Source organism: Gadus macrocephalus, chromosome 23, assembly GCF_031168955.1.
Source record: "Gadus macrocephalus chromosome 23, ASM3116895v1".
In the NCBI taxonomy this organism is placed as follows: Eukaryota; Metazoa; Chordata; class Actinopteri; order Gadiformes; family Gadidae; genus Gadus; species Gadus macrocephalus.
This window is the reverse complement of record NC_082404.1, coordinates 4,042,304-4,149,803: the sequence shown is the minus strand read 5'-3', so window position 1 is coordinate 4,149,803 and position 107,500 is coordinate 4,042,304. Positions and strand designations below refer to the sequence as shown.

Below are 107,500 nucleotides of genomic sequence, written 5' to 3'. Positions count from 1 at the left end.
GTCTCTTCCCCGCCCTCCTTCATTGATCTGTTCTTCTCCTCCTCCCCCTCTCTTCCTTCTTTCCCCTGCTTGACTATCACTTCTTCTCCCTTCTCTGCTGTCCTTCATCTGTCGCCTCCTCGTTCAAGCTGCTCCGACCCCCCCCCCCCCCCCCCCCCCCCTCCGCCTCTCCTCATCCACCTCAGCCTTTGTTCCCCAACCCTACCTCTACCTCTCCACCTACTCCTTCCTGTCATTCCACCTTCATTTCCTCCCCTTGGCACTTTGCCTCCCCTCTCTCACTCTTTTCTTCATCGCCTCCTGCACTCTCCTCCTCCTCCTCCTCCTCTGCTCTCCCTCCTGCCGTACCGTGTCTACGGTCCCACGGAGAACGTGTCGTCGCCTTGTTCCATGCAAAGGCAGAAACGCCAGAGGAAGAACAGAGAAAGAGAAAGGGCGGGAGAGCATAGTCACACACACTTGAGGATCCCGTCCACACACATGCGTGACTAAATGCACATCAGATCAAGGTCTGCCTACCGTTAGCGCCAGCCATATTTCCCCATGCACACAAAAAAGCAGGACATACATCTTTGTTTGAGATAGAAAACCCCTTCAACTGGATTCTCCACACTACACCGCCCACATCCCACCCATCCTCCTTTCTCCCTCATTTATTTTCTTTTCCAACTAAATGGGAGGGGAGGCTGGAGAGAGAGAGAATGGACAGAGGGAAAGAATGATGCTGCAAAGAGAGAGCGGGATGAGAGTGTTGAGACAAAGTGAGAGAACGAGAGTGTGAGAGAAAGCGAGAGAGAAAAGAGAGAGGGGGGGGGTTCTCCCTCCCCTTCGCTGTGCTCTTTTAAATCACACTCAACTTGTAGACAAGTAGAGGAAGCCGTTTATCACTGGATAGAGAAAGGGAGGGCGAGACCAGGGTTTGGAAAAAGAACAAAAGTAAGACGTTAAAAAGGTTAGAACGGGCTTGATATTATTATTAAAAAGAGGAGGCATAGAGGTTGGGAAGAACTTAAAAGAACGAGAGAGAGTTGTTTACCAGTTTGAGCATGTCAAGAATGCTGGGCCTGCTATAAATCTTCTGCTGGTCAGAAGGGACTCTTTCTCTATCTCTTTCTCTCTCCCTGCCTCTCTTGCTCGTTTTATGACTTTCTCGCTGGCCATCTCGGCGGTCCACCGCGTGGTGAGGTGTTAGCGTCTGATGTAATGCGTGGCTGTGGTGCGGGAGACGTGGTTTGTGTTTAGCGTTCGGTTCACACTGAGGGGAGCGTGCGGGGAGATGTTAGCAGACCAGTGGCGTGTCTCCACCTCTGCGGAAACTTCTGGATTTAACCTCTCGCTGCTCCAAAGACGAAGTTACGCAGGTTTCTCTGAGGAAAGACTTTTTCAGCAAACCAGGTGCTGAAAAACATGCTTTTACCCAGAATGCATCTCTGGTGAGGGCCTCCAGGGGCATGTAGCTGTAAGGATACCATCAGTTCATTGGAAAGTTATTTTGCCCTACCTGGTGCTGAAGAACACATTGTTTTCTCTATATGCAATGCTGTTAGGATGGTACTGGTATTTATTTAACATTTTAAACTTTAAGGTTGACCCAGAATGCCAATCTCAGTATTTGTTATAGTGGTGTCAAAGTTGGCAAGTTCATTTTTCTCCAATATTCTTTCCTCAGTTTTATAACAATTTCTGCAAGCAGGGGGTAACCTCTTCTTGCTCTACAGATTGTTGTGGAAATGGGGATCGATCCTGGTACCCAAGTGAGAGTCAAACAGTTTATCAACTAGACTATCCTGCCCCTTCTGTTAGTTATAGCTGTAGTACTTTAAGCAATGGTAGCATTGATAGTAGCATGATGTTGATATAATTATGATCATATAATAATTGGAGAAGGAGAAGAAGTCCCTCCCTAAAGGAGTGTTTCACAGCGGGGCTTTCTCCGATCCATGTGGGGAAGTTGAGGGAAAGTTGGGAGAAAATGAATGATGAAAGAGTGGAAGTGAAAACACTGGGAGTGGGAGCGAGCCGACCTCGTGACCTCCAGCGTACTGTTTCCTTCTTGACAGTCATCCATCACTGGCTAATGGAGCACTGGGCTAATGGAGAGGAAAATATCGGCACAGAGCTCTCTGTGGACCCACCGTCTAACTCTCCAAAGCCTCCAGAATTATTTTGGACGCTCTTCCCTCTCCCTCTCTTTCAATTTCTGCCACATTAGATTTCTTTGTTGTTTTTCATCTTCTCTTTTTTTTTTTTTTTTTTTTTCTTTTACATCATTCTTATCATCAATCTCAATCAATCCTCCATACTTTCATCTTCTCTTCATCCATATTTATCTGGTTGCCATCTTCTCTCTATACAATGTCCATCTTCATCCCCTTTCTGCAGCCCCCTTGGTTTCATTCCGTCCTGTGATTTCTCACTGGTAGTTTCTCCTTCCTTTTGTACAATACCAGCTGGTTCCCTTCCTCTGTCCTCTTTAACTCTACCCCCCCCCCCCAATCTGCGTCTGTTCTGTCTCTTCTTAAACTCCAAAAGCCACCCCCCCCATCCCAAAAAAAAAAAAAACATTAAAAAGAAAGAACCAAAACCATAGAAGGAGCTGGTAAAACCAAAAGATCCCAGAGGTGTTTCTGCCTTCAACTTTTAGGTCAAAACCTTGAGGATATATCAGGTGTTTGGCAGCAGGGAAAGAAAAGAAAATCCCCCAACGTTTCATTGACAAAAAACAACACACTCTGCGTCTAAATACATTCAACAAATCACCCAGTGTTAGTTTAGCCACAGTGGAGACCCCTAGATTAAGTAGTAATGTCAAGCCTCAATTTAACAGTTCAAGGAAAAGTAAACTATCCAACATAATGTGGAGCTGCCAGCGGGTTACTATCAAGCCAGAGTGTATTGATGGTGCTGGTGGAGATGCAGCACCTGAGATTCATTATTCATTATGACACAGACCGCAAGATCGCATCCAGTAACTATTGTGATCCCTGTCCCCCAACCTCCTCTAACCAGGAAGTGTATCAAACCCAATGGGGACACAGGTGTGTAGCCGGAATACTTCACTTGGCAAACACCTGTCTCACTCTCTCTCTCTCTCTCTCTCTCTCTCTCTCTCTCTCTCTCTCTCTCTCTCTCTCTCTCTCTCTCTCTCTCTCTCTCTCTCTCTCTCTGTCTCTCTTTCTCTCTTTCCTCTCTCACCAGGTGAGACCCCCTGTGCTGGGGATGTAACTCTAGAGCGACCAGTCGGACGGCAGGAAGAGGCTTCTGGAACTCATGGAGAGCCAATCAAATGAGCCGGTTGATGGTGGTTCCCCGAAGGGAACAGTCATCCATCAGTCGGCTTGACATCAGCCCATCGACCTACCATCCATCAGGAAGAGAGAGAGAGAGAGAGAGAGAGAGAGAGAGAGAGAGAGAGAGAGAGAGAGAGAGAGAGAGAGAGGTTGGGACATCTGAAAGACAATACTGGTCTGGCTGATCAAACCGTCGTAGCAGTCTCTCCTTGCTTCACTTAAAAATCTGTTCCCAATATGCAAGAGCATTCAGCCTGTGCGCACCTACCATCAGGTAAACAACAGTTGGCAACATACAACCCAGTCCCACACCAGAACGGTGTATAGCTACGTTGGTTCACATCAGAAAACGGAGTAGATTTACCATAACTGCTCTAAAATTGTGAGATGCCAAGATTGAATAGCCTATTGTTTTCTATAGGCCTGTGTCTACTTCATGCGAATATTCTTTCAGGTCTCACCAGACAATTGTTCGAATACAACGTATTCGCTCGTTGTTATGGTGGTAAATACGGACACTGCTGAGGCTGAAAACCAAACGTGGCTGATATTCATTTTATATCTCAGTGGAAAATGCAATATCACCATTTATTTTGCCTCACAATACGTTTGGACAACATTTCTAGCGAGAAATGTGCCTTTTATTTTTCTACATTCTAGATTCCTGTGACACGAGCGGGACGCTGTGATGAGGAGCGTTAAAGTACACAATGTATGCTCCGTTCACGTTACTCACGTCGCTTACATGTGAGAGGTTCTTATTCATGCTCAGAGTGTATTGTCTATTTCTGTTGTTGTGTGCAATGATCATCGCAAACAGCATATTTATAGGAATAGAGAACCATATTAATAGTTTAATTTCTAAGGGTATTTAACTCTACTAATGTGATATGTGAAAGAGGACCTAATGCATATATATATATATTCTCTTGAATATGAATCTGGGCATTAAGCTCTGCTATACAATTTGGGGGCTCTAGAATCAATATTCTCAGGAGTTGTTCAGAACATTGTGTTGGTATGTCTTGTTCATGGATTAAATACAGGATGTATGGGTGTATGTTAAAGAAATTGAAATAATGGCCATAAACAAGCACACATGGATACATAAGATAACTGTGGGGGGGGGGGGGGGGATTCAAAACAAATATGTATGTCATTGCTCCACATGTTTGAAACATGTGTTGTTTAATAGCATATGTCATTTCATTTTGGTCATTTTGTATGTATCAAAACCCATTTTAATGCTGAAACAATCTTATATTGCATTTTCCATTATGAATAAAATGAATGCCATGTTTTGTTTTCAGCGATAGCAGCATCCATATAAATCACCATAGCAACTTTTTTTGTGTGTATATTTGTAATTATATTTGTGTAGCGCCCCCATGCCATGGCTATGGGCATGACCATCTAATTAACTATCAGTTTACTGGTTCAATTAAATTAACTGACCACACACTATAGATGGTTATCTACACGATTTATGTTATTTGTATTGTAGTGTCTCGTAGAGTATTTTATAACTATACCCTTTTCAAACTAGCCCCTAATGAATGGGAATAACTGCATGGTAATTATAATAAAAACACACACACATCCTTTTTAGTTATGAAAGATATGTTTCTATGTATTACCCGTTAAACATAAATTAAATCATTATTTTGCATCAACCCACAAGTAAACCAATTCAGACATTGAATCACATAATGAATCACATCATAATGTACAAAACAAAATAAGTCCTATGCAGGCACAAACTGGATTTATCCCCACGTTGCAGGTCTGTGTCGTCGCTTGGGTGCGTGGAGGCAAAAAACAGAACGGTACCACACTCCGAGAGTTGTGTGTGTGTGTGTGTGTGTGTGTGCGTGTGGAAGCGAGTGAAAATTCACGGTTGTGTCCTTGTGTCGCCTGGTCCACGCTGGCGTCTTCTCTTCACCTCCGTCACCATCTTATCCAAACAACCGGGAAGATCCTCATTTCGATGATAGTTATCTATCCGACAACCGGAAACAGTATAACTCTCCTATATCCAAGACAGAGTATACTCATGTATATATGGTCAAATGGATAGCGAGCTCGGACTAGCCGTCCACATTCTTCCTTCAAACCCCTTCTTCCTGATGCCAACTCCCCACTGACAATAAAATAAATGTCAGCCATCCTGTTTGTTTTCACGCGTGACGTGACTTGAAAGGAGGCCTATATAAAGTAATAGGCCCAAAAACATAAGCATCTCACCATTTTAGAGCTGTTATGTGAGTTTTCCGCTGTGGACTAATGTAACTGTACTACATTTTGGGACTGGGTTGCAACATAGCACTTGAGTCTTTGTGATGCGTCATTTTCCGAAGTACGTGTTTCACTGTAACTTTGTTCACAAACTCCATAACGGCCGAAACATTGACTCCAAACGACGAAAGGGCTATATTGCCATTGTAAATATTTGTGGCAGGCATGCAAACGTATCATAATGCAAAATCTGTATATTGAGGTATTTCTGCCAAATTATACAAGTAACAGAAGTTTTTGTGAAGCCAGGAGAGACATCTACGATTGTCTAATCACACAGACCGGTATCGTCCACTAAGAGAAGGCTTGAAGACGAAGGGACAGAATGAGCGCATTGAAAGAAAATGGGAAGCAGCCAACTAGGAGAGGACTAGGATAAGAGACAAGGAGTGATAGAGGGACTGATTGGAAAGTGAAATGCCTGCCACACTTATATTGAAACTGCCAACGTTCCTGTCAACAGGTTGCACAATATTGATAAAAGAACAAAGTGCTATTGAGCAATGTTTACCATTTTCTGTTTCTCGGAACTCCAACATCCACACTGACATAACACAAACACACTTAATATAGGAATTTTATATTTAGCTCTCAGTTAGCCTTCTCAAGGATTCGCATCCCCGCAAGTGAATGATCACTGGCAGATTTGCAGAGGTCAAAGTTCACCAAACGTGAACTCCGAGAGACACATGGCGAATGATAGAGAGAGAGAAAGGGAGAGTTACGGGAAGGAGAGCAGAGAAGAAGTAAAATGGAGAGGGTCTACGAAGAAGGAGGATGGGCTGGAGGGGACAGGGTCTGGAACGATGGGAAGAAGAGAACATGAATGAAGGACGGAGGTGAAGGAGTGGTGGAGGGGAGGGACTTGGGGGGTGTGCCTGATCCCCCTGTGTCTACATACAGGCCACACACACACAAACAATGACAAACACTTCTCTGGCACACTTCTCTGTTTTTTCAACAAATATTTTAAGTAAGTGGAGGCGTGCCTGATCTCATTTTGACAGAGTAATTATTCCCGAATCGACAAATCCCATAAAAAAGTTCCTATATTGAAATGATTGCTTTGTAACAATATAGTGTAGACATTCCTGAAAGACACAATCTGGAGATTGTCAGCACATCTGTGTATTCCCTTTAGTTCTCAAAGGGCTTATTTTAATAAACCACAGGATTCCTGTACCTAGTCTAAAACTAGTGCAATGCAAAGACAGATTTCCACCTTAGGCGCAGGGTAAAATAAACAATATTAGGTATGTATTCAAACTAATGGTTTGATAGAAAAGGACAGTGAAAATTACATTTAACTTTCAGCAGCTGTTAGAAAAAAAACAAAAAATTTAGATGGTGTCAATTCACTCACCTAGAACAATGTTCATAAGATAGGTGCTTAATCTACCATCTAAGAAATCCACAATTGTTGTTTGTTTGGCCATTGGAACTATTAAAACAATATATGTCTGATTTTAAATAAATACTTACATGTTAATGATAATTTAGCTTTATAATAAACGGATGGGACTGATGCTATAAGTAGTACGTTGTTTGTAGTTGCGTGTTTGTGTGTGTGCGTGTATGTGTGTGTGTGTGTGTGTGTGTGTGTGTGTGTGTGTGTGTGTGTGTGTGTGTGCGTGTATGTGTGTGCGTGTGTGTGTGTGTGTGTGTGTGTGTGTGTGTGTGTGTGTGTGTGTGTGTGTGTGTGTGTGTGTGTGTGTGTGTGTGTGTGTCTGTTAAGGTATACTGCTGGTACTGCCTTCAACCCTGCATTCATTGTGCCCTTGAGCACAGCATTGGTTGTATGCATGGACGCTCTAAGGGACGGGGTATATAATCTGTGTTCCAAAAAAAATTGCACCTCTCTTCCTCGCGAAGAATACAGCAAGGGTCATTCTAGAAGCATTCCTTGTTATATTTGTTGAAAATGTTTTGACATACCAACATCAATGAATCAATCAAATGGCCTGAACATGCTGGTATATGTTGCTGTAGCAGGCCTGTATCACCACATCCAATAATTTCATTATGCCCGAATAAAATGATAGGACGGACTGTCTATCCGTCTACCTACCCTGCTACCTTTTATCTTTTGTTCTACGTTTTAGATTTAAGTCCTCCCAAAGGCTAGGCTGACATAGTGCTAAAGCTTGCGAGCTAGAATTTACTTTAGCGTCTATTCTTGTTTCTTTAGTACTTTTTTATTGTATTGTATCCACTGTGTTTTGCACTGCTGCTGGGCTGTTGTAATCCATCCATCCATCCATCCATCCATCCATCCATCCATCCATCCATCCATCCATCCATCCATCCATCTATCTATCTAGTCACAGGTTTTGGGAGAGTGGTTTTAGAGGGAGGGGTGGTATTTATTTTTGTTGAATACTTTGAAAACCTAGCTTACTCTGGCTGGTTTCGGCCTACCCTAGCTGTAATGTAATGACAGCAGTGGACAAAAGAGGTGTAGATTCCAGATCCTTCAAAGAAAAACATCTGATGACAAACCCTTGTGCAACAGGACAGACGAGCCAAAACACAAATAGCTTCCATATACTCCATATACCAATATCAGATGCATGTCTATATCAAAAAGCTAGTCATTAATAAAAAGATGCAAGCAAAAATAATCAGCCACACCCTGTCAGCTTTAAAACAAAAACCTTTGAGTTCTTCTTGGTTTAGTTCTCTGTGTTGAGCTCACCAACGCTGACCAAGGCTAAAACCCAAAGGGTCACACTTCATAAACACATGCCCCCACCTCAGTATATGAAAGAGAGCCCGCCTTATTTCTTGTGTACAAGCCAAAAGAAAAAAGAAAACTCCCTCCCTCCATCCTGGATCGCAGATGCTGATTTATAGGTGTGGATTACCGCCGGGTTTAGAGGAGTGGCTCTCGGGAGGCAGCTCTCCGGTCCAGACCATCCAAACATGTTTCAGAGAGCCCAGACAAAGTGCCTTGTACTGCACTCTGGCATAAATTCATCTCCAGGGGGCCCCCTCCGAGGAGTGGGGATGGAGGGGCCCATCTTTGAGCCTTCACCCCCCCCCCCCCCCACCACCACCGCTTCTCCTGGAGGTCACCACGACATTCTTAACATACAACAATAGCTTTTTATTTATCGTGTTTATTTTTTAGGGAGTGATTGGGAAGTGCAGTTGTGAGGGGGCGACAAATCCTTCTCTTCCTGCTCTGATGAATTTATGGTCCTGTGTCAAAATCACAAAACAAAGACGACATAGACGTCGGCGTTGACAACCGGTCCCAGCACCGTAAACAAACCGAGAGGGGGGAAGAGATTAGTCTTCCCAGAGTCCAGACACATTTCGATTTTTAGTCCGCACTTGAGAGCTTTTGGGAGTTTTTTTTATTGGTATGACTGAGATATAGCACCGATGTTAACCGTTGACTAGGAGGGTCTCAGCTGGGTATTTAAAAGAGGTATCTAATGCTTTCTAACGCTGCGTTAAACTGCCTTGCTAGGCGGTCACAATTGATAGCTACTTCCCGCCCATGCAGTTGTCCCGCTATGATACACGATAAGCCCAAAATGTAACATATCTCGGTCATATCGGTAGTGATCGGTCGGGCTTACACCACAGGGGGAAAGGGCGAAAGGTCACAGGTTTGATGCCTGAGCGGATCCCCTCCCCTGTGGAGAGCCGTCTTTATTAAACCAAGACAACGTCCGCCTGCTCCAAAGAGCTGTCAATGACCCCTGACCCCTCTGTTGAAATATGGACAGTTGGATGTCTGAGAGAGATTCAGCAGGTGTGCGGTTCTCATCTTGCCGTATTTTTTCAAACACTCCCATCTGGAACTGTGTGTGTGAGAATCTGTTTCCCCGCAGTAATCCGGTCAATATACAATGGTTTTATGTCTTCAGACAGGGGAGATGATCTTGCATGGGATGGGAGTAATGTAAATACATGTGTACGCGGTGGCGCCCTCATAATAAACAGACTGAACCGCTAAGTGCGGTGCGATTTAAGATTAGGTTCAGGACAGCGGTGGCTGTGATGTCAGGCTAGTGGTGGGCAACATTATTCACTGTAGTCTGCACTCAACCCCCCCTGCTGGGGTCTTCCGTTCATAAACACAACTGTCATCCTAAGGCTTCCCTGGAGTCTGGCAGAATGTACGCTAGAAAATCACTTTGCGTCACCTTTCCATGAGGGAATCATTTCTGCTCTGTGGTCTGCCTCATGGTGACTATGACAAGGGAAATGAATAGTAATTTCCTCCTAGAACATGTCTGTCACGGCAGCACTTAGTCCGTTAGGCTGAGGCATAGCGTATGAGAGAACAAGCAGAAATTTTGGATCAAATTAGGAAAGCAATGAGCCATGTATGGATGTGTATTTTATGTCCTGAGTTCACTTTTTTCGATCCGCCTTGCCTCAGAGTGTTGTGTGTGTATTTCTTCAGTTTTGTCTTGTTAGAGGAACTATTTACTTGTTAGAGGAATTACTTTTTAAATACATGTGATCAAGGAGCATGTAGGGGTTGGCATTATGTTCAGGGATACCTAGAGGTACTGGGGTTGGAAATCCCAACCATCGGTCTGCGAGTTGCCCCTATAACACCTACCTGCTCCTTCATGAAATGTGTTCGGAAATCTATGGATAAGTTGCTGTGAATACAAGTTGCCTGCCGAGTGTCGGAGCACGGCACTCTCTGGTTCAGCCAAGCAGGCTTGTGAAAGAAATAACTCATGGAAGTAAATCCAGTTGGGATGTCTGAGCCTGAATTCCAGGACTTACTTTTAAATGAGCATAGATTTAAAGTTGGCTTCAACAGCAATATTTTGTTACATTGGATGCCTATGAATTAGTAAGCTTTGAAATGTACATGTTGTAGGTACATTTAATATCATGTGGACTTGACATTTATTAATATAATAAAGAAAAAATTGTATGCATGAGATTATTTCATTATGACGCAGTAACATCGTTTCTGCCATGCCTGCATTTCTAATTAAACTGATTTATATAGCTAATCTAAGTTTCGGTTTACCCTTTGGCTGGATTTCTTGGCGAAACCATTAACCCTGAGACTGAGATAAGAATACTGGATTCCATCAGTAGTCATAAAACATAACCCTTTTTGTTATAAATATAGAGTGCCCCCATGTGGAGTAATTGTGAAACCGACTTAAGGTAATACGTCTCGAATGCCACCCTTACTTAAAATAATAAACTAATAAAAAAGCCACTTTCCCATTTGACTCAATTTCACTAATGTGCAACATGGATGCATTCAATTTAGTTTTTTTAACCTGAGGCTTTGAAAAAGTTCCCATCGCTACTTTCCCATCGCAAAAAGTTGAAACACCAGTTGGCTTTCTAACTTTAGTGGATTCACATCGCCATCTGGTGGTTCCAACATGGAACTACACAAGGACAATCGATTCAACAAATGTTATCAGTCAGCTCGATTTAATATTTCCAAATGCCTTAAATTTAAAGTTACAACAGCAGTCCTCCGTTATGGCATTTTTGATTTTTTACAAACCAATCCATTTCAGTGGTAATCAACAAAAATACACCCTAACGCTAACCTCTAAAGTAAAAAGCAGTCATCAACATTATCGCATAGTAATGTTAACAGCATTAGTTCAATTAATTTGAAGAAGCCAGTGAAACTACGAATGTTGGCAACGAGGAGCCCCTTTCATTTCTTGATTTATAAGGCAGTCTACTTATGACATAATCACATGTATGACATAATCCACCATAGCTATCCAACAGGGCAATACAAATATGGAGGGTTTTATGGAAAATGTATTTACTATACATTTGACTCACAATTTTGTCCAATACGACAAGGCAGCAAAGTGTTAATGTTTTATAGGAAGGCAAGGAGAGAAGGCAACCTCCTGTTCCTTCGGTCCCCATAAGCAACCCTCACCGTCTGACAGTTATACGTTCTTACAAAAATAACAATTGTTACCGTGTTTCTCTTTGCAAAGTTGAAGATATTCTCTCAAAATCTCAAGTCCTTTCTTTTTGTGCGCGCGCGCAAAAATAGCTGTTCCATGTTCTGATTCCGGAACAATTAAAACGGAACAATTATATATATTATAAATATATCAAACAACCTAAATAATTTTTTATCCATCTGTCTTCTAACCCAATCTCTACCCCTCGTGCATTCTAGACGTTGCCTCATGGTTGCTCATGGCACTTTCTCTACCTTGGTCTGAAAAGGCGACCATTATAAAGTGGAGTCCCCCTCTCTCCCTCATACCGCCACCAACCCCCCCTCCTCCCCGTCTCTACAACTTGGCCTTGCCCTGGAAGAAGCCCATGATGGCGGCCATGCACTCGTCGGACTGCCAGCGCTCCACCAGCCGCGCCACCTCCGCGTCGTTGGCCGCGTGCAGCCGCTCTAGCTCCGCCGAGCGGACCAGCTGCTTGGACAGCGCCAGGGACTGAGGGAGAGGGAGAGAGAGACGGTGTGTGTTAATGGTGGGATAGAGGTGGGCTGTGCACCACTATGTCTAACGGCGGAGGGTTCAGTGGCACCTAGCGGTGAGGTTGCAGATCCACCCGCCCTCCTCCAATGACTACAATGACAGGGATGACGATGACATCTGGTACTTCCAGATGTCATCGTCTACAACAGCATATAGTAGCCTAGGGTCAAGTGATGAGGTTGCCTGATAGATTAATACATTGTATTAAGATATTTAGTCCTAGTAACTATAGGTCTCGGCTGACAAGTAAGACGGCGGTTATGAATAATAATTGAAAAGGCGGCGTCTCTAGAGTCGTTGGCTGTTCCTTCATCGTATTGATACCGCCTCATATTAGATCACCGGTTGAGATCGATTGGTCTATCTCGCACCGGGCAGAAATATTCCTGCAGGAGAGGGGAAACGGACCTTATCCGCAGAGCAAATACACACGAGCCTGGAGATACATCTGCTTCAAGGCCATGTCTGTCTAGATGCTCCTCATTTCTACACACTTCACCATGCCTTCAAGAATGAATTTACTCAAAAAGGGCCCTTGAATGTGTGTCTGTACACGCAAGCGTGTCACTGTCTGTGAAGATACTGGGAATATCAGTATTCACAGTATCTGTGAATACTGATAACTAATATACCAAGTGAGGTGGACTGTGATGCCTTGAGCTGACTTTGATCGTATAATGTCAGTGTCTGCAGTGTGTTTCCATACGTTGGGAGGCAGCTGGGCGTAGGCCTTGAGTCTGTTCCACACCTCCGTCTGGAAGGAGGCGTCAGGGAACACCTCAGTGACCAGACCCTGGTCGCAGGCCTGGGCCGCCGTTAGCTTCTTGTTGAACAGCAGCATCTCACTGGCCTGGGGAGGCAGAGACAGTGAAACACACAGAGGGAGGGACGTGGAAGAAGACAGAAGATGTGCACAAATTTGGTGAATTTAGATTGTAAATCATTGCGTTACATTGGTAATCATGTGTTGGCCATTTCAAATATTGTTAGTTTAACATAATCCCAAATTGATAGAGTTTATTTGTGTTAGCATAGTCACATCATAGTTAAAGGTTTTACCAGCGATTCTAGGCCGAAACATAAATGGTCAAAACCAAAATAAATAGTATTCCAACAAATCCCAGACAAGGGGTGGCTGTTGGGGGGTTTTGCGCTGCGTTCATGATAGCTTTTACTGGAGGCAAGAAACACAGAAGGGAGGGGGTTTGTTTGGGATCTCGCTTCAAAACAGAAAACACCAACAGAGGTGACGTCACCCAACATCGCTGACACAACCTTTAAGATACATTTTGTTTACAGAATGCAATAATCAAGAATTATTAAAAACTTTACATTTAATAAAGACTTAAAGCTTCATCTTTGAGTGTTTCATTAATACATTTTCAGTATTTTTTTCTAATCCTCAATTAAATTGCCATTGTCTGACAATAAAAACAAACTGTAAAGGGAGGTGGTTCTTCAGGTTGCGTGTGTGTAACCCTGTGCGTACCTTGGAGGGCCCCATAATCAGGGGGAAGGTGTATGAGGAGCAGCCCTCTGGACTCTGACCCAGCTTGCTGAAGGGAGTGTGGAAGGTTGCCTACACCCCCCACGCGCGCGCGCACACACACACACACACACACACACACACACACACACACACACACACACACACACACACACACACACACACACACACACACACACACACACACACACACACACACACACACACACACAGTGAAAATAGGCCGACAACACAGTATGGAAATTAATTTACTGTTTTGGTGGTGTGTTATATGATGATGCAGAACAACGTACCCTATCTGTGGAGTACACCAGATCAAACAGCGCCAGCACTGTGACCGACACGCCGACAGCTGGCCCGTTCACCACGGCAACCAGAGGTTTCGGAAAGTCTATGTAAGCATTGATGTAGTTCCTGTATACAAAGGAAGTGGAGAAAATTGACATTTAGTGCACTGTGCAGAAGAAAGTCAATTAATAGGTTGTTAATACAACAAGTAATCATCCACCCTGCTATAAACCACTCGGTGTTCACCTCAGCAGATCCCCACTTTTTTTCGCCAACGCATCAATTCCACCTTCTGGGATCTTGGTGAAGTTAGACAGGTCATTCCCACTGCAGTAAAAGTCCCCAGCACCTAGAAACACACACACACACACAAATGTGTAAGTGTGATCCTACGATAGCTCCTCAATAATTTGTCTAATCACTATGCATTTACTTGTAAAAATGAAAAAGATTGACAGCTTTGAGCTTTGTGGACTGTGAGACCATCCCGATATTCCTGTTGCACTTCCCAATAAAACTCAATCACCAGAGTGAAACAGAACGTCAATGTGTGAGATCAGGATGGTCGCACGACTCTGTTTGGACACGTAAACAGTGTAACAACCAACCGGTAATGACTGTGAGCACAGAGCTGTCCTTTGCTGCTTGGTCCAGGGCAGAGATGATATCAGTGTACAACTGAGAGGGGAACAGAGGGAAGGGATGACAGTTGACCATCTTCGTTGCTACAACAATCCTTTAATAATTTTACCAACGAGCCGTTTCAGCTCCTTCAAAAGAAGACCTATAATGCTAATTTAAGGGGACTAGGTGTAGGAGTTTGGATTAAAATCGCTTTGCCTAGGCGATACATGGTAGCATTTTAACATAGAAGAATGTAACCTTCACCTACGCTCTTAATTGCATAGAACTGGTTATGAAAGGAGAAAGGAGGGAAACGACATCGAAGCGGATAATAGATAATTCATAACTTTCAAACGTTTATTCATGTGATTATTATCTACTGGACCAACGGAGCTCAGACTCCAGTGCTCTGAATGCAAGAGCCGGAGAAGACTGCAGTTCACACACCGGCCAGAGGGGCCAGTAATGAGAAGGAACTTCTGATTCCTGAGTACCGTTTAACATATAGCCAAAGTATTTTCAATAGGAAGTTTCATTGTTCACCTCTGTGGTGATGGCGTTCTTCTTGGCGGGCCTGTTGAGCATAATGGTGGTGATCTTATCTTCAGTTGTCACCACCAGATCTTTATATGTGGGGCCGCTACCAGCAGCCTGTGCCACCACCTGAGCAGACCCTCCTTCCTCCGTCACCAGGGAGCCAATCAGGTCACAGTACTGCTGCCTGGCTTCTTCCTGATTGGAGGCAGAAAAAAAACAAGGCAAATGTGAGAAACATCCATTTGTTTTCTTGTTATCTTTGCTTGTAATTGCTGCAAACTAAAACACATTGCTATCAGGATCAGAGTTATGCACTTGGTCAGAGATGTTCTCGCAACCCTGTAAGGGACCAAAGACCAGACCCGGAAACTGGAAACTCTGTAGTAACATCACTGTGGGGAATAAAGGAAATATTATACTTTTGCTTGGAATAGCCACCGTAGAACACTGTATATGTGTTTATTTAGATAGACAGATGTATAGATAATTGATCCCAAGGGGAAATTCAAAGACACAGTATCTTGCATAGACATAGCATACACATAGAACATAAACAAGATGATAAAATAAAATAATATAAAATATCCACATGGATAATATGTACGATAAAAGATATGCTACGGTACTCTTGGAGAATTTGTGTCCTGATGGCAGTGCAAATGAGTACGTGCACCAGTGCAGGGATCAAATCTAGAAGCCAGCATTAAATATGGACGATAAAAAGGTCAGTACACTGTTTACGGGAGGTAGTGAAAAGTATGCTATATTTTTGCATATAGAGCGGTTAGTGAGATCCGACCGCCGTGTAGGAACAATGCCCCCTTGTTAGCGGTAATACCGCAAGCACACTCCCTTGTGTTACATTTTTCACCTGCACTGATGAGGTAGTTATTTGTGCCGTTGTTTGTCTGTCTGTACGCAGGATTACAAAAAAAGCGATCAGCCCAATGTTCGATAAACCTTGGGAAGGTTGAAGTGTCGCCAAGGAAGGGCCGACTAAAGAGATACAGGTCTGAAACTTAAGTTCCACTTTTGATAACATCTCCACCTTCAATTTGCTCTCCTTGTGCCCTTCTAGTTCGTTCATTTTAATTGTTCCCAAATATGTTCAAATTGTGGAGCTGAAGAGTAAAAGGAGTTATAAATAAACTAAAGAATACGTTATAGATCAAATAAAAAGATGTTGTGCACTCATGAGGATTTGTTGCGATCACTCCTAAAATCCTGTGTTTTCCTGTGCACTATGTTAACGTTCCACTCTGCTGTGACGCTGGTGGCATATTTTTCGTGATATCTGAGTGTCTTTACAAGGAAGAAAGTTTGATAACTATAACTTGCCTAAGAAAAAACGCCTAGTTGAACAGGGCAATCACACAGCAGGTTTCTAGAAGATATTCCAAGGGTCTGTTGAAACATGGTGCTGAGAGAGTTGTTGAGAGGATATTACCTGAGATATGGAGCCAAGTGACTTCCATGCGTCCCATTTAGCTTTTTTGACAAAATCTAGCATCCCGGGTTTCGACGTGGTGCACTGTCCTTCAGTGGACTGGACGGTCGGTCGGCGGTTGTTGTCGTGGTTGTGTGTTGATTTGGATAAGATAGGATGGAGGAGGATAGCATTATAAGAAAAAACAATTCACTTAAATGACAAATCACGTCATGCACAATTGAAGGGAGCCCTGTCGCATGGTGGATGTTACCTGTTTGAAGAGAGCATAGATTTGTAGTTTGGCCATATTGCCTGGGTCATTCTTAAGGGTGGCCAGCTTGCTCTTGGCCAGGTTAAACTGCTCCACGGTAGCACCTGCAAACACATGGATCACTGCCTACCGATGGGACTTTTAAACCGATGGAATTAGGGCTGTAACGATACACAAACTCACGATTCGGTTTGTAACACGATTTTTGACCCACGGTTCGATACATCCCACGATTTTTTTACATTTAAAAAGCATTTTATTTAAACAACACTTATATACCAATTAACTTAATGTAACATTTAATAACAAATAATTTGGAACACTGAACAGATTTGAACAGAAAGAATACTATTAAAGTATAGCTAAATTAATAAGTAACTAACCAAAGATTGCAGTTGGAGGATGCTTTTTGCTGGTAGGCAAAAACCCTCAACTGTTTGGTTGGTTTAGTCAAATATCCTTATTAGCGCTTTTTATTAGGCTATGTAGCTTAAATAATGACATAATCAGGCCGTATAGAATGCAACATGTTTAATAGCCTAACTTTCAATAGATGGGGAAAAACATGAACGTCAAACATGAACGTCGCAACAACGAGGCATAGTGTGAGTAGCATATGTGTGTGCGCGAGAATGGCAGTGTGCGTATGCGTGCGTGAGTGACGTCAGCGAGTGAGTGGACGAGCGAGGAGAGCGAGCGGTAGCGCGTGTGTCTTGTGAGGAAGCGAACGAGTCCGGTAGAATAAAGTACCCATCCTGTCAATAATTGGTGGCCGCTTCATTCCGACCTATAAGCAGACAAACTGCCAGTCAAATCACACAAAACAATAGAGACAGGATCACACAGGCAATTTTTTTCGCGCTTGGCCCACTCTGGATAAATGTCGTTCATATCGCATATGAGGACCTCGACGGCTGTGGAGAAATGCAATCCTCCGTAGCCACGGAGAACTGTCATCGCAGAGAGTGCATCTCGTCGCATACTTACGGCATCGATAGGAAGGGGCGCTGTCAGCAGACTATTATTTAGACAAATTATTAGCAAATTTCAATCAGACAATTTGACCGGAGAGTTAGAAAGGGCGTATCGCGCTTCTGCCTTCTCACACCACGAGAGAGGTTCGTGGCTTTGAGTGTCGCGATTTCGGTTTCGATACGCGTATCGTTACAGCCCTAGATGGAATGTAATACAACTGAACAATGGATACAAAATGTCTGGGGTATAGTGTAGTAAAATGAAGATAACAAACACAGAGCTTTGCTGATGCTTTGACATGTTTACATTGAGCATAGAGCAGATAACTGCCAAAGCAACATGTGAAGTAATATTAACACGAATACCTTTAAAAAAACAGCAAAACAGTGGTGCAATATGACGATTACATGTGACACTTGTAAGACATTTGCGTGGGCACATCGTGATGTTGTTGCTGAAACGATATGTTGCTGGCCCTTACCAATACCCAGAACAATACATGGAGCTACTTATTTACATGTACTCACCCATCAATGGAGAAGCATTGGTGTGGAACTTGAGCACGGGAACAGCAGTCGCTCGGCCAACCCTAGAAGAAGGAAAGTGAGACATGAACATTTGTTGCTGCAAAAATAATGTGCCGCTCGCTCTTACCCGGGTCTCACCTGTAATGAGCTGTATTAAACCAAACTAGTTGACGCATTACACAATGAACCAACAAGTGGCCCGGGGTCACATAATGTAGAGCAGAGGTCGTCGGGACTTTGGCTTTACCAGCCCTGATCTCAAATGGCATAACATGACATTAATAACCTTGCAGTCAGAATAAAGCAACGGTCAAAGACTACTACAATTTAGCAGGAATAAAAGAAATCATTAGAGGACCTTGTATTGAGCGTGGTTCGTACTAGCTGCTATGCTGCAGGACATCATTGAAGACCTTGTATTCACCCTACTAGCTGCTATGCTAACTCCCCTTTCATTGAGCTTGCAGACAGAGGATGGCTATTGACATGTCATTCAGCACTCAGTGACATTAAAAAGACTAGTGTTGTTATTATATATGTGAGACAGTTACTCCCTAAAAAACATCAGAGGAACGTGCTACCTAAAGCTAAATCAGCTACCTTGCGCTGTTCGAGAGTAATGCTAAACGGTTTACCCTTGTAACACGCGTTTTAACTGGATTCAGACGGAGTGCCCTGGCTGCCAAACAACCAGCAAACTCTAATGTTGTTCCGTGTTCTCTTACCTCGATAGACTGACGAACCGCAAAGGGGCAAACAAGCTACGAGCAGCCATCTAGCAGTTAGCCTCACACAGTGCAGTGCAAAGTACAGTTCGTGCCCTGATGGGTTTGCTCTGGGTTACGGCCAACCGGCTAGTGTCAATTGAGATGGGCTGAATGAAGGCTCGCTCTGTTCGCCAACACAACAGACCAAGACAGGCTTGAAATAATAAATAAATATTAAACACCAAAAAACTAAAGTATACGAAAGTAGACAGCGTTTTTTTGGGATAAGAAGCACTTCTCTACTGTTTTCAATTAGTTTGTTTTCAAACAATTAGCCCTATATAGAATATCATGTCTGTAACAGTTTTAAATTGTAAATGTGCAAAAACAATAAATAGATAGAGGTAGTCTGTACAGTAAATAGAATAAAAAATATTAAATTTGAGGTCGTCTTTATATATATGTATATATAAATATATAGTTTATATATAGTTGGTAATCCAGTTGGACAACATGTGTGACTTGGTTTGGGGCCCTGTTGAGATCAGTGTTTACAGGCCTACACACAAGTCCAGTTACGCCAGGGCAAGACTTGTGTGCGTCCAGTTACGCCCAGTTACGCCCCTGTGTGTCTACATCCCTGTGTGCCTAGTTCACACCTAGTTCAATCAGTTTATCAGCAAGTCTGGTGTGGATTATTGTATTGCAAGCTGAACTGTAATCAATAAACAACAGTGTCACATAACCTCCCTTCTGGCTTCATTCAATCCTGCAAGAATATGTTTCTTATTTTAAATATAAGTCATTCCATAACATCTGACTAAAGCAAACACGTTTTTGTGATCTCCTCATCTCAGCGAGAGGCCAGAACATTTCAACCAAGCAGCATCCCATTATCGTTGAACCATGTCAGAATATCTATAAACATTTATCATTTGTTTGGTCCTGCAATAATCTCCTTTATTTCCCCCCGAAGCCAATGCTTTTGTGAAGCTGATACCCTTTATCCACCAGATGGTTCTTCGTTCTGTTCAAACACAACCATTTGCTCAGTAATGACTTTTGTTAACAGCCCTTTAACTTTCGACAGTGCTAAACCAAAACGCTAGGGGAAGCTAGGGGGTTTTACTATCACAGATAGTAGCATCCATCTGATGAAGCTGGGCTCTGTCTGCGTTACACCCGCCCACTTCCCAGAGTTGTCAGCATCCATTGGCTGGAGCGTCAAGGTGTCAAAGTCTGTGATGAATGTGATAGGACCATCAGTCCATGTCCAGCAACCCCATGGTCTTTAGTCCAATTGAAATAAACGTCTATTATGGGAGTGACTTTAATATATTTGCGTCACCAAGGGATGTTGAGTAGGCTACTCATTAATAATGAATTGGGTTTGAAGGGAGAGATCTGCTGGCCGGCCCGGTGTTTAGACGCTTGGAAGAAGATCATGCCGCAGCCAAAATCACGGAAAATCGCCGTATTGGGTTACAGATCCGTGGGTAAGTGACTCCTATTGCTTCTTAAACGAAATATAGGTCGACTTCAAGAGAAAAATACGAAGCGAATGATAGGCTACGACGTATTTCTCACAACGCGCATCTGTACGCATTGTTTAAAATAGTAATATAGCCTATATATTACTCAAATAGGCCAGATGGACTTGACATGGGTGTGTCTGTGTTAGGGAGGAATTTCATCCTAGTAACATTTTTTCAATTGTATATTCAACGTAAACTTAACTAACTATCGATGGGCTACAAACACATCTGTCCAAAATGAAAGTTATATTCATTATCCAAGTTTTATAGATTGGTCCACACGACAGGTCTAGCAGGATGTAATGAAGGATGTGCAGTAGACCAGTGGTGATGCTGCGATCATTACGTCAAAACACATGATGGCAGCCCTCAGAGAACAACGTGGTCACTAGTACACTAAAACCCCCCATATCCTTCAGTTGATTTTAAACATGTTGCACTAATAATGTTGCATGCGTTCTAATCATTTTTGAGTTGGTAATCCATAGTGCATCTCCATTAATAACGAATTGATTATCATCGATACGACTCATTATATGATGTTCATAATCCTAACTGAATTCTAAACATAAGCCATGTTAAAACGTTGTGAGTGTTTCTGTTTCTTCAGGAAAATCTTCCCTTACCATCCAGTTTGTTGAAGGACAGTTTGTGGACTCGTATGATCCCACCATAGAAAACAGTATGTTGATACGATATATTTAATAACTGAACCTTTCCTGTACCGGCCTGTAGACTTACAAAAGAAGGAAGAGGAACACAACAATATGACATATTATTGTTACTGCAGTCATGATTGAGCTATCTGCTGTTGGTTTTTGAAATCCCTCTGTGTGATATGACATTGCATACCACACACAACAATCAATGTTAATCTCTCTCTCTCTCTCTCTCTCTCTCTCTCTCTCTCTCTCTCTCTCTCTCTCTCTCTCTCTCTCTCTCTCTCTCTCTCTCTCTCTCTCTCTCTCTCTCTCTCTCTCTCTCTCTCTCTCTCTCTCTCTCTCTCTCTCTCAATATCAGCATTTACTAAGACTATAACAGTAAGTGGTCAGGAGTACCACCTGCAGCTAGTGGACACAGCCGGTCAGGTGAGCACTGGCATCCAATCACAAGCCCCTTCTTATAAACTTCTTGTATGGGCTTATGCATCTTCCCTTCTCTCTTTTATTTCCCTCATTCTATCTTTCTCTCTTTCAGGATGAATACTCCATCTTTCCTCAGAGTTACACGATTGATGTGGACGGATACATCCTCCTGTTCTCTGTCACCTCCTACAAAAGGTTCTCTACCTGTTAATTTCTTCATTCGGTTCTGTCGTTTTCCATCTCCCATTTGTCCCTTTCACTCCCTGCCGCGGCCCCTTGTTCATCCCCCCCATTCTTACCTCTTGTCTATTGATTATGGTGTTGTTGACATCGTTAGAGATCACATTAGGCCCCGCCCTGACAAGCTCTCAGAGAGAGTAAGTGACCTCCTGTTAGTAGAGTGTCGTTACATCAGAGGCTGATGCAAACACAGATATGAGTGGTAGTATCCCAGATTCTAGATATCCCCCACCTTTGAATTTACACATTATCTGTTATCAGAACAATGTACAGCTCTGAATGATCAGAATACCTAATACAAATAATGATGTTTAGTCTCTTATGATGAATAGCCTCACTCATTGGTAGTTCATGTTATTGCATGTATTAAATTAAGCTTGAAGCGTGTCTTCGACTCAAAGACCAGAAAAGACTAACATTCGTGATGTTATTGAAGTAAAATTGAAATGACAGCGATAAGCAAGATGTTGGAGTTCAATTAGTTATGAGAGAACTGTGGGAATGTGTAGTTGGAAGTGCTATAAACCCTTGAGTCAATGTCGCCTACCTCATGAATGCCCAGTAGAGTGAGTGAAACGTAAACACGATGATATGTGTATGTTTTTTCAGTTTTGAAGTGGTCCGAGTGATCCACGAAAAGCTTCTGGACATGGTGGGAAACTTGCAGTAAGTAAACCAAATCGCTTTGACCTTTTCTCTTCCAGAGGAAAAGTTATTTCCCAAAAGATTCACAGATACATACATTTTACTATAATACACAGGTCAATAGCTGTCTATCATAACTCTCTCTCTCTCTCTCTCTCTCTCTCTCTCTCTCTCTCTCTCTCTCTCTCTCTCTCTCTCTCTCTCTCTCTCTCTCTCTCTCTCTCTCTCTCTCTCTCTCTCTCTCTCTCTCTCTCTCTCTCTCTCTCTCTCTCTCTCTCTCTCTTCTCACCCCCCGTGCCCTTTCAGAGTACCAATAATTTTAGTAGGCAACAAAAAGGACTTGCACATGGAAAGGTGAGCAACTGTATCTTAACAAACTCACACACAACTCTGACCTCATCAAATCTGAACCAGGAAACATTAAAGAATTTGCTCTTGCCTTTGATTGGCTTTGTATGTGTGTGTTTGAGTGCAGCCAATCAGTTTGTGTGTGTATCATTGAGAAACCAAAGGATGTCAAATGTCCATCTGAATTAATGTTTAACAAAGCATATTTCTAATAAAATAATTTTTATTGCATTTTATTTAAATGTATGCAGCAACTTTTTTTGCTGCGGAAAACACATTTGAATTGAAAGATTAAAAGGGGGGAGCAAAGGAAATGGAGGAGAGGAAGACAGAGAGGAAGAGGGAGCAGCGGGTAGGGGAGGTGAGAGGAGGAGTGGTGAAGGAGGAGAAGTAGGGAGGTCTGCGTGCAGGGAGGGAGGAGAGGACTTTATATGCAAGGCCAGAGCTGCAACGAGATCAATACGTGTGTAAGATCCAATCACCAGGGGAGGAAAAACAACTCGCACGCAGATCCCAGCAACATGAGTCATGTAGTCACAAGCTCTCTGGAGAGGGACAGTATATGAGGAGGAGCACAAACAACACAGGATGTGTGTGTGTGTGTGTGTGTACATGCGTGTGTGTGTGTACATGCGCGTGTGTGCGTGTTTTTGTGTGAGTAATCAGTGGAAGGAGAGGAAAGGCATCCAAATGGTTTTATAGTTTTCAATACACTGAATCGCTGACGCAAAGATCTTTCTCTCTGTTCTACCATTTCCGGTTCTCCCTGGATCTTTGGCCGGGGCTGGTTCTACTGTGTCCTCTGGGGTCTCTCCATGGCAGAGTGATCAGCTTCGAGGAGGGCCGGGCGCTGGCGGAGTCCTGGAGCGCTCCCTTCCTGGAGTCCTCGGCCAAGGAGAACCAGGTCGGGAACGCTGAACCCTGAGCTCATCTGTTCACCCCCAAACCCCAACACACAGACCCACAAACCCACAACTCACAAACAATGCTGGGAATATAACAAACAAGTAGATTCAACTTACACTTTCTATTTCCTTTTTTGCTATTAAGTGGAATGTGTAAACATCACTCAGTTCTGTGATGCTGGCAGACTAAAGCAGAGTAGTTGTTTTTACCAATGAACAAACAAAAAAGTGTAACGAAACAATTATTGCTCACCAACTAAAAAACAATTTCCTATTATCACTGAGGAAATTAGTTAGGTAAGGCAATTTGCACCCCTGGTAAAATGATCTTTATATGCCATTTGTACCCTGGTGCAATTAAGGATGATGAATGAATATGAAAGAATAAGATACGTCTCCTAGTCATAGTTAAACAATAGCCCATGTTAGTAAATTATTTTCTTTCCAAATATAATTTGATTGCATTGGATCAAACATTACTAACTTTTTTTATCCTCCTGACTCCATAATGGACACAAGAAAGGGTACATTTAGAGTACTGAAATGTACTTGAGACAATTGCATCTGAACAGTGTATCTTTTCAGATCGGTCTTCATGCATTGGATGGTAGCCCTCTGCACTCCATGCTTTCATTGCTAGGTGGAACTCTTCATCAACTGTCAAACGTCTGCCCTGATCATATTTTACTCGGCCGGTGGTCCTTTTAAAGAAGAAAAAACATTGTAGTCAGGTAGAATTATGATAAAATTAGCAAAAGTGTGACATAAGACACACTTTTGCTAATAAATTGGCAGTTAAGGGGGAGTACATGAAATATAGGGTGTTTTTTAAGCCCAACAGTAGGTGCGTTTCCATCCCCCTAATTTAATGCGAACTTTGAAGTATCGAATCAGTAAACGGTGATGGAAACACCAAAATTCGCATCAAAATCCTCTAATTCGCAAAAAAGTTTATCCGCTCGCTTGAGGTGGTTTTTGAGAAATGCGAAACAGAGTAAATTCGCAAAATGGGAGATGGAAACACATTTTTCGAATCAGCTGTGACGTAGCGAACTTTGAACACACAGGACTGACAGTCTTTTCGATTTCCGCATAACGACCGGCCATAGCAACCCTGCCGACATCAACGTGTAACGTCATCACCCTATTCCGCTCCAACCACTTGATGGAAACGCACCTAATTCGAATTACTTTTTTGCAAACTTTCTAAAGATTCGCATCACCTTTAAGATGGAAACGCACCTAGTGTGACCAAGGCTAAAAGTACCAGGGGTACGAATAGACACTCCGAATTAGTTTTCACAGTTGGTACATAAAAGTAAATACACACTTGTATCATAACACATATCAGCAGACCTGACTGACTCACCCTGAATCGCTGTCTACTTCCTGTTTCCTGCACCTGTCCTTCCTGTGTGTGCAGACGGCTGTGGAGGTGTTCAGGAGGATGATCCTGGAGGTGGAGAAGATGGAGGCGGGGCAGCCTCCAGGTCGCACCTCCTGTCTCATCATGTAGTATATCTGGACCTACAACCCTTTCTTCCTCCAACCTCTGCCCGCTTATTTCACTACCTCCTTTTTCTCCTCCCCCTCCATTCTCTCCATCCTGTCCTTTGTCTCCTTGTCTGTCTGTCACTCTTTCTCTCTCTCTTAAGGTAGAGTTATGGTTGGACGTTGACGCAACGCAACGACCACACAGTCGCTTAGACTTAGTCGGAACCTGTTTTGGTTCTGAGTCGGGTTTACGTCGGGTTGACGTTAGCCGACCAATCACAGTCCTTGCTGCTGCTGTGTTGCCTTGACGCAAGGTTCCAATTTTTAGGAGGCGCACGTCACACTCCTGTGGTGGATGGAAGGAGGGTCCGCAAGGACGTCATGGGTCCGCATTCCCCCTTGCGTCGATGTCCAACCATAACTACTTTTACTCTTTCTCTCTCTCTGTCTACCAGTCTCCATCTTTATCTCTCTCCCTCTCTCGCTCTCTTGACCAAACACTGCAACCTTGGAAAAGACCAGCAATATTTTGAGATGTCCAATGAGGAACATTGAAAAGATTGCAACGGTGTGGGCACTAATTTGAGCCAATCAGAAAACAGCATGTGCAATAACCCTTGTTTTCAACCAAAGATTTTTCACTTTGGTTTTAGTATTTTTAAGTGTGTGATCACTTTGTTTTTGTCTAAATATGTTTCTGTTATTTATTATTATTATTATTATTACTACCATTATTATTATTATTATTATTATTATTATTATTATTATTATTATTATTATTATTATTATTATCAGTCATTGGTGGAAACCAAAATCCCAAACTTAATAATTGATGATTTCATCCCAGACTTCCAGATTATTACCCAATGCATATCATTTTTTATTATTTTATGGAATCGGACTAGGCTAGACTAGACGATGACTTTTCTATTTTGAGCTTGTCATGCTGGGGCATCAGAGTTACTGTTATAAGTTGATGCAGAAAGTGGCCTTGATTTACACCTGCCAGTTCCTGTCTAGCAGTGTTTTGTCATTAACTAAAATTGCCCATAGGAAGGGAGGGACATTGTTATGATGTTATTGGTTGAAAGTTTAACCAATAATGCAATGCAAAGGAAGTTTGGTTTATGAGATTTGTTATTAATTTATAATTTTCCCAACCTTGTTGAATGTGAATAAAATGACTATGGAAATTAGCCAACAAGGTGAAAAGGAACTTTTAACTTACATTGCAAATAATTAGCACACTGGACTATATTTCTACATGCTGTTGAAACCCACCTGACAGGTCACAGCAGTTCCGGTAAAGACACACACACACACACACACACACACACACACACACATGAAATTGTTTTATATGGAAATAAGAACAAATAAATCCAGTTTAATATTGCTTTCATTAAATCTGTGTGCTATTGCCTGTTTAAGCATCTGATTGTAATGAAGATGCCTGCCGATGATATATACTGGAAGTGTGTATAATCTTTATGTTATGGATTATCAGTTGACGTGTTGGATTATTTCAACAGGGGGTGCTGTTGATTCAGTAATTTATTACAACTTTCTGTTCTGGCAAAGTAAAGGAATAATCATCCCTCAAATTCAGTTCATGCCATGGGTACCTTCTGAGCTCAATACAACCATAACACAGTTATATATAATCTATATATTATAAGTATATGGGAACTATCAGGATCCAAGTGGAACAAATTGCTACTACTGTTTACTACTCTGTGTTCCTCTCCTCTGACACTATTGTGATACTCATACTGATTTAGGTTATCTGTCATTTGAAATTAATAATAATACTAAAATAATTCATAAATATGGCTATGAAATAAATAAATGAGGCCATAAATATATTTGATGATATAAATTATTCAACATTTAAATTAATAAATCGACTGTAGGACTATTATTGTTTAGGCCTATTTCAATGTTTATTTCTCTTATTTCATAATGCCACATTTATTCATTTAATGCCACATTTATTTCATAATGCCACATTCTCCCATGAAGACTCATTAACCAATAAACGCGAATAAAGAATTATTTTTAATGATAACATAAGAGAGAATATTTTGCATGATAAGTCTTTGGCGTGAGCCCCGTCACGGATCCAGGACGACGTGTGGACTCTGCATATGCTGCCAGGACTAGCAGGGGCGGAGCTTCCCCTGGACCGGTAGACTGGGGCAGACCTGGTGGTGGTGGGGTGGAAGGGGGAGCATCGAACGAAATACCTATGCAGCAAAGAACATAGGTTAGACTACTCTTTATGAAGCAGGTGATTGGTGATTGGCAAACTGGCGCGTGTGAGTTGAGTCCTCCTGGTAGAACAGATAGGGAGCTTACATTTCCTATCTGGTATATTCAAATGAGGGGGGCGTGGTTATCCCAGGCCAAAGCAACAGCACTGAATCATTGAATAAACAGCACTGAATATTAGAGATGCTGGGAAATGTCTAGCAGATGGAAGGAATCGAAGGATATTACCTAAGGATAGAGTCCGGGGAAAATTTGGGGGGGAGAAGGCTGCAGATGATCTATCCTTAACATTCGTCATGAGGTAGGGAACATGTTGGTATTTTTTAGCTTATAGGCTGAAGTACATTCCCATTACCTGAGATATTTTGCATGGATGTTTATTGGAGAATCAGAAAAGTATGTTCCATGTATGTGAGACTCCACTGTCTAACTTATTATGCCTTCCTTTACATGAGCCGATTTAGATTTTAGCTCTCTGCTAATTTTTGGATGATTACGGAACTCTTTTGTGATTGGTTCGGGGAATCCTGTCAATCACAGGTGTGTGAAATGCAACACACAGCGTTGCCAGATTTGGTGGGAAATCTAGCCCAATCTGGTAACACATCTAAATGGTGAAAAAACGTTGCGAGGGAGGAGGCAGAGATGGAGGGGATGTTTGTTTGGTAGTTTAGTTCCTAAATCTTGCACTCTTTTTTATCTGTGCTCCCTCTTTACAACTTTCAAATCGTACCTACCTATGTCGTCATTCCCAAGGGCTCAATCTTGGGTCCACTATTATTTACTGTACGTCCACACCAGGAGCGACCAAAGCGTCAAAGACGCTTTGGTCGCTCACAAAGTTTCGCTGCAAATTTTTCTGTTCGCTTTGGTCTCTCAAGTCGCTCATGACGTACAATTCAATTATGCAGACGCATTTAAAGGAGCCGTATGCGTTTAGTAGGCCCTACAGACAGCCATATCAAATAGTGAACTCTCCCATACACCTTGGCCATATTGCCGAGACGGTTTTGCTTGTTCGATAAAGTGCTTCGACAACAAGTAGGACAGTGATTCCCCCCAATATAAAAAAAATCCTAAAATGTAGGGTAATTACAACCGAGAACAAAAAACCCTGCGTGCTGTAGTAGTTAAAATATGTTTCACTGATCTGCAAATCATGATCTGCACTCATTCGTCGCACTCAAAACAAATAGACATTGGCGCACATGGCTAATTTGCATACGTGCACAGGACTGGTTGGCTCCGCAAGGCAAATAATGGAACATATCTATCTATCTCGGCCTATCTGTCTATCTATCTATCAACGTGTGTCTAGTTTTAATGTGATGTATTGTGTGTATGTCCAGTCAGACTTGTTCTGTGTGGTCTTGTAGGCTACTGTCCTGTGTGGGCCGAACCACCTAAATGGATTCCCGACGATTTGTGTCGTTTGGTATTAATAAAGACTTGACTAGGCTATCTATCTATCTAGACTATTTAATTAACAATTATTCACCTCAGGCTCCGTGAATAGTGGGGAATAGAGGGATAAAAGACAAGAGATATATCCCTTGTCATTTATCCCTCGTCTTGTCGATTAGTTTGTTTATGTGACGATTTCAAAAACTTTTTTGTTTTTGTTTAAAGCATGCTACACGCGATTGGTTGGTTAGATTGGTGGCATGGAGGGCAAATTAAAATGATTCCCGCTTAAATACGAACGTTCTAGATGTCATCATCATCATCGGGTGCCCATCAACCTACAGCCGTGATTAATACTTCAGCCGACATTTTGTTCAGTGAGTGAACAAAGGTAGGTAGGAACCAAAGTGCCTGCCGATTTTCCCTGGGATCCACGCAAGCGAAGAGCGTCTACATTCCGATTGGCTGTCAGTGTTTGGACGCTGAAGCGAATCATAGTCATTTGCATAAAGTTAAAAAGTTTTCAACTTCTTTTTGACGCTCTGGTCGCTCAACTTTGGCCGCTGGTAGCGTTGGTCGCTTTGGTCGCTCTTGCCCATAGAAAGCGAATGACTTCCGGCGATTTGGTCGCTCAATTCGCTAACCTTTACATGCTGCCGCCGCTTGGTTAACTTATAAAGAACTCAATCGCCTGCCACAGTTACGCTGACAACACTCAAATGTATCTACATTAACATTTCTGAATTTATGTTATGGCGACCATTAAAATACATTGAAGGACATTTGCGGCATGTTAATGAAATACTTTGGGGGGAATTCACTTGAACTAACTCATTTCTTTTAACATAATGTAGGATATCATACCCGCCTCCGTTCAGTAGGACGCCCTCTTCACTTCTCCAGAAAGAAACGTATCCCGCGCAAAGAGTATACTGCGATCTTTATAGCTCCATGGCTGGCACGCGGTGGGTCCCAGTGTAATTTGAGAAATTCATCCCTGCCGGCGATTTTCATTGGATTAGGAAATTATGGGCGGAACTATTTTGTCCCGCCCACGGACGCTCTGGCATCTACGGATACGAATACTTTTGATACACATTTACCACCTAGACGTGTTGCAAAAAAACCCACAGCTGAGACTTGCAGGACCAGATTCGAGCAGTTGTAAAATGGATTTGTGCTCGCTCATTAAAATGCTGAATTAACATAGCGTTCTTTATCATTTTATTTGTGAGGAATTTTTCACAGATGTGTAACTTCTGATGCATTAGTTCAAATTTTGGTTTACGAATGCACACCTTTTGGGCATGTTCTCAGATTATCAAACACGGGTGTGCGAATGTGTTTTGCACCAACTGCGCTGCAATAATTGTAGCAAAAGGATTTGTGGACCTGTAACACAGATTTGCGTACTCGTAGACCCTATTTTGTGTTTACAATGGTATAAAAAATATTTACGACTACAAATGTACTGTTACACATTTGTGACTTTAGAGTACACATGCAAAATAAATATATACAACCTCAAATTTACTGTGACTAAAGTGTACGCATTCAAATTCTGCAGTTACAGGTGCTAAAGACTTTTGCTACAATAATAGGCCTACCTTCATAACGAAAAGACATGTAAGAGTTTCCGAACCTCCGAGCCGTTTTGAAGGCGGCATAAATACAGACCAGTTCACACACAACTGCAAACAAGTTCATAAATGAAAAGCGTCTTGTTAATTAAAGTTTAACAGTTTGTATGTAAATGTAACAAAATCCAAACATTTTTTTTAATTTATATATTTATGGATTTATATTAGCCTACATTTATTTAAAACAAGACACATTTGTGTGTGGATCAGAAATGTGTTTGTGAAGCTTATTTTTGTTTATGGATTTATTTTACATTTATACATACCGATATCCATTTGTGTGTGTGCATTGAAATGTATTTGTGAGAAGAGAGTAATTTATATATAAATCACAAAATACATTTGTGAATCCTTCTCTGTGCATTCATTATTAATGAGACTGTTCTGACCCCATAGAAGCACAGTGAATTGCCACGTGTATGAAATGCGCTATACAAATAAATATGCCTTGCCTTGCCCTTGCCTATGTTGATCGCCATTGCCACTCTTTTTTTTTTTGTTACATTTTCTGTGCTTCATGTTGGAGGAGATACAGATGTTCACCTTCATGTCTTCAAAGTATACGGTGCAAAGTCTACTTATGGCTGGTTTACTGAACACCCTCCATGAACCTGTTGCTATTATTAGTTTCTATAGGACTACTTTAGCATGATGGGCCTATTCACAGATGGCTGCTTAGTGAATAAGGCCCATAGGTTCCAGCCTGGGTAAAAAATGCTATAGTACACTTCCAAAAAAAATAAATATATATAGGGGTTACCTCTGCTTCACCAATACTGCCACTTTGGGGATTCTTACTTTTTATGAATGACCAACCGGTTCAAGTTCAACTTTTCATTATTCTGATGACCGACGTGGTTTGCAAAGTAACATCGTTGAATATATTGCAAATTAATTGTAAACAACAGCATATCCAAACTAAATGGTTCATCATTGTATGAAGGGAGGGTAGGGATTATTTTGGTTGCATCATTTAAAAAATCTAGCCTACTCTGGCTAGTTTCTTCATAGATTCCTACCCCAGCTGTAAGGGAGAGTAATGAAAAGTTGAACATGAAATGGTTGGTACTTCATAAAGAGTAGGAATCCCAAAAGCAGCAATACTGGTGAGGCAGAGGTAACACCAAGCAGTGCAGCAACCCACAATATGTTCTCCTAATTACTGCTTATTGAGTAAATAAGTTGGATGGGCCTTATAAGGTAGCACAAGCATAGTCTCTGTCCCTTAATAACGCTTAATAATGGTATATTCTAATGTAACAAACCACTAAACTGCAAGTGTTAATATTGTCCAAATAACTCCAAATTGAGTATTTATCCCTCAGAATAGCTTCCACATTCTATGAGGTCTTGCTCATATTGCTTGCTCTTATTCACCAGTAGTTTAACACTTGTCAACCCACACAGATTCCTTGTTCTAAAGCAGCCTCCTCTTCACACCTAATTCATTATAGCTCACAACTAGAGCCTATTCTTAAGTGATGGGTTACACCCTGAAAATAATTATTCTATGGAGATGTACAGGTTCTATTCTTGTTCAGTGGTAAATGAACAAAGTCAGCAAAGGTAGAATTATCTCTTTATTTATGTCCCAGTTCAGAGATAGGTTTTATATTTGTGCAGTTATATTTTTGTGAGCAAAATGCTAATAGAGAGGTTCACTAAAGTAGACCTACCTAAACCTAAACCTTTCTAACTTTTCTACTCCATTTTCACCACAGCGGGAAATGATAGCTATTACTATTTGGTCAGAAATTAGGCGGGGGAGGTACAAATAACATCTCACAGAGACAGGCGTGCAGTGAATCTAACCGATATTCTCCAGGGCGTTTCACTCACTAATACCTGGTCGATGGCTACAGAATTTCTACCAGATGGCACTCACATTATAGCTCTGCGTTGTTGAGCTATGATCATCCTACGGTAGGATCAAACAAAGTACTGTATGTTTGATCATGTAGGATATAAGGGCATTGTCCACTATAGACTGTAGCTCATTTCCCACCTCCCATGGACACTATGATTACCAGACCCACTCTGGCCGAGGAGGTTTATCAGCACCAAGTTCTCTCTAGCTATTCTTCCCCCTACTCACTAGGCCTGAGCTGCTGCTTTTTGAACAATGATAATACTCTTTTCATGGCCCCACTTTCTGTCCTGCCCAACTTTTCAGTTCCCTCCCTATCCTTTAGCAGCATAACACATTAAATCACAGGTTTGAGGCCTGAACGTTCAGTTATAAACAAGAGTATGTTGGTGTTTTAGAGAGATGTCATTCCATTGGGTGTTTCTTATTTTGGCATCCCTGTTAGAACGCACGACAGCTGTGAAATGACCCAAGATCATTTATTAGCCTTTATTTATACCGATGCAAAGGATTTTTTCTTTTTTGGTGTACACATCAAAACAGTTGCTGATATTCACAGAGGATATGGTTACACGTTTCAACTAATATTCATTACAATTAGGCCACCATTAGATATGTATATACATATGATATGTAGGCCAATACCTAATGTAACTGTAAACTAACTGTTTATTAAAAAATATATATATCTTGATGGGTAAGCGTATGTGATAATTTAAGTCCCCTACGAGGTCCTCATAAGAGAAAGCTGCTCGCTGCAGTATCATTGACCCAGCAAAAGGCAGGCCAAGCACATTCTATTGTTTAGTACACTTACACACTCTCCATTGATCGATCTCACTCACGCACTAACACACTCACGCACACACACGCACGCGCGCACACACACACACACACACACACACACACACACACACACACACACACACTCCTGTGAAATAATCACAAATAGCCCAACTTACATGTATTTATTCAGTTCACACACACACACACACATACACACACACACACACACACACACACACACACACACACACACACACACACACACACACACACACACACACACACACACACACACATGAGCGAACACAAATGCCTGCATCAGCAGAGCTGCTGGATGAAGAGAAAAGGCTGCGGCAGGCAGAACTTTTGAAGACCTGTCCTTTGTCCCCTGTCTGTCGGACCGGCCCTGCCATAGCCCCCTGCGCGTCACCGGTTCGGCCCTGTGCCGTATAAATTGGGGTGTCCAATTTTTTGCTAGTTACATTGAGAGTTTGTTCGTAGGGCAGGTTGGAAAATAACCAGTGGTGAAAATGTCTCAGTACTCTGGAAAGGTGAGTGACGAAGCCGACACAGGCTTCAATAGGTCTCTATCACTCTCTCTCTTCCTCTCTCTCTCTCTGACTCTCCCACAGTCTAGCTTGAATTATTCCCGTTGGCTTTAAGGGAAATCTGCGGTCCCTCTTGACTGTGGATTTAAATGAGGAGGTGGTTTGTTTAATGGAGCCTCTGCAAAGTGTGGCAAACCTGGGTGAAAGTTTGTTCATTGATCTTCAATCACAGTGCACTTTGTAGTTAGTTCACAGACTTTGTAGGCCTAATTTACAAGCATACTTACTATTTATATATATATGTGTGTGTGTGTGTGTGTGTGTGTGTGAAACAAGAATGTAAGAATTGATACAAAAGCTAGAAAAGCATTTTTCCATTTATTTATAGTTGTATCCTTGCTATTATCATACATCACTGGAACCATGTGTAGGTTTTCTAAAAAATCTTCTCTACCCATGAATGGATTTTGACTGATTCTGTGAACTGGACCTGTTTAATGTAGCCTCGATGTAGCTTGTTTTTAGTAAAAATGTAAATATAATATATTTAATATAGCTTTTTTCAAGGCTTTATACAGCCACCTGCTAGTGGTATTAGTTAAAACTCTCACTAGTAAAACTAGTGAGAATATTAAGATTCCTGCCTCACAGACAGCGATGGAGGACAGGTTCCACTATTCACTCTCTCACTGCCCACCCCCATCCCTCTTCATCCCTCTTCGTCTTCTTCCCCTTCAGATCACCTTCTACGAGGGTAAATGCTTCACCGGCAGGAAGCTGGAGGTCAGGGGAGACTGTGATAACTTCCAGGACCGTGGCTTCATGAACAGGTGAGATCAGCCTCAGAGAACACCCCCTCAACCTGCTATAAATCTGAAAGTAATTAAGCCAAGAAATGCTTTCCCACAACGAAAGGCCCAAACAGAGGAACATCTGATTGGAAAAAAAAAGATCTATACATAAATTGGGATACCATGCATAATAATATATGGAATGTACAGGATAGGTTCCCTGATTAATCCTAAACAAACTCGATTTGACTAACTCCACCTACCCCTCTCCTCTCGCCTGTGTGTGTGCGTGTGCGTGTGCGTGTGTGTGTGTGTGTGTGTGTGTGTGTCCAGGGTGAACTCCATCCGTGTGGAGAGCGGAGCCTTCATCTGCTACGACCACCCCGACTTCAAGGGCCAGCAGTTCATCCTGGAGCGCGGAGAGTACCCCGAGTTCCAGAGGTGGAACTCCCACAACGACCACATGGGCTCCTGCAAGCCCGTCCGCATGGTGAGAGAGAGAGAGAGAGAGACATAGAGACATGGATGGAGACAGAAAGAGAGAGACTCGAGGCTAGACCTAGATCTGAACGTTTCAGAGGCAGGGCCTGACTGCCAAACCTGGGTGTAGATGATGTGTTTGGTTGAAGGCAGTGGCTATTGGACGTCTCCCACATACATTATTGTGATCTTCAATAACACACCAATACATGATTGGCCATAATGTTGTCCAGTTTCAGCATATATAACTTTATGGAGGGCCTGCAGCAAAAGCCATTCGGTTGGCAATTTTAATCCAAAGTGGTTTCAAATGTTGTGAGTGCATACATTCTTGTTATGGCTGGACCCTGGCGTGTGCGGTGTGGTGCAGTGTTTCTCTAACTTCAACATGTATTCCCGTAGCACGGTGAGCACTACCGCATTGAGCTGTTCGAGGCCTGCAACTTCTCCGGCCAGTGCGTGGAGCTGTGCGACGACTGCCCCTTCCTGCAAAGCCGCGGCTTCTCCAAGAACTGCATCAACTCCCTGAAGGTCTACGGAGACGGAGCGTAAGTGTCGACGGGCTCCTCTGCACACACAGATGTCAAATGGGATGTGAAAACGGGTTCCCTTTAATGACGACACAGAGAGAAAGCGTCATGGGATCCTAGAGTAACATAACTTTTGTTTTATTCTTCACACACACAGCATAATATATTAAATAATCATGTTCAAATCAGGACAGTCACACACAGACGTCATATTCGATCATTCGATCCTGGCTGCAAACACCCCAAGGAAGCCAATAAGTAAACTCAGCCTGTTGACAATACTACAATGATTGATTCTTCGTTCTAGTCTTACTCCTAGTAAGTTCCATGTTCTTAAACTTAATCTCCATTTCCTGTCTGTATGTGTGTGTGTGTGTGTGTGTGTGCAGCTGGGCCATGTATGAGGAGCCCAACTACAGAGGCCGTATGTACATCGTGGAGAGGGGAGACTACTGCAGCCACAACGAGTGGCAGGCCCAGAACCCCAACATCCAGTCCCTGCGCAGGGTGGTCAACTACTTCTAAAGGCCTCCCCTCACCGCCTACCTTCCAACCCCTTCCTGAACTTGAACCGAGGAACTACTTGACGTCGATGGAAAGCCACTCTTCATGTTGTAAAATTCATGAAAGTAAATAAAGAAAAAATACACATCAACCAGCGAGATTTCTTTCTGATTGAACTTTCTCTGCTTGCCTCTATTGCTTGGCAGGTGTTCCACCTAAAGGAAGTAGATTCAAAGCTTTAGGTTCTGATATTTGAGGTTCTAAATCTGGCACTATGGAAAATAGAAGTGTAATCTCAAGGTGTATTATGAGTGGAATAAGGTATATAATTGTAATGAAAAGCCGTAGACTAAACCAGGCTAAATGAGAACATTTGTCTAAAAGTGAGTTATTCAAGTGAAACATTCAGAAACAGTCAGACAAACCACATCGACCACTGAAGATATTCAAATCTGTATTTACTGAATTATATATAAGAACAACAAATGGCTTCAATGAAACAAAAAGTGCTGTTGCATCGGAAACTTCAATACGATAGAATTCCAAATCAATGCAATGCATCCAGAAAATATGTGCACGTTGAAAAAGCAAACAAATGTCTCCCCTAAACAAATGAATAGTAAAATTTGACATGAAATTAACACTCGCTCGGCATGATATTGCCGGTAATACGGCAAATGTTAACATGCTATTGCAGTTTTAAAAACCACATGAAATAATAATTCATAACAACTCATAACAATAATAATATTCTTTACCAAGGACTTCAAACACAAAAAACAAACAAAAAACCTTTCCCCTTGGACAAACAATATTTTTTTCTTCTTCAATTAAGGAAAATAAATCATGCAAATTGCAATGAGTTTTGTTATAAAAAAACTATATGTCGAGGGCAACATATTCACTAACTTAAAATTAACTTTAAATAAATTGCACTGAAGACGTTTTACAAAGCATTATCAGAAACGTAAGTCCTTTAGAAAAAGTCATTATGAAGGTTTAACTGGGATCCATTTCAACTGAAACAACAGCGACCCAGTAACCCCTCTGTCCTTGGTTGGTGGTGGATAACCGATCGAGCTTCCCCCACGATTTAAATGGGCAGAACCTTCAGCTCAATATCAAACCACTGTGTAAAAAAACACCAACACGATCTAGGATCGGACTTGCTTTATCATTAAACATTATGAATTTCTAAAGTAAATTCATAATTTCAAAGTAAAAGTCATAGTTTCAAAGTAAAATTCATAATTTCAAAGTAAAAATCAGGCTGAGGACAGTTGGAGTTTAAATAATGAAGTTCCCAAAAATAAAAAAACAAATACAAATAAATCTAAAGAAGAGATTTAAATTGTACAGCCAAGCAAATTTTATAAATATGAAAACTAATAACAGATCGTCCTAGATCACTTTCGTTAAATGTAAAGAATTTATCTGAGATCTTCTCAAATAACTTGAAAACAAAGAATGAATCAAATGAACAGCCAAAAATTCTGTTGATTACAGAACAACATATTATCATCAGATTATGTATAGGGGAATGAGACAAGGGAAACAAATAAATCCAAGGTCGGCTGTCTCACCTTTGAAGTTATTGCTTTTGATGACATACCCTGTCTGTGTGCAGAAACGCGTTTGGGCAACTGCGAGGCACAATTGAATATTATGAAGCATGTACAGAAGTTCATGTCAACTTTGTATGACATTATTGTGTGTGAGACTGTTGAGAGAGTGTGTGTGTCCGTGTCTACATTAGAGAAAGAGAGATTGTGTCTGTCTGTCTGGCTGTACGATGTATGCATGTGTGTGCTTATGTAATCTAAATGTTTTTGTGTGTGTTAGACGGCGTGTGCGTTGCCCCGGCTGAGGTAACTCTTCATGGTAGCGATCAGTTCGCTCTCCTCCTCCAGGGTGAGGTCCAGGTAGTCTTCCTCGTGACGAGAGATGTCCTCCAGCACCTCGTTCACTAGCTCCCGGTCCTCTGCGCGCGCACACACACACACACACACACACACACACACACACACACACACACACACACACACACACACACACACACACACACACACACACACACACACACACACACACACACACACACACACACACACAGTTTCTCAGTGGATGGCTGTATCTGTATGGACTAGAATACACAGGTCGTTTCCACATCTATATTCTATGCGTGTGATGTGTGTTGATGGGGGTCTGACCTTTGGCCTTTGAGGAGGTCCTGGGCCGGTGCCGGGAGGTGCTGGGGTCATCCGAGGAGCTGCTGTGCTCCTCGGAGGGGGACGAGGGTGGGGAGGCTGACAGCAGGTCGGGGGACAGGACGCCCTGGTTGTCTAGCAACAGCTGAGTGGCTAATTGGAGGTCCCCGTCCGTCAACCTCAGAGCCGTCTCAGACACCTGCCTCTCAAAGCCCAGATACAACAGCTAGAGGGCCGAGGAGAGGAAGAAGTCACTATCCATCGCCCAATGAGGTGACTCAATGGTTAAGAGTTTATTGACCGCTGATGAGGACGGATTAGGATTAGGACAATTGGGATCTATGGGCAATGAGCGCCAAAGAGAACAAAACTGAAATCTTTAAGTTAGTAATAATATATAAATATTTGAAATAATTATTTTGATCGCAATGTTTCTATGCAAGGGTTAATAGTCAGTCTCACAAATCGGAATTTAAATTAATATCTAAATTAAAGTCTTATATTAATCTAAGATTAATATGTAAAGTCTCATGGCATACAAACTCTAATCTACGTGAACAGGGCGTTTCACTCTCTTTGGCTCGTATTTGTTCAGACCGATCATGTTTTGTAGGTGGGGATCTGTGAGCGCATGGTTGGTTAACAGAGAACACAATTTTGGACAACAACATTCAAGTGTCTGTTAAGGTTTCAAATCAAAGCAGTGTAGACTAGCCACTGTCGGAATACAACTTCAAAAAGCCTCATACACTGATGAGTTTTTCTTCTGTTGAATATCTGAATCAGGAAAAAAGGCTTGACTCCGCCCAGTTCTTGGGGTTGACTCCCCTTTCCTCCACAGTATTTAAAGGTCCAATATCCTGCTTTTTTAGGGTTAATAATTGCATTTGGGGGTACTACAAGAATTAGGTTACATGCCTGTATGCTAGAAATACCCCTTATTAATTACACACTGTTAATTTCTGCAAAACCAATTTCAGCGTCTTTAAAAAATGGTCAGTTTTGTATCATGTCGCTTTAAGGCCCCCCTCCCGAGTAGCTCAGTCTGTTGTGATTGGTCAGCACGCCCACTTTGCTGTGATTGGTTGAACGCTTTGCGCGTGCTTCGGCAGATAAACGCCCCCGAGAAGTTGTAAACAATGCGGCTAGACGGGAGGCGGGACTTCTGCCCTTCAGCACCGCCCACTGCAGTCTGACATCACACTGTTACAGAAGTAAAGTTTGAGCGCAAACAAGCGTTCTCGGTCGATGCTTATACTCCCCCTGGCTTGGACTCAGATTTTTGTAGAACAGAGATAAACCGTTTATACATACGTCTTATAACAGTCTAAAGCAAAGGGAAAAGTCAAAAAAGCATGATATCACCCCTTTAACACCGACCACTCAGTGTGACCTCCACCTACCTGTTGGACCAGCTCTTCACTGACGGCGCTCTCGGAGTTGTTATTGGTCACCAAGACAGTTTGTGCATCGACAAGGATCTACCAAGTAACGCAAAGCAAGAGGAAAGATGGGTTAGTCAAGAGATGTTTGGAGATTCAGCAGTTGTATGGTAATACCGGTAACTCAAAACACATGCGGACAAAGGAACTATAGGCAAACTATCCTTACAAACGATGGACCAGGATTCTGAATTTTTAAGGTGATTGTTCTATAAAGACAGTATTAAACAAACTGGAAGGTATATTTTAACTGAAGGAAGAACAGGCGACTGCACTTAAAGCTAGTTGAGAAGAAACAGGTCATGTTTTCGTGGCTAAGAGCTGAGTCACCCATTTCATAGCTCTGATTGGTTGAGGGCCTGTCCAATGGCGTCCAGAGGCATTTTGGTCTGCGCCCGTTGGTGTGACGGCATTTGGAAATAAAAATGACACTGGGTAGAGCGCGTACCATAAAGGCTCAGTCCTCATCGCAGCGAGCCAGGTTAGATTAATGCCCGTGGTCCTTCGCTGCATGCCCTCTCTCTCCCATACATTCCTGTCCATCTCACTCCATCATAATGCAGGTACTCACAGCGTAGGCCCGGTTCACGTCCCCCTGGGCCTGATGTAGGGCCCTGGAGGCGTCGGCCCTGGAGTAGCCCATCTCTGTGAGCACGGCCACGGCCTCCAGCCTGCTGCTCCTCTTGGCCTCCTCGCGCTCCTTCAGCGCCTCCCGCTCCTGATGGGGTTCAACACGGTCAAGCTCACCGCTGACTGATGGGGTTCAACACGGTCAAGCTCACCGCTGACTGATGGGGTTCACCACGGTCAGCCTCACCGCTTACTGATGGGGTTCACCACGGTCAGCCTCACCGCTTACTGATGGGGTTCACCACGGTCAGCCTCACCGCTTACTGATGGTCAATTAATTGAACCTTCATTGAGTCAATGCAGTTAACCTCTTAAACTCCCCAGATTTGGACAACACTGCCCTTATTATGTAGAAATAGTCATATCAAATTAAACATGAGAAACTCCGCTACAAGCACATGCAAGTCATTTTCACACACACCAAACACAACTCAAACACCAAGCAAATTAATTAGACAAATTAGACAATTAAAAATAGGCTGGAGCTTAAGAGGTTAATGCACGGTTTCACCATACATTGGGGTAGAAAACACACTATAACATGACACCGCCGTCAATTTAAATAACCATGAACACCGTATACGCTGGTTCATGCTTCGGATAATCGTTCTTTAGAAGGTATATTCAAGTAGTTCATAAAATTATCTTGGGCAATGTTGCATTGTCTTTCCAATTTTCTTCAAAACACTTAAGGTAAGCCTAAAGAAGCAATGAGCTTGACCCCATAAATGACATGGCTCTGGAGTTAGTTTGATCTTTTACTTGTATAAAGGGAACAATACAAACAAAGGCATGAAATCAGGATGTCACTTCTTTTGACATCATGACTCTACGGAAGCCTTATGGGTCCATGCTAATACGCAATCTTAATAATAATCATATAAAATAAAAAGTAATAACTCAAAATAGGCAAACTAGATATTTGATAAATATGGCTCTTACAGGCATCTTGCACACAACAATGGGGAGCCTGCCTGCGTGTTTACCTGTCTGCCTGCTTGTTTACCCGCCTGCCTGCCTTCTTACCCGCCTGCCTGCCTGCGTGTTCACCTGTCCGCGTGCGTGTTCACCTGTCCGAGTGCGGGTTTACCTGTCTGCGGTTGGTGATGTGGATGGCGGCCTCCTCGACGTCTCCCTGACAGGCGCGGAGGCCGAGTCGCGCCTCTCTCTCACTGAACCCCAGGCTCATCAGCTGGGTCATCTTATCAAGGTCTGGACACAGACGGCTGTACAACGACTCCACCTAGTGGACACACAGCACATCTCCAACCTCAAACCGATAACAATGGTTACGGGGATGCCATTTTAGCACTAAAAGTCTTCTTCTGTACCTTCTGCAGCTGTTGTGCGGCCTGGCTGTCGTTTCCTTCTACGTAGGAGAGCAGACTCTGCAGCAGGTACAGTCTGAGGAACAACACCTCCTCCCTGCCTTGGCTCCCCTAAGTACCACAAACACACACACACACACACACACACACACACACACAAAGTGGGTGACAGCACTGTGTGTAGGAGAAGGTATGTATCTATGTATCAAAGTGTCTTCAGGCAAATGTTGTTGGTTTACTGTAATAAGTCCGACAAGGACATCATGCCTTTGCTAAATAGGTTTGGCTGCCTGGTTGACTGTAGTCACACTATAAATAACCTTACAAAGACAGGAATAAAAATAGGCTCTGTATGTATGGACTTTAGCAGGGAGGGCTGAAACCTGTAAAACAATTCGATTTTAGATGACAGACGATGGTTAGGAGTTGAGTTATTTTTTATTTTAGTTAACCTTTATTTAACCAGGAGAAGTCTCATTGAGATTAAAAATCTCTTTTTCTTTTGAAGCCAAAAAAAGACTTGTAGCTGCAACCTTTTTGTCTCTGTCCAAGGAGAGGCGTTCCAGGTCTTCCCGAGATAACGAGGTAATAAGCTACTACTTCACTTTAAAAAAAGTCTTGACAGTCACAGTAGTTAAACAAACAGACAAACAGACACAGTTAGAGACAGAAGGAGACGTGTGCTGCCATCTTGGGTGCCTGAATGATGGGAAATCACTCAGTGTTGAGTGAGTGAGTGAGTTAGTGAAGGAGTGAGTTTGTATCAGAGTACCTTGATCATGAGTGGGTGAGTGAGTGAGTTTGTATCAGAGTTCCTTAATCATAAGTGAGTGAGTGAATGAGTGTGTATCAGAGTACCTTGATCATGAGTGGGTGAGTGAATGAATGAGTGTGTACCAGAGTACCTTAATCATGAGTGAGTGAGTGAGTGAGTGAGTGAGTGAGTGAGTGAGTGAGTGAGTGAGTGAGTGAGTGAGTGTGTATCAGAGTATCTTAATCGTGAGTGAGTGAGTTTGTGCGTGCGTGGGTGTGTGTGTTTGTTCCGAGTACCTTGATCATGAGCAGTCTCTGCTGCTGCTCTCCGTAGCAGTGCAGGAAGCAGTCCTCCGCTTTCTGCAGCCTCATCTTGCCGTCGTCCAGACAGGAGAGCGCCTCCAGTGCCTGGTAGCACCACACGATGTCCAGCTGGAGCACCGCGTAGTTATCCACACTGGTCAGCAGGGCGGAGCCACAGCGCCTGGAGGAGGACACACCCACAAGGGAACACACCCAAGCCACTGTCAACGGACACACTGGTAGATACAACAGACTAGGGTCCAATACCCGCCTCACTCCCGGGCACCAGAGGGTCCAGTCCAGTCCCCCCACACACACACACACACACACACACACACACACACACACACACACACACACACACACACACACACACACACACACACACACACACACACACACACACACACACACACACACACACACACACACACGGACCAAAAGTCATAACGATATTTTCAAGCAGATTGTCGATATATTATAAGATATATATATCGATATTTGTTGACGGAATAACATAGTTGCCGCGCTCCAACTCGTCATTCAACATTGGGGAACCACTGTGCTTTCATTTCCAGCCTGCCTGCGTCGTTGTGCTCTTTTTGGAGCACATGCGCTGTAATTTCAACTCAAATTAACTATATTGATGTTGACGATAGCATCTCGTTCCATATATTCAAATATCGATATACCGCCCAGCCCTAACACACACACACACACACACAACTGTTTCACCCACCACACCACAATTTTTGCAGTCAACAGATCACATTAGTCTGAAAACAGACAGAAAACTGACACCTACTTCACTTTTAAATAAATGATCCTTTATCAATTCAAGGTCTGTTATCAATCAAGCTTGTAGGTCTTAGGTGGGCCCTAGAGGCTAAGGGTCAAGCACTACTTAGCCCTGTCTTCCAACAGTGTCAGGAAGGCGGGACCAGAGAGTGTCTTCCTACCCAAACTGTTGGTCGGCCTGCAGCAGGTGACACAGTGCGTTGTCGTGCTGCTTCCTCTTCAACAGAGATCGACCTTTCTCATGGAAACCCATGGCCAGGATCAGAGCCTGGTGAGGAGACCAAACATTTATAATCACACACACACACACACACACACACACACACACACACACACACACACACACACACACACACACACACACACACACACACACACACACACACACACACACACACACACACACACACACACACACACACACAGGTGAGACAGCCAACCATGGCTGTCTGAAATACACACACCAACCTTCTTTTCCTCGTGAGGAATTTGAAGTGGGTTTCCCTTCTGGTCGGCTATCTCCAGGAAGGGTGTGGTCTCTGGGTCTTCACTGCCGTCTGGCGCCAAACCAAAAGAAGAACATCAAATTCAATACAATAAAACAAGAGCCATTAGACCTTGATAATATAGGAACACACACACACACACACACACCTCGCTCTGAGAGGATCTGGAAGCCTTTCTGCGTTCTGTCGATGCTCTCCTTCTGGTTCTTCTTCTGCTCCTCCTCTGTGATCTGTCTCCTGCGGTCCTCCTCGTTCACCCTCAGCACCATGATCTTGCTGTTGTTCCTCACGCCCTGCTCGTCCAGCCGCTGGTCTGGGGGGTGCACACAGCATACATCACGTACAGCCATGTTGCCATTCTGCTAAATGTTTTGCAATTCAAAATGTTCAGTCAATTCTAAATGACAGTATTTTCCTTTCATTAATTTATACTGACCTGTAAAGACGTTAGGCTTTACAGGTCATATATGTTAATACTGTTGTTCCATTTGATATGTGTGATATGTACTCATGTCCAGCCCCAAATATATTAAAAACAAACTGAGGCAGAAGCAACGTGCGAAAACACATACGACAGATAACCAGAGCTAAATGTTGATTTGTATGCAGCCCCCCCCGCTCAGAGAGCAAGAATAATCCCTCTTAGCCAGTAGCCTGTTCTCTATGCTACACCTCCTAGCCCACTAACAGCTAACACTCACCAGCAGAAAGAGTTTTGCCGTTGAGAATCAACTTAATGTACTTGAAGCCGTACTTCTCTCCAATTCTGTAGCGGGAAAAATCATCAGTTGACCAAGAACACATCACACATGACATGAAACACGACCCTCTCTGCCACTTCCTCCAAGAAAATGTCGGTACTTCAGCAACACTCTAGTTTAGACAATATCATTCTCAATCTTCCTAGAATGAAAAATACTAATTAATCCTGAATAATAATGATTTATTTATTTGGTGAACAAGATCGGATGCATTAGATTATCAATCTCTGAATAATGATCAAACATGTTAATTGTTGGACCATTTGATGTCCTACTGTTTAGAGTGGTTAAAATGCATTGTGGGTAGAGTGAGATGAGGCAAGTGACCTGTTCATGATCTCCTGGACTGGAAAATCAAGCTTGGTCTCCAGGTAGTTCTTTTTCTTGGTTTCCTTTAAACAAATAACAGTTTGTTACTCACTTGATATCTCACACACACACACACACACACACACACACACACACACACACACACACACACACACACACACACACACACACACACACACACACACACACACACACACACACACACACACCTTTTTCCCATCCCTGGGCAGCATCAGTTCCAATGTGGCCACACAAGTCTCTTTGAAGGCCTTGTTGCCCTGGCCTCTCTTCACCGTCTGGGCTCTGATGGCCTCCAACACAGAGCCCACCTCTGACACAGAGAAGCCTACCATAGGGGCATAGCCTTCTGCCAGGTCCTACAAACCACAGGACAGATCGAAAGAGTAGTAAACAAGCACACACACGTTGCTGAAATTAAACAGCCATGGTCATAGTTACTGTAATGCACTCAAGATTTGCCCTGTCGCGCTAGTGTATATAAAGGCCTACTTCTGGGGGACGACTAGATAATTTCATTGTCCTGTATGTTTCACTGACCTGCATCTGTGTTTTTCCGGGCTCGTTGTTGTCATTGGTGTACGGTGGGTTCCACAGCTGGATCTTATCTTGTTTGAGGTGATGTTTTAACTTGGCCTCAAGGTTTTCTTCCGCCATGGCTTCTATCAAACAATACTGAAGGGAGCAAACCGAAAGTATCAAGCTCTCCTCCAGCGAGCACGTTTAGAAACGGGAAATTATGACATGTTGCTCCACGTCATCACATATCATTATGATTAAAACATTAATCATGTTTAAACGCAGAACAGTCCGTGGACGGAAAACATTGTAGCCAATGGGCTAGCTGTTCACTGTTGGCACATCGCAGCTCATCTGCATCGCTAGGTCCTGGGACATGCCACGGCTAGTTCCTGGTAAATTAAAACACACAGTTGTCATGAAATACCTTTAGTCAATATATTAGCGGAGACACGTGTATTAAAAACTATGCTATATATCTTTCAGTTCAGGGAGCAACATTGGGTTGTCGTTTCGCCAGGTCGATGTTGTGTTTGTATTTGTTTTCGTCTTTTTTTGACATGTGATGAAGGCACGTCACACAAGCCCGCCCCGACAGCCGACACAAGCCCCGCCCCCGACGGATGCGCTCATATTATCTGTACACATTATTTAATCTATATCATACACACACATATATATATCTATATATATTTATATGAACGCACATATAATAAACGCTTATATTGTTTGCATTGAATGCATAATATTATATCTCGTGTAGGGCTAAAATAATGCAAATAATTAAATGACAAATTACTGAACTATTTAATTTATTTGCCCACATTATAAAAAATTTTACATACGATTTATTCTACACACATTAAGCCTACTAATATGTAAAGGAATAAAACGATCGGACGATCAAATAACATTTTTATATGATCAATAATGCACAATGCTATAGTGCAATGTACCATAACATTGTATAATGCTATAGCCTCAGTTGTTTATACAACAGTGCCCACAATAGCAAAATAAAATGTTATTGAGCCTCTTATTACAATTTCTTAAGCTACAGAAATGCAACAGGATACAATCTGTGTCTTTTTAATTCACATTCAATTGTGTCAATATTTCATTGACACCAATATAAAAAAAAATTACATTGATTCTGATTTAGTCATTCATAGAATTTCATTTTCATGAGTACTTTAAAGCAGTGTCGATGACCCTCAAAAGAGATTAGTTAAAAGTTACAGCAGCCCAATCCACCCAACATCTCTGTTGCCCAACCCTGTCAACCTTTCAGTAAAGCATTTCAGGGATGCTACATTACATAGAGATTCAGAGCGTACAAATTAAAGCGTAATTCAAAGAGCATAGGTACATTCAACACATCCATTCCTCCACATTAACAGTCAAAGATAAAGAAATAGGAGAGTAGTTCTCTGATGCGCAGGGCGTTTTATTGTGAGAGGGTCTTATCGTCATGCTATTGTTCCACAATCCAATGTTCAGTGTTAAAAGCTGGAATACATGCCCAGTTTCTTGGCTGCCTCAGACTTTTTTATGGACCTCCTGTTGGGGAAAGGATAGTAGGTGGAGTAATGGTGTTGATCAGGAACGAGGGTAGGTCGTAGTGGTTGCACCCCAAAACTCTGGCTTCGGTTGGGGGTTGGCACAGGCGCAGCAAGCCCCCCGAACGCAGGACACGCTAGGCCGTAGCCACCATGGCTACCCTCCAGTGGCTGTTCATAATCCTCGGTTTCATATGGATCAGCGACTGAACTGCAGGCTGAGGGCGTGAGGGAGCAACCAGGAGGGGTGTAACTCTCTTCCAAACTTGTGAAAGAGCCTTCAAAGGAGAAGCCCTCCGAGGTGCCAGTGAGGGACTCACCTCCGCCCTCTTCTCTGGGAGCAATCTTGAGGAAACCGTCCAGCTGACGGGCTCCTGCCATGTGGACGCAGCCAGGGAGCGGATCCTTTGAGGAGATGTTGGGGCAGCTGCCCTTTAAACCCGCTGCAGAGTCAACATATCTTTCAACTTTGTTCTTTGGCTTAAAGCTCCCCGCCTCGGAGTGCCTCCTGGAGAGAAAGAAACAACAGCCTAGTAAGAAAACCAGTCGGTCAGCCTTTTTGTTTATTTGGTTCATCAGTTACTTGTTGATTTTTACGCAAGTATAGTTTCAGAATATAACCCAATAATGCCTGTCTTTGCTGCAATAATGACGAGAAACATCAACAACAACAACAACGAGCCTGTGTGGTGGAGGCCAATGGGAACCAGCGGCGGTGCTGGTTTGTGCCGGGGGTGATAGTGTGACCACAGGAGGGGTGCTGGGGCACCGGTGGAGGGCCAAGTGATCGTGCCAGGGGTCAGGGGTCGCTGGAGTTGGGTCAACAGACAGGGTCAAGTCCGGAGGCCTGTTGCTGTTGGTTAACCACAGCGAAGAGGACAAACCCTGCGCGACGGGGATAATGCGCATGGCCTCAGTGAGGTCCTCTGAAACTGTAAAAAGATGAAGATGGATATAAAGATATATAGACAGAGAGAAGGAAAATATCAAAATGGAGAAGAGAAATGGACAGCAAACATCCAGAGCAGGTCAGGTATGAGAGTGAAGTGTAGGTGGAAGATTACTGGAAATTAAAATATATCAGTTTAGGCCAAAACAATCATAAGAACAAAATATTTACAAAGAACAATCCCATTTGTGGAGGAGGGTAACTGTTTAGTAGGCTCATCAGATCATTCAGATGACCAAGTGACAAACGTATCAACGCAAAAGCGAAGTGAAGCACCGGTACGTGTCCGGGTCTCTTTCAAAACTTTTTATTGGCGTTTAAATAATTTTCGAAAGGAAATTCTCCTGCAAATAGAAAATGCGTCAGCCATTTCGCATATCCCTTTATCGTTTCCTCCTTGAATGGTCGTTCAGTAGAAAAAACAAGGAAGAAATGTATATAACCCCAAACTTAATCGCAGAGCAAAAAGAAATACTGAAGTAGGCTACTTATAAACGACTGGCAGCTGCACGCAGGTGCACACCTTAGTAGATAAGCGTGCCAGCGTGGACAGCTCACCTCTTCTGAACACGACCACCCGGTTCTGCCTCATCTTGTTCTCTTTGGTCAATCTGTACTGCTCTCTGAGTAACGCTACGTCCATTTCAGTCCGGCTTGTTGCGTATTCCAGATAATCGACCACTTCTTCGGCAGTGGACGGGACGAGAAGCTTCCCTTCGCCTGCTCTATGCGCTGTTGCTCCGAAGGGGTTTGGTGGTGTTCTCACGGGGCAAGGAGAGTTCAGACAGCAGCATGAGGACATCCTGACGAGCCACCCTTATTTCTTGCAAAATTCAAAAGGTTTAATCTGGCAACACGTAAAATCAATTTGCAATGTTCATCATCGTTCATGATTTTTTCATAGGCCCTACAAATCTTACAAAAACTAAAACTAAATAAGTTTAAATAAAAAAATAAAAAAGGGGGCAATCCTAAAGGGGCCGATATTGATATTGTTCTTTCTTGGCTGCTGAACAGAGCAATATGAACTACGAGAGGTCAGTTCAGGTCTACATCGGCTTCCCCACACACGCTGGTCGCTCCTTGATCCATGCACACAAGGGGTGTACTGTACTTTACTGTTTGAGATTTGATAACTGTGTCAACAGTGGAGCACAATGATTCCGGAGGCCCTTGCTGGCTTTTTGTTTGACATGGCTCAAAACCAAGCACCGACCACAAGGAAATGCAATTTAATTATCAATAGAATATTTACACAACACAACATTATATTATATAAAAAAACAAGAACATTTATTCACCTCGTCTACAGGTCAAAATGGCTTATGTGTTTAAGGAAGCCTATCTTAAAAATGCTTCAGAATGACATCTGTAGTTTGTCCATTTAAAAGATGCTGAATATGCTGAAAAAATGTATGAGGCCCATACTTCCTGTAATTGTTCAGACTTTCCTGTTAAACGCTAAGGTCTAAAACTCAAAGGGGGAGCAAAGAGTTTTCAGAAGAATTTCTTTCTCGTTACTATACACCTCATAACTTATTATTAGTTATACCACGGACTTCGTTTATTTTATTCTAACTTACTTTTTTGATTTTATTATTGTGATCTATGCTTCTAATTATTTCATTTTTTTATTTTTACTTGTCTTTATTTACCTTATATTGTATTTTTGCTGCAATGTGGCTGTTGAGGAACCAAGCCAATGAATGTTTACTACTTATAATTCTGATTATATTTCCCAGATTGTCTGTTAATGGATATTTATGTAATTCAATTCGTGTGCGGGTTTGCATCATCATTTGTGCTATTTCATATATTCTTTAGAAATATTAATTTTTTTCGTCTCACTCCATGTGGCCTTTTGCTGTAGTGGTGCTCACAGAGTACGGCAGGCAGGAAGGAAGACGCTGTCTCTTTAAATATTTAACCCTTTTCTAGACAGTTCAGGACCCTGCTAGTGTGTCCAGCGTGTCTCTCATAAACACACAGTCTGCCATGGCTGCCCCAGAGGACTCGCTCTACCTGGGCTTTGACTTCAGCACGCAGCAGGTACACTTTTCGATCTTTAATTTTCGTGCACGTCTACTGACGTGACGTATCGTACGTAAGCGAATGTTGCACATGCGCAGAAACGAAAGAAAGCTGTCCCTGTTGTTGACATTAGCTTTTGTTTAATAAAAGTATACTTGATTTGTTTTGTTTGTTTTTAATGAAGCGTTTTTCTTAATCGGCGGACTAGTAATTGTTCTAATTGTTCTAATATCTTGGCTGTTCGCTTTTATTTCTTTTTTTTTTCTAGCCTCTTCCCACAATGTTGAACCTTGTTCCCTTCGCTGTGTGCTTAACCTGTGCTTGATGGACGCATGCACATTATGCATATGACTTTGATTGTATCGTCTGTAGGGAATTATAGCATGTTTCATCATTCACGTTATAACATGTTGAATACACACGAGTTTTCTGACATCTGGACAATTCTAGCATTAAGCTAGGCCTTACTTCAGTATATTACATAGTCGTAAAGATGTTCAAGCAGCAATATTCAAACTGTGTGTTTGTGCGTGTGTCTGTGCATCTGTGCTTGCGCGCGTGTGTGTGTGTTATATGTGCGTGTGTGTGTGTGTGTGTGTGTGTGTGTGTGTGTGTGTGTGTGTGTGTGTGTGTGTGTGTGTGTGTGTGTGTGTGTGTGTCCTGTAAAGCTGAAGGTGATGGCTATAGATGGCACTCTGACGGTGGTTCACCAGAGCAACGTGCAGTTTGACTCCGAACTGCCCGAGTTCAAGTAAGACATCAAAACTAAAAACGTCTTCTAGTGGTTGTCACACAGATTTATATCTATGCTGCCATCCAAGATGATGCCATCCAAATGGCCTAACAATACAATGAGCAAGTATGCATTCGTAGCATTCATGGTGTTCATGCTACATATTGGTGGTGGTTAGTGAGGTCCCCCCTTCACTTTAGGCGTCTTTGAGTGTTATTAATTATTATTATTATTCATGTTTAACCTCTGTTTTCCTTTTATTCCTAGTCTGTTTTACATAGTTTTGAATGATGACTATATGCTCTGTAAGGTGACCTTGGGTGTCTTGAAAGGCGCCTCTAAATTAAATGTATTATTATTATTATTATTATGGCTGGCCCAGTGAGAATCAAACCCCTTATCCTTGCATTGTTAATACCATGTTCTACCATTTGCATTGCACAATTACATTATATAAATTGAAGATACAATGCCAGAATCAGAATTAGAGTTACTATTATTTCATCTTATCACAAGAGTACACAAGAGCCCAATTCTTAGACTTGGTTATTCAACAGTCACATAGCAGTAACAATACAATAGAAAATAAAAAAGTAGCAGCATCAATGGATCATCATAATAATAATAAAATAAAATAAGTACTGATAAGTAGAGGATTTCAACATTATCTAAAAGCAATATTGTACTCGTCACAGGTAAAATATATTTAATCACCTCTCTCGCTCTGTTTTTGTAACTGATCAGAACTCAGGGAGGGGTTCATATCCATGCTGACAGGTTAACTGTCACATCCCCTGTGCTGATGTGGATACAGGTACACACACACACACACACACACACACACACACACACACACACACACACACACACACACACACACACACACACACACATACAGACCCACCCACACACACACACACACACACACACACACACACACACACACACACACACACACACACACACACACACACACACACACACACACACACACACACACACACAAAAGACAGAGGTTAGATGATTAACTAATTTGAACACTGGTCTTTATTCCCAGAGCAGGAGAAAGGGCCATCATATAGACGTGCTCCACAAGTTTGTTTTGCTTGCAGTGATATGGTTGGGTTGGTATTACAGTTATTTTTAGATTATATTCAACTCTATTGTCATTGCACAGAGTACAAGTACTGATACAACGACATGCAGTTTCTCATAACCATAAGGGCAAATCATACGTGCTTGTTCAGTGTTTTTTGTTCCTGTCCCAAAGGCTTTGGACCTGTTATTGGACAAGATGAAGAAGGCCGGGTTTGACTTCTCCCTGGTCAAAGCCCTGTCTGGCAGTGGACAGGTGTGTGTGTGTGTGTGTGTGTGTGTGTGTGTGTGTGTGTGTGTGTGTGTGTGTGTGTGTGTGTGTGTGTGTGTGTGTGTGTGTGTGTGTGTGTGTGTGTGTGTGTGTGTGTGTGTGTGTGTGTGTGTGTGTGTGTGTGTGTGTCTCTCTCTCTCTGTGATTCACAATCTAAGTTAAATTATTGTATTGTAAACACACTGGTAGAACCACACTTAGAGGTAAGAATGGCATAACTACAATCACATAATCAGAAGTTGTACAATCACATAACCTGATAACCTAAACTGGTGTGTATGTACATGTTCATGCATTGCTTTGGGCAATGTCTTCACTCTCCAATCACCTTAAACTCTCCAGCAACATGGCAGTGTTTACTGGAGCACAGGGGCCGATCACACCCTCAAACATTTGGACCCAGAGAAGAGCCTAAGCCAACTGATGCAGGTGTGTTTGTGTGTGTTATTGTGTGTTTGTGTATGTGCGCGTGCGTTGGTGCATATTTGGGTGCAAGTAATTATCCAGACCATCATTGTTCAAAATACAAGCCAGCAGACCATTGGCAAAACAATTATAAATTGCATTCTTCCATGATGCTATGTGGAGCGAATTGCAGCTTGGATAGGTGTTTGAGGTTATACTGTTGAGTGTGTGCATGTGTATGCACGCTCAAAGCGAGTGCATGTGTGTGGACCAGGAAAGCTTCGCCGTGGCAGACAGCCCGGTGTGGATGGACTCCAGCACGTCGCCACAGTGCCAGTACCTCGAGTCAACACTTGGGGGCGCCACTACACTAGCGGACATCACCGGTTCCAGGGCGTATGAGGTCATTATCCCCAAAAAACCCACAGTCACACACTCTGATTTTTCTCTATTCTATTCATCCTTTGTTATATTCTATTTTTTCTTCTTCCCTCCTGCTATCCTTTCTCTCTTCTTAAGACGTTAATATTCTCTCTCTCTCTCTCTCTCTCTCTCTCTCTCTCTCTCTCTCTCTCTCTGATGTATTTCTCTCTACTGCAGAGGTTTACTGGGAGCCAGATCGCCAAAATCCAGCAGACCAGACCGGACCAGTACCAGAACACAGAGGTAAGTGTACAGAGTACGTTGACCTTTTAGTTTGACCCTTGACCTAAAGACATTCAGCCCTATCCTTGTGTACAGTTACTGTCCATAGTCACCAGAAATATTAGCAGTCAAATCTTCCTTATAGATGGTATAATGGTAACATGTAGTCGATATTTTATACCTGTTTCTGATGTTACGATTGCGAATGTCCCACCACAACAGCATTATGATTCTTCCACCGTTCTGTCTGCGGGTAAATCGTATCATCTTTAAGCAGGCACTGAGCATGAAACGGTCATTATTCGATACTTGGCATCGCCAATTGGCACTGCAATGCTTTCCTCCAAATTCCTCCTGCTGTGAACTCGACGTATGCAAGTAACTGATTTCCGTCGACACGCTGAAGTGGGGAGATGCCTCTAAAGGCACGTACCCCTGAGAGGCCAGCCAAGACTTTTACGATACTTTTAATACAATCGTGATATTATTAGATAATGGCTCTGGCTGAAGTACACCCCCCCCCCCCCTCCCACAACTGTTCTGCAGTCTTCATAATCCCAGCATCAAAAATCCTCCTCAGGGCTCTTGTGGAAGCGGTACCTAGCATGTACAGCGTCTGCCCTTGCGAGAGGTGCCGGGCCCTGGGCAGCTCCCAGCTGTAACTGTGGGCGGGCGCCGGGCGGGGAGTCTGGGAGTCTTGTGTTCTTCTGTCACCACTAAAAATAAGGAATGGATAAGTAAGACGGTGTTGTCGGAGTGGTGAAGAGAGTGAGAGATTACGCCGGAGGTGTCAAACTGCTGGAGCAGTGGTTCCATTGCAATAAAAATCCATTAATCTGTGTGTGTGTATGTGTGTGCGTGTGTGTCTGTGTGTGTGTTTGTGTGTGTGTGTGTGTGTGTGGCTGCGCATGCTATTGTTTCAGAGGATCTCATTGGTCAGTAGTTTTGCTGCCTCTCTATTCCTGGGTGCCTACGCTGCAATCGACTATAGTGATGGTGAGTTTTTCTCACCCTTCAATCCATGCTCGCCTTGATCTGTGCGTCCCTTAATGCCCCACCCTCTACCTATCTATATCCATCATCTATTATGAAAGTATGTTATTAGATCAACGGTCGTTGATGAGTTCCAAAAACGTTTACTCGTATCCATTCAATTTTTTGTTTTATTTTCTAAGGGAGTTTCAAAATGGTCAATCCAACTATCTCCTCTTAGTTACCGGTCCACCAAACATCTGTCTGTTAATAATCAATCTAGTGAAGTAACTGAAATATCAACAATGCATTCAATTAAAATTAACAATTTATTTATTAATCCAGTACTTAAAAACCCATCCACCCATACATTCATTCTCTCTACGTTAATTTGGTTCCATTGGTAGGAGAATCTTGAGAGAAAGGAACACAAATGACCAATTAACGGTACAACGTGGGAAACCTAATTGTATATACAACTAGGACTGCGGTCACATCACACAAGGTATTCACAGCCGACGCACCTCCTCTCCCAGCGGCCAGAGCCCGACCGATATAGGATTTTTAAGGCCGATACCGATACGAATATTTTGTGATTAAAAAATCCGATATGCCGATATATATAAAAAAATAATAATCCAACAAAACAAACAGATTTCCCTAACATTGGTTATTTGTAGTTATCCTTTAAATCCTTTTCACTCTCAACTAACACGTAACAACAGCAAAACTGGACATGGTAGTCATGAATTAAGTCATGCTTATCGACTTTAGAGAATTGATGGGGATGTTCTTTTAATTGTTATTCAAGCAATGTATGACAGTTGCCAACTTACCATGAACACACTTGCACACATGAGCTGTGTTGGAAATCATTCCCTATCCACTCCCTCACTATTCCCTATATAGTGTTTATGATATAGTGCACTATATAGGGAACGAACAAACGAGAATTCGGACACGACGCTGAACACTACTGTCCGTCCACACCAGAAGCGAATTGAGCGACCAAATCGCCGGAAGTCATTCACTTTCTATGGGCAAGAGCGACCAGAGCGACCAAAGCGACCAACTGTCCGTCCACACCAGAAGCGAATTGAGCGACCAAATCGCCGGAAGTCATTCACTTTCTATGGGCAAGAGCGACCAAAGCGACCAAAGCGACCAACGCTACCAGCGGCCAAAGTTGAGCGACCAGAGCGTCAAAAAGAAGTTGAAAACTTTTTAACTTTATGCAAATGACTATTATTCGCTTCAGCGACCAAACACTGACAGCCAATCGGAATGTAGACGCTCTTCGCTTGCGTGGATCCCAGGGAACATCGGCAGGCACTTTGGTTCCTACCTACCTTTATTCACTCACTGAACAAAATGTCGGCTGAAGTATTAATCGCGGCTGTAACTGGGCACCCGGTGTTGTACGAACCCACCCTTTTTCAGTTCAGAGATCGAAACGCCATAGTGGTTTGGATATCAAGTGATGATAAGCGGGAGAATTTATAGGCTACATCTAGAACGTTCGTATTTAAGCGGGAATCATTTTAATTTGCTCTACATGCCACCAATCTAACCAACCAATCGCGTGTAGCATGCTTTAAACAAAACCAAAAAAGTATTTGAAATCGTCACATAAACAAACTAATCGACAAGACGAGGGATAAATGACAAGGGATATATCTCTTGTCTTTTATCCCTCTATTCCCCACTATTCACGGAGCCTGAGGTGAATATTTTTTAATTAAATAGTCTAGATAGATAGATAGTCAAGTCTTTATTAATACCAAACGACACAAATCGTCGGGAATCCATTTAGGTGGTTCGTCCCACACAGGACAGTAGCCTACAATACCACACAGAACAAGTCTGACTGGATAATACACACAATACATCACATGAAAACTAGACACGCGTTGATAGATAGATAGACAGAAAGGCCTAGATAGATAGATAGATATGTTTCATTATTTGCCTTGCGGAGCCAACCAGACCTGTGCACGTATGCAAATTAGCCATGTGTCCCAGTGTCTATTTGTTTTGAATGCGACGAATGAGTGCAGATCATGATTTGCAGATCCAGATCAGTGAAACATATTTTAACTACTACTTTGTTCTCGGTTGTAATTAGCCTACATTTTAGGATTTTTTTTATATTGGGGGGAATCACTGTCCTACTTGTTGTCGAAGCACTTTATCGAACAAGCAAAACCGTCTCGGCAATATGGCCAAGGTGTATGGGAGAGTTCACTATTTGATATGGCTGTCTGTAGGGCCTACTAAACGCATGGCTCCTTTAAATGCGTCTGCATAATTGAATTGTACGTCATGAGCGACTTGAGCGACCAAAGCGAACAGAAAAATTCGCAGCGAAACTTTGTGAGCGACCAGAGCGTCTTTGACGCTTTGGTCGCTCCTGGTGTGGACGAGCGTCATTTGCGTCAGTAAATGCGCCGGGTATTTGTGTGACGCAGACAGATGCTCCCACATCATGTAAACAAACCGGGCAAACCCGAGGAAAGCTGGAGCTTGTATTGATGTTGAATGCAACTTGATCAAGTTTTTTTTTATTAATTTTGAATATTACATTTTCTATGTTAACTCCCAATTAAATTGTTGACATCTCTAAACGAAAGCCGGAGACTCCATCATTAAATGTATTAGTTTTCGCGGTTATTCAGCTTCTTCTCCTCCGGAAGAACACTACCGCATTGCATTGTGGTATCCGGAGTAACAAGTAGGGAACATCGTATGTACACTCAAATTTTAGCGCATGAAATTAACCACTGAGAATTCGAACACCACTGCAAAATGGCGAGCACCCTATATAGTGCACTATATCCGTGATAGGGAATGATTTCGAACACAGCTATGAACAACACCGATGATCTCCGTCGATCTCCGTCATTCACTCTGCCTGAATCAGCGGGTTTGGGGCGTTAGAGCGCCCTCCGGTGGACAAACTTTTTTTTTAATTTTTTTTTTAATATTCATTTATCGGCCATTATAATGCCGATACCGAATAGTTTGAAAAATGCCTAATATCGGCCGATAATATCGGCCTGCCGATATATCGGTCGGGCTCTAGCGGCCACCTTTTTCAAGCGAATCACAGTCATTACTCCTAGACGCAACTTTCCCCCCCGCAGGGTCCTTGTTATTCACTCACTAACACACACACACACACACATTCACCGGCACCCGCACACACACATGCACACACTAACTATGTGCACATGTTAAGGGAAGGGTCCTCTTTGTTCCTGGCAAGTTTTAAGTTCCTTACTCATTCCGACGCAGCCTAGCGTTGGAAATGGTCTATTTGCGCTTAGCTTAGCATTTAGTTCGGATTTTCAAATTGCCGCTTCCTTCTGAAGTTGACTTGTGGTTGGTATAATAATGTAAGCAAATTAGCAGATATTTAATTTGCTATACCTCAACCATTTTTACACAATCAGTGTCAATACCAAATCCCAGAATTTTAATCAGACAACAAGTCCACAGATCATGTTTATGAAAACTTTAATTTCAAGCTATGATTCTGAAGAAGACATTTTTTTAAGTCTTTCCAAAATGTTCACTGTACATTAGGATCAATACTGACGGACAGTATGGGTCCCAAAATGTTGAGCATGAAAATAAGGCATGTTTCACCAAGTTTCCGATTTTTTTTATAAATCGGGGCGGGCATGGCGAGTGTTTAACTAAGACCGGAAGTTATAGCCCCCCCTATGGGAATTTTGGCACCAAACCTTTTCTAGACCTGCCTGCCGGGGATATGTGTATGTGCTCCCCGTGTTCAGGTGTGTTTCCTCCCACACCTCAAAAAACACGCAAGTTTACCCTCTTCAGTTACTCTCCCCAGGAAATAAAAACAAAAACTAAATAAATCCTATTTTCTGGTTGGGAGGTGACACATTAAATACTGCGATAAGCATGATTGAGTAAAAACTAATAAGTACGATAAGTACGAGTATGGTTATTTCGACAGTTATATTGCCAGTGCTTGTCCTGTGGGAATTGCACTACACACGTGTAATACTGTTATTCACAGCTCTCCTTGTCTGGGGACAATTAGAGTGTGACTCTGGAGCTGTGTCTGGTTCAGGCTGATAACAAATGTACACATTCTCTCGCTCTCTCTCTATTTCTGTCTCACTCATACCCACGCACACATATTTAACAGTATGCAATACATTTTTGACAAATGTATTGCATAACGGTCAAGGTGTACATACATACCAAATGCTGATATGCATATGCAAATACACATGAAAACCCCATAGGCACATAGAAAATGTGTGATGCACACAAACACACACACACTTCTCCCTGTTAAATGGAATTAACACTTATGGACTTTATGTTGATGTCACAATTTATGAATGGATTTATTGGATTTACAGATTGATCGATTTTTCTTCAGGTTCAGGAATGAATCTTCTGGACATCAAGACCCGATGCTGGTCTGAGGTCTGCCTGGAGGCCACCGCCCCTGGTCTGGGGAAGCTCTTGGGAGCACCTCAACCCTCTACTACAGTGCTGGTAAGAGGACCGCAGGCAGGCTGAACCAGGCAGGATTCGGCTCACATTGTGGGGTTGTTTCACATCTGTACTCCGTTTAATTTCCCCATCGACTTGGTATCACATGTACCTTGTAATCAGCTACTCTTAACTGAAATATAATATGTTGCCAATGTGTTAATGAGCCCCGATTCCCATCAACAAGATCACACACTGGAGAAGAAGGCCATCGCTGCTAATTGGTTACTAATTGAAGATCATTTTATTGGCTGAGGCACTAATAAAACGTAGTTTCAGTATTAAGATGAGAGGATTGAACTAAATGATGAATAGGTATTCTCTCTCTCTCTCTCTCTCTCTCTCTCTCTCTCTCTCTCTCTCTCTCTCTCTCTCTCTCTCTCTCTCGCTCTCTCTTTCTCCCCCCGCCCCCCCCGTCCAGGGCTGCGTCTCTCCTCACTTTGTTGCCAGGCATGGGTTCTCAGAGGACTGCAGAGTAGTGGCCTTCACTGGAGATAACCCTGGTAACCTCAACAATATAAAACAATGAAACTGATTGTTTGTTTGGAGAATTGCTATTTTTAGTTGAACAATCATGAACACGTCTCTCTCTTCTTTCTTCCCTCTTCTTCTTCTCCCTCTGTTCTCTTCTCTCGTGGTATCTATCGGTCTCTCAGCCTCTTTTGCAGGGATGGGGCTTCGGGAAGGAGACGTGGCTGTGAGTGCCTCTTTGTACAGGACCCAGTCTCACTCAGTCATGCTGGTTATAGTGGATGTGTAGGAGAGAACACGTCTTACTATGATAAGACATGAAACAGTGGCACGATAGATATGGATGATGGACACATCAATTACAATTATTTTGGGTTCAGGCGTTTTTTCAACAAGCAATACATTTCCTATCTCCCTAGTCCAGTTTGATTGTATCTGCATCAATATATGTGTGTGTGTGTGTGTGTGTGTGTGTGTGTGTGTGTGTGTGTGTGTGTGTGTGTGTGTGTGTGTGTGTGTGTGTGTGTGTGTGTGTGTGTGTGTGTGTGTGTGTGTGTGTGTGTGTGTGTAGCTGAGCCTGGGCACCAGTGATACAGTGTTTTCATGGATCAGAGACCCCCGTCCTGCACTAGAAGGTCATGTATTCTGCAACCCGGTAGACTGGCAGTCATACATGGCTCTACTATGGTGTGTAAACACACACACACACACACACACACACACACACACACACACACACACACACACACACACACACACACACACACACACACACACACACACACACACACACACACACACACACATACACACACACACATACAGATTTTCACAAAAGCATGAAAGCGAATCACCTGAATTATTTTCTATTTTGTTTGAATAAAATGGATGCAAATTGTATCACACTGTGAGGAGAGAGAGGAATGGAGAATAGTCAGCTGCTGGCAAAGAAAAAAGGCTATGTCAGACAGTGTAAGAGAGACAGACAGAGAGAGAGTGAAAGCGGGAGAGGGCATTGGACAGAGCAGAAATAAGTTGTAATAAATTGACAACCTAGCCTTGGGTTTGTCCAAAAGCTGTAGGTTGATATCTGCCACAAGGGCAGGATATCCCCACATTACAAACACAAAAAAGTCCCTGGCAGTTTCAAATTTTTTTTCTCAAATATTATGGAAATCATTCCCAGCGGGCCACATATTTATGAGGATCATATACGCGCGAGCGATAAACACTGTATATGCTACACCACGTCAGTTTATCCACCACCACAAAGCACATCCATATTCTGTTTATTAATGCTGATACCACCAGCTCTGCTCCTCCCCACGGACCGCCTTCCTAATCTGCACAAACAACGACAATGGAAAGGACAATTTCAATGGGAATGAAACGTCCACACGTCGTTTTAATGAGCTTTATTTTGAAAGACCAGTTCACTCAGCCTCCCCCTTAAGGTTTAGACAGTTCAATTTGGACTGACAGCCAGTCAGTTGAGCAGTTAATATTTGAGGAAAGGGCAGGTTAGTACAGTGAGTCGTGCTTTGGACTCCCAGCCATAAGGAACTGGCTTAAATCTCCATTGTCTGCTTCCTACCTGTAAGCATTCTAGAGCTCTCTCTGGGAAAGCTGGGGTAGAATAAAAAGGCTTTGATCCCCATCTTCTTGATGGTGTGTTTGTGTGTGTGTGTGTGTGTGGTATCTAGCTTCAAGAATGGCTCCCTTACCCGAGAGAGAGTTAGAAACGAGTGCGCTGAAGGATCATGGGAGGTTTTCTCCACCGCACTTCGGGATACACCTATCGGAAACCATGGCAACATAGGTAAAGGTTTACCCTGGCAGCTCTCCCTAAAGCTTTGTCCTGCTCTATGGTTGTTGCTCAACTGCCTACTCTCTGACTGCATTATTCACATGGAAGGTAGATTGTGAAGTTCTTATTATTCCACTGTTTCCGTTGTGATTCGTTAATGGCTTTGTTTGTGTCAGGGTTCTATTTTGATGTCATGGAGATCACACCGTCTGCTGTGGGAGTACACCGATTTGACTGCCACGACAACAGGGTCCGTCCGTCCTTCCGTCTGTCTTATTGACTGACTGGCTGCTCTGGTTAGCCAGCTGTCTGTCTGAGTGTCTGCTTGTCTGACAGCCCGTCTGTCTGTCTGTCCGTCCGTCTGACTGCCTGCCTGCCTCTTCCTCTCCTGCACCCCCCTCCCTCTGCCCCTGCATATTTGTCTATCTCTGTCTCGAGATTCAACATGAAACGGCTCTGTTGGCATTGAAAACATACATTTAAATTGGCAAAGCAGAAAGGTAAAATAATGTGAAACATAATGATACTCAATACCACAGCATTTGTTAAATAAATCTGAAATTAATCATGCACAATATAATTGAAATAAACGTCAATCCATTACTGTAAATAAACAAGACCGTTAAGCTCTCTCTCGCTCTCTCTCCCTCTCTCTCTAGGTGTCGGGTTTCAGTGCCCAGGTGCAGGTGAGAGCCTTGCTAGAAGGACAGTTTCTGTCAAAGAGGCTTCACGCGGAGCGACTCGGGTACAGAATCAGTAAGAAAGCTTTGCCAACCTCCCTCTAATCAGGCGACTCAGGCGTTATTCTGAGAGCTACTTGACAGCGAAGCTCGGTTGACCTTTTAATATTTACCACATTAATCCTGTGATTGTGCCCCAGGTACAATAAGCGGACTAATATCAACGTGCTTAACTTAACATAAACTGTGTTACAACAGGGCCCATTTCACTGCTGTCCCTGACCAACTGTCAATCACCACGGTCACCTTTTCAGCTTGCTTCTTTACTTCTTTAATTTGATTGATTCTGTAATAATTATGAGGTTTCCAACTGCACAAATGGTACTTGAATAAGCATATATATGCGCTTACACACACACACATGCAGGCAAACACACACAAGCATATGATGTACCTATAGTCTGACGGGGGAATTACAGAGGTGTTGCCATGGGAAACGCTTCCCTTCACGTAATGCCGGATCCGTCTGTACATCTGTCTGTCTGTCTGTTTTACTAGTGTATAAGTGTTGAACCAACCCCCCCTCAACACACGCACACACACACACACACGCACACAGGCACACACACACACACACACACACACACAGGCACACTCACTCCACAACCTTTAGAGGAAGATGAAAAATGCCTTTGGCCTTTATCTCGGGCATATTCTGTGTCTTAATCTGCGAGTGTATGTGTGTTTCCGTGAGCCCAGGGGGAATTGAAGAGGGTATATTTCACAGGTAACCATGCATACAGAACAGGGTTTCCCAGGCCCACTCTCAGGGCTACACTTAAGGTTATCTCCTGAGGAGAAACTCCCATCCCCTCCTACACGTTCACGTTTTCCCCACACATTACATTTCACGTCATTTAGCGACGGCTTATTTTTCTCCAAATTGACTTGTAAATGAGGCTGAGTACATTCAAAGCATACGACACGAATTTGAGTAATTTAAAAAAAAAATGCTGCGCGACCCAATTACAAATATAATCCAAACTGAACAGACTATCCAAAGTGTTTATTACTTTGTTTAATTTATCTTTTAAAAAACATTATCATAGTTTGTTCATTTCATAAGATCAATCAATTCAGCTGGTTCTTTTAGCTATCAAACTTCTCATCCAACCTGAATTGTTCTTAAAATCCCTTATCCATGTGATTATTCATGCTTAATCCTCATCTTTCCAGTAATCCAGCCATCTCGGCAGGGTCTGATTCATCCCCCCTCTCTATCACTCCATCAATCCAACTAACAGACAACCGTTTTCCATCAATATAATTGCCTTTTCTTCTCAATGCTTGGCTGGTCATGACTGGTTTCACCTGATAGCCATAGAGGTGAGTGGAACAGGGCTACCAATCAGGTGCCGATTGGGAGTTGACAGGATCTTTTTTAGAGCCCCACCAACCCCTCTCGATTTACATAACTGCCAAAGGTATAACTCACAACTGTCCACGCGCGTGGAGGGATGTGTTGAGTGCATGCATGTAGGTGTGTGTGTGGTGAAAGAGAGGGGAATGGGTGGGGGTTAAAGCACATACTCATTAGAGCGATGAAAGGATTTGAAAGGTTGAGGAGAGGAATGGAGGCGAAGAAGAGGACAATTAAGGTTAATAGGAGAGGCGAGATGAGAGGAGGCAGATAAAGGTGTGAAGAAAGGAGAAGAAAGGGTAAAGGTATATGGGGGAGAGAGGGCAATAGAGAAAGAGGTGTGAAAGAGGTTAGCCAAGGATGATGAGAATGGAAAGAAAATGTTTGTGCAAAAGACAGAAGGACAGAACCAAATTGAATAGATGGAAATCCTAAGATCTTTTTTTTTTTGAAAGCACAGAACATTTATGAAGTGTATTCACTGTATGATCGACTGAACAGAGACCTTGTTGAAACAAAGTGATAAAAAAAGAAATGTCTCGCAGCGTTTCTCCTGAAAAGATGAACTATACATATTTCCCATTTCAAATTATTCAAATATATTTTATTATGAATTATTTAATATTGTCTATGCATAAAATATGTGTTCTCTTAATGTTCCAAGGTTACCAAATGCACGTGTGTGTGCGTGTGTGTGTGTGTGTGTGTGATTTAGTTCCTGGAAGCAGAGTGTTGGCCACAGGAGGAGCCTCTTCTAACAAGGACATTTTACAGGTGTGTGTGTGTGTGGGTGTATGTATGTAAGTTTGTGTGTATACCGTGGTGTATTGTTTTCAAATCAAGTTTTAGTAGGTACGTACCCATAAACAATACAAAATATATATAAATCACCAATATATACTGTATATATATATAATGTAAATATATGTGTGTGTGTTTGTGTGTGTGTGGGGGGGGGGGGGGGGGGGGGTGCGTCTGTGTGCCGGTTTTACATGCCCTTATAGCTGTACCTGTTCCCTGCCTATCCATATCCATGCATAACCATAAAGAACATCTGACTATAAATACCTGTTCCCGCACACCTCCTCGTGCACCTCAGATCCTCCTGTAGCAGCCCCCTCCCCAGATGGCTGCTCACATTCTTTGCCACATGATGTGTCATCGGGCAAACTACCCAACACATGCATGTGTAGCTACATCGCACTGATGACATATTAATAGCGTATAATAGGAAACCAGAGGCCTGGGCTACAGAATGATGGTTGTCTCTGTAGCCGGGGCCCCCTAGCTGTCAGCCGTACGCTCCCCTGTAGTAAGGGCCCACAGGGGAGAACACTGTGTGGTTAAATAACTCTAAATGGTTGGCGGGGCGGTAAAGCGTGTGGGGGTTGGCTTAAACCTGGGTTTCGTTAGTCTTGTGTGTCCTTAACAACATGGTAACTGACCATTCCCCTGTTTGGCCCCCCTGGATTTATCCATTATCTTTGGGCTCAGGTGTCGTCTCCCTGCCCAAAGGTTCTTGTTTCAAACCCCCATGTCCGCAGCCCAGCCTGTAGGCTCGCTTTAGCAAGACGCCCTTACCCCCTTCCTGCTCCTTTATTGACCTTGACCTTAACCTTTAAAATGTGTGCTAGTAAATAGTCAATATGTATGGTCCATCTCCAAGGTTTTGGTTGACGACATATAGTTCCAATCCAAACCTTTTACTTGTGCTCTCCACATTATTTTATACTTTATACTTCCAAGGCATCTCTCTCTCTCTCTCTCTCTCTCTCTCTCTCTCTCTCTCTCTCTCTCTCTCTCTCTCTCTCTCTCTCTCTCTCTCTCTCTCTCTCTCTCTCTCTCTCTCTCTCTCTCTCTCTCTCTCCCTTTCACCCTCCCTCCCTCTCTCTCCTTCTCACCGTGTTGTTTGAAGGTTGCCCACGATTCACTTGGTGGTCCAGAGTCACGCTCAACAATACATTCATGTTATGTAATCATTTTCTCCTTTTGGAGTATTCTTATCCTGCCATCACTGACACTAAATATACTCTCCCCTCTCTGTCGTTGAGTAGCAATGCGCTTTAATCCTTCTCCCGGTCTAATAATATGAAATAAGTATTACTTTCATGTATCTCAAACATTTTGTGACGTCAGGTTTGAGGTATTTATAATTATCCCCGGTAAGCAGCTCTTGAAAGAATTTGTTGCCAGAATTCCCATAGGGGGCGCTATAACTTCCGTTCATAGAAAAAAAAAAACGATCAGCACGGCCGCCCCAGATGGATAGCAATTCTTAAACATAGTGTACAATTTATTTCACATGCCGAACATTTCTGCCTCTTGGATCCCCTGATTAAAATGGCAATGAATGGGTTGAATATGTGTGTTAAGGCAAATTCAATAAATGCTTATTAGCGAATGTTATCCTATCGTGTGTGTGTGTGTGTGTGTGTGTGTGTGTGTGTGTGTGTGTGTGTGTGTGTGTGTGTGTGTGTGTGTGTGTGATTTAGTTCCTGGAAGCATGTCTTGGCCACAGGTGGAGCCTCTTCTAACAAGGGCATTTTAAAGGTGTGTGTGTGTGTGTGTGTGTGTGTGTGTGTGTGTGTGTGTGTGTGTGTGTGTGTGTGTGTGTGTGTGTGTGTGTGTGTGTGTGTGTGTGTGTGTGTGTGTGTGTGTGTGTGTGTGTGTGTTCGCTTGAAAATGGCGGTGCGTGGGCTGTGAATATCTTCTTTTTCTGTTGAAATAATTTCATATTTAGTCATTTTAAGAGACTCTTTAAAGCAAATCAAGTTGATCTGAATTGAGAAACGTTCAGAAGCAGATGTGGCAATGACATTTTCGTCAAGGACGCATACAGGCTAGACTCCAGGTGTTTGTGGGTCGAACAAACAACCCTGGTGCGTGTTCGATGTGGGCCTTTATTTGTTTGTCCCTTTTAGTTTTACCTGTTCCCTACATACATATACATTCATGCATCTTATTATATAAAGAGTGTAGCGAGCCAGCTGTGAAGACAAAGACTTTTTCTTCATTCATGGTAACATAGTTGTTTACATGTATTCAAAACATGGCCAGTGAATATGATTAATGCTCCTAGCTATTATTTTAATTATCGGTAGTGTTATACCTCTTTTTTTTATTCAGGCCCTCATTTGAATATTAATATCGATTTGGTGGTTTAGTTGTCCTTCCGTTGGCTAATGACTTAGTCGTCACTGAAGGACGGTGATTATAGTGAATCATTTAGTTGAAAACATAGCTGCTAAATATGCAGTGGAAGTGGAAATAATAATTGGATCAATCAGATTCATCTGCCAGTATTGACTTTCTCTGTTGAATTGAGATCCCTCTCTTTCCAATCCCTTCGTCCTTATGCCTTGTTTTCTTTCTATCACTTTTGCTGCTCTATTTACAGTATATATATTTTTCGTCACAACGAATAAACCCTCTCTCTTTTTTATTGACTTATTCATTAACTGTGATCTGCATTTTTGATTTTTTTTTCTATACACTGTATAGAAAAGTGATATTGCCGCAGCTCCAATATAGAATTTATGCTTTGCTTTTCAGTTTGGGCATGGAGATTCACTAAATGACTCAATGTCAAGTAAAGTGAACAGATCAATAGGACACTCTTAAGGTATAATTTATGTAGAAGTTTCAGCATGACACTCATAGAGTACATGCATAGAGTAGATGTTTAGGGAGAGTCTGGGAAGAGTTAAAACAGTAGCAGTCCTCAAGTCTTGGAAGTACACAGAAGCAGAAAACACAAGGGTTTTATTGATACAGAGAGAGGGGAGGGATGGAGAGAGGAGCATGGAGCACTGAGTATAGTTCACCTTTATATGAAGTTTTTAGACCGTACGCAGTGTTTCCCCTCGATTGCTTTGTAGCGGTGGTGCTGTGAGTTGGTCCAAATATGGCAAAACAACCAACAGAGTCAAGGTTTCTGCTGAGAACAGGTCATTGTGCAAATGTGCCTTGAACTTGGCACAAACTTTTTTATTTGTATTTTTTTTGCAGTGGCGCTGACAATTCAGCAGCAGCGCACCGCCGCTGCTGAATACATATAGGGGAAACACTGCAGTACGGGAAGAGAGATATTCAACCATCCATCGCGGGCGGCATGTGGGTCATGAGGTAGAGCGGGCTGGCTGGTAACCGGAAGGTTGCTAGTTCGATCCCCGGCTCCTCCTAGCTGAGTGTTGAGGTGTTCCTGAGCGAGACGCCTCCCACTTACTGCTCCTGACGCCTAGCATGGCTGACTCTGCCATGAGGTTATGAATGTGTGCATGAATGGGTGAATGTTTGACAATATTGTGAAGCCCTTTGAGTGGCTACATGCAGTCAATTGACCATTTATCAGTCTTGGTATGTCTAGTATATTTCAACGTGGAGCCATATGCTTCACATTCAAGAACATCTCTGACCTGGTACAAAAGTTCACACAGACCATGAGCCTGGGGAGGAATGAAAACCTTCAGTCATGTATTTTTTAAGCTATGTTAGGAATGCACATTGTGCACTGGTGATTTGTGCTCTCGTGTAGCGCAGAAAGGATGCATTCTTTAACTATATGCGAACTCCAATTTTCCCCTCAGCAACATTGGAGAGATATTGGAAGGCTATTTGAAGCTAGCTAAAGGAGTTTAATTTAATAAGACTTTTGCAGGCATAGGCTTAAGTGTTAAAACCCTGGTGGACAGAGTCACTAAATAATATATGTGAAAACAAGTTATTTAATAACTATGAATATGTCGGCAGAGGCATATTGTTGGATAATTACCAGGCATCACTTTTAACTGCACCCTTCCCCTCTTAGCTTAGCACAAGCAGGATGCCGATGTCACCTTTGACACCACAAGCTACTAGCAAGGAACCCATTCAATATTATCAAGGTCTGAGAACGTCCACTTGCCCACGCATATAGCGCTAATTACACCTTAGATCCACATGGGTGGGAATGGTCAACAGGGCAAATAACAAGTAAGTGGTAACAAGAGCTCATTAAAATCGTGTAATATTGTTTCATAGCGATCACTTGTTGTGTCTCTCTCTCTCTCTCTCTCTCTCTCTCTCTCTCTCTCTCTCTCTCTCTCTCTCTCAGGTGCTCTCAGATGTGTTTGACGCCCCGGTTTACACTAAAGACGTGGCCAACTCTGCGTGTCTGGGATCAGCCTACAGGGCTCTCCATGGTAAGACTACTACTATATAGATAATAATTTTAGTACATATGTTATGAATACTAATACTTGTACTATAGTATTAGAATATTGCCACCACACTCAACCTCTGCTTCAATAACAGGACAGCACGGGGTGGTTTATACTGTGTAAACCAAGTTTAACAACATGATTATATGAGTCACTTTCTATTTCTATGGTTTGCATATAGTTGCAGACCATTTTCTTGCACAATGTTATATATAATGAAATTAAACCATTCCTGTGGGGTGCACGGAGCATATTGCTTTTGAGTTGTCAAGGAAGCATCTGTTCAATAGTTGCACCGCCTTGTACTATTTTGTACTTTTTAACTCATTGATTCATTGTTGAAAATTATGCACAACCTTGGATGTAATTGACCAGAATACCAATGCAAAATCACAATACCTTAGGTTTTCATTTAGAAGGCGATTTCATTGATTGTCACTTACAGTGAATTCATATGGATATCTTAAGTTAAGGTTAAGTCAGGTTTCTCGCTAAAGGACATCTACGGGTAGGTTGAGGAGATTGGAGATTGAACAGAGAACCTTTGATTATTCTGCCCTGCTTAGAGCTCTGTCTTTTTCTATCAGTTAGACATTTGACAACCAATCAATCTGGTGAACTGTCGGCTATTGTCAGACGATTTAGCTCTACGGGACAACGGGCCAAATAACAGATAATGATATCAAGGGCCAGACTTCCTCTCCGGTGCCGGTCATTGTTTTTCCGTTATTTCTTTAAAGGTGTTTATGGTTCGGCCGACATTTAAGCTATTCTCCATAAACAGATATCAAAACTAACTAGACACGTTGCCGCATGTGTGTTTTCTGAAGAAAATGTGTGTAGTTGCGCCTGCTCGTTGTGTTCTCAATGTTCTACAAGCATGCTAATGCCATGAGGCTAATGAGCAGCACACAGAGGTTCAAGTCTCTGTGACGCTCTGAAGCAGACTTGAGATTGAACGCACGGTTTCTATACGTGTACCGACTTTGACAACTCTCAGTTTTTCACCTTCGGAATGGTTGAAGTCAGCGATTGAAGCCCCATCGACTTCCATTGAAAAAAAAAATGCTTGTTGAGCAGCTGCAACAGTGTTAATTTGTAATTGACCCTGTGACGTTCTTTTGTAAGCTGTCAAACTAAACTTTCGACATTACCTAACTTAAGGTCGGGCAGTAGGAGGAGTATTTGGACCAAATGACGGGTCAATTTTCAAGGTTTTCCAAAGCTTTCAAGGTACAGAAAAATCTATCCTGGCAGACCTTATGGGTCCTTGAGGAAAAAGATTCAGCATGTCAAATAAGTTTCATTATAAAATAGGGTACGGTTAGCAGCCGTATATGTTTGACCACAAATTATAGCGCCCTGTTTTTGTCATAGCACAACATTTTGTTTAGGTTTGGTCTGATGGATTTTCGCGTTTTGCCCCATTAACTTTCCATGTTAAATATGAATATTACAAATATAAATTTAAAAAGAAGTCTGTTATGGTTGGTCTCTAAAAATAGTAGCACAGTGCACTGATATATGCTCGACACTATTGAGGTGGTTTGGTGTAAAACCCTCACCTGTAAGAGTAGATATTTACCCAAAATCGGCTGAAGGAAAATAATAAGAAACATGGCTAGTGAGCTGAACCGTCAGGCAGTAAACGATGGGTTCAGAGATGGTTGATCTCCACACAGACTGTTTACCTGAATGCAGCTAATGCCCGCTCAAACGTGATTTGATAATACTACTCAAACAAACTACAAACAAAAACCAGAGTGGGTAACACTTTTTACTAAGGTGCAATAATAAATAGCAAACTAGTCATTACCTAACCCTTTGTTAATGTTTGTTAATTGTTACTAAAATATTAGTTACCAATCGTTTTTTCATCATTAATTAAATATTAGTTGTTTGCATAACCCTAACCCAACCCTAACACAAGACCCTAACCCTAACCCTAACACACGACCCTAACCCTAACACACGGCCCTAACCCTAACCCTAACACACGACCCTAACCCTAACACACGGCCCTAACCCTAACCCTAACACACGGCCCTAACCCTAACACACAACCCTAACCCTAACCATAACACACGGCCCTAACCCTAGCACACAACCCTAACCCTAACCATAACACACGGCCCTAACCCTAGCACACAACCCTAACCCTAACCATAACACACGGCCCTAATCCTAACACACAACCCTAACCATAACACACGGCCCTAACCCTAGCACACAACCCTAACCATAACACACGGCCCTAACCCTAACCCTAACACACGGCCCTAACCCTAGCACACAACCCTAACCCTAACCATAACACACGGCCCTAACCCTAACACACGACCCTAACCCTAACACACGGCCCTAACCCTAACACACGGCCCTAACCCTAACCCTAACACACGGCCCTAACCCTAACACACGACCCTAACCCTAACACACGGCCCTAACCCTAACCCTAACACACGGCCCTAACCCTAACCCTAACACACGGCCCTAACCCTAGCACACAACCCTAACCATAACACACGGCCCTAACCCTAGCACACAACCCTAACCATAACACACGGCCCTAACCCTAACACACAACCCTAACCCTAACCATAACACACGGCCCTAACCCTAACACACAACCCTAACCCTAACACACGGCCCTAACCCTAGCACACAACCCTAACCCTAACCATAACACACGGCCCTAACCCTAGCACACAACCCTAACCATAACACACGGCCCTAACCCTAGCACACAACCCTAACCATAACACACGGCCCTAACCCTAGCACACAACCCTAACCATAACACACGGCCCTAACCCTAGCACACAACCCTAACCATAACACACGGCCCTAACCCTAGCACACAACCCTAACCCTAACCATAACACACGGCCCTAACCCTAGCACACAACCCTAACCCTAACCATAACACACGGCCCTAACCCTAGCACACAACCCTAACCCTAACACACGGCCCTAACCCTAGCACACAACCCTAACCCTAACACACGGCCCTAACCCTAACACACGGCCCTAACCCTAACCATAACACACGGCCCTAACCCTAACACACGACCCTAACCCTAACACACGGCCCTAACCCTAACCATAACACACGGCCCTAACCCTAACACACGGCCCTAACCCTAACCCTAACACACGACCCTAACACACGGCCCTAACCCTAGCACACGGCCCTAACCCTAACCATAACACACGGCCCTAACCCTAACCCTAACACACGGCCCTAACCCTAACACACGGCCCTAACCCTAACCCTAACAGACGGCCCTAACCCTAACACACAACCCTAACCATAACACACGGCCCTAACCCTAACCCTAACACACGGCCCTAACCCTAACACACGGCCCTAACCCTAACCCTAACAGACGGCCCTAACCCTAACACACGGCCCTAACCATAACACACGGCCCTAACCCTAACCCTAACACACGGCCCTAACCCTAACACACGGCCCTAACCCTAACCCTAACAGACGGCCCTAACCCTAACACACGGCCCTAACCCTAACCCTAACACACGGCCCTAACCCTAGCACACGGCCCTAACCCTAACCATAACACACGGCCCTAACCCTAACCCTAACACACGGCCCTAACCCTAACACACGGCCCTAACCCTAACCCTAACAGACGGCCCTAACCCTAGCACACAACCCTAACCCTAACCAGCGACACTCTGTGGTCAGTGAAAAAAAACGATTAACTTGTGCCAAATAGATATTTTTGTAACAATTAACAAATATTAACAAAGGTTTAGGTAATGACTACTTTGCTATTTATCATGGCACCTTATTATAAAGTGTTACCCAAGAGTGGTTCCAATACCAAAGTCTTGTCCCGTTGCCTACAGATTTAGCACTCAAATGAAGATACTGCATCAGTTCATAGACACAAATGTGATTGAAAAAGACGACCTGCGGTCCACACAGATCAACCCTATGCTAAGATGTATTAATTGTTATGTTAAGTCAGACATATATTTCAAAATGGACAATAAAAAATATATTGTCATTCTCATGAGATACTTGTTGGAATGACTGCTCACCTGTGGGATAGTTACGGGATTAAGATCCGCTAAGGTGGAGGCATACCATATGTTTTTTTATACAGGTTATAAGGTCTTACTCAGTAATATCCTTTGTGGGATCATTTTGTCCTCTGTAGACACAGTACAAATACGTTTAAAGGAGGGCTCATCTTACACAATGTCTACCATGTGTGCTGTTACGATTAAGTATTTATCCCCTCTTCCCCCCCCGACTTGTTTCAGAGTAAGTCCCTCCAGCTCCATCCATCTCCCCGCGCTCCCAAGAGGATCATTAACGGTTAGCATCAGCTGCGTTGCGCTCCTGTTTGAAGTCGGCGCAGTTTGCGTAAGATACTAATATGACCCTGTGTTTTTTTTCACCTTTTCATTTCTCCACCAAAATACTGCCAGAGATGGCGAGAATTATCTTTTATACTCCTTGCTCTTTCCAAATTATGTAAAATGGGCCTGCCATCCTAGGCATAAATATTTCATACATATATGTTCCATATCTCGCTGCGGCTTGCATGGCTGCGTTTGAAGCGGATGTAACACGGTGGGTGTTATTGAGCCGCCTCTCTCTCCCGCACTGATGAAACGGTGCTGTGGCGCTCCACCCAGATCGTTTTCATCTCCTGGTGTATGGACAGAAGTCTCCGTGTTGCCCGGGCCGGGCGATCTCACCAGCCCTCTGCGGAGTCGCTGCGTCGACGCGTACGAGCCGCACCGTGAAACAACTCAAAGAAAGCGAGAGCATGTAAAATGCTCTGTTTATCTTTTATGTACGCTGAGCGGAGAAGGCGGCGGTATGTCTGGTGCGCCTGATGCGATAAACAGGCCCTGATGCTGCAATAGGGAATATATGAACTGGGCCATAAAGGATGTTGAATATTGCGGCCGTAATATCACACGCAATATCAATATTGTGTGAAAGCAAAATAGATGGATGGAGGGATAGATAAATGAATGATGAAGGTATAAAGGATGGATGATTGATGAATGGATGGATGGATGGATGGAGGATAGATGGATGATTCATGTTTGGATGGAGGGATTGAAGAGGGAGCATGGTGATGACTTCTACAGGCGATGACTTAAATAAATCATAGGTGAATTGGATGTTCCATGTATTTTCCCAGTAATTTCAACTTTGATGAAACACATCAATGAAACTAGTGAGACCTTAGGCCTTTGATAGTGGATCCTGTTGAGGGTCTGAGCAGCACAACGAGAGAGGTATTAATAACTTTTACATAGACTGACAAATCAATATGAGATAGATACTGGTGTGTGTGTGTGTGTGTGTGTGTGTGTGTGTGTGTGTGTGTGTGTGTGTGTGTGTGTGTGTGTGTGTGTGTGTGTGTGTGTGTGTGTGTGTGTGTGTGTGTGTGTGTGTGTGTGTTTTAAGTGTCTATCTGTGCATATACACCAGGGTGTGTAACAATCTCTTCCAGAACTGTCTGTGATTCTCTGATCCCAGCTCTCATTTATGCTTTGCTTCAGTTTAGCTAAGATAAAGACTCCAGAGGGGGGGGGGGGGAAGAGAGAGAGAGAGAGAGAGAGAGAGAGAGAGAGAGAGAGAGAGAGAGAGAGAGAGAGAGAGAGAGAGAGAGAGAGAGAGAGAGAGAGAGAGAGAGAGAGAGAGAGAGAGAGAGAGAGAGAGAGAGAGAGAGAGAGAGAGAGAGAGAGCGCGAGCGCGCGTTTGGGGGCAATGGGGTTGCATTCAATAGTGGGAGAATGATTTAGTAGTGGAGGTTCAGTTAGATTGATCTTTCAGACACAGGTGTTGCCACGGCGTGTTTGTGTGTGTGTATGTGTGTGTGTGTATATGTTTCTTTAATTTGTTTATTAGCTTAGCAAAGAGCCATTTTACCGTTTTTCTCAGTCACTTTGGTACATTTCTCAGATCAGAATTGAAATTTGCAAAACAGCAAGTGCATTTCTCAAAACAATTCGTACAAATAGCAAAACACCATGGATTTCTTGCAAACCCCAGTCTCTTGCTCAAAATCCTTAGTTTGTTTCTCAAAAGTAAATATCTGTGTCAATGAACATGTCAGTGCCATCACAATGACAAGTCCTTGTGTCATTGTGTATGGATAAGAGAGTCAAATTGCTTAGTCATGTTGTCAATAACAGTGTACTCTGGAGGGATGTTCTGATGTAAACTATGGCTAAAGTTTTGAAGACAATTATTGGAAAATATAAGTTACACCTTAGTGTATGTGGGAGATTGATTGCAAGAGACTGGACAAGATTCACATTTACGCTTTGACTGTTTGTACTGTTATTTGTTGACAGACCATGTCATTGCTAGAAATGCGAACATAGGAAAATCTCCTTAGGGTAAACTGTACATGCATTGCTGTAGGAATTACATTGCAGTCTTCCTACGCCTCCTGACGTTCCTGTCTGTTGGGCCACAAATTCTCAGGCAGCCTCACTCTTCCTCTTCTTCTTTTCTCTGGCTGTTGACCCTGTCCAATTCCTTGTCCTTCCATTGTCAGACAATGTAACATTGTTTTGTGCTCCAGCTATATATACTGTATACTTGCCAGTTCATGGTTCAGGAGATCCACCTTTGAGCTATTTCAGTAAACTGGTTGATCGTTGGTTGATCTAACACTTCACACATTTCCCTTCTTTAGAGAAAGTTAAGATTCACCTGGTAGCAATTTAGCAATTCAGGACAGATTTACAAGAAAAGTCTAATGGAAATGTATAGAAATATGCTTGACATATTATGACAACTTGTTCAACCATTTTGCATGGAAAGACATATGCAATGACCTAATGCCTAAATGTTGTGGGGGTGAGACTATTCAATAGAGACCCATTACAATACATTTGGATCAACATGACATAAGCAATTGATAATGTAGGAAAGAGCAGAGAATTGTACATAATCATTTGCATGAATCAGGGGCATTTGCAACTTGTTCAAAGAAATTAGAAACTTTTTTGATGTGCACAAGTGACACAATGATGTGAAGATTGAACAGGTAGTTTTGAGAATTTCAATTCTGATCTGAGAAATGTACCAAAGCGACTGAGAAAAACTGTAAGTCATAAGTCGATAAGCCATAATAATAACTAAGCTTAATTCAGAGCCATAGAAAGACAGAGTTGTCTAAATGGAGGGGCAAATAGCTTGGTGGTTGACTGGATTCATGTAGCTCCAGATAGTTCCAGCGGCATATGAATGAGGGGAATTTGCACATGACTTTGCTGACCTACCATGAAGCAGCGATGTTTGGTAACTAGTTAACATAATATAAATTGATTTGGAGTATTGCAAACCAAAGTTAGGAATTGAATATCAGTCCATCTAAACCAGGGGTCAGCAACCTGCGGCTCGGGAGCCGAATGTGTCTCTTCCACCCCTCTGCAGTCTACTGCTGACTTGTTTATAAATAATAAAAAGTATTCATATTTTTTATTTCAAATGGAACACCTCTTATTTTGGAGATCACGGTGATACTGATTAAAATAGCTAAATCAAATGTTTCAATATTTTGTCAACAACCAACTGCCAATAAATGTCACATCATACACCCACGCCTTTCATAAATGCAATAAACTATAGGCTATTGGTTGTTTTATGTGTGGCATAACTATAAATAAACAACCCCTGATATATACGGAGCATTAGCCTCTCCAAGGGATCTGTATCCACCAACAACACTAATGTACAGCAAGCATGACGATCAAGGTGTTGCCTTTGAATGCTTGAATGCATTCATGACCTCCTGTGTAGAATCATACCACTGACTACATCAACAAACTTATAATCATCTCATGTTTCAAAATATGAGGCACTAATTGAGGCGCATGCAGAGAACATGAATAGATACAAAGATGGACCCCATTTACGCAGTTAAGAGTGTACCGTCAATGTGCTCTGAACAGATCAGCATAGCAATCTTGAGATCCAACTCAAAACATGTGTTTAGAGACATTTGCCCGTACGGATGCACACGAAAACAAAACAAGGAACCATATTGATGATCTTGATTTTCTCCCTGTAACATAGCTTAATTAGAGTCTACCAACTGCTAACAAATTAGCAAGACATTGTAAAACATGTTGCTAACTAAATTAAATCTGATAACTCCTTTGCAGCGCTGCTGCCATAAGTTCCTGCTGCCATTGGGCATCTCCATGTTCCGCCATTGCTCTGAAATAATTTGCCTTTTAGAGATGTTGCAACTCTCTCTCTCTCGGCGGGTCTGGCTAAATCTGTGCAGAATGGTGCCGGACGGCTAGTCAAACAAAGTTAAAATTGTATACCCACTATGTCTGTCGTGGAAGATCGAGAGCGGAATGCTAGACAGGTAGCGTAGCTTCTAATGCTTATCCATGCTAATCCATTTAAAGTTCCCAAACTTGCTACAGTCTCAGTTAAAGAGTGACTGCAATGTTCGAAAATATGGATTTGTTCACAGTGCTTTTCTGCATGTGTTTGGTGCTTTTGTGGTTCTAGTCAATAAAACTTGTCTCATTGGCATTTGTGTGTGTGTGTGTGTGTGTGTGTGTGTGTGTGTGTGTGTGTGTGTGTGTGTGTGTGTGTGTGTGTGTGTGTGTGTGTGTGTGTGTGTGTGTGTGTGTGTGTGTGTGTGTGTGTGTGTGTGAGGGAGAGCCTCTGTGCACATTCCACAGACTAACACATTTGAAGTCCTTTCTGGAAGCAACCCAGTATAACCATAGACTTCTACTGCGATCATACTGGGTCACCTTTTCAGACCGAGAGAGTGAGAGCGAGAGAATAAGTCAACCATTAGTCAAACAGAGCACCAGAGCACAAACATTTAAATCAGGCCTTGGAGGGGGCGGGCAGGATAGTAATTACTAAGCATTCCTAATCGAACATGTCAGCGATTGACCAAAAGAAGACGTCCTCTCTTCTGAAGGTGTTGGTGTGTTTTTTGTTGCAGGGCTTGAATCTGTAGAGTCCGGGGTCCCCTTCTCTGACGTGGTGAAGAACGCAATGGAGCCCAAGCTGGCTGTGACTCCCAACCCGCGGGCAAAAGAGGTAAACACACACAGACACGAACATGCTAAACAAACACACACACACGCGTCCTCTGCCGCAGGTGTTCTCCACCCGATTAGGGTGACGCACTGGACGCTCTCTGGCGCCGACTGGTGGTTATCGGCGGTATATGCCATCCACCACCTCTCCCCTGGACCGCCTGGCCCGAGGTGTTGGGACTGGGTTGCCAAACTCCTCCACCGCTGGTTGAAGCCTCGGGTTGTCTCTGACTGACCAGAGACAGGCATCTCGGCGGGACAGAGCGTCGGCGTTGGCTTGTTCCCTGCCCGGCCAGTGGTCCACCTGGAACCTCAAATCCTGGAGGGCCAGGAACCACCTCGTCACCCGTGCATTCGAGTCCTTCGCTCTGGCCATCCACTTGAGTGGCGCATGATCGGTGACGAGCGTGAACTCCCGGCCCAGGAGATAGTACCTCAGCTTGTCCAGGGCCCACTTGATGGCCAGGGCCTCTTTCTCCACAGTAGAATAGTTCATCTCATTGGGGAGGAACTTTCTGCTGATGTAGGTCACTGGGTGTTCCTCTCCCACCCGGACCTGGGAGAGTACCGCTCCCAGACCCATTTCAGATGCGTCGTGTGGAATATCAGGGGCAGAGAAAAATCAGGGGTTATCAGGACGGGCTCCGAGCAGAGGGCTTGTCTGAGGTCACCGAATGCTCTCTCGGCCGCCTCCGACCACGTTACCCGGTCTGGCAGGGCCTTCCGGGTTAGGTCATTTAGGGGACTGGCCAGAGTGGCGGAGCCGGGGATAAACCTGGTAGTACCCTACCAGACCAAGAAACGATTTCACCTGTTTTTTGGAGGTGGGGCAGGGCCAGTCCCTGTTGGCTGCGACCTTGCTCTCCTGGGGTCGGATGTTCCCCCGTCCGACTTGGTACCCCTGGTAGGACGTCTCCTCCAGTTCCATGCGGCACTTGGCGGGGTTGGCTGTGAGTCTGGCCCTCCTCAAGTCCCCCAGGACCGCCCGCAACTGTCGGAGGTGGACATCCCAGCTGGCGCTGTGGATGATAATGTCATCTATATATGCTGCTGCGTATGCCTGGTGAGGCCGAAGGAGCTGGTCCATCATCCTCTGGAACGTGACGGGTGCGCCATGAACGCCGAACGGGAGGACCGTATACTGGAATAGACCCCCCGGGGTCGCAAACGCCGTCTTCTCCCGAGCGAACCATCTACCCGAGCAGTCCTCCTCCCCCCCGTCGGGAAAAAAAATCCGAGAACTCGGTGAGAAGGGAGCTCTCAGCTTCTCCTGGTGGGCCAGTCTGCTCTGTGGCCGTCAGGGTATCCGGAGTGTCCAGGGGGGGTCCCGAGGGGGTTCCTCCCATCGAGTGGCCTGGGGTGCCCGCTGGGCTGGGGCCATCTCCCTCGGGTCCGTCGTCCTCTGTAGACGATTCTGCTGGGGTTGAGTGGACCACCCAAGCCCCATAAGTGGGTCTGCCGGTTCGTTCGTGCCGTCGTGGCGGACCCCGCAGTGGTCGGTAACCCTGTTCGGGGTTCAATCCCGGCCCGGCCCGTGCCGTATACATCCCTCGGGAGGTCCGCACTACCACATGGCAGGTCTCGTATGTGCGGGTGTCCCCGTGCACACAGGCGACCTCTATGGGCTCCCCTCGCCGTCCCCCAGCTAGGTCGGGCGTAGGAGGGTCACGACACTGCCGGTATCCAAGAGGGCCCGAGTGTCCTTATTCCCCTACCCGCAATGGGAGGGTTGGGGCCAAGAGCTTCTGATGCGCCCAACAGGTGGTCAGGAGACACATCCCTGACCGTCCCTCATCGGCGAAGGCCGACGACATGGATACGTCCCGGTTTCTGGGACACTGTCGGGCTAGGTGTCCGGTCAGTCCGTAGCTGAAGCACCGTCTATCCTCTTGGGGCTTCTGGGAGAGGGTCGGCGGTCTCAGTGTGGGTGCTCGTGGCAAAGGATTCGGTCCTCGGCGGTCCCGGTGCGTCTCGGTGGGCCGCGAGGGGTTCGGGACGCTAAAACTCAGCTGTTGAGCCACCTGCCAGTTCTCCAGTTGCCGGACCAGCTCATCTATCGTGTCGGGGTGGTTGGTGGCGAGGGTTCTTCGGGCGTCTGGCGGGAGCTGACGGACGGAATTGTCTATTAAAGTCCTGTCGGCTGCCAGGGCTTGGTCCCGCTGCTGACGCTGGGTGGTGGCTGCGGCGGCGGCTCCATCCGGGTTTTGCATTGGCGGGTGGGTTGGTAAACCTGAGTGGTCCGTAGCGTGGTCAGGCTGCCCGCATCCTCCACCATATGTGACGACACGGCCCCAGGAATGTCTCTCTCACTCAGGAAATCACCATACGCCAAGGTCCGTTCAAAGCCCAATAAGGCGTTTATTCATTGAACAACGGAAAACCGCGTGGGTCTGTGCCCAACGCGGGGAAACCAAAAATCATACTGACTCCGTGAGCCACGGTAGAGTCCAGGTGATTGTCTCTATTGTCTCGTCCCTGGAGAGGGAGGTCACACCCGTCGGTAGCGCTCTTCCAGCAGTGCGTTCCGTGTTGGCGTACGTCGACCGGGCGTGCGGGTTCCCTCGGGACCGCTGGGGGAAGGTCCCGCTAGATCGACCCGTCTACCTGTCCGTATCGGGTCCTGGAGGTTCCCTGCTCCGCTCGGACTCCCAGTTCTCCCCCTAAGACAAAATGTCGCCGCCGTTTGAAGGGGTACCTGGTCTTCCGCGTCCTCCGCCACAGGTGTTCTCCATTGCGCCAATTAGGGTGACGCACTGGACGCTCTCTGGCGGTTATCGGCGGTATATGCCATCCACCACCTCTCCCCTGGGCCGCCTGGCCCGAGGTGTTGGGACCGGGTTGCCACAACGCACACACACAGGATAACAATGGCAGTGGTGAACATCATTCATTCGTGATTCTGATTCCCCACCAGTGATCCTACTGTGCAACATGTCATTCATTGTCCTATCATTACCGGACGAATAATTTCTTATATATATATATATATATATATATATATATATATATAATAAATGCCTGTGGGCTCTGTTTCTTGTTATGCTACCTGTGTGATGCATACAGTACAGTACTGTATGTATTCTCCTCCTGCAAAACAACTTTCCCCTTGGGGACATAAGAGATTGTTGAACTTAGATGAATATGTATATATATATATATTTAAGAAAAAAAGCTTTGTTTGGGGTATCCATGATCTACCCATTGGGCAAGATGACATGATAGAACAATATGGAAGTAGAGTCGCTAGCAGCCTGAGCGCGGTGGTCGCTGCTTCAGCCCCGCGGGGAATGGAAGACTTAAACACAATGCTGTGAAAATCAGGTCAGCTGCGCGCCTCGCTGCTCGTCTCGAGGATGTGGGTTGAATGTTAAGATGAGGGGGGGGGTTTAAAGAACACATGACAGGAAGACTCAAGGGAAGAATTGTGTGCTACAATTACATATATATATATATATAGCAGGATGCATGAAGACGCAATGAATGTATGCACACACACATTCAAACGCACAGATGAATAACTACATCCATCACTTATACATACATCCACATATTAACAGACATAGGCAAATATGGACACACACGTGCACATGCTTTGGCACACACGCACACACACTGACACAGAGTAAGATACACATGCACACTTTGACGCAGACAAACATACAAACTACGATGAACAGACTAACACACACACATATTGTATGCCTGTGATTTTTGTAACAAACATGCATCCACAGAAACATATAATGGTGGACACACACATAGCCACAGACACATGTACTCAGAGACTCAGAGAGATTGTCCTACTTTCAGAAATGATTCTCATTAAACCACTTGTAAGGAGAGAGAGAGAGAGAGAGAGAGAGAGAGAGAGAGAGAGAGAGAGAGAGGGAGAGGGAGAGGGAGGGAGAGAGAGGGAGAGAGAGAGAGAGAGAGAGAGAGAGAGAGAGAGAGAGAGAGAGAGAGAGAGAGAGAGAGAGAGAGAGAGAGAGAGAGAGAGAGAGAGAGAGAGAGAGAGAGAGAGAGAGAGAGAGAGAGAGAGCAGTTGATATGCCTATAATAATGTTTTTGTGTGGGTTTCTTCCAGGTCTACAATCAGATGCTGAAGCGCTACGCTGAGCTGGAGGACAGAATCCTACAGGAAAACGAATATTAGCTCCGTCAATCACATACGTCTTCCTATAACACCTGATTGGCGTCTAGGATTTGTAAAGCATCGCGTAATTTTTGAGACTCAAGTTCTGGTGATGATTGTAGGAGTTGATTTTAGGTCAGAGCTGAACTGAAATCCCTACTGGGACCCACCCATGCTCAGAATGTATAATGAATGCACTCACGGTATTGTAAGACGCTTCTGTAAAAGCATCCATCAAATGGTATGTATAGTCTTCTGAGTGAGTCAAAATTACAGAGGTACATGACCTTGAAACATTGAAATATACCAGAGAGGTGATTGGCCATGGAGTAAGAGAATCTGAAGATGTATTCAGTTTGTGATTGGTTGAGTTGCTACAGGAACAGACACTAGTGACTGAATTACAATTGCTTTTTTCTTTAGATGAACTTTTGTGTTTCTTTCCTATTAATTAGTGGTAGCTTTTGATATTCTTCTATTTTTCTTATTTTCACTGATTAAATTAAGCATTAATTACCCACCAGTCTGTATCAGCTTTGTCACACAAGTCAAGAAACCTCAAATCATTTCTGTGTTCGGTTGTTGTTGCTGCCAGCTGCGATTGTGCCCGTAATTAGATTAGTAATCTCAGTTGGTTCTTCAATTAATGGGAACCTTCAGGAAGATCATGTCTGAAATAGTTTTGCTTATTATTAATTACTTTCCATGTTTGAGACACCAAGATAAAGACAACATTTTGATTTAAGTTTTGGTCGACTGTCACTGCCTCCTGTCTCTCTTCTTGAAGGTGCTATGCATTTAATATTAAAGAACTATACTTAGAGTTTAATTTTAACCACTGAAATGCAGGTCGGGAGGGAGCAGATTGGGAGTTTGTATGTTTTGGTGTTGTTTAGTTTCAGAATGTTGCTTTCTTCAGTTCTCTTCTGTTTTTGCTCATTTAAACCCTAAATGCATACCTGCAGCATCTTACATTTCTATCTTTAGTTTTTTATTCAAACTATCATAAAAACCCAATCACAAAACAAGACAAAATCGTTGTTTTTTTTAGTTTTAGGGTACCAACAACGGTCATAATTAAACCTAACTGAAGAGTTGTTCAGATTCTGATTCAGGAAGCTTACAAGTCTCTAAAGGAGGTGACAGAAAAACGAGACTTACATCAAAACATAAACTCATACACTATCAACAGCACATCCACAGCAGACAGTAAAGCAGAGCAAAACTTTGTAAAAAGTTAAGAACAACTTTTGTATATTTTTTGTTTTAGATGCTGTACAAATACAGGTTTATTATCAGGATTATTTTATTGTAAATGCCAACCGCAGTTTTAACATAGGAGTTCTTATAAGTGTGCTGGGACTTTAACCGTCAGCGAGCCCTTAAAGTTGAAGCTCAAAAGACACAGTAGTCAATAGTTGGCATTCAATTGTGGTAATTCTACTTCATTCGTGTTTGCAGATAATACAGTACGCTTATAAAGAATCGTATAGTTCCCTGAGTTCTATACTGACATTGAAGTTTGACTGTCTCAAGTGTACAGACAGCAGAGCCCTCAGCGCCACCCAGCACCCATATGAGACTGAGGCCTGTCGCCTGTTTCCACCCACTCTTCTGTCTGTCTTTGAAACAGGAGATCTAGTCATTCAGCACACGCTTTCATCGCAAGTTAGGCTGCCCACAATCCAACCATACCATCACAATTGGAGTAGCTAAATCTTTGCTGTTCCGTACATTCAGGCCCTTTAGACCATTGGAATGAGTTATGTATGTTGGTGCATGAAGGGAGAAATCTTCTATGAGGGTGAAATGATTTAAACAAATTAAATAAGTCAATATATTAAAAAGTAAGACATTACAGTCTTCATTGCAGTGATCTTTCATGCAGTCAACTCATTTTCATTGGTCACTATTTGATATTGAAAATGCCGACATCCATAAGCAATTCATTTTATTTCAATGAATGCAAAATTAAAAGAGCAAAAGTTTTTGGTCAGTGTGAATTTTCTCTTGCAAGGCTAACTTGCCATAACCTCAGTGAAGGACTCATTATAATTAGTCTTTTTTTTATTGATTTGTTTTATTTTTTCAATCAGGATGTTAAGCAGTCAAATTGGACCTTTGCAGAAACATGTTGTTGGCATCCGGTCAGTTGAACCAACCAATCAACTGACAGTAGTCTGTGTAATTATAACCTGCAAGTTGATTGGTTGGTTTATTTTCAAGTGCAGAGAAAAATGTCAACTCTAAAAATTTAAAGGGTTATTGTGTGTTCATTGAGGGATGATTCTGAATTAAATTTTAACTGTATAGTCTCCATCTATATAATTTGTGTCAAATAAATCTTGATAGGATCGGTAAAACAAACAAATATTGTGTATTTCTTATGAATACAATAATTGTTCTCATATTTTTTCCTGCACATATGAAAAATAAAGAGAATAAAGGTTTATTATGGTTAAAAAAGAAAAATTTAAGCGTAATGTATTAATACAAATAATATTAATAATTGGTCAGTTTACAAGGAATTACTTTGGCATCCAAGCAGCTAGCTAGCCATCTGATCGGGTTATTATATATTCCCACATATAGTCTGTATATGTTGTAACGATTCCCGTCCATATGTTTTTAGCTGGTGCATACACGATTTAAGGCTTAACTGTCAGTCTTCCTCTTCTGGTACAATGTGTCGTTTTGTACACAAGGACGCATAACGTGTTTTTATATTGCACAAACACAACAGTTCAGGGCCTCCTAAATCTCTCTGGATCTTCTGTGTCTAATACTTAACATGGCAAACCAAACTTTATTAAATTTTGTTTGTGTGTGTGTGTGTCTAACTGACAGATCCATTTCGTGCTCATCACCCTTTTTCCAGAGCCATCTGTAACGAGGTCCATTGCCACACTCCTCCTAGGGGGATTTAATGCGCTCCTCCACACAAAAGAAGCAGGTTGGCGATGTTGAAAGCCAGTTTATTATAGAAGTTTGTCGACGATGAACCTGCTGCTCCATGTTACCATGCAGGAGATCTCTCCCGGAGTGTGTGGAGATGGCTGGTTCAACCCATTCACACTGATTACGCAATGTGCAACAGGTGTGCAGCCTCACCCAGCCTCAGAGTACTAGGCAGGTCAGGTGAGGCCGCTTAAACCAGCCATCATCCACACACACTCCACGGTATCACACGTGTGTCGCACGCACACAGCATATCGGCATGAGGTGAATGTCAGAACAGCTCTCGTCTTCAGGGCCGGATTTGTCTGTACCTTTACCTATCTATCGTCACACTCTAAAAATACCTTTTATGCTGGCTCTCTAATGCACTCTTCCCGCTCTTTCTCCTCGAATGCATGTATTCATTTATCTGCCTCTGCCGTCACTCTCGTGTCTCTTATTGACAGTTATCTGCTCAGTCCCTCTCCCCATTCTCCTCTCTCTCTCCCTCCCGCTGTTCCTCGCTCTCTGATCCTCCCTCTGTCCATCTCTCTCGCTCTCGCTTTCTCTTTCTTCCACCTTCCCCTCTTCGGTCATTATTCTCGGCTCTATATGATCCATAGGTTACATACTTGCATGCAAACAACATTACCTTAATGAGTGTGTGTGTGTGTGTGTGTGTGTGTGTGTGTGTGTGTGTGTGTGTGTGTGTGTGTGTGTGTGTGTCTGTTTTCAGGTGGGTTTGTTAGTTGTTCTCCAAAGTGCCTTATGCATGGGAGACCATAGATTGTTTAATTGACAGTACAGTGAAAGTGTGGACTGTGAGTGTGTGTCTGAGTGTGCTTGCGCGTACGTGCATGTGTGTAAGTATGTTAGCTGCGGCAGAGAGAAAGGGGGGAGGTTTGGGGGATGTAGTGTGTGAGTTCAAATGAGGAGACTGCCACTGCAGAGACTAGTCACGTGTGTCTGTGTGTGCGTATGTGTGCAGTGTCCTGAAATGACTCTGGAACACAGTCCCAGGCGCACAACAAAGCTAGGAGGATGGGATTCTAGGGCTGTGCATTGTGGGCGGCCAACAACATGCAATTTAGATACATTTGTATGCACTATTTTATTTCAGGGGTGGCGTATTAAAAGACAAATGAGAGTGTGTGTGTGTGTGTGTGTGTGTGTGTGTGTGTGTGTGTGTGTGTGTGTGTGTGTGTGTGTGTGTGTGAGTGTGTGTTGTGTGTATCTGTGTGTGCACATGGGATACAGAGAAAACCCTTTGTCTTTCAACAGTCCCACAAAATCTTGGCATGTAATCAAATTGATCAGACATGTCACTATGAAGATATAAAGTAATCAATAAACATAAGTAAAAGTAGACGCAATATGTGAGGATCCCTGTCTTATTTTATTTACTGTTAAACCCATTGGGGACCTTTTGGAGAGTGAGTATGGATTTGCTGTAAGCACAATTGATAGATCATAGATACTGTAATAGGCTAGCTCTCAAGTTTTGAGAATAATAAATTCAGCTTCTACATCAAGATAACGATTCATCCCTCGATCTTCAAAATACAACAAACTTTCTGGGGACCCATGATGCCTTGGGGACTGCGCCAACACGGACATGTTGTGTTGAGATCGGGTGGTTGGCAAAGAGCAGGTAATCATAGGTAAGATATTAGACGGTCTATGGTGGCTAAAGAGCACTGGCATTGTTCCATTACAGTAAACAAGGCAACAATACAACAAATTAATTAGCTTGTGTTTCTGAATGTGTGGGAGAGGCCAAGCTGACGACGAGCTGAGAACCGTGATACCAACGCAAATTAACTATTTATTTCATGATCTTGCATCGTTGCTCATGATTTTGTACGATTTTGTGATAAAAACGACTTTGCAAGATAGCAAACCTTTACTATGAAGTCAACACCCAGCTGATTATTTTGTGTGCATTAAAGTTTAAAAATTCAACTCTGTGTAAGGTATTTTGTTACACTTTAAATCTAAAGAATAATCAAAATCTCAAACGTGCCCAGCGCTTTGGACAACAGCCATCAGAATCAGCCATCTAGAATCTAAGAGCAGGGGTATAAAGTTAGCATGTAGTTGTATTTTCCGTCATTCCCTTTCAGTAGGCTATTTGCTTTACTGGAAGGCAGTACATATTACAGCCATATTGGGGTGTGAACACATTCTGAATAATCCATTTAAAAAAGTTATGGTTCCATCGCAATATTATGTCAGAACTCACAATGACAAAGATATATTATTGAAATTCAATACTTACCTGTGAATTATCAATGAAAAAGTGGACACATGCACAATTTTCACTCTGTATATGGCTCATGGAAACATGGGCTGTTCATGACAGTACAATGAGCATTATCACATTTTGTCACCCAAATAGCGTTTTAACTAATGATACTATATATATACTATATTTTATATATACTATATTTTAAGTAAGTCCTAAGAGATCTGACGAGATGTAATCTTACCAAAGAATGTGATGATGAAAATCTTCTAACAGAATTTGTTTTACTTTGTTCCATTTGAGAAATATTGGCCAATAAAGGTGGAGCAGTTAGCCCATTTTTCTTATATGACCATTTTGTTATTGTGTAAAAAAACATACGACTATTAATAGGTGGATACCAATACCCCCCACTACTAATAAACCCAAATTGTAGTACTGCACCCAAAGGTGGTGCTATTTAAAAAGATTATGAACTAGCCTTATTTCTCCTTACGAGATTGACCTGGACTCAAATTTCTTTCATCATATTAATCTCTAAAATCAGATGCATCTTTTTCACCCTGGTCTTTGTTATTGTATAACTACGGCTATCATTAGGTGGATACCATTAACAGTGCAAATTTTCCGATCTGTACTCTTTTAAGAAAGCCCTAAATTCTCGTGAAATGTGTGCTTGGAGTTTTTTTCAGGCAATCAAAATTCCGGCTCATTAGTTTCCAAGAATCGGACTGCCAAGACACAGAATGGCATTATGGGGAACTTCTTTGTTAACCATTTTGTTATATTTATATTTCTTCCGCTAGTGTTCTTGACAAAAACTTTTATTTCCCCAGAATCTCAAAGATCTTTCAGGTATTTGCTTTTAAGAAGTTGCCATGTTGCCATGGCGGCGCGCACGGTCGCAGCGGCTTATAACGGCTCTTCCCTTTCGGTGCTTTATTTGTTTTTTATGCTTTTATTTAAGTTTTTGTTTGTGTCTACTACGCAAGGAAACAATTGCTACAGTAGAAGTACAGGCTTTACTGGACGTTGGTTTCCACAGAAAATCACCGGTCACAGCCGACTTTCACTGCCACAACAACATCCCGGATGAGATAGCGAGACCCCCAGGCTCTCCGTGGATCGTAATCAGCTGCGGCAGGCGGCGCCGACGGAGAAGGGAGAGGAAGCAGAAGCGGGGACGTCGCTCCGGCCTCCTGGCAAGACTGAGGAAAGACCCACATAAGCCTCCTCTACCGAGTATGTTCCTCTCCAACGCAAGATCTCTGACCCACAAAATGGACGAGCTGGAACTACTCGCCAACGGTAACCACTATGTACGAGACTGTTGCGTGTCTGTAACATCTGAGACATGGCTTCACCCGTCGATCCCGGACGCAGCCGTACAGCTGGGGGGGGCGCACCGTCCACCGCAGGGATCGCAACAAAGACTCCGGTAAGAGCAGAGGAGGTGGTCTGTGCATCTTTATACACAACAGCTGGTCTATAAACACAACAACTATAGACACACATTGCTCCCCGGACTTAGAGTACATCACAGTTAAATGTCGCCCATTTTTTCTGCCCAGAGAGTTAACAGTAGTGCTAATCACGGCTGTTTACATTCCTCCCGATGCCAACGTTGGCATAGCTCTCTCTCTACTGCTAAAAGCCATAAACACTCAGCAGCGTGCTCACCCCGACGGTGTTCACATCATAGCCGGTGATTTTAATGTCCTGCCGAAGTTTTATCAGCACGTGAAGTGTCCGACCAGAGGGAAAAACACATTGGACCATGTTTACACTAACATTAAACATGCTTACAGAGCCATAGGCCTACCACTACCTCACTTAGGCCAGTCAGACCACCTCTCTCTGCTCCTTACCCCTGCATACACCCCCCTCAGGAGAAGTGCACCACTACAGACCAAAACCATCACCACGTGGCCTCAGGATGCACTTTCCCAACTACAAGACTGTTTCCTACACACGAGTGGGATGTTTTTAAACACCAGGACCTGGCTGTCCACACAGAATCTGTACTTTCCTACATCAAGTACTGCGTGGGAAACGTCACAGTGGACAAACACATTCGTGTGTTCCCCAACCAGAAGCCCTGGATGACCAGCCAGGTCCGGACGCTCCTCAAGGTCCGCAACGCCGCCTTCAGGTCTGGAGACAGAGAGCAGTACAGCGCTGCTAGAGCCGACCTGAGGAGGGGAATTAAGAAGGCAAAGGCGGACTACAGGAGGAAAATAGAGGACCACCTCTCTGAAAACAACCCACGGCAGGTGTGGCAAGGCATTCAACAGTTGACAAACTACAGGAGACGCAACACCACAACTGTGAACTCAAGTATCTCGCTGGCAGAAGAACTGAACTTCTTCTTTGCCCGCTTCGAGACATCAAGGACATCACAGACCTCAGCTTCATCACCACCCCAGCCCCCACCAGCTCACAGCACCCACTCACTGACTGTACAGGTGCAGGATGTGAGACGTGTGCTTAGTGGAGTCAACCCCAGGAAAGCTGCCGGACCAGACGGACTTCCTGGGAAGGTCCTCAAGGGCTGTGCTGACCAGCTCTCACAGGTCTTCACAACAATTTTCAACCTCTCCCTGACACAGGCCATCATCCCAGCCTGTCTGAAGTCCTCCACCATCATCCCCGTACCCAAGAAATCAGCACCGGACACTCTGAATGACTACCGCCCAGTAGCACTCACACCCATCATTATGAAGTGCTTCGAGCGGCTGGTCCTACACCACATAAAAGCCTACGTCCCCCCCACCTTAGATCCTCACCAGTTCGCTTACAGAGCGTACAGATCCACGAGGACGCCATTGCCATAGCCCTTCATGCTGCGCTGAGTCACCTGGAACACCGGGAGAGCTACGTCAGGATGCTCTTCATTGACTACAGCTCAGCCTTCAACACCATCATCCCGGCTATCCTGGTCTGCAAACTGTCAGCTCTGGGTCTCGACCCGCTCACCTGTTCCTGGATTAGTGACTTCCTCACAAATCGACCCCAGAAGGTGAAACTCGGTCCCCACTTCTCCTCCACCCGCACCCTCAGCACAGGCTCTCCACAGGGGTGTGTGCTGAGCCCACTCCTGTACTCTCTGTACACCTTCGACTGCAGTCCCACCCACCCCAGCAACACCATAGTGAAGTTCGCGGACAACACAACGGTGGTGGGACTGATCTCAGAGGGAGACGAGTCTGCCTACAGGGATGAGATCCTGAAGTTAACATTGTGGTGTTCAGACAACAACCTGGCATTGAACATCACAAAAACTAAGGAGATCATCCTGGACTTCAGGAAAAGCAGAGCAGACCCGGCTTCCCTCTACATCAACGGTGACTGTGTAGAGAGAGTCCACACCTTCCGCTTCCTGGGCACCATGATCTCTGCTGGCCTCTCCTGGACTGCCAACACGGCGGCGGTTGTCAAGAAGGCTCAGCAGCGGCTTCACTTCCTCAGGGTGCTCAGGAGGAACAACGTGGGAGAGAAGCTGCTGGTGACCTTCTACCGCTCCACCATCGAGAGTCTTCTGACGTTCTGTATCTCAGTGTGGTTTTCACAGTGCACTGAGGCAGAGCGGAAGAAACTCCAGGGAGTGGTAAACACCGCACAGAGGATCACTGGCTGCCCCCTCCCCTCCCTGAAGGACATATACATCTCCCGCTGCCTAAGCAGAGCGGAGAGAATCACAAAGGACAGCTCCCACCCTGGCTTTCACCTGTTCGACCTGATGCCCTCTGGCAGGCGCTATAGGTCCATCAGAACCAGGTCTTCACGGTTCAGAGACAGCTTCTTCCCAAAAACTGTATCCACCCTGAACACACACATGCACTGACCCCCGACTGACTGACCCCCCCCTAACCTCCCACTGCTGTATTGTACTTTACTTTATTTTACTTTATTATCTATTTTACATTATTTACATTTCTATTTGGTATACTGTTGTTCTTGTTCTACTTACATATTTATTTATTTTCTCGAATGCACCAATTGGGAAAGCTTACTAAAAATGTTGTTGTACTTGACTCGTGCAATGACAATAAAAGGCTTTCTATTCTATTCTATTCTATTAAGAAAGCCCTTAATTAATTTGAGAAATGTTTGCTTGGAGTTTTCTGGATGATGTGTGCTTATCAATAGACATTTTGAATGAGGGTTTGTCAGTGGCTCAATGGGATAATGCCTTGTACTGGTGATCCTTAGTTTGAGAGTTCGAAACCCGATTAGACAATTATGAACAAGCTGAACATCACATTCGGCCACTGCTCTGCAGCCAAGTCACCTGAAAGCCGAGGCACAGTATGCCATTAAGGGGAACATCAACATCTTTCCTTCAAAATTATACATCATATTTATATATCTTACATTAGTGTGTTCTTGACTTTTCATTTTGCTCGGACCCCGTTAATCACCGCTTGCGGTTATACTTATTATTGATATTTCTACAACTGTTGGTCGTTTCAATAGTAAGCAATAGTAGCAGGCGCGTGCCGCCCATATGAGCAGGTGGGGCAGCGAACTACTTGCAAAAGCATGCTCCCAAAAAAAATTGTTTGTCAGTAAATCATTGCTACAAGTCTATTTTTAATAACGTGATGGTCCCATTAACTATCTAGTTTCTGTAGATTTTCCGAAAATGTATGGTCTGTTGACATCAAATTTTGATGATGGTGGCGACTCTACTTGAGTTGAACGTGTCATGCAATGTTGGTGCAGGGTAGCTCAGTGGCCGTGTTCCTCCATATGTTTATCGCATAACCCTGCAGGCTGCAATAAGAATTGCAATCCGCGCCTATATGGTCGTAAAGTAATCTGCCCCATGGTCATAATCTAGAACTAATCTCCGCCAGTATCTTTCGTCGTTACTATATCAGATGCAGATATGGCAAGTGGTGTTGCACCTGTGATTAACAGTGTTGTAGTTTCTGTTAAAAAAACACCATTTGAGAAATTTAAATTGGAAGAGAAATTAGCCATCAAACAACTTGGCCCGGACAGATCGGACACAAACAATATCCAACAAACGAAGGATAGGGGGAAAACTTACAACAGAACTTTCTCTCGAGCATGGTAAGAAAAGAAAGAATGGCTATGTTGTTGCTCAAAGAGAAACACTGTTTTTTGTTTCCCATGTCTACTTTTTGTGCGAGCAAAGAGGACAAGGGAATTTATGTACCACGGGTGTGAGTGATGTGAAGCAATCATATATATATATAATAAGATATAATACAATACAAAATATGGATATAATGTACAACATATCAAAAAAACATAAATTGTGGGTGTGGTCATAGACGAGTAGTTTCTGCCCCGCTGAAATTTAGGGTCACCGCACGCTACTGAATAGTAGTATTGTAGCGTCAACATCTGGGATATTTTGGGATGGGGTTAGCATCCCTCCTGTGTGCATTGGTATCAAGGCACTACCGAGAGTAGCAACTTTTCAGTATAACTCATCAAACAAACACACACAAATTCTTGGATATGTTCAGTGTCTGTAACGTGATACAGATGTGGTATTTATCACATTAAAGTGACACGGTGTGATACTTTATCACAGTACAAGGAGAGCGCTTTGGGACGACATCACAGTAAAGTGATACAGATATGGTACCACAGTAGAGTGGTACATATTTGGTACTTTTTCACAGTACAGCAATGCAGATATTGTACTGTATCACAGTAAATACGGATATGGTACTTTATCCCAGTACAGGGATACAGATTGGGTACTGTATCACAGTACAGTGGTACACAGACATGGTAGTGAATCACAATACAGTGGTACAGATTGGGTACTGTATCACAGTACAGTGGTACAGACATGGTAGGGAATCACAGTACAGTGATACAGATATGGTACTTTATCACAGTCCAGTGATACAGATGGGGTACTGTATCACAGTACAGTGGGATATATATGGTACTTTATCACAGTCCAGTGATATAGATGGTGTACTGTATCACAGTACAGTGGGATAGATATGTTAGTGTATCACAGATGGGGTACAGTATAGTGATAAAGTTGTGGTATTTTACCACAGTACAGCAAAACAGGTGTGGTAATTTATGGCAGTTTAATGATAAAGTCTTGGAACTTTACCATAGTACAGCGAAACTGGTGTGGTACTTTATGGCAGTATAGTGATAAAGTAAATGAACTTTACCACAGTACAGCAATATAGCTGCTGCTGCAGTGTAGTGATACAGATGTGGTACGTCGTTGCAGTACAGGGATAAAGATATGCTACTTTATTGCTGTACAGCAATATAGGTGTAAATTGTTTACGAGGTCCCCGGCGGCATGGCAATGGACGGCCTTGCTGAGAAGCCCTTAAACCCGGGTCTGATTTGAAGGCCGAGGACAGCAGGTCCAAGGGCCGATGACTGCTTACTGGAGCCGGGGCCCTGATGTAACGACTGTCATTGTCATGTTGTCACGCTAAAAGGAGAGGGTAAGTGAGGAGACCTCCTTTCCATTCTTTTTGTTCTTTCTCCCGCACTCTTTCTTCCTCTCACTATGAATACGATTATCATTGTTCTCTCGTGTTGACCCTCATTAGTGAAGGAAAGAATCCCTGCTCTTTCGTCTTGCTTTTCCTCAAATTGTTAGTCTGTCTATGTGCTCCCACCTACCGCACTCTCATTATTCAACCTGCTCTGGTCACTCTCCCTCCCTCTCTCACCTTTTACTCATCCACAGTCTCCTCATTCATTCTCTTCCCTTCTTTTCTATGCTTTCCCTTCTTCTTCAATTCCATTTCGTGAGCCTTTTCTCAATCCACTCTCCAAACTGTTTGCCCCACTCTCATCCACTCACTTCACACTTTTAAGAATATTTGGAATCTCAGGAAGGATTCCTGGAAAATAATCAAAGACAGAGGGTACATGGTTCGTTGGCTGGTTCAGTGAGTCCAATGAAGGCCGAAGCTGTGATGAAAGCATTCTCAAATATCTGACTGTCTGTCTCTTTTTTTGTCCTCTTTCCCTCTCTACAGAGCTAAAGTCATGCAAGGATTAGTCAGACAGGAGTCATTCAGGGACTACAGTCATTCGGGGACTACAGTCATTCTCTCTCTCTCTCTCTCTCTCTCTCTCTCTCTCTCTCTCTCTCTCTCTCTCTCTCTCTCTCTCTCTCTCTCTCTCTCTCTCTCTCTCTCTAAAGGCTTTAGCTTTATAGAAGGTCTCCTTGGGAGAGTCATCCTCTGGGGTGGAGGAGGGGAGGGTGGAGGCCGGTCGCCCTCAAAGGAAAAAATAAAATAAAGGCAAATTTGGCCAGGCGCCCTTCCTCATTTTATGCTCACAACGTTTTCCACAATGAAAAGTTCCAAGCTTTCAGGTGACTAATTTATAAAAATTTGAAAAGAAAAGTGGAGGAGGAAAGGATAGCCCAACAAAAAAGTATGTCATCATATGATAACATGTTTCAAAAACATAAAAAAAAAAACATAAAAAACATAGATGTGACTTGATTGTCTGACTTTTTTCAGAATATTTTCAAACCTGCACCCACATTTTTGAATGGAAAAATAATACTTCTTTAGCCTAATCGAGGTTCCTAATGTTCTCTGAAAAGGGGAAATGTTTTAGATTAAACATATTTTTTTAATTGGCCCCACTTTAATTAGAATTTACAATTTTGAAAAATATATATTTGTCTTGAAACCATTCTGGAGTGGATGTTCTTTGGCTGTATTTTAACTGTAAAACGACTGGGTGGTGAAGAGGGGTACGTTTGGGGTCTTCGGCGTGAGGTGGCGACCCCAAATGGGTCCGGAAAAAAAAATCGGGGCCCAACAAATGTATCGTTCTTTGCCCATTGGGGCCAACCCCCTGATATCCTTTAAAACGACCTAAACCTCTGTGGGGGAAGGGGGCACCAAATCCTAACCTTGCCTAGAGTACCAAACTGGAAAGAGCCAGCCAGATAAGGAGGAGCCACCTCTCCCTCCATCATGTCCAAGGTCTCTCGAACGAAAACTTGGGGAGCAAAACGGCAGTGTTAGCTTATATCCGCCCCCACGCCGTGGGTCGGTCAAAGGTAAGAGCCACAGTATTCCAGCAATATCCCATCGGTCAGGATGTCGGGAGGGAAGTAAAGTGGATTGAAACAAGAGGAAGGGCGAGGTAGTCTGAGGTAAGGAGCAGCAGAATGTGCTCGTGATGACATGATGCATGCATGAGAGACAATAGTGTTCCCTCCTGTGGCCCCTCTGTAAAGGTCACCATCAGCTCTCTGTTCAGAAGCCAATTGGGGAAAAATGGTTTCCAAGGAACCTTCTGCACGCATGCACCCACACGTTAAAAAAGAAGGCAGCATAGATGTGTACTGGTGGCGGCTGCTCTGACGGATGCCAGCTAATTAGTTGGCTCTCAATCTGAATTTGGGCAATATCTGGTGCTGTAATACACAGGTTACATTCATAAAGGAACTGCAGCCATACAGGAACTACAGTTACATAGGAACTAGTGATACAGGAACTACAGTCAGAAATGAACTACAGCCATACAGACACAACAGTCATAAAATAACTACTGCCATACAGGAACTATTCTCCTACATGAAATACAGTCATTCAGGAACTACAGTCATACAGGAACTACTGTCAGAAAGGAACAACAGTCAGAAATGAACTACAGCCATTCAAGCACAACAGTAAGAAAATAAGTACAGCCATACAGGAACTACTTTTATGCACAGTAGCATACGTTGACCCTAAATTTCAGTGGGGCAGAAACTACTAGCGTGTGACCACACTCAAAATGTATATGTTTTTTTATATGTATATATATATACATACATAATATTGTATTACATATTATATATATATATATATAGTATATAGTTACGTGTGAGTGACGTGAAGCATATATATATATATATGCTTCACATCACTCACGCCCGTTGTCCATATTTCCCCTTTTCCTGTGCACAAACTTGTTCTTACCCCCTATGTCCGATCTGTCAGGGCCAAGTTGTTTGATGGCTAACTTCTCCAATTCTAACCTCTCAAATGTTTTTTTTAACAGAAACTCAACACTGTTAATTACAGGTACAACACCACTTGCCATATCTGACTCTGATATAGACACGACGAAAGATACTGGCGGAATAATTTGAGTTAAAACAACAACAGTTGTAGAATATGACCAAGGGGCAGACTTTATGACCATATAAGCGTCTTTTAGTGCGGATTGCAATTCCTATTGCAGCCTGCAGGGTTATGCGATAAACATACGGAGGTCGCTGAGCTGCCCTGCCCCAACATTGCATGACACGTTAATCTCAACTAGAATCGCCACCATCATCCAAAATTTGATTTCAACAGACAAAATAGTCGGAGAGCCTACAGAAATTATATATAGTTCTTGTGACAATCACATTATTAAAAATAGATTTGGAGCAATGATTTACTGAGGAACTATTTTTTTGGGAGCATGCTTTTGCAAGTAGCAGATTTGGCCCAAACTCGTCCGAGTCTCCCCAAACGTTTCAGATGGCCAGTGTGTTCCACACTTTACAAGGGACTGCAGGGATACAGGGACTGTCACACAGGTACTTGATCAAAATAGGCATCAAAGTCAAAGGCATACACACAGGATCATGCTGGCAGTACTTAGTACACGCCAACAAACAAGGATGATGGAATACAAACTTTGACAACACACACCATTAAACATAAAAAACATTGACCATCAAAGCAAACTTTACCAGACTGGATCAGATTATAGAATCAAACGGGATGAATGACTTGTATTGTCCTTAAGGGTAAAAAAAAAAATGTAACCCTATTCTAGTCGTACATCTGAATTATCAACCCCATAAAAGGATCATATTAATAAGCCTTTAAATTCAGAATCAAATTGAGTTGACCTTGCCTCTCTGTGTCTGTTTCCCTCTGCATGTCTTCCTCTCCTTCTATCAGTTTCTCCCTCTCTCCATCCATGACGCCTTCACAAATTTTTCCTTATTTCGTAGTCCTTTTTCTCCATGTTTCTCACCCTTTCTCGAGGCTTCTCTTGCTCTGCCTCTCAGCCTCTCCGTCTGTGGGGAGCTGTTCTCCCTGATGTTGGGCTGTCAGTCAGGCTCGTCTCTGTGTTTATTAATTAATCAACCCATAATGATCTGTTTTAATTAACCTCCCCGGGCCCAGCAAGATAGGTTTGTTTCCACACAGGGTTGTGTGTGTAAGTGTGTATAAATGGACAGATGTGTGTGGCTGAATTCGACATCATGCCCCTAATTAATCCCTGTTCCTTTTTCTTCCCTTGTGCAACCTCCTGGAACCTCTGCTAATCAACGCCCAGATTAGTAATTAGCATATGCATTAATTGGACCAATTAACGTTGTCCTAATTTATTGATTTACACTGGGGGCCGAAGGCTGAAGAGCCGAACCCCTCTGGTCTGTCCTAAAATGATGTGTGTGTGGTGTTTGTGTGTGTATGCCGGTGTGTGTGTGTGTGTGTCTGAGAGAGTGAGAGCAGGTGGGTAGTGTCATACAATCCCTAATGATCTCTCTCTTGCTCTCTTTCTCTCTCGCCCCTTCCATTTTGCTCATGTATTTTCTGACCTTTTTCGATTTCCTTTTCTCCTCCCTGACCTTCTTATTTCTTTGGGTGTGCCCTCTGTCAATGACTCTTCCCTCACCCGCCTACCCACCGCTGGGTGCCAGGGTTGTTGGAGAGCTAGAGGGGGGGGGGGGTGCTTTTCCAAGAAAGATACAGTTTTTCCATGTAGAAATAATAACAATCCCCAAATGTCAGCATTAAGGGTGTACTCATTGTTCTACAGGGACTGCTAGAGTCACTGCACTCCGTTAGTATAGCTTCTTAAATGTGTTCTTCAACTAGTCACTTTGAGCTTTGAAGCCCCTCCCAGCCAGTAGGCAGGTGTAAGGGATCCTGATATTTAAGTTTCTGGTTTTTCTGTGTGCTTTTATCTACATTCTGTAGGTCAGTTGGTGGTGTGATGTGCTTTTCTGTTTGATTTGGATTGCCAATTACTTTTGACTCCACCCTGCTACTCCTGTCTTGATTTGAAAAAGGGATTGTTGCTGTTTGCGGACTCCTGGAGCCGTATATAATATTATATAATAAATTATATCATGGCCAAAAGCTTGGTGCTGCAAGGATGATATTATGAACCCATAAACAAAACCTTTAGGTTCTCCGACGTCTCTGGTCCGAAATTAAGACTGGTGGTAGTGGTGATTATCTTGGCCATGGTTGAGAATGAATTGATGAAAGGAAACGTTGTTGTTAAAGGTTCCATGGCATACTACTTTATGGATGCTTTAATATAGATATTAGTGGGCCCCTAACACAGTATTTTAAGACGTCCCCGAAATCCAGCCGTTGTGCAGAATTACAGCTACTACGAGCCAGTCGCATATTGAGCTTTCCCCAAACGCGCCGTTTCAGTGTCTGTAGCTTTAATGCAAATGAGGAGGAGAGAGGCGGGTCAAGGAGGAGGGTGGGGGTGTGGCCCTGAGCAGCTTGCTGACAGTGCACCATGCGCTCTGTCTGGAGTGGTTGTATCGAAATGGCGAGGCGCACACAGCCTTTGGCCATGTTCTGTAAATATTCTAGAACACTCCGGGTCCTCCGGCGGGAGTCCTGGAGCTCTATATCTAAATAATATCTTACTATAAATAGATATCTATATCATATAATATATATTATCACGGCCAAAGCTGTGTGCGCCTCCAGACGATATCATGATCTCAAACGACTGCGTCCGGTTCTCCGACGTCTCTGGTTCTTCAGCTTCCACATCAATCTAAAGTAGACTGAACCGCGACATGGAGGAGAATGGGATTGTTGCCCGCGATTGACTCCCGCCGGAGCCACCCTGCCGAGGCACAACCACCTCGTCGCTGCCCGCTGCCCGTTGCCCGTTGCCCGCTGCCGAGGCACCACCGCCTCGGCAGCGGGCAGCGCCATGCCTCAAAGAAGTGTACAACACTTGCGTTACAGTGTGTGTTATCACATATACACACACATGTGGCGCTCGCACGGTCGTAGTTCATTGTCTCACTGGCTGGCCAAATTCTCTGGGCGGGCAAGGCATAGAAGGGGGAGGTAGCTTGGCCCCTTATGACGACATATGGGGCCACATTCCAAATCAGCGTGCCTGAGTTTCCATTTTTTCAAAGGCGAGCAGGATACTTAGTGCTCGTTTTACAACAAACGCCAGTTTTAGCCATTGGGGGACCATAGGCAGACTAGGGGAACTCATATTAATGTTAGAAAATCTCATAATGTGAGATTTTAATGCCATGGGACCTTTAACAAGAGAGCGCCTCCTCCACCAATATGCTTAACAAAAGTCTTGGTGTGAACGCACAATAAAGATGCATTCACACCAAACGCCATTCAAACCATTCAAACCAACCGCCTGCTTGGAATTCTGTATCTACTCTCACCACGTCTTCGCTTTTGGTGTGAACCCACTGTTCTGGGCCCTATTCGTCGCTGTTTTTATGCCAAGGCTTTTATTTTATTGAGCTGTCTTTATTTGTTAGTACTTCCTGTCGGACCGGATGTGGCTATTCCAGAAGTGAAACTGAGTTACATTAACACTATAGAAATCACATCTTCCACCATCCTAGTCTTGCTAGCTGTATGATTGCAATGTTTGTAAGCACTGCGGCTTGTTAGGTCCTTAGCTACGCATCAGCAGCATTATCTTGGTTATTGGATCATCTATTTGCACCATTTTATTAGGGGTGCATCTCGATGCAACAATTTTTTTTATGTACATTTCCATGCGTGATTTTCCAAAATACATATATACATCTGGGTTTGCTACTCAGAGTTTGCAGGCACCGCCTGCAAAACTCTGGCACCGCGGTATTTGTAGACTTGTGGAGACGTGTGGAGCCTGGGCAGTGTTGGACTGTAGCATCCGAGGGAATGTTGAGCTTTCCGGAAACTTATTATATACCGCTACGGTGTGTGGGCGGTGAAGCCCCGTCTGAGCAGAGATTAATTTAATACCCGCGTCCGAGGGTTAGGATTCCCGGTCACCTTTAGTATACCGCTACATACTTATGCACAAAGGCGGTATTAAGAAAGCATCCTAAAGTTGCCGTGGGCCGTAACCATGCCGATAACACGCCTCCCTCCTTCCTAGAACTCTGAGCCCAAAACAGATTTTTTTAATCTCATTGTATTCGAATTCCCCTCTGTCAGTGGGTTTAAAGCCTCTTTAAACTGTAATGGTTTTACTAGTGCTAGTGCACATATTGCTACTCGGTATCGGCAAGTACCCAAATGTAACTAGTTGTAAATCGGAGCATCCCTACGAAATGATGATAACTACCCACTGAACCTTACTAAATATATAGAGTTAATAACGTTCTTACTATTGAGTGTGGATACCGTCCATTTCACATATGAAATATTGAGGTTGAGGATCCTCTAATGGAAAATAGTGTGAAATGTATGATTAGCCCCGGTGCTAATCATGTAGCACCAGGTCACCTAATTCTGCCTCTGATCTTTTAAAATTTGTTTTGATTAAATAGTAATTACTATGGATGTCTGATATTAATATATATTTTCGTCCAGCATGAAAATAGTCAGAAAACAATCCCATTCAAAATACATGGGTTTTACATTGTAGCACGAAAAAAGTCAGAAAATCTAGTCTCTGGGACACGATTCAATAGATTCATATTCAGTGACGAAATTAAATGATACCGGGTTGACAGCCAAGGACATGTGAGCCTCCCACTTCCTTCAAAATATATAAATAATAAGTCACGAGAATGTATTATATATGGCAGAAATGTTGATCCAAATGTAATTTATGAGCAGGTAGGGTGTAAGCATCCCACCTTCATGTAGAATTTTGATTGCAGATTGCACCCGAAACCTTCCAGTCAAGTATCAAACCTGCTAACCCCAAGACATACCTCACTCCACCTTCCATGTTCATCTCCCTGTGTATGTGTTTGTGTGTGTGTTTGGGTGTCTCTCTTTCTCACTCTCTCCCCCTTGACTCTGTGTCACTCTTTGTCTCTCCGTCTCTGTCCATCTCTCTCTTTCTCTTTTTGCTTCTGTCACTCTCTATCTCACTCTATCTCACTTTTACTCGCCCGCTCTCTGCATCTACCTTAATTTAATTTAAATTAACAGTAACATCAATAATAATAGTTTAATAATAATGAGAAATAACAATGCACAGATTACTGATCAATCAATCATTAAACAAGTATGAAGAGGATCTCCTGCTCTCTCTCTCTCTCTCTCTCTCTCTCTCTCTCTCTCTCTCTCTCTCTCTCTCTCTCTCTCTCTCTCTCTCTCTCTCTCTCTCTCTGTTGATCTATGTTTTTAAGAGGCCATCTTTCTGCTGCTGTTTTCTCCATGTAGATAGTGCTTACCGCTGCTTACTGCGATCACTCCCCACCACAACCATTACTCTGTCAGATGAGATTTATCCCCATTTTATCACAAATGCACGCCCACATGCGTTTAAATATATGCAGACACACAAACACACACACATTTTCACATGCAGCGGTACAAGAACACACAGGCGTTGCGTGACATTCAAGTTGACTTGAATGTTTACTCTGTGTTCACATGCATGTGACTGCACGCACACATGCATACAGTACATACACAAACGCACAAACACACAAACATACGCATCACCTAATCTGCAGGAAGAGGTATGACAGCTCGCCACAACAATAAATCTTTGTGTCATAGTATGCTGACACAACACTACTGCCCCCAACACACAATAATATGCACATGCAGTCACACACACACACATGCATGCATGTATGCACACACATGCACATCCACACACACAGAGGTGAATGCACCATATGGTCAATAAACAACTCTTGATCCCACGCTTGAAAATACATTAATAATTTGAGGTTCAGCACTCATTAGATCCACACACATACAGACACACACATAAACACACCTGTGTGTCTGTGTTCTTGTCCTGGACATTCAAGCTGTTTTGCCTTCGGTGCATTTAAATGTGCACCCGTCCATGAATTGCTTGCCCGCTAGCTTCCCCTTTCAGAGGTTTGCTTTGCACTGGGAGCTCTGCTGTCCCTGGTTGATTACTAGTGCTCAGATCAATTCCTTTGGAGTCTATGGTGAACCCTGTTTGCACACAGGAGCACACGCAGCACAAATCCCCTTTTGTTGTGTGGTGTGTATTGCGTTACATTTAAAAAACAATCAAAGCTATCCTCTTTTCTTTCCCTATCTTTGAAAGACTGTTGAATATCTTAATATCTATCCATGATCCCCGTGTTGTGAATCAGCAACGAAAAAGTCAAATAATTCCTTTCTCTGGATAATTTGCTGATAATTGTCTAAATGACGGGAATGTAAGGAGAAACACTTAAGGATAGGGCCAAAGCTTTCATGGCTGCAGTCGCCTGTAGACAAAAATAGACATGGAGTCAGTCCTTTGAATGAGAAAGCCCTCTACTTTTCAACTTGACCTTCTCCAAAAAAAAATTCTTCCAGTCAAAAGAGGAAGAACAGAAACGGTTTGTTTCTTTAATTTAAACCACGCTTCCATTCTCTGAGTCTTCATGTGGATTGCTTCAGTGCCAAGTGAATTCCAATCAATAATCAATAATCAAATTATATATTATGCATTGTTGTTTTGCCAAGGTATATATTAGTTCAACCTTAACTCTTAACACATACTCCCTGCTTTGTGCCTCAAACATACAAATATAATATGTGCAGAGTGCCTATGCATCAATTAGATTTTCTCAATGGTTCTTCTGCCTTAAGTATCATTCCAGCTAGAGGAGTCACATGCATTCAACCATGGATTCTATACTTTTAAAAAGATTTGGAACTGGACAGCTCTAGGCCATGTCCGTGTTTCAAAACTGAAAGTATTCCCATGAACATATACTTATTCTTATTGTGTGCATATATATTTGTATGAGTGCCCGATGTCCTTTCTCTGTGTTTTCTCTGTAACCGTGATGTAACCCCATGTTTTACTAGGGATGAAAAAAGATGAACATCTCAGAGCTGGATACGTTCACAGAGTTTCTCAGTAAAACCAGCCTGATATAAATTGGAGTAACCATAAAGAACGTCTTCAAACAACAAGGCGCTGTATGTTGCATTGCTTTCCATTGTTAGGTTGGGTTATGTTTACCGAAACTAACCAACAACCGAGTTCACTTAGAAATCGCTCGAGACTTACGTCTTCAAGCGAAACGAGATAATTTTTTTTGTATTGTGCCATTGTTTGCATTTAGTTTCATGTGACTGTTCTTATCATTACAAACTTACCCAAATTCAACTCAGGAGTGCAGGTTTGTTGATGACTGAAGCCCCAGAGCCCCAGAAAGGTCTGAAACATCGAGCCATATCCTAACTCCGTCCCTCAGTGGTATAAGGGTGTAACGGCGTCTGCCGTAGAGTCTAGCAGAAGCTAGGATCACTCTGTTTGTTTTGTCTTTTTTCATGTTATGGGCGGAGCTAGCGGACTCCAGCTTCTCCGGAGTCCTCCTTCTCCACCTCAACCAGACCGACCTGAGGATCATCTTAATGAACCTTTCCTGTTTATCTAGTCCGGCTTCTCAATCACTCATCGCCAGATCGTCAAACAGTCTACCTCCGTTAGCATTGTTCCTAGTTCTCATGTATCTTTCTTCCTGCATTCGAGGTTGTCGGGTTCTAACCCTCTGCACCTGGCCAGACTACCACCTGGACAGGTGTTCCTCCACGCCAGCTTCCTGGTTCCTCCACCGATCCGTCTGGCCTCCCGCATCAACAAGCCTCTGCTCCTTTCCCATCGGATAATCATCCGTACTGTTACAACCCTCTGTGTCGTGCGTTTGACTCCTCCAACCTCGCGCCGTAACAAAGGGTATTCTGAATCCCAGGCGTCCTACTATGTTATGGCAGAACATCTGGGCTGAGATGGTACAGAGTCTGGGCCGGAAACAAGAAACGCAAGGGGCGGAGTGACACTTCGTTGCCTGTTTTTTATGGGGCTATCCTACAGAAGAAAACTATATTAGTTTGTGTGATGCCAGTCAACACAGTGTTGATTTGAAACACTTTCAGACACTTTTTACAGTTCACTACTGCTAACCAAGTTTATGTTTGCTAATTTCGTACATACAGAGCCCGCCTAAAGCCACATGATTTATTGAAACAAATACGGAAATATGGATGAAATAATCACCCATATTTCAACTTCGAGTTTCGATATACATTTTTAGTCTGATTTGTGAGACTAGTCCAGTGGGAACGGTTCTTGCCCTTGAAATAGAATACATCTCAATGGGTTCATTTTTTGGGCACTACTGCCCTGTAGCTACTACACATGTATTAGTGTAGTAGCTATAGGGTGCAAGCAGTCACAGAACTGTGCCTAGCTCCCTTTTTGTGCCTTGAGGATATGAAGATCTAAAGAATAAAGGCTGGTTCTGACATTGCCTACAGTAGTATTTATATTGCAAACTCCATCTAGATAAATCCTAGTGGGTGTCTATGGCTGGGTACGGAGGAGTTCTCCCTCTCATCACTCTCTATTAGACCAGCCCAGACAGCCAGTACCTCTTGTCCTGAAGCCTCCAGTTCTATAAATTGTTCTTCCTCACATTTCTTTTGAACCCACAATCTGGAACAAGGTCCACGGATCTCTGGTCCCGACTATTCCAGTTATGGACCCGTACCGTCCCAAAAATGACCCAAAAAGACCGGCATGATCTTCCAAACTTCCTACTGTTCTACTTAACCCTACCCTTTCATTGTATGCCTATGAACAGCAATAAAACAAATCTCTGGAACATGAACGGGGAAGAGTTGTATTGTGTGTGATTGGTGATTCTCTACTCTAAGATTACAGATCAATGTTTTTGTAGTTTAATAGAGCTGGATTCTGAGAGTGAGGACGTTCTTTCACCCTGTGGGTTTCAGGCGGAGGTAATCGAGCCGCAGCGCTACTGTGCTGCTGTTGGAATTCTCAAGCGACAATTTGTTACACGCTAATGTGTCCCAGCGGACCAGTGCCGATTCGTACGCTTCCTTAATGGTGTCTTAATGAAGTGCAATCGGAGCATCACACTGCCTGCCTGCCTGTCTGCCTGTCTGTCTGTCTGTCTGTCTGTCCGTCTGTCTGTCTGTCCGTCTGTCTGTCTGTCTGTCTGTCCGTCTGTCTGTCTGTCTGTCTGTCCGTCTGTCTGTCTGTCTGTCTGTCTGTCTGTCTGTCTGTCTGTCTGTCTGTCTGTCTGTCCGTCTGTCTGTCTGTCTGTCTGTCTGTCTCTCTGTCTGTCTGTCTGTCTGTCTGTCTGTCTGTCTGTCTGTCTGTCTGTCTGTCTGTCTGTCTGTCTGTCCGTCTGTCTGTCTGTCTGTCTGTCTGTCTGTCTGTCTGTCTGTCTGTCTGTCTGTCTGTCTGTCTGTCTGTCTGTCTGTCTGTCTGTCTGTCCGTCTGTCTGTCCGTATGTAGGTTCCTCCCTCTGTCTGAATTTCTGTCTTTCTTATGCCTCTTGTTACATCTCTATTTGTCTCTTTGTCCTCTGTTTTACCACCCCTGTCCCTCTCTCACTCTCTCCCTCTCTTCCTCCTGTTCATCATCCCTCGGACGCCCTTTCTTCACCTCTAACATCATGTCCCTATCCTCCGATGAACATTAAACTTTTATCACCCAACAAACACAGGAGATGGATTTTGTGTGGCCATGACATTCAGGTAAAAATTAATAGGAAATAATTATGACAGGAAGATAGAGGTGATACCCACATCTAACAAAGGCAAAATATAAGTTGTGAATAAATTGTTTGTGTTTTATGGAATAAATGTATTCCTAAAATCGAAATAGCAGGTAAACAAAGAGAGTTGATAGATAATATGGTTTTGAGAGTCTTGATTAAAGGGTTGTCGTTGGTAACGTTTTTTTTATGTTTTTTGTCTTTTGTCTTTGTCTGTTTTTCATGAGCGCACTAAAACCGAGTACATGCTAGACAATTACATTACAACTTGGCTACAGATCCATGAAAAGCATATGTCCTCTATCTGTATAGCGGTGATCTCTGAGTTCACCTACATTTAAAAGAGGGTATTGACAGAGAGATTGAGAGATGGGGTGGGGGGCAGAGGAAGAAAGAAAGAAAAGGACTGATTGACAGACAAACAGATAGCAAATAAGAGCAGGAGAGACAGAGAGCACGCGAGTTTAAGAAAGATAGAAGCATTGAGAGAGAGAAAGGCTTGGTGGAAATAGAGGGAGAGAGCGAGTGGAGAAAAAGGAAAGAAAGAAAGGAGATATACACATAGAAATAGAGAGAGGGGTGGGTGTGGTTGATATAACACTGCCACTCTGATGTGTGTGTGTGCGTGTGTGTGAGTGACTCATTAAAGCATGCGCGAGGCCAAGTCATAAAACATTAGAGGGCGAAGATGAGAGGAGAGGAGAAAGGGAAGGCAGGTGGGGGGAGATGAGGAAGAGGAAGAGTGTGTATGGAGGGGGGGGGGGGGGGGGTTGAGATCAGAAGGCAAACGTGGAGAGAGGACAAGAAAGGAGAGGAAGATTTAAAAGGAGAGGACAGAAGAGGGCTTAGAGAGTAGAATCTAAGAAGGCATCTGAGAAATGTGTTGTGTCTGTGGTGTGTGTGTGTGTGTGTGTGTGTGTGTGTGTGTGTGTGTGTGTGTGTGTGTGTGTGTGTGTGTGTGTGTGTGTGTGTGTGTGTGTGTGTGTGTGTGTGTGTGTGTGTGTGTGTGTGTGTTTGTGTGTGTGTGTGTGTGTTTTAAGTGTCTATCTTTGCATAGATATCCACCAGGATGTGTCACAATCTCTTCCAGAACTGTCTGTGATTCTCTGATCCCTGCTCTCATCGATGCTTTTCTTCAGTTTAGCTAAGATTATGGGCCCTATCTTGCATCCGGGGCAATTTACTTTCTACACTGACGCATGTGTCGTTGCTAGTTTGCAACTGGCGCAGAGCGTTCTTTTCCCTCCACCGCCATGCGTCAGTAAATTAGGGAATGATCTTGCGCCCCAAGGGGCGGTTCGGCAAAAGGAGAAGGCGTGTTCTGGCGCAAACATTCCCTGGTGCTATTTTGCAGTTTCGGAAAACAATTCCGCCACAAACCAGGAAATACCTGGTTTAAAGTCAGTGGCGCGTTGTTCAGATGCTATTTTAAGGGCGCATGCATAATGTTGCTTCTGCACCTTGCGCATAGGCCTACACGTTGCTTCCCTCATCTACCTAGCCACACATTCTTGGTAAATTATTTGGGAAAGAACAGCTGATACAGCGGTAATAAGTTGTACTTTTAAATCAATGCATCTGCAAACACCGTACAGCAAACACATATTTTCTTGATACAGACATTGTGTACAAGCCCATAACTTTTAGAATTGTTGAGTATTTGATCGTGAGAAAACATTGTATTACCGTGAGTGAGTATGAAAAAGAATGAATGAATGCGGGCGCGCGTGTGTGTATGTGTCAAATAATGAATAAATGTGTGCGTCCATCTGCTTAAACACACGCAACCTAAACACGTAACTCATAATACAGTCCATGGCAATGTATATTAACGGGGGGACACATGCATATTAGGAACACAAGTCGATAACGATAATATCATATTATTTGGCCATAAACTGAGCAATTTGACGTTTGAAATTCATGTGGTCATGCATCTGTTTCATCGAAGACTGCAAATGCCCTGTCAAAATATCAACTCGTCAGATTCAAATGCGCTCATGGCCCTT

General features: G+C 43.3%; 8 protein-coding genes across 11 annotated transcripts in view; 5 read left to right on the top strand and 3 right to left on the bottom strand.

Moving 5' to 3' along the window:
* Window positions 1-10,996: 10,996 nt before the first annotated feature.
* On the bottom strand, window positions 10,997-19,108 carry eci2 (enoyl-CoA delta isomerase 2). 2 transcript variants are annotated; one of them, XM_060044948.1, is made up of 11 exons: window positions 18,939-19,108; window positions 18,214-18,275; window positions 16,712-16,815; window positions 16,459-16,557; window positions 15,018-15,206; window positions 14,459-14,528; window positions 14,097-14,199; window positions 13,856-13,976; window positions 13,545-13,634; window positions 12,762-12,905; window positions 10,997-12,010 (listed from the first exon to the last, which is right to left on the bottom strand). In XM_060044948.1, the coding sequence occupies exons 1-11, from the start codon at window positions 18,986-18,988 to the stop codon at window positions 11,855-11,857; spliced, it is 1,188 nt and encodes a 395-aa protein (XP_059900931.1). In that variant the 5' UTR covers window positions 18,989-19,108; the 3' UTR covers window positions 10,997-11,854. The 2 variants fall into 2 exon arrangements, with proteins under 2 accessions (XP_059900931.1, XP_059900932.1); XM_060044949.1 differs by having other exon boundaries at window positions 18,849-18,955.
* Window positions 19,109-20,202: 1,094 nt separating this feature from the next.
* Window positions 20,203-26,368, top strand: rheb (Ras homolog, mTORC1 binding). Its single transcript, XM_060045086.1, has 8 exons — window positions 20,203-20,416; window positions 21,066-21,137; window positions 21,476-21,543; window positions 21,653-21,735; window positions 22,390-22,446; window positions 22,732-22,779; window positions 23,596-23,677; window positions 25,102-26,368. The coding sequence occupies exons 1-8, from the start codon at window positions 20,239-20,241 to the stop codon at window positions 25,192-25,194; spliced, it is 681 nt and encodes a 226-aa protein (XP_059901069.1). The 5' UTR covers window positions 20,203-20,238; the 3' UTR covers window positions 25,195-26,368.
* Window positions 26,369-33,536: 7,168 nt separating this feature from the next.
* crygn2 (crystallin, gamma N2) lies at window positions 33,537-36,144 on the top strand. Its single transcript, XM_060044702.1, has 5 exons — window positions 33,537-33,691; window positions 34,427-34,518; window positions 34,813-34,969; window positions 35,362-35,507; window positions 35,879-36,144. The coding sequence occupies exons 1-5, from the start codon at window positions 33,671-33,673 to the stop codon at window positions 36,012-36,014; spliced, it is 552 nt and encodes a 183-aa protein (XP_059900685.1). The 5' UTR covers window positions 33,537-33,670; the 3' UTR covers window positions 36,015-36,144.
* Window positions 36,145-36,434: 290 nt separating this feature from the next.
* Window positions 36,435-46,169, bottom strand: nub1 (negative regulator of ubiquitin-like proteins 1). The gene is made up of 15 exons (XM_060044701.1): window positions 46,016-46,169; window positions 45,610-45,744; window positions 45,261-45,428; window positions 45,049-45,113; window positions 44,662-44,726; window positions 44,109-44,273; window positions 43,923-44,011; window positions 43,616-43,722; window positions 42,651-42,837; window positions 41,604-41,711; window positions 41,363-41,515; window positions 40,214-40,360; window positions 39,604-39,681; window positions 38,204-38,426; window positions 36,435-37,974 (listed from the first exon to the last, which is right to left on the bottom strand). Exons 2-15 carry the CDS (start codon window positions 45,724-45,726, stop codon window positions 37,832-37,834), a joined length of 1,815 nt encoding a protein of 604 aa, XP_059900684.1. The 5' UTR covers window positions 45,727-45,744; window positions 46,016-46,169; the 3' UTR covers window positions 36,435-37,831.
* A 214-nt stretch (window positions 46,170-46,383) lies between these two features.
* On the bottom strand, window positions 46,384-49,889 carry LOC132452172 (uncharacterized). 2 transcript variants are annotated; one of them, XM_060044604.1, is made up of 3 exons: window positions 48,655-49,889; window positions 47,830-48,079; window positions 46,384-47,655 (listed from the first exon to the last, which is right to left on the bottom strand). In XM_060044604.1, the coding sequence occupies exons 1-3, from the start codon at window positions 48,896-48,898 to the stop codon at window positions 47,091-47,093; spliced, it is 1,059 nt and encodes a 352-aa protein (XP_059900587.1). In that variant the 5' UTR covers window positions 48,899-49,889; the 3' UTR covers window positions 46,384-47,090. The 2 variants fall into 2 exon arrangements, with proteins under 2 accessions (XP_059900587.1, XP_059900586.1); XM_060044603.1 differs by having other exon boundaries at window positions 47,830-47,956; window positions 48,655-49,204.
* Window positions 49,890-50,011: 122 nt separating this feature from the next.
* xylb (xylulokinase homolog (H. influenzae)) lies at window positions 50,012-82,318 on the top strand. 2 transcript variants are annotated; one of them, XM_060044602.1, is made up of 19 exons: window positions 50,012-50,145; window positions 50,796-50,878; window positions 51,605-51,674; window positions 52,131-52,211; window positions 52,569-52,655; window positions 52,906-53,034; window positions 53,232-53,297; window positions 54,200-54,272; window positions 58,669-58,787; window positions 59,206-59,287; window positions 59,441-59,481; window positions 59,827-59,942; window positions 60,959-61,074; window positions 61,239-61,312; window positions 61,722-61,818; window positions 63,878-63,936; window positions 68,255-68,342; window positions 77,345-77,442; window positions 81,526-82,318. In XM_060044602.1, the coding sequence occupies exons 1-19, from the start codon at window positions 50,092-50,094 to the stop codon at window positions 81,592-81,594; spliced, it is 1,602 nt and encodes a 533-aa protein (XP_059900585.1). In that variant the 5' UTR covers window positions 50,012-50,091; the 3' UTR covers window positions 81,595-82,318. The 2 variants fall into 2 exon arrangements, 1 of the variants encoding a protein (XP_059900585.1); XR_009524256.1 differs by lacking the exons at window positions 63,878-63,936; window positions 81,526-82,318.
* Window positions 77,493-81,477, top strand: LOC132452173 (uncharacterized). The gene is made up of 2 exons (XM_060044605.1): window positions 77,493-78,474; window positions 78,517-81,477. The coding sequence occupies exons 1-2, from the start codon at window positions 77,833-77,835 to the stop codon at window positions 78,589-78,591; spliced, it is 717 nt and encodes a 238-aa protein (XP_059900588.1). The 5' UTR covers window positions 77,493-77,832; the 3' UTR covers window positions 78,592-81,477.
* A 5,681-nt stretch (window positions 82,319-87,999) lies between the features above and the next one.
* acvr2ba (activin A receptor type 2Ba) overlaps window positions 88,000-107,500 on the top strand; it is a 62,769-nt gene continuing 43,268 nt past the window's right edge. Inside the window, 4 exon segments of the mRNA XM_060045732.1 lie at window positions 88,000-88,063; window positions 88,772-89,328; window positions 89,556-89,774; window positions 89,832-90,260. Of these exon segments, the coding sequence (XP_059901715.1) occupies window positions 88,000-88,063; window positions 88,772-89,328; window positions 89,556-89,774; window positions 89,832-90,260 (1,269 nt within the window).

Coding starts and splice junctions, on each gene's coding strand:
- LOC132452172 (XM_060044604.1), bottom strand. CDS start 48,898: ATGTCCTCATGCTGCTGTCTGAACTCTCCTTGCCCCGTGAGAACACCA. Junction 48,080..48,654: donor GGTGGTCGTGTTCAGAAGAG/GTGAGCTGTCCA, acceptor ATCTTTTTACAG/TTTCAGAGGACCTCACTGAG. Junction 47,656..47,829: donor CATTGGCCTCCACCACACAG/GCTCGTTGTTGT, acceptor CTTTCTCTCCAG/GAGGCACTCCGAGGCGGGGA.
- nub1 (XM_060044701.1), bottom strand. CDS start 45,726: ATGGCGGAAGAAAACCTTGAGGCCAAGTTAAAACATCACCTCAAACAA. Junction 44,012..44,108: donor CCAGATCCTCTCAGAGCGAG/GTGTGTGTGTGT, acceptor GTTTGGCGCCAG/ACGGCAGTGAAGACCCAGAG. Junction 43,723..43,922: donor TTCCTCACGAGGAAAAGAAG/GTTGGTGTGTGT, acceptor TCTCCTCACCAG/GCTCTGATCCTGGCCATGGG.
- rheb (XM_060045086.1), top strand. CDS start 20,239: ATGGGAGTGACTTTAATATATTTGCGTCACCAAGGGATGTTGAGTAGG. Junction 21,138..21,475: donor TGATCCCACCATAGAAAACA/GTATGTTGATAC, acceptor TCTCAATATCAG/CATTTACTAAGACTATAACA. Junction 22,780..23,595: donor AAGGACTTGCACATGGAAAG/GTGAGCAACTGT, acceptor TCTCCATGGCAG/AGTGATCAGCTTCGAGGAGG.
- LOC132452173 (XM_060044605.1), top strand. CDS start 77,833: ATGATCGGTGACGAGCGTGAACTCCCGGCCCAGGAGATAGTACCTCAG. Junction 78,475..78,516: donor CTGGCGCTGTGGATGATAAT/GTCATCTATATA, acceptor GTGAGGCCGAAG/GAGCTGGTCCATCATCCTCT.
- crygn2 (XM_060044702.1), top strand. CDS start 33,671: ATGTCTCAGTACTCTGGAAAG. Junction 33,692..34,426: donor TGTCTCAGTACTCTGGAAAG/GTGAGTGACGAA, acceptor CTTCCCCTTCAG/ATCACCTTCTACGAGGGTAA. Junction 34,970..35,361: donor CCTGCAAGCCCGTCCGCATG/GTGAGAGAGAGA, acceptor GTATTCCCGTAG/CACGGTGAGCACTACCGCAT.
- eci2 (XM_060044948.1), bottom strand. CDS start 18,988: ATGGCTGCTCGTAGCTTGTTTGCCCCTTTGCGGTTCGTCAGTCTATCG. Junction 15,207..16,458: donor CACTTGGCTCCATATCTCAG/GTAATATCCTCT, acceptor GCCTCCAATCAG/GAAGAAGCCAGGCAGCAGTA. Junction 14,529..15,017: donor AGAACGCCATCACCACAGAG/GTGAACAATGAA, acceptor TTCCCCTCTCAG/TTGTACACTGATATCATCTC.
- xylb (XM_060044602.1), top strand. CDS start 50,092: ATGGCTGCCCCAGAGGACTCGCTCTACCTGGGCTTTGACTTCAGCACG. Junction 50,146..50,795: donor TTGACTTCAGCACGCAGCAG/GTACACTTTTCG, acceptor TGTCCTGTAAAG/CTGAAGGTGATGGCTATAGA. Junction 59,943..60,958: donor TCATACATGGCTCTACTATG/GTGTGTAAACAC, acceptor TGTGGTATCTAG/CTTCAAGAATGGCTCCCTTA.